Source organism: Pantherophis guttatus, chromosome 4 (genome assembly GCF_059756535.1).
Source record: "Pantherophis guttatus breed Tessera chromosome 4, ASM5975653v1, whole genome shotgun sequence".
Taxonomy (NCBI): domain Eukaryota; kingdom Metazoa; phylum Chordata; class Lepidosauria; order Squamata; family Colubridae; genus Pantherophis; species Pantherophis guttatus.
Window position 1 is genome coordinate 45682681 of NC_142066.1, and position 132576 is coordinate 45815256.

Below are 132576 nucleotides of genomic sequence, written 5' to 3' on the forward strand. Positions count from 1 at the left end.
ATATATATATATATATATATATATATATAGGTTCGATTTATGTGCCACCCTTTTCTGTAGACTCAGGGTGGTTTACAATGCGTTAAGCAATAGTCTTCATACTTTTTGTATATACCTGCTTAGTAGGACTTTCGGCTCCCCCCCCCCAGCAGTGTTCTTTTTTATACAAAGTCAGCTTATTGCCCCCACAAACCAGATCCTCATTTTACCTACCTCAAAAGGATGGAAGGCTGAGTCAATCTTGAGTCTGGTGAGATTTGAACTTGCAGTAATTGCAGGCAGCTGGTGTTACTTAACAGCGCTTTTAGTCTGCTGTGCCACCAAGGCTCTGTGTGTGTGTGTGTGTGTGTGTGTGCGCGCATGTGTGTGTGTGTATTTCTCTTTAGCCAGGTTCTACCTACATAAACCAAGATATTATGCAGCCCTAGTTCAGTGAAATCACAATTCACTGAACTAGGGCTGCATAATATCTTGGTTTACATAGGTAGAACCTGGCTAAAGAGAAATACACATAAAACCTACAAAAAAGAAAGAAAAACAAATATATTTGTGTGTGTGTGTGTGTGTGTGTGTGTGTGTATTTTAATGAAGAACTCGGCAGTACTCAGAATGTTCTGCAACCCTTTGCACTTGTTTTGGTTGGAGCTCAAGATTTTGCCCCAGAAGAATCAAAAAACAAAACATCAGATGGAGAAGAAACAAATTCAGTATGGCTTTAACTTTCATAAACTTTATTTAAATTAAACGTATTGGTTGCAAGAAACAATCAACTCCTCTAGAAGAGAAGGTGTGAATGCTGATTGGCAATTTCTCAATTTAAGGCAAAACTATGTGGCGAGTAGTGAGTATACAGCTTGTATAACAGTGTAAGTGTGCTGTCCCTTCAAAATAACGCAACACACAGCCATTAATGTCTAAACTGCTGGCAACAAAAGAGAGTACATCCCTAAGTGATAATGTCCAAATAGGGCCCAAATAGCCGTTTCCCCCTCCCTGGTGTCATGTGACTCATTAGTGGTACAAGGTCTCAGGTGTGAAGGGGGAGCAGATGTGTTAAATTTGGTGTTATCGCTCTCACTCTCTCATACTGGTCACTGGAAGTTCAACATGGCACCTCATGGCAATGAACTAAGAATCTGAAAAAAATGAATTGTTGCTCTACATAAAGATGGCCTAGGCTATAAGAAGATTGCCAAGACCCTGAAACTGAGCTGCAGCGCAGTGGCCAAGACCATAGAACGCTTTAACAGGACTCAGAACAGGCTTTGCAATGATTGACCAAAGCTGAGTGCCCATGCTCAGCATCATATCCAGAGGTTGGCTTTGGGAAATAGACATGAGTGTTGTCAGTATTGCTGCAGAGGCAGCGCTCAGACCATACACCGCACACTGCATCAAATTGGTCTGCAGGGCTGTTGTCCCAGAAAGAAGCCTCTTCTAAAGGTGATGCACAAGAAAGCCCGTAAACAGTTTGCTTCAGACAAGCAGACTACGGACATGGATTTCTAGAACCATGTCCTGTGGTCCAATGAGATCAAGATAAACTTATTTGGTTCAGATGGTGTCAAGCATGTGTGGCAGCAATCAGATGAGAAATACAAAGACAAGTCTATCTTGCCTATACTCAAGCATAGTGGTGGGAATGTCATGGTTTGGGGCTGCATGAGTGCTGCCAGCACTGGGGAGCTACAGTTCATTGAGGGAACCATGAATGCCAACATGTACTGTGACATACTGAAGCAGAGCATGATCCCCTTCCTTTGGAGACTGGGACACAGGGCAGTATTCCAATATGATAATGACCTCAAACCAGGGGTGAAATTTGACTGGTTTGGACCAGTTTGGGCGAACCAGTAGCAGATATTTGGCCTGGGTCGCCGAACCGGTAGCAACCACTGGCTGGCCAGACCCCCAAACTGGTCGCCCAGTCACTGCTCACTTGACTTGCCCTCCTCAGTCTCTACTCTGCAGCTTGCCTGCCTGAAGTGCTATGCCCCAACTGAGCGGCTCTGATCTGCCTGCCAATTAAACCTGCGAGTTATGGCCAAGCTAGCTGCCCCTGCCTCCTCTTCCCAGCCTGCCTCCCCTACTTCATTCCCTGCGGTCCCAACATGCTTGCCTGTCTTCCATGTGGCCTTCCCAGTGTCCCCGTAGCCAGACTGCGAAGGCAGCCGAGCAGAAGGCCGCGTGGAAGGCAGGAAAGCATGTTGGGGCCACCTGGCCATGGGGAAGAGAGCTAACAGCCTACTCCCTTCCCCGCAGCCCTGCCATGCTTGCCTGACTTCCACGTGGCCTTCCCGGCAGTCCCCCACACCAGCTTGCCTTCTGAAGTTGTCATCCAGCCTAGCCCGGCCAGTGGATGGGCGGGCGGCCCTTGGTGGAGATGCAGCCACTGGGCTGGGGCTGAGGGGTGGTGGTGGTATTGCTCCGGGAGAGCGGTGTGCATGTGCAGCAGCCCCGGGATATCCGCCTGCCCTCCCAAAACACCACTGTAGCGCCGCCGTTCGCTTTCTTCTCCCATCACAAAACGAAAGCGAACGTCACCACCCCAGCAGTGCTTCAGGAGGGCAGATACACCGCATGTGCAGCATCAGGATATCCGCCTGCCCTCCCAGAGCACCGCCACGGCAGCGCCATTTTTTCTTCCTTCTCCTGCCATGAAACGAATGTGAACGGCACCACTGTGGCAGTGCTTTGGGAGGGCAGGAGCACTGCATGTACAGCACCGGGATATCTGCCTGCCCTCCCAAAGCACCGCCGCAGCGCCATTCACTTTCTTCCTTCGGCTGCGAAACGAAAGCAAACGGTGCCACCGTGGCAGTGGTTCGGGAGGGCAGGTGCACCACATGTGCAACACTGGGATATCCACTCGCCCTCCCGAAGCACCGCCACCACCAGTGGCCCTCTCAGCCCCAGAGCAGCGGTCCTTCTCCACCAAGGACTGGCCGTCGTCAGCCTTACCAATGCGCTGGCTCCGTTGGGTTGATGGGCATGCTGAGGATCTAGAAGGTAAGGCCAACGCTGACAGCGGGGGGTGGGGTGGAGGGAAACCCACTGCGCTCGGCTGAACCGCCTCGGGTGGACATGGCGAGGCTTGCTTGCCTTTTGGGTGAGAAGACGAAGGAAAGGGGAGAGAGAGACAAGAAAGAGAGAGAAGAGAGAAAGAAAGAAGGGAGAGAAAGAGAAAAGAGAGAGACAAGAAAAAGGAGAAAGAGGAAGAAAGGGAAAGAAAAAGAAAGAGGGAGAGGAAGAGAGAAAAGAAAGAAAAAGAAAAAAGAGGGAGAGAGAAAAGAGAGAGACAAGAAAGAGAAAGAAAGAAAAAGAGGAAGAAAGAGGAAGAGGAAGGCAGAGATAGTTCTTGACTTATGATCACAACTGAGCTCAAAATTTTGGTTGCTAAGCAAGAGTTTTGTTAAGTGAGTTTCACATTTTACTCAATCCATGACATCTCCTGGCTCGAACAGTAAGTGACGTGATGTCAAGTTGGCTACGCCCACCCGGTCACATGACAACCAAACCACGTCCACCAAGCCATGCCCACAGAACTGGTAGGGAAAATGTTTGGATTTCACCACTGCCTCAAACACACCTCCAAAACAACCACTGCTTTGCTAAAGAAGCTGAGAGTAAAGGTGATGGACTGGCCAAGCATGTCTCCAGACCTAAACCCTATTGAGCATTTGTGGGGCATCCTGAAATGGAAGGTGGAGATGTGTAGGTCTCCAACATCCACCAGCTCCATGATTATGGAGGAGTGGAAGAGGCAACCTGTGAAGTTCTGGTGAACTCTATGCCCAAGAGGGTTAAGGCAGTGCTGGAAAATAATGTTGGCCACACAAAATATTGACACTTTGGGCCCCATTTGGACCCAAAGTTATCACTTAGGGGTGTACTCATTTTTGTTGCCACCAGTTTAGACATTAATGGCTGTGTATTGCGTTATTTTGAGGGGACAGGACATTTACACTGTTATACAAGCTGTATACTCACTACTTTACATTGTAGCCAAGTGTCATTTCTTCAGTGTTGTCACATAAAAAGATATACTTAAATATTTACAAAATATGAAAGGGTGTACTTAGTTCTGTGATATACCGTATATAGACTCACTTTTATTTTGAGTTTTGTGGACTAAAACCCATTTTGTTAGATGACTGAAGGTTTCATAAATTGGCAGAACAGTAATCAATCAGGTAAAGAAAAATAGGATGAAAGTACAGTACATTATTTTAGTAGGAAGTATTTTATTTCTATTTTAATTTGAGCACAGTGGAAACTTGGAACCAACTTCCAGTGCAGATAGTGGGTCAATCATCAATAACTGAGTTTAAACAGACTTGGGATAAACACATGTCTATCATCTGACAAAAATTTAAAAAATAAAATTAAAACTATCAAAAGGGCAGACTCAATGAGCCATTGGGTCATTTTCTATCTTCAGTTTTCTGTTTCTCTATTTCATAAAGAATAAGAAACATAAAGAATAATGAATGTCAAAAACAAAAAAAACTTCAATTATATTTATTTAAAGTTGTTTATATCTCTAACAGCAGGCTTAAACTGAGAGAACAGCAGAGGCTTTTTACATGGCAAACAGAATCAGGAATGCCACCATCAAACAGAAGAGCCCCATGGCTTCCGAAAGGGCAAAACCTAGGATAGCATAAGAAAACAATTGCTGCTTGAGGGATGGGTTCCTGTAGGTAGAAACAAAAGAAAAGCCTGTGACATAAATTCCTATTGAATTCTACAGAATAAAATATTACATAATGTTTTCCAAACCATTATGGACACCGATAAGTGTTAAACAGTATAGATCATAGGTCTGTGATGATGAACCTATGGCACGCGTGCCACAGGTGGCACACGTAGCCAAATCGGTGGGCACACAAACTCAGCCCTGGCATGCATGCATGCGCTGGCCAGCTGATTTTCAGGCCTTCTGGTCCCACCGGAAGTAGGGAAACAGGTTGTTTCCTGCCTCCAGAGGGCCTCGGGGGGGGGGGGGCGTGATGGGAAAGGCCCGTTTTTCTCTCTCCCCAAGATCCACAGCCTTTCTAGGAGCTTGGGGAGGGCAAAAACGGCCTTCCCCACCCCCTCGGAGGCCCTCCAGAGGCTGGAAATAGCCCAGTTGCCAACTTCCAGTGGGACTGGAAGTCCCGTTTTTTTGCTCTCCCCAGCCTGGGGAAGGTGGGGAAGGTTTCCCTCCAGAGGCTGGAAACAGCCTGTTTGCCTATTTCCGGTGAGACCAAATGAGCCATTTCCGGCCTCCGGAGGGCCTCCGAGGGGGTGGGGAAGGCCATTTTTGCCCTCCCCAGGCTCCTAGAAAGGATCTGGAACCTGGGGAGAGAGAAAAACAGGCCTACCGGGCCATCACCTGCCAAGAGCTTGGAGAGGGAATCAGGAGGGTCATGCGCAGGGGCAGGGCGCATAGAATTATGGGTGTTGGCACACGTGTGCGCGACCCCCCATCCCTCCCGCTCCTGGCACGCGATGGCAAAAAGGTTAGCCATCACTGTCATAGGTACTTGACTATAATTTATTTAAAATCTTAGAAAAGTTTGCATAGTTCTGCTCCTATGTAAATAAAAGCTATATATATATCCATGGAAACTGCTTCTGTTTTGCCAGCAGTGGATGATATATTTTAGCTTTTCTTCTGGTGTCTTTGTCTCTAGAGTGAATGGAAGGAGAGATTCAGGATGAAGAAGGTGGAATTGTTTTTCTCAAAAGAAGGGTCATTTAAACCAAAAGAGCTGAATACAATCTCAGTATTCTCTTTAGTTTAAAACTCAATGAAAGATGTTCCTAAATGCAAAATGCTTTACAGGTAATCTTCAATTTATAACCATTCATTTAGTGCCTGGTCAAAATTACAATGGCACTGAAAAAAATGACTTATGACAATTTTTCACACAACCGTTGCAGCCTTTCTGTGGTCATGTGATCAAAATTTGGCCGCTTGGCAATTGGCATATATTTGTGAAGATTGCAGTGTCCTGTGGTCCTGTGATCACCTTTTGTGACCTTCTCACAAGCAAAGCCAATGGATAAGCTAGATCCACTTAACAACCTTGTTACTAACTTAACAACTTCACTGATTCACTTAACAACTGTGGCAAGAAAGGTCGTAAAAATGGGGTAAAATTAATTTAACAATCATTGCTTAGCAATGGAAAAGTCAATTTTGGTCTTAGGTCAAGTACTACCTGCATCAGTTTTCCAAAAAGACATGCTTTTTGATTCAAAGATGGAAAAAAATGACAATAGAACAGAAATATAATTGTTTTGTGAAAAAGGAGATAATGCCCCAGATGGTAAAAGCATGCATATAAGACAAGTATGCTTCGTATGCTTTGGAACTGTTTACAATTCTCTTAATCAATAGATACATCAGGGGTTCCCAAGCCCAGGCTGCAGCCCACTAGCGGGCCATGGACTATTTAGAACCAGGCCATGGGCTGGCATACATGCACATGCAGCTCGACACTTGCACAAGTCAAGGTGTGCGTGTATGTGTGCACACCACCCACCATTCGCGTGACCCCGTTCCCCTCAGCCAGACCACCCCCAGCCAGACCACCAAGCTACAAAGATTGGGGACTGCTGGGATACATTAGCTACATCTCTCCTGCAAGTTTATGGTTTGAGTCCAAGAAGTCTACTCTTCTGCAATGCCTTCCTTTAAGAATTAATGGAAGGTATACAAAAAGATATCACCACCATTATATCCCTATGAGTCAGGATAAATGGAATCCATTAAGCATGTCCTCTTTTATTCTCAACTTTACAGGGAACCTCTCACAGACCTAATTAATTCACTTCTGAATTTCAGGACTTACTACCGAATAGTATGCACAGTTCCTGCTATCCAACAGGTATCTTAACACAATACATAATTATGTGTGCTTATAAAATTTAACTTGGTTACTGACTTCAAAAAGATTGATTTGACATAAACAGTGGATTGGAATGATATCTGTATATCTCCTCAACAAGACATTTGATAACAAAATTCTATTTGGAATTCACTAGTCTCTTCCACAAAACTATCATCACATGCCTTAATCATTGCCATCCAGATGCACTCACTTCCATTATGATGAAGTGTTTTGAGAGATTGGTAAAGGACTATATGGTTTCATGCCTTCCCCCTACATTTGAACTCATTACAGTTTGCCTATTGGAAGAACCGCTCTATAGATGCTGCACTTTCCTATGTGTTTCATCTTAGCTTGGCACACCTGGAGGAGAATACTCATATGTGAATGCTGTTTATTGATTCTAGTTTGGCATTCAACACAATCATTCCTCAGCATTTGGTGAACCAACTGGGTATATTAGGTTTTAATACTGCTTTATGTAATTGGATACTGGATTTTCTTATTGATAGGCCCCCGTTTTTTCAAGTTGGAAGAAAAATCTCCAATTCCGTCTCCTTGAGTACAGGTTCCCCACAGGGCTGTGTCTTGAGTTGCTACTGTTCACCCTGATGACCCATGACTGCTGTGTCAAATCTGCTACAAATCATATTGTGAAGTATGTGGATGACATATCCGGAATGACAATGAAGATGCATATAGGGAAGAGGTGAAGGCTCTGGTGGACTGGTGTAATAAAAGTATTCTGATTCTAAATGTTAATAAAACAAAGGAGATCATCGTAGATTTTAGAAAGAGCTGGCATGGTCATACTCCACTCAGTATCAAGGATGCATCTGTAGAGGTGGTCAACAGGTTGTAAAAAAATGGCTCTGACGATCACAGCTGTGGCGCGCGATCATCAGAGCCTTTTTTTTTACCTTTTAAAAGCAGGAAGTAACAACACCCAGGTGGGTGGGTGGAGCCTTGCACCGCCATCGCTATCGATTCTCCGAACCACCTGCCACAATTGCGACCGGATCGCCTGATCTGGTCCGAACTGGGACTATTTCACCCCTGGTATCTGGGGGCAGATAACTAACAATCTGAACTGGTCTCTCCACACATCATCCTTAGTGAAGTGTGCAAACCAGTGTCTGCATTTTTTGCGTCAGATGAAGAGAGCACATCTTTCTCCTATCCTGGCCACTTTTTACAGAGGCACGATTGAGAGCGTTTTAACAAACTGCATCACTGTTTGGTTTGGTGGCTGCAGTGCCTCAGAGAGAAAGTCCATTCAGAGAGTGGTAAGGACAGCCGAGAAGATTATAGGAAGCTCACTTCCCATTATTCAGGATGCTGCTTTTAAGCGCTATGTGCTTAGAGGTCAAAGCATTGTTAGAGACCCCACACACCCATTTCACAGTCTGTTTCTGTTGCTCCCCTCTGGGAGGAGATTTTGAAGTATTTCTAGCAGGACTACCAGATTCTGTAACAGCTTTGTCCCCTATGACATCCGCCTTGTAAACTCACAAGATTCGTTTCTCTCACCATGTACATGTATACATCTGAACTAGACTGTTGTTTTTCTGTGTCATATAATATATGTGGGTATATGCATAATGTATGTATGTATTTATTTATTTATTTTGTCATGTTTATGTGGTTTATATTAGAGGTGAAGACCCTTTGAGAGCTGCATGCAATGAAATTTCATGTTAATGTATGCCAATTAGTGCACGTTCAAAGTGACAATAAAGTTATTCTAAGTCTATAGTCTTCCCTAACTAAAATTTCAGTTTTTCTCAACTATCAGCAAAATTTACTTCTTAGAATATTGATTTATTTGTGGATAAAGGTCATAAAATAGATTCTAACTACATCAAAATAGTTCTTGCATATTAGTTTACCTGGCATAACCAATGATTAAGCTGCCAAACACTGTTCCAATCCCAGCTCCTGAACCAGCTACTCCCACCGTAGCAGCACCAGCACCAATGAATTTAGCAGCTGTATCAATGTCACGGGAGGCAGAGCTGGTTTGGATTTCCCGATGAGCCAGCTGATGAGTGGAAAAGCCAAAAGGCTGTGAAATGAGCAAATAATTAGTACAGTTTGAGCCAAACATCTGAAAGTTCCATGGTTATCTTGCACAAAAATATGTAATTCAGCAGTTAGCTGGTACTGTATTAGGATATATCAAGGATGTGAGAGTAAAGAAACAACAGCTCAGTTAATATCTTGCCAAACATTTAGCCAAAAGTAGAAGAAATGTAATTTTCATGATAGTGTTGACCTCTAACTCCCATCAGCCCCAGCTAGTACAATTGATAGAGATAGAGACTGATATTCAACAGCATCTGGATGACTAAAGGCTTTTTGTAGTTTCTAAGTATTGAAGGTCCATAATAATAAAACATAGAAAGCCACATGGGAGTTTTTGTAGAACAAAAACAAAGGTTAGATTTCCTTGAGTCAAACTCCCTATAAGAAGTCTTAGAAAATCCAAACCTCATCTGTGCTTATTTAAAGATGACAGCTACCACTAAACTACAAATATGCAAATTCTGAAAACCTCAGTACTGGACAGATACACTTGAAATATTTGTCCGTATAAGAGATCCTAATTGTGTGATCTTTTATGATTAAGAGGAAACTCCAGAAAACAACTGAACAAGAATAATTGAAATATAGTCAGTTGGAATCAGGTAGCATTAACATTGAATAAATGAATAAATATTTATTTAAATGGTCCTTGGAAGTTGAAATTCATGAACCATCTAATTCAAAGTAATTTTTACACTGATGGTGAGAGGTGAAGAAACATCCGTTGGGAAGATGGCAATTAGACCAGGGGGGAAATAATAATATCAGGATGGACACTGCCTTCTTTCCCATGTTTGTGTTCACCTATGCATGTGGTTTGTTTGTTTATTACAAAATAATTATTTCTGGTATTATTTAAGTAATATTAAACATTCCTGATCATATGGAAAGAATAGTTTCCTATAGTGACATTGCCTCCCTTTTGGAAAGGCCAACACTGATATGCATAAGAGTATATAAAATTCTTCTAATGTTCCCAGTTTGTAAAATATTGTAACAGGAGGCCAATAATATCTTATAGATCCAAGGGTCAAATAGCCCATTTCTGTACTTTCAGAATATAATGTATAATAATAACTGTTTATACTTACCTGCACAGTTTGAGTCTCAGGCCTGCTCAATAAAGATAGGGAAGCTGGCCTAGTTAGAATTCGAGAACAGCAGCGGAGCTAGAGAGAAAAACATTTCAGTTTATATCCAACTACATACAAATCTATGCAGTAGCCTAAGCTAGCTATTCAAACCTAAATTAATCCAAATCTATTTAAAATTCCTTACATTTACACTGAAATTCTTTTACAGTGACCTTCAATATGTTCTCAAGCAAATATAAAAAAAGAATCTTTTTTATATTATTCAACACAAGTGATATTTATACAAATGGAGAGCACCAAATGGACAAATCAAGATAGACTTCATCTTATGCCAACCATGCTGGAAAGGTTTGGTTGCATTCTGTTAAGACACTTCCTGGTGCTAATTGTAGCTCAGATCGTCAGCTAATTAGTGGCTAAACTGAAGCTCAGAGTGAAAAAAGGTAGAAGAAATGTCATTTTCATGATAGTGTTGAACTAATTCATTCAAAAATTCAGTGTGAACAACATCTCGCCTATGTATGCCATAGAAGTTAAGAACAGATTTGAACCACTGAATCTAGAAAGATCCAAATGAACAGTTTGTGAGAGATCCAAGTAACATCATTGACATTGCTGGATTATATGTATCACGCCAAGTGGCTATCCGATACCACCAAAATAGCTGATCAGCAAAGAGCAGCTAGCCTAAACCAAAAGTAATAAGGGCAAAGTTAAAAAGCTGAATGCAATTTTCCAACATGAAGCCAAGAAAGACAAAAATAGGCAGTGAGAGAAGCAATGTCAACATCTGGAAGAAACTAGGTTTGCCATAGGGAAAAAGATGTGATCCAGCTTTTCAGCATGGCAAGGAACTATTAAAGACCACAATGGGAATGTACTAAGTGACTAGCAGAAGATCAAGAACAGATGGAAAGAATATACAGAATATAGCGGTTTGATTTACTATCAAGATGACAATGACAGCCCAATTAATAAAGAACCAAGCATCTTGAAAGTAATTATAGAATGGGTCATGGAGAAATTGCCAAACTGGAAAGCCCCAGGTATTGATGGAATACCTGCAGAATTACTAAGACCAGTGCCAGTTAACATCATCTCTGCCTTATGTGAAGAGATATGGATTACATGTAGGTGGCCTCAGGAAGCATGCAGCGTATGCGCTTCCGAATCAGTAAGGAAGGTAAGTAGACTTCATCCCTGCCTGTTTTCCCCAAAATAAGACATCCCCTGATAATAAGCCCAATCAGGCTTTTGAGTGCATGGCAATAAGGCCAAGCGCTTATTTCAGGGTTCAAAAAAATATAAGACAGGGTCTTATTTTCAGGGAAACACGGTAGGTATTTTTATGATACTAAAGCAGGGATGCACAATATATACTTTCAAATGATGCTAGACTATAACTGTACTATCTTTCACTATTAGGTGTACCAGTTATTGAAATTCAACAGATCAAGCAACACATTGTCCATTCCTATTTTAAATACAGAAATAAAACCAGGCTAGATATTTCTTTTAAAATATACAGGGATTCTATATTCAGTATTATTTTAAAAACATTTAATCATAAGACTTGCTCAAATTATTCAGACCATCATACACACAACTCCCTAAATACTACACTTAAGCAAAACAGGGGAGGCTGAATTAACTAAACATGTTTTCGGTCTGAGGTTTTTTCATGTTTTCAAACAAGATTAAATCAGCTCTTTTTAAAAAAAAAAATTGATTAGGTCGCTTTGATGAATTTTATATAAAGTATCTACTGTCAGACAGACATCAAAGTAACATATAGAGTTCAAAAATTTTGGCCTTTGGGCAAAGGGATACATTAAAATACTGAATGCTCATCAGTAGGATGATTTATAAGAAGGGTTAAGATTTAGTTATGAATATTATCTTCTTTTATTGTTTATATCTTTAGTTATATTCTTGTCTAAGACCATAATAAAGTACTTTTTAAATTGTGGGAAAATTGCAAATATTGTAAATATATAGTGTACAATTGAATTTGTACTTCAAAACATAAACATGCAGATTTTTTAATAGTCAGGACATTATATATTATGTTGCCAGACATGATTAATAGTCTATTGCCTTTTCCTCTTAGTCATATTATTACAAGGCTATCAAGCAAAGGCACTTTTTTCTTTCTATTGTAAATTCTTGGATAAATTAACAGTCATGGGAGATGTGGAAAATTGTCCATGTTGAAACAATCTGGCTCCAGAACAAATTGTTCTTTTCCTTGTATCTCTAATCTAAGAATTTCAGGGATAAGTTGTGCATTTGTGGAAATGCACTGTTCAAGAAGAGAAAGAAAATTGCAGTATTACAAATACAGGCTGCTTCCAAACTTGTCTGAAACCAGAAACCATTACTATGCTAACCACTTTGTAAATGCATAAACTATTCTTGAAACACACAATTGGCCTTTTTTGAAGGAAAACAGATTCCAGGGTAGAGAATTAACAGGATGGTCCAGAGATTGATTATTCCAAAAAGGTCCATTTTGCCCAAATGTATCTGTTACTAATAAATGACAGAGACCTTGTCTAGCAGATAAGCAAATAAAATGGAAGATGTTTTGTTTGCATTTTTTACTGAATTATTTGACCATTTTAATAAATTCTTCAGAAACTAATTTAACAAGAATCAGCAAATAATCTGCCAAAATTCATTGTGAGGCTTAGAAAAGTCACTTAGCTTTCCCTGTAAAATAGGAGTGTTAGTAATATAGATCAGCTGGATCAAATAATTTGAGAAAAATGAAGTTATTTATTACTTTTCCATTAAGTCAGGTATAAGGCAAACATTCCATACCAGAGCTGGTGAAGCCAGAAGAGTTACTGGAGTCTGCATTCTGATTGTCCTGAATGAAGGAAAAGAGCTACAATGAGGTACACATAGCTTTAAAAAAATAACTGAGTTAAAAAAGACACACACAAACACTTCCACCACTATATGGCAAAATATTGCCATTATAAGGAACATTTTTTTTTCTTTTATCTGTTGGCTTCCCATTACTAGTATATTTTTTAATGAAGTATAAATACAAAATTAAATGGTAGATTTAGCAACCACAATTGAGACTGGCAACTCAGTTCTTGAGCAAAGTGTTGCTAAATGAAATCATGGCTGTGCTTAATGATCATCCTTTGGCTTTCCTTTGTTTTACAAACCTTTAAGGATGACAAATGCAAGGTTTGGTTGTAAAATTACTTTATGTGAACAGTCACTAAATGCAGAGTATTAAATCTATCACTTAATAAGAATCCTATGGAGGGAGGGAGGGAGGGATGTGTTAGGTATTAATTCTGTTACACTGACTCATACTGACATAATTACCAAAAGATAATGGAAAAAAAAATCAGAAAAGTAGTAAGTTAATATGGCTATGATATTCAACAGAAAATTAGTTTTTCATTCTCTTTTTTACAGGCTATACATCTGTTAAGTAATATTGAAAAATATTAAACTGAGACAGAAAGAAAATGTGCATAGGAGATGAAACATATCAACTCCTTTAGTTACAAATGTGCAGCTACAGCTATCTCATACAAAATCTCTTTTCTCAGTGTTCCTGCTTCAAACAAGAGCTTTCTCACCAAACCTTTTCCAGATGCTAGAATATATCACTAACAGTATCCCAGTACTTTTTCTTTAACATACCCAACCTAGGTATGTAAAAAATTTAGAGGCACTATTCATTTCTCTTTTCCCATTTAAGCTCCAATTCTTTATCTGTTTTGCCAGTGTCTCAAAACGATACAGCACAACATAAACAGCTTTTGAGGATCAGAGTAGAGCCACCCATTCCTTTGTTCTCCCCAACATCAGTCAAATATATATTTATTCAGAAGCCAATTTCACCGTGTTCAATGGAGGTATGCCTTGTTGGCATCAGGATTACACCTTGAAACGACGGGTTGTAGTCTTAAACTCAATAATAATAATGTCGACAATCACAGGTTGGAAATTTGTTCAGAGAAGAGGCTGTGCAACTTCTAGAAGCCCTGAGATTTTATCTTGGTTAGTCAGAAATAAGAAGCTGTTGTGGGGAAAAAATTAAAATACCACCGGGGGGGGGGCTTCGTCCTATCTGACTTCCTCGTTGCATCTGCATACACCATTAATCATTCCTTTCTAGCGGTCTGTACCCTCAAGTAGCCCGGCTTCCTGCACAGCTCCCCACCTCCTTCAGGTGCAGCACCTACTGCTGCTTGCGCCGTCTCTCCGAAGCGCTACGCTGCTCACCTTCTAGACTAGAGCAAAGAAAGATTCCACCGAACCCTCAAAATCGCGGCTCTTCCAACCAGCGCAAACCAAGCCCCGCCCGCCCTCTCTCACCTTGCCAATGTATCACTGCGTCCTCCGCTTCTATTGGTTGACGCGACGTAAGAAACGCTATCCTGCCGCGGCCCAGGGGCTGACGGGATACAACTATCTTCACTAACTCGCGTTTTGGGCGGAGACCCCGCGCGCTCCTTTTTTTTTTTTTTTTTTTTCACTTCGCCCAGGGAGGATTGGGTAGTTCCAAAAGACTCCTTGTTCGCCCATTGGCTCAGCTCCCTTACGCTGTCGGAGATGGTTCATAAGATGATGCTAGCTAGAGGAAGGCAGAAGGGTCACGGGTTCTGGTTATTTCGTGATGTGGAACGTGGGGAGTCTTCTTGTGCAGGAAATGGACCAGCCACGTTTTGTAATGCATGGGAAATTCCGTATGCGAAATAGCATTCTGTGGCATTTTTGATGGCTGTGGCATTTTTGTTGCTGTCATAAATTTTGGTTTTCAACAAACATATTCCTAAGGATCTCTTGCCTTAGATTTGATTGGGATCAAATTGTATGTATACACATACAACGACAATAAACTTTATTTATTTATTTGCCTGCTGCTTTTCTATCAAGGGCCTGTCTTCCCTAATCTGGTACTTTGCAGATTCTTCCTATATGGGACCTCCATAGATTATAGTCTGCAAAATCTGGAGATCTGAGGGATAGTTGAATGTGAACAAGGGTTAGGATTTTTTAAAAACTGCGGATTTGTAACTTGCAGTTTTGTTTTTATCCCACTTTTTATCCAGCTCTATTCTGATTCATCCTGAATCAGAATCAGAATTCTGAATAAGAATTCATCCTGAATCAGAATAGAGCTGGAAGGGACCTTGGAGGTCTTCTAATCCAGCTCTCTGCTCAAGCAGGAGATCCTATACCATTTCATACAAGTGACTGTCCAGTCTCTTCTTTAAAACCTCCAGTGATGAAGCAACGACAACTTGTGAAGGCAAGCTGTTCCACTGTCCTCACTGTTAGGAATTTTCTTGTTAATTCCAGGTAGCTTTTCTCCTTCATTAGTTTCTATCCAGGGGTGAAATCCAGCAGATTCTGGAGAACCGGTAGCAGAAATTTTGAGCAGTTCAGAGAACCGACAAATACCACCTCTGGCTGGTCCCAGGGTTGGGTGGAAATGGATATTTTGCAGTATCCTTCCCCTGCCATGCCCACCAAGCCACACCATGCCCACCAAGCCACACCCACAGAACCGGTAGTAAAAAAATCGGATTTCACCACTGTTTCCATCCATTGTTTTTTGTCCTGGTTTTTGTGCTTTGGAAAGTAAATTGACCTCTTCCTCTTTGTGGCAGCCTCTCAAATACTGGAATACTGCTATCGTGTCCCCCCTAGTCCTTCTTTTCTCTAGACTAGCCAAACTCAAATCCTCCAACCGTTCTTCATATGCTTTAGTCTCCAGGCCTTTAACCAACTTAGTTGATCTTCTTCGCACTTTTTCCAAAGTCTCAACATCTTTTTTGTAATGTGACCAAAACTGGATGCAGTATTCCAGGCATGGCTTTACTAAGGCTTAATAAAACAGTACTAATATTTCACGTGATTTTGATTCTATGCCTCTGTTTATATAACCAAGGATTATATTAGCTTTTTTGGCTGCTGCTCCACACTGCTGATTCATGTTTAAGTGATCGTCCACTAGGACTCCAAGATTCCTCTTACAGTTTTGGAGCCATGTTTCGCCTAATCTGTATTTGTATCTTTGGTTTTTCCTGCCCAGGTGTAAAATCTTGCTTTTCTCCACATTAAATTTCATTTTATTGGATAGGGCCCATTGTTCAAGTCTATCAAGAATTTTTTGGATCTTGAGTTTGTCTTCTGGGGTGTTGGCTATTCCTGCCAGTTTAGTGTCATCTGCAAACTTGATGAGTTCTTCTGTTATCTACCATCTGGAACGAGCTCTCCCCGGAGATACGGAGAATTCCGGATCTACGCACCTTCCGCCGCGCTCTCAAGACCTTTTTATTTCACCAGGCTGGTCTGGCCTAACCTCTCCCATTCTCTTTTTAATGTAAATTTTAATGTAAATTTTTAATTTGTTCTTAACCTGGGGTTTTAAATTTGTCTTGGGCTAAATTGATTTAATTCGATTTTACTTCTTGTCTTAAATTTTTGTATTCTATGTGTTTTATCTTGTGCCTGTTCACCGCCCTGAGTCCTTCGGGAGTAGGGCGGTATATAAATCAAATAAAATGAAAAAAAAAATGAAATGAAATCTAAGTCATTTATGAAGATATTGAAGAGTACTGGTCCTAAGACAGAACTTTGTGGTACTCCTCTGTTTACTTCCCTCCGTGTGGATGTAGTACCATTAAGGACTACTTGCTGGGTATGGTTTGTCAGCCAGTTACAAATCCATCTGGTGGTGATGCAATCTATCCCACATTTTTCTAGCTTACCAAGAAGTAGGTTGTGACTTACTTTGTCAAATGCCTTGCTGAAATCTAAATATACTATGTCCACAGCATTTTGTTGATCTACTAATTTAGTCACTTAAAGAATGAAATAAGATTGGTTTTGGCATGTTCTGTTTTTAACAAACCCGTATTGGCTACTAGTTATAACTTGATTTGTTTCTAGATGTTCACATATCTATTTTTTTTCCCAGTATTATCCGGTATTGATGGTAGGCTGATCGGTCTGTAGCTTCCTGGGTCTGTTTTTTCTCTCCTTTTTTGAAGATGGGAACCACATCAGCTCTTTTTCAATCCTCTGGTAGTTCCCTAGTCCTCCAAGATTTTTTTAAAGATATGAGGCAATGGTTCTGAGATAACATCTGTTGGCTCTTTCAGAACTCTGGGATGTAATCCATCAAATCCCAGTGATTTATATTCATCATATTCATCAAGTAGTGATTTATATTCATCAAGTAGTGATGATCAGATAAGTGTTTTCTTACCATTTTCTTGCTTATTTTAATTTTTATTTCTGTTCTGTCTTTTACAGTTACAGTTTTTGGTAGGTTGGGCTATAGTTTCTTTTTGTATGAAGACTGATGCAAAGAATGAGTTAAGCAGCTCTACTTTCCCTCTGCTGCCTGTAACTTCCATGCTATCTTCTCTCTTTAATGGGAGGTTTAATGAGGAGAAATGAAGAGCATCCTACTTTGATTATTATTATTAGTTGGAACTTTAAAAAGTAGTGGATTCCTAAATGATTGCTTAGCTAAGGACAAATTCTATCTGTCCTCAAAGGTAAGTTGAACACTATAGCAAAGATGGGGAAACCATAGTCTGTTGCAATTTTCTATGGAATAAGAAATTCAGTATTCACAGGAGATGGCAGGATTTAAAAGTTTGACAAAATAATTGTGGACAATGTGTAAAATAGATTCGGTGGCAAGTTTTTAAAAATCCTGCTTTTCTATGAATTTTGCTCAGGGAAATTTCTTCTGCATATCAGACTGCATCAAAGTGAAATCCAGACTTTTCTCATTTTTTAATAAATCCTGTTCCTAGTTGTTTTTCCTCAGAATCCTTAATTATGAAATCATGAATTTTAATACTAGCCTGGATTAAATCCTGCCATCTGGGTTTTTTTTTTTTTTCTGTGTTCACAATGGCATTGTCATTTTTTTCTCCATCTCAAAGCTCAGGCAGCCTTAAAGTTATTTTTAGTTGATCCATTATTAAAGTACTGAAGCCAAAAGACAATTCCAAGATGAATAAAATACCAGACACTGTATTCAGATGACAGAGGTGGAGTCTAATAATCATTTTAGATTGGAATAAACATGTCCCTTCTCCTTAATAACCTGCAAATTAAGTCTGTGTGTGGGTCTATGAAGATCATTTGTTTATTAGCTAGAGTCTGCCCATTAAGTCAAACTCTCCCTCTTTGCCTAAGACTTCCTGCAGTCTGCAGATCGTCTGATTGGTGGGTTTTAGGAAGTGATGGGTATCAAAATAACTACATAGTTTTGCTGTATCACACTATCAGAGTCTGCCGATGAAGTGATCAATAGACTACAAGAAGTGTCAAGTTTGATATTCTTACCTAGCCGATTCCCATCCTGCTGATTAGTATACTTGGGGATTACCCAGTAAAGTAGGAGAGTTCAACTCTTTCAAGACTTCGATTCTTGTGAGCTTGCCTAATTGTTCTAATGCCATTAACTGATCATAATGGGATCAATACTAATCATCACTTCAGAAGAAAAATGTGCATTTATTTCGACAATACACTATGATCTGTCCAGCAATCTTTTTACATCAAGCTCAACTGTCAATTCACTCAAATACCACCAGGAGGAGATATTCTCCAGCCTTATATTTTGGAAACAGGTAAATCACTACTTGTAGATGAGATGCACCAAAGCATTCTTTTCTAAGGTTACTAAGATAGCAACTCAGTACGTGCAACTTGGATAGTATTCTTTGCAGACTTGTAATGACAAGACTGAGACCAGTTTTCACTTCTTTCTTGCTTTCTGTTTGGTTACCCTAATTCCCAGGGTAGAACTGAAATTTGCCTGTAGTAATGAAAGAAAATGTACATTAAAATATATGTGAGTTGCTTTAAGAAAAGCAGTTGAGCATTTTTTCCACAAGGAAAAAAAGTAAAGAAATAGTCTCTTTTATAATTTGTATTACAAATGAACTAGTGATTTGATAAGCTTCAGTTTGGGGGTTGATCTGAAAACACAAAAAATAAAGGATCTGCTAAAAGTGATCCTTGATCCTTCCTCGTCCTGAACCCCAACTGTTACTAACTCAGAAGATTATAGGCGTGTTGCATTTGCACACATCTGGAAAGAAGGTCGGTGAAGAATGCCAGAAAGAAAGCTTTTTTTATTGCATTACAGAACTACACCTCCCAGCATTCTTTGCAACGCTTTAGGTTGTAGCATCCCACAATGGGCGTGGGGGGTTTCGTTTTTCTTCAAAAACCGGCAGGCATCTCTTATTGAAGCTAGTTGCGTGCGTCTTTCGCTTAGAATTGTCTGCAGTTCTGGGAGATCTTCGCTTCTGCTAACCATCGGCAAAGAAGTGAGTGGAAAGTTAAGAAAAAGTTTGGTTCTGGCAACAAATTAACTATTTCGTTAGCAGGTACGGGGAAGAAAAGTGTTTTTAAAGGATGGGGTGAAAGTCCAGAAGGGATGTTATAAAAATTGTCACACTTTAGCTGTGTATTTTGCTTCTGTGGTTCGCTGCAATGTTGACTGTTGTGCGAAGACCGTTCACCTAGTTCTGTAAGGCTTAAATCCTCCAATTTGATGCCTTTCGGGTGGATCTTCAGGACATACATTTAGGGGATATTGTATATGTTTTTTCTGATTTCTACCGCAAATTATTATTAATTGGGAAATGTGATTCAATGATTACTGGGTCTCAGAAAGCAAAGGGCATTAGCTGTTACTTGCTGCTGTAATGTATAATGGTCAGGAATTCATCGGGGGAACAATGCATCAAAGCTCCCGTTCCGCTTTTGCTTTGATTTCTCCCCAGGAATTCTGCACACATGCAAGCACAATCCTTGAAGGCAGCTCCGAAAAATGAACTATATTTATTTGCAAAATTCAGATTGGCCATGGAGAAGATGTATGTTAGAAGTCTTGTAATGCATATTAGCATTGTGATACTTTTCCACTTGATTGTTTATAATTTTAACTAAGCTAGGTTTCCAATAAGAGTACCAAAGACTGAGAGGAACTTTGAGACAAAAGTTGTATAGCTTATACAAAGCATTAAACAAAGATTATATACAGCATTTGCTTTGCATATGTTAGAACTCTATTTCTTCTTCTGACTTTTCCAGGTAGGACTTGTTTCGATCAGTAGAAAACTACTACCTGTTGGGATAACAAGGTAGGTGAGTCTTAATTGTTTGACTATATAGAATATAGTATCCTTATAGGACTGGGGTTTGAATTAAAGAAAAGCAAAAATAAATCTATGCAATTATGAAACTTTATTCTGGATTTAGTAAGGTACTATAATTTAGTAAGGTTTCATAATTGCATAGATTTATTTTTGCTTCTCCTTAATCATGCCTAAGCATTAGAAAATGTTGTAGGAAGAATCTCAGATTGCATTTGGTGGCTTCTATTTTTGTAGGTCATTCGATTAATGTTATACCTTGCTCATTTTCTAACAAGTTCTTGCCAAATGGTTCAGAGTTTTCCTGCAATAATCCTGACAGCTGTGTAAGTCTAACTTTGTTCTGGTCAAATTTTCAGCTTCATCATGCGTGAACAGATCCTGAATCTGAGTGTCCTATTGTACATATTTGTGTATAATCACAGTTCCCAACTTTTTTTTGTCCTGGTCTTTATTCATAGCATCTGCTCAGGGAGAATTTGCTTTCCCAACACTCTTTCCCCATATTCAGAAAGAAATGCCATATTCTATATATACATATCAGACTATTGTGCTGTTTTATAGCCCAAGGGGAAAAAAAGAGCAGGGGTGAGAGTTATACAGTGAATAGAGTCCATAATATAGCAAATAAACTGGGTTTCCAGAGAGTTTAAGTTTTTTTAAATTTTTGTTTATTTGTATTTCCCATTTCTAAACTACCCATCTCCATCAAAGAGTCTTTTAAATAATTATGACTGTTTTAGAGGTTCTGCTGATGTGTACTACGTTTTGCCTTCTTAATTTGCCTATCTATAAATTTCTCATTTAAAAGTATATTCATTAGAATAAAACAACACTTCTATTTTGTATTTGTATTTATTTTAAACTTCTTTCTAATGTATCTTCTGTATCAGAACTCTAAAAAACTTGTTCCATTTCTGATCTAGTGTAATAAAAGAGAGGTCTGGTGCCCCTTGGGGTAGGTGCTGCAACAAAGAAGGCATGCCTCCTGGGTCCCACTAAATGACATTTTTTCAAGAAAGCAGTTGGAGCTTGGCCAGTGCAGAAAGTAAAGGTTATTTTGACACAAATGTACAAGTACTATTACCCAGCCATAAAGAGTTTCTGAGAAAACTCTCTCTCAAAAAAGAAATCCATGCTCAACCAAGTTTCAGTAATATATGCAAGGTTAACCTTTTCATTTACAATTAAATCACAAATGAGAGGAGCTTTATTACAGACTGGCTTATGTTAATCAATAATGCCCCAAAACTGGGACCACTGGGGCTCTGATCACTAGGCACTTTGGTTTTAAATGGTGGAATCACCTTTCCCATGAACAGTCTGCTTTTCATCTCCAATATATTATTTCTGCCCTTTCCTCTCTTCCCCTTTCCCATCCCTACACTATACAATGATTTGTAGTTTTAAGTGGTTAACATGCTAGATTAGAAGTGGGAGAACCTGAGTTTCATCCTGTCTTAAATCAGCTGGGTAACCATAAGCCTGTCATTCCCCTTCAGTCCTGAAATGACAATGAAAAATCACTACTGAAAATGCTTCCCAGAAAACTGCATGTAGTTTTCAGAGGAAAGGATAACTTTACTTAGACTATGAATTCAAGTCTGGCCTTAGTCATGAAAGCCAGCTGGGTGACTTTGGGCCAGTTACTTTTTCTCAGCTATTCTTGATGCACTTGATATAAATGTTAGTTGCTTTTTAAATTTATTATTATATTCAGCTTCTTGTAAATTTGAAAATTAAACCCATAAAAAACAAGGGTGGAAATAAAAAATTTAAAATGTTTATAGCTACAGCTGCTGCAAATCACATGCCACAGCATAGTTCATGCAGATGTAGCCCCTTGTGTGTAGATGCAGAAATTTATATTCCTTGAAATTAATATTGAATTTCCTTTGCATCCCTACTCAGGAACATCCAACTCAGTTTCTGCCTGTCATAGAACTGTTAAGACAATCCCAGGTTCAGAACGGTTTTTGGTGTTTGGTAAGCAGTACTTATTTGATGGTCTCTTTGATGGTTGGCTCTTATCTGGTTATTATTTTACTAAGCCCTAGCAGTATGGGGGCCACTTCAGCCTAGTGGTGGTATGACTGCCTGAAGAAGTCCAGCCAACATGGATTGAGTTCATAGAAGGTAGAGTTCATGCTGGTAAGATCCCTGCCCCACTTCCTAGGATTACACAAGGTCAAGAGAATCTGTAGTTACTTTGCAAGTCATTGCCCTGATATCTTTCTTGCTTCTGCCAACATGGAATGTAACTCAGCATGAATACAAGTGATCTTGGCTGAAAAATAGTTTGCAACCATATCTGAATAGCCTGAAAGAAGGTTGTTCTGCTCTCCTTTCTCAATAAGATATGGGCCCAAAGGCAGGGGTGAAATGCTACCGGTTTGGACTGAATCGCCCGATCCAGTAGCGATGACGGCAGGTGGTTCGGAGAACCAGTAGCAAAAATCGCTGCCCACCCCCCCATGCCCGGCTGAGCCGTGCAATCATCAGAGGCTTTTTTTTTTTACTTTTAAAATAATTTTTTCTTTGGCCCAAAAAATGCTTTTAAAAGTAAAAAAGAAAAAGCCTCTGATGATCGTGCGGCTTAGCTGGGATCATCAGAGCCTTTTAAAAGCATTTTTTATGCAACCTCTTCAGCCAAAGAGGTTGTAGAAAAAATGCTTTTAAAAGTTTTTTTTTTTAAAGTTGGCCACACCCACCCATTCACATTACCCCACCACCACTAAGCCATGCCCACAGAACCGATAGTAACAAATTTTATATTTCACCACTGCCCAAAGGCAAACATGTTTTGTGTTTAGTGTTAAAGATAGCATGATCATGCTTGAAGGACAGATAGTTCCTGTGCAAAGTTCTTATCATTAGTTTGGCTGTCATTCTGCAAAGGGAACTAGAAGGAGGGGAAGGGAGAAGGAGTTTGACACTGAAGTTGTGGGGGCGGGGGGAGAAGTAACTGCAAAACTGAGGTCAAGGGAAGCAGTAACAATGTCAATCAGATTTCTTCATTCACCCCATTAGAAGACTCATATAACTGACACTGACAATAACAGGCAACAATATCATTCATTGCATGTTATCTTCCCAGTTTAAAGCAGAAATACAAATGTATGATTAAACAATTTTTCAATACTAAACTGAAATGATATATTTTTCTTAATTCCTGATCTGTTTTCTGACACCTTTTTGAAAATCAGATATCCAGTAATGTTGCTTCCTGAATTCTTCACTTCCTGTTTTAAAAAACATGCAGTCAAAAATAAATGTGGAGCATAATGGGAAATCTCAAACTAAATCTCAAAATTGAGAAATTGTACAACGCAAAGCAGGCTTGCACTTCTCTTTAAAATGGAGTTACCTGAAAGATTCATAGAATAATTGTGTTTGAAGTGACCATGGAAGTTATCTAGTCCAATTCTGCACTTAGACCTGGATCCACTTCTCAAACTAAGCAACTTTAAGACAGGTAGACTTCAATTCCCAGAATTCCCCAGCTAGCAATGCATATTATCCATAATATAGCAAATCTATATGGTTGCTGTGAATGTGTGCAAATAATTGACTACAAGTATGGCATATGACTAATATCTTCATAACTGTTTTCACTTATATGGGTTATTGGACCACCCCAATGATGCCCTTGAAGTGATGTCCCGGTGCCTGGAGGCTGTACGGATCTGGATGGGGAGGAACAGACTCAGGCTCAACCCATCCAAGACCGAGTGGCTGTGGTTTCCGACATCCCGATATAGTCATTTGGTGCCATCACTGACTATTGGGGGCGAGTCATTGGCCCCCACAGAGAGGGCTCGCAACTTGGGAGTCCTCCTGGACTCACAGCTGTCTTTAGAAGAGCACTTGACGGCTGTGGCCGGGAGGGCGTTTTATCAGGTTCGCCTGATTCGCCAGTTGCGTCCCTTTCTGGATCGGGACTCGTTAAATACGGTCACTCATGCCCTTGTCACTTCCCGCCTGGACTACTGCAATGCTCTCTACATGGGGCTCCCCTTGAGGAGCACCCAGAGGCTCCAGCTGGTCCAGAATGCGGCCGCGCGGGTGGTTATGGGAGCGACGGGGCGCTCCCATGTGACCCCCCCTCCTGCGCGAGCTGCACTGGCTCCCGGTGGTCTTCCGGGTATGCTTCAAGGTTTTGGTTACCACCTTTAGAGCGCTCCATGGCTTAGGACCAGGGTATTTACGAGACCGCCTTCTGCCACCAGTAGCCTCTCACCGACCAGTATGCTCCCATAGAGAGGGGCTCCTCAGGGTGCCGTCGGCCAAACAATGTCGACTGGCAGCCCCCAGGGGGAGAGCCTTCTCTGTGGGGGCACCCGCCATCTGGAATGAGCTCCCCCCGGAGATACGGAGGATCCTGGACCTGCGCGCTTTTCGCCATGCCATCAAAACATTTCTTTTTCAGCAGGCTGGCCTGGCCTAACCTCTCTTTTAAACTTTTAAATTTTTAAAAAATTTTAAATTTTAAATTTGTCTTAAGAATTTGGGGTGTTTTAAATTTCGTTTTCCGGGCCAAATTATTTAATTGTATTTTAATGCTTTTTAACATTTGTATTATATGTATTTTATCTGGCTGTTCACCGCCCTGAGTCCTTCGGGAGTAGGGCAGTATACAAATTCAATTAATAATAATAATAATAATAATAATAATAATAATAATAATAATAATAATAATAATAATTTGTTTTCCAATTTTGTTATATTTAGTATAGGATCTCTAATTATTTTTGCTTATTCCTCATGTGAATAAATACCGCATAATTGTATTTCATAGTTGTTTTTTCACAGTTTACTACAGCTTCTGCTAATACATGTATTATATTCAGAGACCCAAAGCCAGAGTTTGAGAATTTGTTTTAATACCATGTTTTCCCAAAAAGAAGATCCTGTCTTATATTTTTTTGAACCCTGAAATAAGCACTTGGCCTTATTGCCATGTGCTCAAAAACCCAATTGGGGTTATTATCAAGGGATGTCTTATTTTGGGGAAAACAGGATATGTTGTCTGAACCAAACTTGAGTTTTAGTGACTGAAAAAAAACTTAAACAGGGGCTTTCTCAATAATAGCTCAATACTTTAACTACTACAAGCATCCCTTCCAGCCCAGCAACTCTGGAACAGATATTTGTAGAAGTTGTTTATAACAGAATTGCAACAATTAACTCCCCTCTGCAATATTGATACATCTTTTAATGAGTATTAAAAGCACAGGAGCCATGAGGAGCAGCAGGATCCCTAAGAGGATTGATATCAGTTATATTCCTTTCTTCATATTAATTATGGGATTCAGAGTCCACCTGATGTTGATGAATCAAACTATACTTCTCTGCATCCTTTACTGTTCATGCTCACTATGGCAGCTAAAAATTATGATTCAGCATCATCTGAAGGGCTATGTGTTTGGCTTCTAGTGTTATTTTCAAAATGTAATGTCTTCCTGATCATTATGTGGGGTTGTTAAGAGCTGCTCCATGGAGCTCTGTTTCCTTGGAATACCTTTTCCCTGCCTAGGGCCTTGCGGCTACATAGGCTATTTCAGTCATCTTCAACCCAAATTTTAGATGAAGAGAATTGTAGACCAATGCACATAGGAAGAGCCCTGGGTGTGGGAAAGCTACCTTATTTAGGTGAATAAGCTATGAAATGCTGAACTAAGGATTTGCCAAATGCTATAGGGCAGTGATGGCTAACCTTTTTGCTGTCACGTGCTAAAAGAAGGGGGAGCACGAGGAGGTCATGCGCGTGCGGGCCCACAACCCTAATTCAATGCTCCCTGCAACCCCTCCACGCTTGCGCGCACAAACCCCCTCCCCCCATGCTCCCTCCGTTTTTGGCACGCGGTGGCAAAAAGATTATCTGTGGGCCCAGTAGGCCCGTTTTTCACCCTCCCTGGGCTCCAGAGGCTTTCCTGGAGCATGGGGAGGGCAAAAATGGCCTCCCCCATCCCCCTAGAGGCCCTCTGGAGGCCAGAAATGGCCCGTTTCCCAACTTCCAGTGGGCCCAGAAGGCCCGAAAATCAGCTGGCCAGGCATGCATGAGCACTGGAGCTGAGCTAGGGCAATGCTCGCGTCACCACAGATATGGCTCCGTTCGCCATCATGGCTATCGGGCCAAAAGAGGTAGGCCTGTGTTTCCAGTCACTCAAAGGGCCCCAATGTCTGAGCAGAAAGCATACATAGCTTTAAAAAAATGTTGCTTGGAAGAAACTGCTGAGACCAAGAAACATTTTTTGGCCTATGCTTGATTTTAAGCCCCTTTGGCTTTAGTTTCATTTGCGGATCACATTACTGTTCTTGACAGCAACTGAGTCTTTAGATATAAATGACTCTTTCTCTTAAAGTAAAACACAAACTAGTTACCTAGCAGTGATGGAGAAAGAAAGAACATTTGAGAAAGGCATGTTGCTTATTATTTGCTAAAATTAGTAACAGCAACAATATTAAAATAAAATGGGCTTCCATTATCAAGGGCTGAATGTGTTGAGAGGAGGCAGATCATAAAGAAGTGCTGTTTCCCAATTCTTAGAGTGCCCTTCCCAAATGAATTGCTTCTATTGCCTGTTGAACAAGTCCAGCAAATCATCTTATCTGTCAGAAGGCAAACCACCACCACCCCCAGTTTATGAGTATTTGAGCTTCTCCTCCCCCCCTTCCTATCACCAGAGTCAGTCCCACCTATTATGGGAACTGAATGAAAAAACACAGTGCAATCCTGGATCAAGATCCAAATCCATGGAAACATGTCTTATATAAATTCTTATTTATTTTAATAAAAGGAATAATGAACAAGCAATGGAATACATAGGTAGTTAACTACTTTGATTTAACTCTTGCTTTGCTATTATTAACAATTACCAACATATCTTTTGAGGCTGTGTTGGAATTTCCTTATTTTTACCAAGTTCATTCTGAGCTGGGATGATTTAAAAAAAAGCAGACAGTTGTATGAAATTAAGTTAAGTCAAGAATAATGAAAGCAAGCTGTTTGGTGCGCAGTGGCAAGCATTCAGCCAGCCAGGTTATTGACATTACAGTTTGTCCCTTTATCAACCCCCTCTCCGGTCACCCAGTTCCCTCCTCAAATGATTCCATATCAAGGACTTTCTTATGTCTAACTTTCATGAAAGCACATTTATCTAATAAACTGTCCTTGGGGTGTCTACCTTATCTCACTTTCCTGGGCAAGCTGTCTCCAATGCCTCTGAGCAGTGAAGAGTAAGAAAATCAACAAATCTTAAAGCAAGATATGGTTTCTCAATCTAAGTAAAAGGGTAAATGCTCAAATAAAATGTTCTAATGCTATGTTCTATAAAATATTATAACAACTGTTTAAGAACTTATTCTCTTTGTAGGGCCACTTCTGTCCTTTTTTGCTAATGACTATTAGGTCTTTATTCCAAATTCCAGATACAAAAGAGAGAGGACTACTATAATTCAGAAACTTGAAATTGGTTGGGAACTTTTCTTCCTTTCCAGTTTGGCAACATACATTCCTCCAAACATGTTCCTTGTATATTTACCATATTTTAAATTTCTCCTATAAATAATATCAGTCAGCTACTTTCACTTGGGAAATTAGAATTTATTTCTGACACGCTTCATTTGAGTCCCAAAGGATTTCTTCACAATCACCTGTCCATAGTTTAATCAGTCACATCTTTTTCTAGCATCACTCAGCTGCTTCAGGGGTTTCCATCACAGCTGTACAAATCTTGAAATAGAGGTAGGCAATGCAGCTTCTGTTCCTGCAGTTTCCAAAGTTCTGTTCCCAGTTAAATCCAAACCATTGAAAGCCCTGTTTATAAATGCATTGTTGTATCACCTTATTGTGTCTCCCAAGACTCTATTGCTCGAGGACTTATATGAGTGTCTCTCTAGATAATTTTAAGGCATGTTTTTCCTCATCTTTCATAAAAATGTAAAAGCAATATGTACATAAATATGTCATCAACAATTGTGCAGCTTCCCATTTTTTTGTTTTATTTATTTATTTGTATACCATTTTTATTAGTTTTACAAATAATTCAGGGTGGCAAACGTATACCTTCCTCCTCCTATTTCCCCCATAGCAACAACCCTATGAGGTGTGTTGGGCTGAGAGGGAATGGCTGGCACAAAGTCACCCAGTTGGCCTTCATGGCTAAGGCGGAACTTGAACCCACAATCCCCCAGTATGATGTCTCTACACATCTATCAGCTTCCCTGTCTTTTAAAATTAAAAAAAGCGAATAGGAAGAAGACAGTATGCAGCAAAATTGTAGTATTATTTTATTAAGGAAATATCTGTAGGCTCCACAAAAGGCCAATGAGGCAATTGGAAAGCAGGGATTGGTAGGCATTTTTTATCTGTCAGTGGTCTTTCATGAGGACAACTGGAGGGGTTTATACATTTTATGGGTTCTCAAAATTCCAAAAGTGCCCCCAATCCGAAAGGTTTATCTACCACAACCAATGATTTAATGGCCAAAAGAGAATTAGAGACACTTTCCCTTAACACGGTTGCAATCCCAGCCTAAATATTTGTTGCATGAATGTAATAGAATTGGATAGGAAATTGTAGCTTTGATTAGCTGCTGGCTACCAAGATTCCTGTCCTTAAATCTCTTTCTCAGGCTATTTCGGGGGGAGAGGGGGGGAGGATACTGTCTTTATTCCCTAAATTCTTTTAAAATGATAAGGACATTTGCAAATCTTGTGTTGTTATGCTGCAAAGGTTTCCTGATTTGCCTGGATAGTGCTGTTTTGCACAACTCTGAAGGAAATGGGGAACTATTTGACAAGAGCATCTCTGCCTAAATCTTTTTTTTTGGGTGGGGGGGAAGAGTAGTTTGTGCATTTGGGAGTGGGAGAAGAGTAGTCCGTGAATCAAACAATGGTACATCATACGGTAAATGAGAAATTCTGTTCTTGCCTCCCTATTTTTCAGTGTTCTTTCCAAGGAAGCTATACTAATACCACTATTGTTTTTGTTTCAGTTGTTGGCCCAATCCAACACTGGGTTCAAGTTACCCAGCACTGTAGGCCAATGAATTCATGCAGAATAAGGTGTAATGCAAACTCTTTATTTCTGTTACAGAAGTAAAGGGATATGCTTGGGAGTTGGGACCCAAGTTCAAATCAAGCACACTTGTTGAAATTTAGCAAGCTCTTTTTATGCCATAAAAGATCACATGTACACAAAATCACACATTATGATGCACACACGTTTTGTTTAATCTACTAATGATAACCTTTCTTTTACCTCTGGACCTTTGCCGACACATTGATAAATGCCATGTTACTTTCCTGTGTTCCATTTACAGGCCCATTTGCAGAATTCCTTCACAAGGATACAAAGCCACATTTTGTCAGCTAGTTTACATGTGTGATTAACCTATGAAGTGTTCATTGTCATCCCCTCTAGCTCCGACTAGCATGTGCTAAAGAAGACATCAGTTAACTGCTAGTAACTATGTCTAGCAAAGGCACAGACAAATAAATAAAAATGGAGCAGCCAATTCATGATTTACAAAAGCTCCTGATGATCTGTTTGCAAACCAATAGGCCAAGTAATTCACAAGCCAATATGCCTGACTCTCATTATGCCAAGTGAAAACTAGGCATTCTTTCTAGCTTTGGTAGGCCTGACTTTAACCATTCTTTATTTTGGATTGCACAGCCCACTGCATTCACGTAGTTACATTTTTATTACTTTTGGTTTGTTTGGATTGCTTTCATCTTTGAGTTCACCCTGAAATCTATTGAAGTAGGTTATAACATTTTATTTATTTATTTATTTATTTATTTATTTATTTATTTATTTATTTATTTATTTATTTATTCAATTTATATACCGCCCTTCTCCTAGTGGACTCAGGGCGGTGCACAGCCAGAACTAAAATACATAACAATACAAAATTTAAAATTAATTAAAAGAATTATATACTTTGGCCCGAATTAAAACAATGCGAATTAAAACCCATTAACAGATTAAAACTAAACAATTAAAAACAATTAAAAACTATAAAAAAGGGGGCGGGGTTCACGCCAGCCCTGCTTGCTGGAAAAGAAGAGTTTTCAGGGCACGGCGAAAGACCCGGAGATCCGATATCCTTCTTATCTCCGGGGGCAAATCGTTCCAGAGGGCGGGAGCTGCCACAGAGAAGGCCCTCCCCCTGGGGGTCGCCAGCCAACATTGCCTGGCTGACGGCACCCTGAGGAGTCCCTCTCTGTGGGAGCGTACTGGTCGGTGGGAGGCTATCAGCGGCAGAAGGCGGTCCCGCAAATACCCAGGTCCTATGCCATGGAGCGCTTTAAAGGTGGTAACCAACACCTTGAAGCGCACCCGGAAGACCACTGGAAGCCAATGCAGCTCACGCAGGAGAGGTGTCACATGGGAGCGACCCCTCGCTCCCATAATCCCCCGCGCGGCCGCATTCTGCACCAGTTGGAGCCTCCGGGTATTCCTCAAGGGGAGCCCCATGTAGAGAGCATTGCAGTAGTCCAGGCGGGAAGTGACGAGTGCCTGAGTGACTGTGCGTAAGGAATCCCGATCCAGAAAGGGACGCAACTGGCGAATCAGGCGGACCTGATAAAAAGCCCCCCTGGCCACGGCCGTCATATGCTCTTCTAAAGACAGCCGTGCATCCAGGAGGATGCCCAAGTTGCGAGCCCTATCCGTGGGGGCCAATAACTCGCCCCCAATAGCCAGCGATGGCACCAGCTGGCTATATCGGGATGCCGGAAGCCACAGCCACTCGGTCTTGGAAGGGTTGAGTCAGAGCCTGTTACTCCCCATCCAGATCCACACGGCCTCCAAGCACTGGGACATCACTTCAAGGGCATCGTTGGGATGGCCTGGGGTGGAGATGTACAGCTGCGTATCATCAGCGTACTGATGGAACTCAACCCCAAAGCCACGGATGATCTCACCCAGCGGCTTCACATAAATGTTGAACAGAAGGGGCGAGAGGACCGACCCCTGAGGCACCCCACAAACAAGGCGCCTCGGAGTCGACCTCTGCCCCCCTGCCAACACCGACTGCGACCGGTCGGAGAGATAGGAGGAGAACCACCGCAAAAGAGTGCCCCCCACTCCCAACCCCTCCAACCGGCGCAGCAGGATACCATGGTCGATGGTATCAAAAGCCGCTGAGAGATCTAACAGGACCAGGACAGAGGAACAACCCCTATCCCGAGCCCTCCAGAGATCATCCACCAACGCGACCAATGCCGTTTCCGTGCTGTGCCCAGGCCTGAAGCCGGACTGGAGCGGATCCAGATAGACAGCTTCATCCAGGTACCCAGGAAGCTGTTGCGCCACCACACTCTCAACAACCTTCGCCAAGAAGGGAAGGTTGGAGACCGGACAATAGTTAGCCAAAACAGCTGGATCCAGAGCAGGCTTCTTGAGGAGGGGCCTCACCACCGCCTCTTTCAAGGCAGATGGCAAGACACCCTCGCTCAAGGAAGCGTTGATAATACCCTGGAGCCAGCCTCGCATAACCTCCCGGGAGGCCAGCACCAACCAGGAGGGACACGGGTCCAATAAACATGTGGTCGCGTTCAGCCACCCCAGTATCCTGTCCATGTCCTCGGGAGCAACAGGGTCGAACTCCTCCCAAATGGCAGTCTCAAGACCGACACATTTTAGATGTATAACTACTGCACTTTGAATGTGTCAGTATGCATTTGGAACCTTGTTCAGAATAGAATAGAATAGAATAGAATAGAATAGAATAGAATAGAATAGAATAGAATAGAATAGAATAGAATAGAATAGAATAGAATAGAATAGAAACCTTGAAGGTCTTCTAATCCAATCCCCTGCTCAAGCTGGGGACTCTAAACTATTTCAGACAAATGGCTGTTCAATCTCTTGTTAAAAACATCTAGTAATGCAAGTAATAATAGGTTGGCTTGCAACGTAATCTCCAGACAGCCTAGTTTGCAGAGAGTAGTGCTTGGGGGTAAACTGGACAATGCTTGTGTTTGTGACATATTGTTCAAAATGTGCTCAAACCCTTATTGTTACAGATATGGCACAGATGCACCAACAGGTATTTTATTTTTATTTTACTGAAAAAGTGATTCGTGAAAGTTTTAAAGTTTTAATCAATTCAAGCCATTATATGCATCAGAGATCAATATTTAGAGGCCCATCTAATATCTCCAAGAAAATTGCATCTTGGACCGTAAGGGGGGGAAATGATAAAAGAGCAAAAATATAATGAAAAAAAGTCTGCCAAACTAAGGAAGAGGAAACCTAGAAAACAGATCTGAATGAAGGTGGTCTGGTTTTGTGGAGTTGATAACTATATGCAAGAAAGTAAAAGTATACAATTTAATGAAAGGGCTAACAATATGACAAAGTAGGAATCACTGTTATCCATGTTACTGTTGGTGAAAATCAACTGAATTATAAATTGATTAGAGATACATTTCAGATTTAAATAAAATAGTAATAAAAAAAACCAGAGATGAATTTTAGGCAAATGAAATAATTTCCTATTTATTTTCATTTCCTATTAATTTAGGTGGGTTTTGCATTTGATTGTGTAAACTTATAAAGAAAGTTTTAGTTTTTTTTCTTAAAAATAACATTTTTAAATGGTAGATTTATGACTTTTATACTTTTCCTAAAGAAGAGGGGCTAATTTCTCTAATCACATTCTTTAAGGGCTACAAGGTGAAGAGTTGGCATTATAGAATTTTTTAGTTTTCTTTTTCATCATTGTTATTTACTTTTATGATATCCTAATTATTTGCAAGTAAGACCATAGTGAGTCCTATCACATATGCTGGAGATAAGGAAAGCAGGAAAAGACATCTCCCCAAAAGATAGTTGAAGGCTGCACTAATTACTAGTCAGCTACATAAAGACAGGAAAGTGGGTAGGGGAGTATAAACAGAGTGTTTCTGGGAAAGGAGGTTTGAGAAATTCAATGTTTTCACTTTATGGTTATAAAATGTATGTTGCAGTGCCAAACACTAAATAGGTGTACTTGTTCCATTCAGCCATGTTTTCTTCCCTGATAATATTTTGTGTGATAAGCAGTACAGAATTACTACATCTATCCCTTGCCACTCGTTGTGCTGGACAGGGCTGTTGGGATTTGATCCAAAACACTGGAGGCATTCAATTTTATTTCATTACTCCCCCTTGTGTTTCCCATTCCAACCTCAGAGAACTCATTCTGTATCTGTTGACAATCTGTATTTCTGAGAATTGCTGTTATTTCTCTCTTGTCCATTTGGCTGGCATCTGTTGCGAAGTCTCCAGCCAGGCAGGGCAGAAGAACCAGTTGGGGAATTAGCCTTGAACAATTGCCCAGTTGCAAGAGCTCCAGGACTGGCATCCTATGGAACTTTATCTGTTTTCAAGGGAAAAGCAAGGAGCCTGGGGATGTTGATCTACTGTTTGGGTTTGACCATATCATTCTGATTGCAGAAGGAGTATTGTTTTTAAAAATGAGTTTGCTGTTAGTTTTGGAACAATGGGGGCATAGTTTACTGGGCTGTTCTCCTATGCAAGTTTATTTTATTTTAGTATGTCCTGTGAATCAAATCTGCTGCCTCCACTTTGATGTTGCCCTTAACACTGCTCCCTAATAGAAGTTGCTACCACCCTATCATATTTACATAGGAAAGTCATTTACGTGCCCATTATCCTGAGATAATTTTGATGGCCAGAAAACTTGGGAGCCCATTTTAGGTAACGCCACTAATTTCTTAACACTTTAAAATGTTAGTAAAAACATCGTTACATGGACAGCACAGGTTGCTAAATCTTTAAAGTTTGGATTCATCTTAATATGGAATATAGTGTCTTGATCTTTTGAATAATAATTGCCCATAATAGAAATTTAAGAAGTTCAAATAATCCAAGAAAGAGTTGTACAACTTCACATCATGAGGTCAAGATTAATGAGAACATTTTAATCATCTTGCCCCCCTTCCCCCTCCCCCCCCTTTCTCTCTCTTTCTATATTTGGCTCTTTTCTTTACAGGACTTCAGTATGGAGGATATATTTCATGCACATAAAAATTTGGAGGAACCACCTACTTCTGCTATCATGTTAGAAAGCTGCCATTTCTCTCAGGTCATCTTTGCAAACATAAAGAAATTCTATGTTCCTGGAACAGATGTAACTTGCTATTATAACATTTCCCAGTACTTCATACCTAGCAAGAAGGATTGGGTGGGCATATTTAAAGTAAGTTTGATTTGCAAAAATCATTGATATTTGAATTGTAAAACACAGCAATTGGAACTGATGTAGGATAGTTGATCTCTTTTGATAAAGACATCAGGAGAAAAGAAGTCAGGTTTTTAAGAAAATTGAGATTTGGTAGTTTTTAGGCTTATCTGAGATCCATATCTTGAGGTCAAGAAGAAATAATACAGGAAGGAAGCTATTTTTTCCATTCAACTTTCAGTTTTTGTTAATAAATTATATGTCTTTTTAGCATGTAAGCAGTGCTTGTGCCATTTTCAGCTGTTTATTCTGCCAATTGGTACCAAGCCAACATTTATCTCTTATGGTTCTTCCCCCAAAACTCAGTTGAGTTTTACTTTTCCTTGAATATTACTTTCCCCAAAATTGCGAATGGGTACTATTAATAAACCACTTTGAGAGAGAATTCCTAAAGTAATCCAGAGTTCAAAACAAGAAAGTTCTCTGAAGTCCTTCATGGAAAATGGTATTTCAGCAGAACGATAGGTTATGCCACCACAGGTTCCTTGAAATGCAGATTAAACATTTTGCCAAGTCAAGTGTTTCCCAGTTTTGTTCCAAAGAGATGGACAAGATGTGTTAGGACTAAGTTCGCTCTCTGAAAGCCTTACAATTTTCCTGTCTGTCTTCAAAACTCTTGGGACTTGATTCTAGACCTTTTACTCGTGTAGGTAATGCCTTCCTATTCATTATAATTTGAAAGATGAAGGCTTTCCCTCACCTTCTTTCCTTGGTTGAGGCAAACCAACAGGGCCAACATGGATAATTACTCCTTCCTTCTTCCAACATAAATTTCACATAAGATTGCTCTGTCTGAATACAGTCTATGATCTTTTCACTCAATAGCTATTTATTTGATGGCGTTAAGAGGATGCAAAACAAATACACCACAGCATCTCTAAAACATTTGAACAGTCTTCATCTTGACATCTTGAAGATGTGCTTGGATTGCAGTTTCCCAGATCCATAGTTAATATAGACTTTAGCAGTTCCAGCATGTATGGAAGAACCCAGTCGGAGCAGGAATCAGAAGCCTTCACATGTGTTTTGTTGTTGCCTTACAGGTGGGATGGAAGACAACTCGTGAATACTACACATTCATGTGGGCTCCTGAGTTCAGTGATTCTGAGAACAGCTATGCTGAACAACAGCAAGTGCTTTTTAAAGGTCAGTGATGAGAAGAGAATTGATGGTGCATTTTTGCAACAGGAAACCTGCTACAGCTGTGATGGCGAATCAATGGCACGCAGAGCCCTCTCTGAGGGCACACAAGCCGTCGTCCCAGTTTAGCTCTGCTGCGCATGCATGCATCCCGCCAGCCAGCTGGTTTTCGGATCTCTGCTGCGCATGCATGGGGGGCAGGCAGCATACAGGAGACATGCGTGCATGCACTGGGCACACATGGGGTGGTCGTATGCATATGTGGGGTGGTTGCATGTGCCTGCAGAGGGTCGCAGGCATATGCATGGGGTGCACACACGTATTGCATTATGGGTGTGCGTGCGTGCACACACGCACATGCACACTTTGGGCACTCAGTGCTGAAAAGGTTAGCCATCACTGTGATACAGTAATCATCATACTGTTATCTGCTGAAAACCAACCTTGCATATAGTGCCACTGTGGCATCCAAAATGGGTTGATTGAAATCTAGGATTTATTCACTAACAATCCCTTAAAAAGAACCTGTGAAACCAATTACTGGGTTTATTAATTTTATGAATTGTTTTTATTATCTGGCCAGAGTGAGAGTTAGTTGCTGATAGTATTGCTAAATCATCCTCCAAATCCTATAAGTGTCTGTCATCTTTCCCTTCTTCCTTAGGAGATAAAAAGTGTGATTTCGCACAGTGCTAATAGAATTACTTGGTATACACTGCTATATGGCTGGTACTTCTTGGCTTGGTAATTTTTACCACTGGAAACAAAAAAGAAAGCTGTTTGTTGAGAAGTGAGTGTAGTTCAGCAGTAAATTGTATCCTGGGAAATCTGGTGATATCATTTGTTCCCCACCTCAGTTATGACTATGGTGAGACATGAGCCTGAGATATGAGAGAGATGTTGATGTCAGAATAAAGAATATGAGACTGAAGTCATAAAAAAGGAAGAAAAGAAGGGTGGATGCACTAGGCTTAATTTTATTTTAAGTGCTTAGGCTTAATCTGGGTATGATTTCAAAATCCTTGTGCAAAAGACCCAGACAGATATCTACCTAGAACTGTCAGCTTTGCTACTGAGGGGAAGAGAGAAATTTTAAAAGCTGTCAGCCTTCCTTCTGTTTGGCATCCAGCAGATTATCTCTGAAAGGTAAACTATAACTAAGTGTTAGATAGCTAACTTTTGTATTTCTTCTGAGTGATTGAGACTCTAAACATGGAATGTGGCTTTTTGTTCTTTCAGCCTACTATCTGCCAAAGGATGATGAGTATTATCAGTTTTGCTATGTTGATCAAGATGGGCAAATCCATGGGGCCAGTATCCCCTTTCAATTCCGTACTGAGCCTAAGGATGACATGCTGGTAGTTACTAAAGAGGTTAGTTCCCTTTCTTAAGTCCTAAACTGAATAAAGGCTTGTGCAGAATGGGTTAGGATGTTATGGTCTTCAAAATGTGTGGCTCTAAGCATAAAACAGTATTTTGGAAGTGTTTCATTGGGAATTGAAACATTCTCAATCCATTTTAAATAGTTTCACAGTAGAAACAGTTGTTTCAAGCCTTAAGGGAGGCATTTCAAAGCCAAAGCAAGTTGATAACATTTGCATTCTTATAATGGTTTGCCTAAGATACGGTAATCTGCACCATCAAATGAATGCCTTTTTGACTTTATTCTATGTTTTTTAATATAACACCCTTTTGGGAAAAAGAAAATCCTTCCCAATCTGGTTTCCATTATAGCAATTTTTTAAAAAATAGATTCCATACAATAGGAATGGGTAGCTGATTAATTGGAGTATAGTGGTCTGCATGTACCCATATTTACACATATTTTGACAGAGAAAGGTTCTTCTTCCACCTTATCTATAGACTAATCAGCTTGAGTAGCAAAGAACTGGTAGACTCCTTTTGTCTCTCAGTGCTACTGAAATTCAAATATTGCTATTAAACCATCAAGCACTCACATAGAAATATCCAACAGAGAAAAAATATTTTTTAAAAATAATCAAAATTAACACTAAATATTTATAGCAATTTGATGAAATAATTGTAGGGACAGAATTGAACAGAATGTATATTGATGTACAGCGAATTCTCATACCTTTATCAGGGCACAACATGCTGACATGGGAAGTGAGAAAAGGGTTAGTCCATATTATCTCCATGTCATCTTTGGTTAAACTTTTGCTAGTACCGTGTTTCCCTGAAAATAAAACCCTATCTTATATTTTTTTGAACCCTGAAATAAGCGCTTGGCCTTATTGCAATGCGCTCAAAAGCCTGATTGGGCTTATTATAAGGGGATGTCTTATTTTGGGGAAAACAGGGTATGTATTTCCATGTAATCTTTATTTAGACATCGGGAAAGTTTTTTGAACACTCATTAATGTATACATTTTTTAAAAATATTCCCTTAATCCATTTCTAAGACCAAAGATGGAAAAGCAGTATTTAAAATGAGTAAAATGAATCATCAGCATCTTTTATTATCACAACAGTAGGAGTTCAGATACTGATGGAATATTTTTAACAGTTTTTTTTAAATCTTACCTTTTTCAGAAAAATCTTGTATTACCAGATTGATCTCAGTAGAGGCTACTTATTATAGAGAATGGACACAAAAAGAGACTTTGCTGAGATGTCTTAGCAGTTTCCACTGTTTGTTATATATTGGGTGACTTACCTTAAATTAAGTGGTCCACCCCATTCATAAAACTAAATTCTATTGAACTATTCTATCTAAAAAATGTCTGTGTCCCAGTAATTCAAACAGCTAGTGCTTCATCTGTGACAGATGATAAAATATGCAAATAATGCTTACTAAAATAGTGTAGCATAGGCAAGCATGGTGGCTAACTAAAGTTTCATTTCAAAAAATGAATCCAAGGTGGTTTGACCAAACTAGAGAGATCAAAAACATCCTTAATGCACTGTTTCTGCTGATGCAATTAGCACTGCATGTAACCAAAGACTTAATAAACTCAGAACTCATTACCAACAATATATAATAAACATGTAGATCAAAAGAGCTATTTGCATTCCAAAGGATCTAGCACACCTCTCCAGAACATATTAATACCATGCAATTTGATTTTGGTTTGCAGGGGGAAGTGGAGAAAATACAGCAGCAAAATGAAACATTGCTTCAAGAAAACCAGAACCTGAAGAAGAACCTAGCAAGTCTCCAGGAGCAGAATGTGCATTTACAAGACGAACTTGTGGCAGCTAAGGTAGGAACCATCTCCAAAACATAGCAAAGCACAACAACAGCAAAAAAGAAAACTGAATACACTTAACTAGTGTTTTCTTCCTAGAATGATGTAGAGTTTACAGTCTCCACAGAAATTGCCTTAGAGCAGTGATGGCTAACCTTTTTGCCATCGTGTGCCAAAAGGGGGAGTGCGGGGAGGGTCATATGTGTGTGTGCCCACACCCTTAATTCTATGTCCCCCCATGCATATGCGCATGACCCCCCCAAACTCCCCCCACTTTTGGCACCCAATGGCACTGTGGGCCTAGTACGCCCATTTTTCACTCTCCCAGGCTCCAGAGCCTTTCTAGGAGCCTGGGGAGGGTGAAAACGGTCTTCCCCACATCCCCAGAGGCCCTCCAGAGGCCGGAAAAAGCATGTTTCCTGACTTCCAGTGGACCCAGAAGGCCCAAAAATCAGCTGTCTGGAGCTGAGCTTGCGTGCCCACCAATATGGTTCTGTGTGCCACCTGTGGCACGCGTGCCATAGGTTCGCCATCACAGCCTTAGAGGAAGGTAGGAATAGCTATGTGCTATTCAAAATGCTAGTTTTAGTGAACTATAGTACTAAGAAAACATTCTACCCGGATTGGGGAGAATGAGGAAGGACCACTGTCAGTTACTATAGACAATGTGTATTGATATAATATCCAGGTTATTAAAAAAGGAAGCATGTAACACTACACAGTTCCTTTAAAAATGCCAGTCTAAAAAGTAGGAAGGTAGGACAAATTATGCACAGGTTAGAAAAAGTTGATTGAATCCTAGTTGCTAAGGTTATATTGATGGGAAGGAGGTTTTGTATGTTCAAACAAAAATAAAATAAACAAAATAAAGGAGTTTCATAACAGGATATTTTGATGGCTGCTTCAGAATTGTCTGAATTTAGAACTAGGTTTTCTTAGAATTAGCTGTAATAATGGAAGCTATTGAAAAACAGTAAAACAAAATTATCCAAAAACAAAGGGAAAAGGGAATCCTCTGATATTCAATGTAGAATGGCTAATAGATTGGCTCAAAGTAAAATAGGGTGACAAGGTTAAAACATAACTATATGTTAAACAAGTAAAACAGAAATGTCAATTACTCTTTTCTTATCTGTGACATTATAATAAATGGAAATCTTGATGATTTTGTTTTTCTGCTCTACAACTTCAGGCTCTTCAAGATAAAGTGAACACTTTAGAGGACAAATGTGAGAAACTTGAATCCCAAAACAAAGATCTGGAAAAGGAGAAGTGTGCCATAAAGGAAGACCTGATGCAGTAAGTATTTATTTTCCCTCCTAGAGATAGCTGGTTCAATCACAACACTTAAGTAAACCTTTAGTGATTGAAACCTAGGAAAGCCTTGGATTCATGAAATCCCTGTTTTCTTTTCAATGCAGCTATAAAAAAGATATTCGGAATTCCTTGGTTCTGTTTTTATTGTTTTATTATTTTATTCTATTATGCATGCAAACAAATACTAGGCCATATTTTTATGAAGCTGGGTTTTTTTTTAAAGTAGATATAGTTTAGCTATAAGAATAATAGCACTGATAATATCTATATTGTGGTTAAAAATGTTCTCTGGGTTACAGTGGAATTAGTAATTATATGCATATAATTATGCATATTACACTATAATTTTGAAATGTCTAAACCCAAGTTTTCGCACCCCCTGGAACATCATCTCGCATCCCCAGGGGGTGTGAGCACCCCTGATTGGGAACCCCTGCTCTAAGGGAGTAAAAAGACATTCTAGCTTGGAATCGGTTCAGGGGAGGAAACATCTAAGGTTAAATCTATAGGGAAGGCAGATGGTCTGGTGAGTTGTTTGTAATATGCGTGATCAGCACTAAAGTATCAACTTGGGCCTATTCATGGAATGGTTCTGGTTACTTCCGCCTGACATTAATCTTGCCAGACTCTGCGCTTCTGGGAAGGAGAATACAACGGATATGGCAGCAGAATCGCAGGCAGCTGCTATGTCTTCACAAGAGATGGTGAACATCTTACTCCTACATCAACAGGAAGTGGAAGCAGAAATGAAGAAGTTACAAGCAACGATATTGAAGTTGGTCCAGCCATCGGTGGCCGCACTAGCTCTGGTAGAGCAACCAGTCTCCTCTCATAGTGGTTTGCCAGAGAAGTTTGGAGGAGAAGCAAACAAAATGAAAAACTTCATTGGTCAATGTGAATTGTTTATGGGAGCCCGAGCTGCAGAATTTCCAACAGATCATGCAAAAGTATCTTTTATATTGAGTTTGTTAAAGGAATCCGCAGCCAAGTGGGCACAACCAATCATAGAAGGCAACGACCCGATAATGGACAACTATCAAAACTTCATGGAGAAATTCAGAGCATATTTTGGGAATCTGATCCAAGCAGTCTCAGCCAGTCAGAAGATTCAGCAGCTTAAGCAGGGCAACAGAAGAGTGCAGTTGTACATTGCTGATTTTAAATCATTGGCAGCAGATGCTGGCTGGAATGAGTCAGCTTTGATTGACCAGTTCAAGCATGGTTTGCACGCTGATATTCAGACTGAGCTGGTGAGGCAAGGAGTTCCACAGGATCTAGAGGAGTTATTCCAAACTTGCTTGCTCATAGACGCCCATTTGCAAGAATTGAAATGGAAACTGGAGAAATCATGCAGGCCTAAGGTTAGATCAAATTTTGTGAGGCCTCCTCCCTTTGAGCCTGCCTCAACCAAACCAGAGGTGGGAGAGCTGGTGCAGTTTGGAATAGGCAGAAGAATGGCAGTTGCTAAGGAAAGGCAAAGACGACGGGATTCAGCAGCTTGCTTTTACTGTGGCAAATCAGGGCATATCATCAGAACTTGCCCAGCCAATAGGCCATGGAATGAGAGCAGGATGACTGATCAGGGTGCAGAAGAGCCTCATTCCTCTCATCAGTCACCAATTTAAGGAAACAACAATGTCCCCTCTCTCAAGAGCTCGCAGAGGGGACCATTCATCTTGTAAAGAGAGCTCAAGTAGTATAGTACTATAGCTCATAGTATACTCTTAATTGTTTTTGTCAGATTATCTTTTGACTCTGGGCATGAGGAAAAGCAAGAAGCCTTGCATGATTCTGGGGACACCACGAATTTCATAGACTTACAATCAATAGAAGAATTACATATACCTACAGTAGACCTGCCTGCTCCTATGAAGATAGATATGATAACAGGCAGCCTTTAAGAGTGGGTCCCATCATGCAATCTACAGTACCATTGTTGTTAACAATTGGAGAACATACCAAGCACCGATCATCTTAGGGACACCATGGCTAAAGCTACATAACCCAACAGTAGATGGAGAGAGGAGGGCACCATCATTTCCTTCTCCAGCCTGGAAGCTCAATCTGCAGTTTTCCACAGGCCTGCTGGCTGAGCCAGAGGGGCTAAAGTAGCCAGCCATGTATGCCACCTTTGCAGACAGTTGGGAGGAAGATGAGGCTTCAACCCCCACCCCCACCTCCGCCTAGGGATTACGACTGTAATGTTGATTTGAAACCTGGAGTTTAAATTCCAGAGATAATATCCAATATTAATGAAAGAACTTTTAAACATGCATTTGTATTCAAATTTTAGAGGGTCTTTAGAGAAAAGACCTTCTAAATCACTATCTTCAGTACCTACTTTTTTTGTTCCAAAGAAGCAAGAGGCAGGTATTCCGAACTTGAAGGGAGACATTCCAATGCTCACAGTCCACTATTACAAGGATCTCAACAAGGTTATAATAAGGGATCGTTTCCTGCTATCAGATTTGATGGGCAGATTACAGAGAGCTCCCATATTTATCAAGCACTTGGGATCTTCAGAATGTGTATAATCTTGTTATAATCAAAGAATGTTATTTGACAGTCTTTGATACCAAGTTATGGAAAGTTTCAATATAGGTAGTCCTCGATTTACAACCATTCATTTAGTGACTGTTCAAAGTTACAACAGGACTAAAAAAAGTGACATAACTGTTTTTCACATTTATAATCACTACAGCATGATCAAAATTCAGTCGCTTGGCAACTGGCATGTATTGATGACAGTTGCACTGTATTGTGGTCGCGTGACATTTTTACATGTGGTAAAATGTGGTCATTTTTAACTTTCTCAGCTGGTTTCTCACAAGCAGAATCAGTGTGGGAAGGCAGGTTCACTTAATGACCAGATGATTTACATTACAATGCAGAGATTTGCTTAATCACTGTGGCAAAAAAGGTCAAAAAATGGGGCAAAGTTTAACAACTGCCTTGCTTGTCAACTGAAATTTGGAGCTTAATTGGGGTTATAATTCGAGGATTACCCACGTACAGTTTATACTTTTTGGATTGGCTAGTTGTATTCTCTAGATTCATGAAGCAATGTTTCCCTGGATATGACAAATTTGCGATAATTTATTTGGATGACATCTTTATTGTCTCTGAGAATGCAGAGGCTCCTGTGCAGCATGTTAGGGAGATGTTGTGAAAGCTACAGGAAAATAAGCTGCTTGTGAAGCTTTAGAAATGCACCTTTGCCCTCCACCGATTGGACTGCTTAGGCTACAGGATTTCAACCAATGGTCTGCAGATTTACTAAGGTACAGGCTGTGCTATATTTGTTGCCTAACGCTCCTATTTCATAAGCCAAGTATCTTCAACTGCAATAAGCACCAACCCTGTGAGGATTTTACAGTCTTGCAACTTTAGTTGGCACCAGCAAGTACTAGGAAAGGATTTGGGGGCAGCATAACAGGTTCAGGATTTGTTTACCAGAATCAAGACATAGCACCAACAAGACGCACACATTCGGGCCTGGATGGACGACTTCTAGGGGACTCGTCAAAGGACATTATTTGTTTTCGGTCAAAGATGGAAAATCTGCAGCATAAAGACAGATCTTCAGGCCTGTACCTTTAAGTATTGCAACTTTCAAATGGTACTGAGATGGCTGGACACTGGAGAGTCTTCAAGACACTGCACAGAACATTAAGAGACTTTGGTGGCCTAGGATGACGCCAAACATTAAAGACTATGATAAGCGTGCCAAAGAGACAGGCCCTAAAAACACTCACACATACCAGCCTTGGCATACAGTATCATATGACTTTATAACAGATTTTCTAAAGTCTGTGGATATATAACCAATGCAGGTTATATATCCATATTGGTGGTGGTGGATCTTTTCACTAACAACCAGATGTTGCAATAGTATTTGATGTGTTATTGTACCTACAGCCAACACAATTGTCCATCATTTAATCCATTAGCCAAGTTTGTATATAATAATTCTATCCATGCATCAATTTGCAATGATCCAATTCCAGGCCTTATGGGAAATACGGGTTTTATCTGCAATCTCATATTAGGGTTGCATTCCTGGGGCCTGGATTTTCCAGAGGAGCAATGCACTGCTCAGGCACTGTTGAAAGAGCAGCTAGACTAATCCAAACTATCTTACAAGAGGTCCTTAGACACATACAACAACAACAACATAAAAGTAATTGCAGAGGGGAGAAGTGTGTAGCTTCCTACTACATTTGTAACTTATACCAGACCCTCAAAAAAGCTACATGCAAAATTTGAGGGCCCTTTTAAGGTCCTATGATAGGTCAGCGTATGGACCTTTGTTTGCAATTGCCACCATCTAACAAGGTGCACCTATTTTCATTCTTCGTTGATGTTGAAGGAGGCACTTTGCAGTCATTGGCAGCCTCTACATACCAACTCTATCCATGAACATTGAAGGCCAAGGGAATTCGAAGTGAGGGAAGTATTGGACTTGTTAAGTGTTTGATTCACTAGAAGGGCTACCCAGAAGCAGATTACTTGTGAGAAAATGCAAGGTACATGGATGCTCCAGAATTAATAAAAGTTTCACAAGTGCTTTCCAAGCACACCAAGATCTTCCATGCTCCCCAGTACCAGCTTCAGCCTTGAGCCTGAGGAGAACCAGTGAGTGAAGGAGTTAACTATTTAAGGGTTCCATTTATGGAGAGGCAGGAGACTGATAGTGGTTCAGTCTTCAACTTTGAATCTTCATTTTCTAAGGGAAGGAGGGGTGGGAGGACCCTTCTAATACTTTAGATGTTTTGCAGGGGGAACCACCCGATGGGAAGGATTCCTAGGACTTGGAGGAGGACAGCTCTTCTTACATATTATGTCATTGCTATCCCCATTGTCCAGTTCCCATCATGCAAAGAAAAGGGGGGTGGGTTGTTTAGAGAGGAGTGCATGATGTGGTAGAATCACCAGATGAAGGAAACAGGCCCCCTCTAGGGGAGTAAAAGAACATTCTAGCTTGGAATCAATTCGAGGGAGGAAAGCCTGAGTAAACTCTTAGGACTATATCTGCCATTTCCCAAGAGAAGGCAGACAGTCTGACAAGATTCTTGTAATGTGGGTGATCGGGGGTAAAGTATCTACCTGGGCCTATTCATGAAATGTTTCTGGTTACGTGTATCTGACAGGTTTCACCTTAAGCAATAAATACTGCATTTGCATGCTATAGAGATTACAGTATAATTTTTATCCTCTGAATTATCCAGAGAACTATTCTTGGTAGAATATAAATGCAATAAAGAAGTAATAATAATCTCTAATGTCTGTTTCCAAACAGGATCAAAGAAGAGAAAGAATCTGTATTATCTGAGAAAGAACAGATGGAAAACCTACTGAAAACCACTTTGCATCAAAAAGAAGAATTTCAAGTGAGTTAGCAGCTCTGGGGTCTTTCTTAAGGGTTTAAAAGAATTGTTCCTGACCACATCCTCTCCAGGTATGTCAGCCAATTTACCAGCAGTGCAGATTCTGCAGGTTCTTACAGTCTCAACACATGCAAAGGATATCATATTAGACAAGGTTCAATCTTGGAGGAAGCTTTTCAAATCCCAATTTTAGAGAATCAGAAACAACATTTGTGCTTGAATGGATAGGACCAAATATATCCAATTGCTTCACATTCCTTCCTTGTAAAGGAAGCATCTACCAAAATGAATTCTGATACATATTTTCATCCTTATCTAAATTTAGGAACAACTTCTTTCAATAGATACTCCCTATTTATATTTACACTGCAGTGTAAATCAGTGGTGAAATCCAGCAGGTTTTCTGGAGAACTGGTAGCAGAAATTTTGAGCAGTTTGAAGAACCGATAGTGGAAATTTTGAGTAGTTCGGAGAACTGGCAAGTTCCATCTCTGGCTGGCCCCAGAGTGGCGATTTTGTAGTATCCTTCCCCTGCCACGGCCACCAAGCCACGGCCACCAAGCCATGCCATGCCCACAGAACCGGTAGTAAAAAAAATTGGATTTCACCACTGATCTATATGCTTAACATTTAACATCATAGAATTAAAAACCTTATCTGAGTTGTTCCATAAACAGATAGTCCTCGAGTTATGACTATTGATACAGTGACCATTCAAAGTTATGACTGCCTGAAATTAAAGGACTTATGACTCAAATTTATGGCCATTGCACTACCCCTACATGAACAAAATTCCTGACTCTCTGGCCATTCTTACTGTGAATTGCAACCATCCAGGTTTTTCTCCGCAGGTAAACAGTATGGTTAGCTCAGAGTCATCTGGGATTGTTCCTAGTTGCTCCCATTCTTATCTAGGGAGCAACTGACTTCAAAGAGCTGGCTTTAGCAACAAAATCAGCCATTCATCAACTGGAAAAAAAACTCCCAACTGCTCAGAACACCATTTTCAGAGGATAGAGAATAGAGGATTTCTAAATAATATGTACATACAGAAGATTTTTGTTTATTTTCTAGTCACCTCAGCTATTGAAAAAAACTCAATCATTTATTGAGTTCTTTCAATAGCTCATTGAGTTCATTAATCAAAACATCTGCCAAAATGGTTAAGGTTTTTTAGCTTCCATATTTGTCAGGAATTATATAATTTCATAATTATAAAATTTGGAAATTTTACAGAACTGTCCTAAAACTAACTTTGAGTCTGATTGCCTAATAGTTCCTTTTCTTGATCTGCATTTGGGACTTGATACACATCTCTCCTCTTTGTTAGTTACAAGTGCACATGCAACAGAAGGAGATGGACAACCTGCAGGATTGCATTAAAGATAAAGTAATGGACCTGGAAGAATTGAAGGGAGAGAATTATCAATTAAATGCTGCCTTGTTTAGACAGGTAATTTTCCTACGTTTTTTCTCTTCTTGATATATAGCTTTGAAACCTTAAATAACTTTAAATTTGTATTCTTCACTAGAAAAAGCATAGTTTATTAATCTAATGAAGCAGCCCCTCCATAGGGATCCTATATCCAGATAATCTAGCTGCTGCAGATTGATGCATGCTTTCCCAACTCTGAAAAACTTTATTATCCCTTTTTCATGGGAAACTGCAACTTCACTGTAGTTTATCACACCACCTCTCCCTTCATAGAAAAAGCCAATCACAGAGAGAAATTTCCTTGGAAGGCATGTAAGAATGAAAACAACTCTTTGCTGCTAAATCCCTTCTCTGTCACCGTGACCCTTTCCCAGCATTTTTCTGTCATTGTAGACTTCAGGCACCACTGTCTGATAATAAGCAGCCAGAAGGTGTTTTGTCTACAAGGGACTCAGAGTCACCACACAATAATCATTTTCTGAAGCGCACAGTACGACAGCAATGGCCTTCCATAAACTAACCTTGCAGATTTCCGTGATTAACTATGATTATGAAGTGAGAGATGGTTGTGATAGACAATGCTGACGCACTTGCTGCTTGAGGGAGGAACGGAGGCATTGGCAAGGGTGAAGGCTCACAGTTCTACCATAAGGATTTTTCTATTGAGCCAAGAGTGGGAGGAAGAGTTAGCAAGCAAACCCTTTCTGCTAAGAGTAAACAAGTATAAAAAGGAAGAAAGAGAAAGAGGGAGGGAGGGAGGGAGAGAGAGAGAGAGAGAGAGAGAGAGAGAACGAAAGAAAGAAAGAAAGAAAGAAAGAAAGAAAGAAAGAAAGAAAGAAAGAGAAAAAAAGGATTTGTTTGCTTAACAATAAGAAAAATATAAGCAGGACATGAACAATGGGAAGAATGTCTTAGGTTATATCATCCTAGGTGATTTCCAGTTAGTCCTCATTCAGCATCTGTGAACATTTTAATTTGAGGCTCCCAATCTGTTCATTATCATTGTTTTCCTTCAGTGCCTAATCAAGGAGAAAAAATGGGAATGCACTAAGACAGATGCTTTGAGCTACATTTGGAAGATAAGCCACATGTTCTGACTCTCTCTGTATATGCTGTCCTTTTATTCTTTCTCTTCTCCCCATTAAAACCTTTAATTAACTTCTTGCTCCAGTTTTGGGCAAAAATATCCCTCCATAGCCATGCCATTCTGTTATTTGCCCTATGCTGAAGCTTGTCCTAAACACTATGTGGTCCATTTCTCTTGAATCAGTTTTTTAAAAAATCTATCCATCCACCTACCTACTTGTCCTTTTATAAAGTTCTTTTTTCTCTCATAACTAAGTGCCTGTTCACTTATTTTATAAATCTTATTATTACAGAATTTTGATGCATATTTTAAATTGGGCCAGTTCTAATGTCTCCCTGTTTCCCAATTCACCCATTTTATTTGTGCCTAAAACAACAAAATCACCTATCAGTGCTTTAGAATTATATAGAGATTTGATTAGGCACTCAGTGTGAATGCTATCATCTTTCTGGAAGTGCTGGATTGTCTAGTAACTAGAGATGGAGCATGCCTAATTTAAATTCCCAGTCCTGAGACTTAGTAGAAGATCTTGCACTCCCTGTTGTCTTTCAGTCTAATCTTACATTACTCCACAGGGCTGCTCTAAGAATTAAATGGATCTTAACCCTGAGTTTGACCGGTAGTGGAAGAAGTATGAAATAAGGATTGGGGGAGGGGGGGGAATGGAAACATGTTTACCATTTGCCTTTGGCTTCTAATTTTTTTAAGCTTTTTTTCTTTTCTCAGAAAATGTTGAACAACCTTCAGGAAGAACAAACACTTGCACTTCAAATCCTGAAGAAGCAAAAAGATGACCTCGAGCAAGAAAATCAGGTGCAAACTTTGTCATGTGGGGAGTGATGAGAGTTGCTACTGTTGGATTATTGTGCAGAAGGCAGTATTGTACAATTAGGGACAGACAGAAGTTGCTTGGGGTAGTTTTTTGTAATCTCCTTGTGGCTGGGAATTCTGGAATTTTTAATTCCAAAACATTTCAAAGACAGATTGGATAAACCACTACTTTTGCTTGCCTCAACGGGGAAGAGCCCCTGACTTTTCCCATGAGAGGAGTATTTGAGGAAGATATTATTAATTATGAATGTGGTTGCCCATGAAAGAAAGTTTGTAAATAACTGCAATATTTCAAAACCAGGAAACTTACAACCTAAAAGAGTGTGGATTAATCATCCAATTTTCTAAAAAATATAGTTAATAGTTAACTCATATCCATTGTAATTCCAGAAAACACAATAATAATTCACAGAGTTTCCCTGCCATCATTTTAATATTCCTCTCTGCCAGTCAACATCAGATGACAACACAATTGGTAGCCAGGTCTCTACTCAGTGCCTTCACTTGTAGTGTGAAGCTTCCCAGCAACCTGCACTTCTTAGCTATGGCCTATTCCAAACCCAGAGTTTGAAGCATGTTTTTCACTTGGCATCAGACTTGCCATTGAAAGCTTGCCTTTGCATAAATGTCTTGCTCTCTCACTCTCTTGCTCTCTCTCTCTCTCACTTTCTTTTAGGAAAAATTATTTTGTTGTTCTCTGGCCTTGGAAAAAAAAAAGAACATTCCCCCCCCAAAAAAAATCTGCTTTGGCTTTTGCATGAAAGCTTTATATTCTGAATTGCCATTAAACACTATTTTCTCATAGATTGATACAGAATTTCCAACATTGAGGACTTCAGTGCCACCCAGCTTTTATTCCCCAATCCCTCTTGAATTGCTGGCAACCCAGGGAACTTTATGAGCCAATCTGTACTGTACAGAAGACATGGTCAAAAAAAATAATACACCATGCCCTTGAGCTAACACAGATCATGGACCTGTGAAAAAACCTCAGGATGATTGAATGGTGTCATCAATCAAAGGATGTGGCATACCTCCTTCCAGATTATTTTCCAATCATCTGCCAATCAAAGGATGTGGGGTACCTCCTTCCAGGTTATTTTCTAGGAAGATAATAAAATCCTCCCATAGCAAGGAAGATATGTGACATCCCCACTATACAAAGGGAAATAAAATCAGTTCCTAATATCTATATACATTTTCAATATATGTTGTGTCTATTTGTCTGATGATTTGAAACAAAACTAAATAGTCCTTATGACCAGGAAAGTTCCTTTACTGTACAGTGCACTGTATTCTACAGTGTTGTGTGTAAAGTGTAAAAAGTGAAATAATGGTGTTTAGCATTTTTGTAGGCAGATACTTTACTCATTAGTTAGAATTATGGTTTGCATGTTGCTTCAGTGGCAAGTGCATACTAAATTTTACCTGTAGACAAAACTCTAGGAGTAGGACAACGATGCTATAGGATGGAAGAGACAAGAGAAAGTAATGTGAGTTTTGATAGCAGGAGGTGGGATAAGCAAAAGTTTCAAGTATGAAGAAGAGCCTGCTTACAAGTTCTACAGTATTGCAAAGGGTGGCATCCAATTTTGCTCAGGTTTCAAATCACTACTGAACAAAAATAAACTTTTCCAGTTCCCTAGAAATCAACCAGCTGAACGAAGTCAGAAAAATCTACAGCTGCTTCTGAACTGTTGGAAACCTTTGTGTGGATGTTCCCACTGTGAACTTTGTTATGGGACTGGTGAGAAACCAACTTCCATGTGCAAGCAGGGAATTTTGCTCCTGTATTTCAGATGCAAACAACTGTTTCTGGGCCCAATAATCTATATATCATAAGTTCCAAAGTTACTGGTTTTGCATCTTAGCTTTTTTTTTTTTTTTTACAGAAATTATGGCAAGAAAATGAGCTGTTGAGGGCACGCCTCCCTGCAATACGCAGTTCATCTGCTGGACTCCTATCCCGGTCACCACCTAACTCTGAGCTTTTGTTTGGAAATTCATATTCTGGTGAGTGCCCTTCAACATCCAGTTGGGAGGTTCAATCTAGCAGCAAAAGTATGCTAATTGAAAACTCAATTAGCTGTCCTGTTTAAAAACACGTAATTGCTCAGGTGGTCCTCAACTTATGACCGTAATGGAGCCTGCTCATTATTAACATAAGTCATGATGATCATAAAGTTGGTCATCAGGTGACTGAACCAATTTTATGTCCCTTTTTTGTAGCAGTTGTTAAGTGAATCCATGGTTCACTATGGGATGCTTTTGCCAAAAATCAGAAGCAAACAATGGGTTTTGGCAAAAACTTCGTAAATTGTGGGCACTTGACCATAAGTGGATTTACAGCCATTTACAGCAAATGGCTGTAAATCCAAGCCATAGCCAAGCACCCAAAATGTGGTCACAAGACTGTAAGCAAGGGCAGTCACTGAAATTTTGAAACCAGGTTATAACTACCTTTTTCCGGGGGTGGGGTGTCCGTGCTAATTTTGAACAGTCACTAAGCATTGGTAGATTCTGAGTTGTACATCCAAATAAAATGGAATAGATTATTATTGGCAGATCTTACAAAAGTACAGACTTCATGATTGATTCCTGACATCACTGTTCTCTACCATCACACAGTATTTTGAAGTTTCACTGATGCTATACATTAACATTAATTAACATTACCTCATGTAAATTAATGTCAAAGTGTTTTATTTTTCTCACTATGGTTTGTCTTACAGCACCACCAGAAATGGACCTGGTGAGTTCTCACTTTTAATGTTTTTATTATTGAGCACAATGCAAAAAAACCTGAAACCACACAGTAAAGACAGTGCCACAGTGAAAAGAAGTCAGAGAAAATAGCAAAAGGATATGTGATTGAAGCCGCAATTGTTGGCTATAGTCATTGTCTTTAATAGTCCTTTGGTGCTTTAAACCAGCCTTGTTTAGAATTGAAGGAAAGGCAGATTAGTGCTGTGAGTTCTTAGTCACTTAACATTTTGCTCTTGTTGTTTTGAGGTATCCATCTCTTTTTTCTTTGCTAGCTACCATCACTTGCCAGAATACCACAGAACAAAGCTTTTCTATTCCCATAACAGAAATTTACTGTATATCATGCAGTTGCAAAGCAATTTGGAAAAAAAAACCATTTCCATTGTCTTCTTTCAGGTCTCTCTGAAAAAGTGTCCCATATGCCAGGAAGTCTTCCCTAATAACATTGAACAACAACAATATTCGGATCATGTGCAAAATCACATTCTCGACTGTCCATATTGCAATAAAACCTTTGACAGCTCTGACAAGCAAGTGTATGATGACCATGTCTTTTGCCATCACTTAGAGGAGGCTTAAACCTGCTTGCATCATCTAAGATATTACACTAATGCCTTTTTTCCTTTCCTTTTCTCTCCTTTGTGTGATCTGGCAGGGATAGATACTTAATATGCTAAAATTGACAAAGCAGGTTGAAGTCTGTTGTTGAGCCTGAGGTACTGATTACTTTAAGTTTCTTGTGATACATGTGTTAAATTAAATAATACATTATGCTTTTGCTTTGGAAGCAGAATTTCCCATATTTAAATCTTATATTTAAAAATAAGAATGCTTTCCCCCCCCCACCCTAAATCTTCCATGAATAATGGATCATGTTCATAATAAGTAGAGATTTCTAGCTCTGCTAGGAAGAATATCTCTAGCACATGGGCTCCAGTATGAGTCTGAAAGTTTGAAAGACAAAACCTCTGGTGCCTCTGTACGACCCAGATTGGATCCTACAACATTATCCTGGGACACGTATATTCACCTTCATTCGTGATTTCTAGTTCTGCCTATAGTAAAGAATAAAATTTGCACTTTTGCTTGCGTTGCTTCTGTTTTATGCCTGTTTAGGCAAAGCAACAATTATTCTTCCCAGTTTAAAAAAATGTTCCATGTCTGGGGTCAGGGAGCTCACTATCAATCAGAAAAATTTCTGAAGACTGAACCCAATTTTTTTTAATGTTATTGAGATTGATAAAGGCACTGACAAGTTTTTACCAGTCTTGTCATTGTATAAAAAGAATTAAACAAAAAGGCCCTTTCTTAATAAAACAAAATAGTAATACTTTTTAGGGCTTTAGAGTCAGTTTATTGAATCCTTCAGATTGAACTGCAGTATCATACCTGAAGCATTAAGGAGTTGCAACTATCTTATAACCAGAATCTCTTTATGATAATGGAGAAATGTGCTGCTTTGTTGAATTTTCTCTCTCTCTATGACTACATTGTCAAAAGGCCACACTTATTATATAATTAAGAATACTGTATTAGAATAGAATACATGCATGGAATTCTTTTTCTTGAGAAATCACAATATTATTTTTTAGTTTGACTATGCACTTTCTACTTTTTAAGACTGAATGTTGTAATAGAAAAAAGCTGCTTACATACAAAATATTTTAGTAGCACTTTCTCTTTTAAGTTATATTGCTGCTTTTTTAAAAAATTGGGGAAATGTTTTCCAATGCCGAAAACTTAAAATTTAGATCACTCTGCTAAACACCTTACTCTCACAGTGCTATCTAATATCTATGTATATTAACCTATGTAGCATGGCTGTAGTATTATTATCCTTATTATTTTCTTTATTCCCTCTTTTATTTGCATTATTATGATTATGATTATTTTGCTTTGCATATATACTGAGTGCTTCTGTACCGGAGACAAATTCCTTGTTTGTCTAATCACATTTGACCAAATAAAGCAATCGGTTTAATTCAATTTAGATAATTAAATAAGTGTTTGATTATCTTTTTCAAGTACTTATTGATTACTTATTGAAAATATATCAAATTCTTTTCAGAATGGAGATACACGCCTATGTGTATCCAGTGAATCGTATATAGTGAATTCTAAATATCTACCCTCTACTAGTAAAGTTACTTTTTGGTTCTAAACTGAGACCATTTTACTACTTAATATGTTAACTCAGATAATTAAGCATACCAGAAAAAAACAGGATTAGGGTAGTTTCCAGAAAATGCTCTGTTTGCACTCAGGAATCAATTAAAGATCCTGTCTTATCAGTTGCAAAAGTAGTTTCTTCCTTTATATTTTCTGTTTGTACTATGTGCCATCTGTTTCTTTTGATGAAGTTCTGTAGCTTCCTTGCAAGTTTACTTTGGCTCTCTTCACACTTGGCTGCTTTTACCAAAATAAAGTTATTATCTGGATACTCTCTAATTGTTGGTCTTCCTTGGTGAGATTTCTACTGTAGGAGCTGTACAAAGATTGTAACAGATGTGCTGTATGAAGATGCCTTACGGCATTTTGCTGCCTGAAGTAATGCCCAAGATTTTATTTCCCTAGTTTCATATAGAGAAGCTGAATGGATTTGCAGTAGAATTTTTCCTCATGCACAGATATAAAGTGGTTTACACAAATGAAATGGCAGTAGACCAATTCCTGACATATCCAGTTCTGTATTTTTAGCAATAGCTACTGCTTAGTTCCAGCGCCTGTCTAATGTTAGAGCCAATACTGCAACATCTTGTTAGAAAATCACACATCACACACACCCCCAATCAGCTGTGACAGAATTGGAAAAGGTCTGATTTATTTATCCTCACATCACATTTGGGCAATTTCCAATCTACAATAATATGAAATTTGGGAATATACATAATTAGTTTATTGGGAAACACCAAATATAAACAGTTTCTTCCCCCAAAAAAGCAGATCCTGCTATCATTATGCAACTAGTTGAATCACTAATCCTAAACTCTGACTGGGGGAGTCCTCAAGAGTTATTGCAAGGAGTCTACAATATTTATCAAACATGGAGAATAAAATAAGCCACAGATGCTTTACTGTCTGAGTTGAAGTAGAGGGAAGAAGATAAATACTAAACTGTTTTAGGAGGTAGATTCGCAGCTGATTAAGGCCAGTTCCCTTCTTCCTGCTGGTTAAGAGTAATTTTTCCAGCCTAATTGCAATCCTGAACTGCCCATGGTTTTGGGGTTTTTTTGTCCTATTACTAACAACACAACTATCACCATTGCTCTCTTATGTTCCCTTGTTCTGCATTCCCTGCCCCAAGAGCTTCTGTTACTCCACCAAGGTTCTCATGCACCCCATCTGTCACAATCCCCTGTTCAGTTTTCTTCTTCCATAAGTAAGACACTCCGCCCACCTTACCCCTTAGGTCCTGTGGACATGCGCGCCATCGCCAGCTGCTCTACTGGTTTCCAGTGTGCACATGTGCACTGGCCAGCTGGTCTTCATGCGTACCAGAGCACCGGAAATCCAAAGACCAGCATGCATTTCCAGCACTCTGGGATGCACAAAGACCAGGTGGCCGACACTCACATGCGCGTCAGCCAGCTGATCTTTGGGTTTATGACGCTCACGCATATGCAAATTCCAATTTGGGCACTCGGTGCCAAAAAGGTTCACCTTCACTGCCTTAGGTTATACCACTGGCTTCCTTTTAAGTCTCATCTGAGCACCAACCTCACCAATATGCACCTCCCACCCAAAATTATTAACTTTTGTATAATGAGGAAACTTCCATTGCCTGTGCAATGACTGTGCTTTAATTATGTTTAGTAAAAAATAAATTGAATTCAAATTGATTAAAATTAAAACTGAATTAGGTTTTTATTATTGTTTTATTTTACTCAACAGATACTGAAAGTCCTGCTAGTGTCATATGGGATTCCACAAAAGTTTAAACATTAAAAAGGGTTCTTTGTGCAATTTGGGGGACCAGTGAGCTAGAATGTGGAGTTGAAGAAGTAATTAAAATTATAAAAAAATTAAAATTATATTGAATTTTCTTGTCCCTATCTAGCCACAGAAAATGGTGGTGAAGGTGTTGGACTAGAAACAGACACCAAGTTCTGGTCCACCCTTCACAACAGGTGCTCTCTGGTGGTCTGAGATTCTCAGTCTAATTTTCTTTAGGGATTTTCTGGAGAAAAATTGGAGAAGGAGCACTACATATGTCACTTTGAACTCCTGAATGAAAGGTGGATATAAATCCAAAATGCGTTTCTTTGATACAAAAATGCATTTTACCATGTTTCTATAGTCAAGGTGATAAAGCACAAGTTGTGATCTTCCAAATTTACTGAACTACATCCAGGATACCTGAAGTTGTGCTGCCTGCTGTACTGGCAAATGTCCTTTAAAATATATGGAGAGCTACCCAATGAGCTATCCCATCATTGAACGCATGCAGCTTGCTAAGCCATCATTTGCCAATCCCTGCAGTAACTCAAAGTTAATCAGTTATAGATACCCAAAGGCACCATATCATGCATAATATTGCCATAGGATCTCTATGCTCTTCCCATGATTTAAAATACAGCTTTAAAAATGCAGGAAAACTCACAAATTGTCAAATTTTGCACTAAAAAGGTAAAGGTTCCCTCACACATATGTGCTAGTCGGTCCTGACTCTAGGGGGCGGTGCTCATCTCCATTTCAAAGCTGAAGGGCCAGCGCTGTCTGAAGACATCTCCGTGGTCATGTGACCAGTATGACTAAATGTCAAAGATGCACAGAACGTTGTTACCTTCCCACCAAAGTGGTCACTATTTTTCTACTTGCATTTTTTACGTGCTTTCGAACTGCTAGATTGGCAGAAGATGGGACAAGTAACGGGAGCTCACTCCATTACGCAGCACTAGGGGTTTGAACCACTGAACTGTCAACCTTTCGATTGATAAGCTCAGCATCTTAGCCACTGGGCCACCATGCCCCTAATTTTGCATTATACACACACATATCCCATCTTTGTTACTTTATTAATATCTCAAGGTGGTTTACCTACATAAATCATATCTCTCCTCTTATTTTCCCCCTAACAACAATCCTGCGAGGTAGATTGGGCTAAGAGAGAATGACTGGCCCAAAGTTACACAGATGGCTTTCATGTCTAAGGCAGGGCTAGAACTCACAAGTCTCCTGGTTTCTAGGCCAGCATCTTCACCACTACAACAAACTGATGTTTATATACTGTACTTATTCCCACCTGAAACCTCAAAAGTATAAAATAATATTTATCATTTTATATTTTGAGATTGCTGAGATATGGGATAATTTGAAAATGATTTATTACTTTTATAATCTACCCGCACCCAAAAATCACATAGTACCAGAAGCTGTGGATCTTAACATACCAGGAGACCGAATGATACTACTCTGCAGGGTTGTCATATACCATTCTCCCTACCAAAAAGAATACAGGTAGTTCTCGAGTTACAACTGTAATGGTCATAAGTCAAGAGGACATTAAGTGAATCACATTAAGTAAATAAGCCCTCATCCCTGCTCCCCCCAAATATGTCTTTAAGAGGTACCTCAGGAATGGGGAAAACCAGGGGAGCCTAGTGCAAGGAACAAGACCACCTGCTTCTGGCCACCCAAGTCCTCTCCCCACCCACTGAAATATCCCATGCTCCACTTTTCACACTTTGGGGTCCCCACAGCTGCTTGGGTCTTCTCCGCATCAACCCGTCACTGATTGCACTTATCTTTCGAAGATCTCCTGAGCTCAAGATGTCGGAATAGGAAAGGAGAATAGGTTGGACATTCCTGCATTCACGCCAGTGATGAAATGCTACTGGTTCGCACCGATTCAGGCGAACCAGTAGTGATAAAAACTACCAGTTCAGGCGAACCGGTAGTAAAAAAAAGCTACAGGTTCCTCTGAATCGGTATTTCCGATGATCAGCTGTACTGCATGATTGAAAATTGCTAGAAAGCAGGAAATCCTGCTTTCTAGTGAATCACTATCACGCGGCACAGCTGATCCCTCCCTCACTGTTCTACTTATCTTCCCAAGCCTCCTTTTGGTTTGCACTGTGCATGTGCACACAGCGCACGTTTGGCATACAGCACGCATGTGCGTGCGCGGCCAGCGAACCGGTGACAAATCGGTTCAGATTTCACCACTGATTCCTGCCCCTCTGCTCTTTGCAAAAACAGTTTTGCAAAGAGGAGAGGGGCCTGCAGGAATGTGAGATTTATCGTTGGCTGAATGCTTTTGCAAAGAGGAGAGAAACCTATAGGAAGGAGAAGTTTGCAGCTGGCTGCATGCCTTCCTTCTCCCACTATTAATTCATAGTGTCTGTGCCATTACCTGATTTTTATAACAGATAGATAACAATGATGGGTTGTATCCAGAGTTGGGTTCTACTTACCTTTACTACTGGTTTGCAGCGGGGCCACTCGCGCACGCTCGCTTTGCTCCCACACACGCTCTTCTGTGCAAGAGCAGAACTGTTTTGATGACATCGGGGTTGGTGGGCAGAGCCTCCTGCCAGTTTTGCTACCGGTTCTATAGAACAGGTGCGAACCAGGGGCAACCCACCACGTATCCTTGTCCATTGGCAGAGTAACTTCCAAAGGTTAGAAACTCAGAAAACACTTTAAATAAAATCTAATTTAGAAATATTTAATACCTCCAGTTGATGCTTCCATTTAATAAACTGGCATTTAATTATAGTTATACATAACAATGGGGTTTTGAATTATTTTAATGAGGCAACAATTATGTTTAACTATGGAACAGGTTGTTTTAAGATACTCTTTTTTTCAAAGGGAATGGCTGAGTTCACACCACATCTTTAATTTGGTTAATTTGCCAAAACCATAATAATGTAGTGAATGTACATTATGAACCATAATGTAATGTAGTGAATTGTAAACTAATTAAATAGTCCGGGTTCACACAATATACTAAATCACACTAACTAGCCAAGAAGTATGCTAAGTGTGTGCGCAAATTTAAACAGTATATGTAGCAGTCACTACAAGCAGCGTACGTTCAATAAAACAAAACAGAAATAACTTTTTGTTCTAAGCCTGCAGAAATGAAACTTTTTCGCCCCCTTCTGGATGTCAGTTATGTAAAGCAAGAAAAATGCACAACCATGAAGAAGTTCTGTTGATCTGCTATGCCAAAAATCATTGTATATTCTTGGGATAACTTTATTTGCTGATATAAGCCAACATCCTGGAATTATTAAATAAAAAGTGGTGGCTCAAAAATGAACAGTTACCATCTTTCTCTTTCATGGATCTTTCAGTTAAAAGTCTGAAAATGAACAGCTGCCATCCTTGTCTTTTATGGATCTTTAAGCTAAAAGCCCAAAGAATCAATCTGATCTGTTTGATGGCAATATGTTAAGTAAACATGAAATTTGATCTGGGGAAAAGGGTTGGCTTAGGGAACTAACTAAATTGATCATTGTTATCTTTGGTATGTAGAAGAAGGCAAGCAGAAGATTAGTTATAAAAGAAATTACATTTCAGCTCATCTTGTCTCGTGGGAGCTACAGTATTCTATAAAAATGTTTGCCTATTTTGGCAGGACCAGTGAACCTACATTCCCAAATGCAAGTACTCTTTCAAAAATGGTACGTTACTTGCTCATACTGAACTCAAACAAATTCATTCAAGCTCTATTGAACTTATAAAATTTTGCATATTAATTTAAAAAGCTTAGTTAATAGTTGACATTAAAGACTCACAATCTCTATCTATGCTTCAAACAAATGAGGAAATTGTATAGGTTTTACTAGAGAGATGAATGATGAAACATGCATCATGGTCCCCTTAAACACTTTTGTTAAATGTCAGGATGTTTGCATCAAACCACAATGCATGGCTATCATCATTTTGAGACAATCCAACTAACTGCAGTTCCCTATAATATAAATAATTTAGCATCTCTGTAAACTGCAAAAACTTGATCCGGTCACTGTTCTATGATGGTGTTACCAATCACACTTACCTGCCTACTTGCATTTGCCTTACCTTTTCAGGCTTACTTTGGAACTTTAGAGCCATATGTCCAGGCAAACAATCAACAAATGTAAATTCTCTCCATCACTTGATACAGGAATGCATCCCAGGTGCCTCTCAACAAGAAAGATAGTGCTTCCCCCAATTCCATATACAGAAGAAATTCATCAGACATAAATCCAGCTGTTTTAATAATACCTAGCAACTTCCTACACATCTAGATTTCTTTCTGATGCTCTGTGACTTTTAGAACTGGAGTAGTATGGACTACAATGAAAGTATTAAAAAGTAACTAACTTTATAATGATCACTAATGCCTTGCACCAGAAAGATGTGTGAAAGATCAGGTCTACAGGAAGGTTCAATTAAACTAAGTTAATCATAGCTAGGCAGAATTTTCTAACTAACCTGATAGAGCCGATGATTAAAGGGGGTTATACTAATTTTGCTAGAGCCTATCTAGAATTCTAGGCTAATCCCTCTTTTAACTTTGCTTCCAGGTTCTGCAACTTCTCTTACTATTTCAACCTTCTGGTGCTTTCTTTTAACACTATTGTTTTGAGGAAGAGGAATGAAGGCATTGAACTTCAATTTAAGAACAGGTTGAAAAAGGTATGCAACTTAGCAAAAGGTTATATAAAGTCAGCAAGGCTTCTAAACTGAAATAGGTCTGTTATAGCCAGTGTTCATCAGCCAGCATCAGTCTTTTTAATATATATTGTTTATTAGGGCTACACACACTTCAAAAATATTTAAGGGAAAGCCTTTGGACCTTGCACAAATGCAGAACCTCATTCCTAATTAACTTTTCAGGTTTCCATATGGTCTTGAAAAAAATGCTGATCCTTTAAGGAACCCATGAGATAAAGCTAATGCAATTCTTAAAGTAATGATACTTTTAGGCTCACATAGAACCCTAAAAGGGGTGTGTGTGTGCTTTAAAGAATAAAGCTAAAAGATTTATGAACTTTTATCAGGGAAACGATAACCCTCTCCCCTTCAAAATAACCAGCATCTTCCATAAACACATGAACTAAGAGCAGTAAAATGCTTAAGACCAAAGGAACATAAAATGAGTGGCAAGTTTCCCCGCCCCCAAGACAAAGTTTAGTGCTGTGCTTGGAATATTTCAGTATTTAAGAAAAGTGGAGAATAAATGGTACATTTTACCCAATCATCAAAGAAGAAATACCAGTTTTAACATGCAATCTATTTATTGTTACATAAATTTTTATATGGTATGAAGCAAGGCATCAACATTCTTAATACAACTAGAATTATCTCAACACAGCAGAAGAATTAACACGTTAGTGATTCAGAATAAGCTTGTTCTCTTTTAAAAATCTCCAATGTTGATACTAAAGTCTCAATTATTCAAGTCTTGGAATTGTCAACTTGGTTCAGTATGAGGATGAAGATGGCAAACTGCATTTTTTAAAAGTCCAATTGGTATTTAGTCCAACAGAGTACTCTGTATTCGAAGAGCAGTCTCAATGTTCAAGAATGTTTTTTCATACGGTCCATGAAAAGAATCAGGAGTAAATGGGATTCAAGAGGTTTTTTTCAAGTCTCTGCTGCACATAGAAAGAAGTTGAGAAAGCCTTGTGTTCTTCATATGTTGAACTCAGAAGGACCTCTTAGTTTTGCGATATGCCTTGACCATCTCAGATAGTTTTTCCATAGCTTCAGGGATCCCCACACCACTTACAGCAGAGCAACCCTGAATACGCCATTTGCGTCCAGATATTTTCCTCACTCCCATCCTTTCTGCAACTTCCATGGAAGGTCGTGCTTCAGGCAAATCTTGTTTGTTGGCTAGCAGCATCAAAGGCACCCCTCGCAAATCATCAGCCTCCAGTAATGACTCCAACTCCATCCTGGCTTCTTCAAAACGATAATAGTCCATACTGTCCACCATGAAAATCAGCCCATCTGTATTAGTATGGTAGTGCTTCCATAGAGCCCGGATGCGCTCTTGTCCACCAACATCCCACATGGTGAAAGTCACATTGCTGAAAGACTGAACCGTCTCCACATTAAAACCCACAGTGGGGATGGTGAAAGTTTCTTCATTCAGCTTCAGCCTGTAGAGAAGAGTTGTTTTTCCGGCAGCATCCAAGCCCAGGAGGAGAATACGAGCCTCCACTCCATAGAAAGAATCGAAAATTCGGCTGAGTAAAAGCCCCATGGCTAGTTTAAGCATAAGCAAGGTATGAAACAGAGGGGAAATGTTTGCAATCTTATATCCAGCCAGCCTTTATTTCATTGGCTGCACGCTAGGGGGAGTGGTGTATTACAGTATTATTACAATACTATCTTGTTGGCAATTGACATGCTGGAAGTTTTGAAGAGTACCTATTTGACACAACTGTTGGTAGTTAAAGCCTAGCCATGTTATAATGATGTTATGAATTGCTGCTTAGACTTTATTAATAAAACTGCTTCATTGTTATTATTAACACATATTCAGGAAATACTTAGGCAATTTGATACTTTTCATAACTTTACATTAGAGTATATGTACCCATATGTACAGAGAGATTTTATGGTATATTATTGTTATCTGAAGGGTGGGAGTTCCATTTGGTGAGGTTTCTTTTTCTTCCTAAAGATTTTTATACTCTTGCAAACTTAGTTCTCTAAAGATCAGTATCATAGTTATCTACTGCATGTAAATGAGCCAATTTTGGTTAAATAAGGAAAAGCATTAGGATACAATATCTGATTGTATCTAATACAGATACAGAAATGATATAGAAATGTAGATTTATAATAAATTTGAATTGTGCTATATCTTAAATTATGGGTTGTATTAATAGTAAAATATTCCTATTTAGAATTAATCTGAATTTCAATGAGATTTACTTCCAAGTAAGTTTATAAAGTAAAATCTTTTTTAAAACTATTTTTTAAAAAACTACTATAGATATTTTTAAAATATTGGACACTGCCTGCTTCATTTTGAAAAGTAAGACTTTTTAAAAATACATAGAATTATCTGTGAAGTTGATTCAATAATGCATTACAATTTGATTTAAGTATTAGTGTCCAGCTTTAATTTTTTTAAACAAATGGCAAAATAAGCAGAGAACAAGTGAAACCGGCAACATTTATTCAAGGCATTTAAACCACAATGCTGATTCTTGACATCTCCCAATCGTGTGTGTTTTTTAGAAATAATTGATCTGATGTTAAGAACTATTTGATTGCTCATTTTTCATGCATAATAAGAGTATTTAGCATTCCTGCTATGTGTATCATGGACAATTGAGAGAAAAGAAAAATATTACTGAGCACCTCCTAGCTAGCCCATAAAGGGTTTTTAAAAACCAGCATTTGGTTTGTTAGACTAACTATCGAAGAATCATGAGACCATGATAGCTCCTATAAAATTACTATAGACCAATCTAGGCAACAGCAGATCATAATTAATTCTTGTCCCCGAGGAGGGAGGAAGGTTGGTAAGTTACAAATATTCAAATTTGCCAGTTCTCTGGTAGCCATGATTTGTTACATTTCCAACTGTGATTAGTTAAAGGGAAAGGAGAAAGCAACTGCTCGTCACCGGGAGGATGGGTAAGGAGAAAACACGTGAGAACATTCGTTTGGAACCACAAGTACGCACGTTCAGAATTGGAATCGGGCGTTTGAATCATTAGGGGAACGATGGGAAAGAGAAAAACGAGAAATAGAATGCGCGCGCAGCCGCCGCGTTTGCTCTCGGGATTTGTATTCCCGGCAGCTGTTCGAATCTTCTCCATGACAACCATCTCTGCTCCAGCCTTTCTCTCCACGTCCACATTTCCTCTTTGATGTCACCTAATTAAAACAAAGAAAGAAAGGCATCCCGGGATTTAATTTGGACCAATGAGAAAGCGGGATGTTTTGTTCCTTTCCAATGAATTTAAGCAGAAGGAGTTTTTCAGGTCTCGGATTCAGTTAATCTTCCGATTGACTTGCAGCAGGCGACAAGTAATACATTCGATTGCTTACGGCTGGGATCGGTACAAATTGGGCTGAGAATGCGGGAAAGGTGAAAGAGGGATGCATAGAAAAAGGGTGATACAAAAGTGGGGCTAGAGGCCACGCCCCTTTAAAGAGCCAGACCCTTTGCATTCCGTCCGCCCCCAAAACCCACCGAGCTTTTGGCGTCTTTTAATTGGCGGGAGGGCGTGCAGTTATGGATGTTGGCTGCTTTGTTTGCTCTCACAGACCCTGGCTTAGGTTGCAATGAATATCAGATGTGCATTCACGAAATGCTAAATAAGAAATCCGTAGTATGCATACCTACTCGGCAGTGAGTTCATTTGTTTCTCACGCTCTCCAAACAGTAGTAAACGTTCCCCCCATTTGGCTCGGATAACACAAATGCTCACTCTTTTCAGACAATGCGATTTTTGGCTAAACTGGCTGGAAGTAATGAAAAATGGGGTCTCTCCCATCCCAGAGTGCAGAGGAATAGAGGCAATGCAGGTCTAAGCTTTCTCCCCATTTTCTCCTCTATTTCCACTCTCTGCAATCCCGAAAGCAAAGGATTCTGCAATGTTATTACTTACTGCCTACCAAGAAAGTTTGGTCTTTGCTTATATTTATTTGGCAAACAAGGCACATTCCCTTCATACCGTTTTCTACATACAGCAAATAATGCCACCTTTTCTGTCCCCATTTCACATATTTTCTTTTTACTTGGGATGAAATTGTATTCTTTCCAAACAGTCTCTTCAGCAGGCTCACACTGAGTTGTAACTTTGCAAAACACATTTTAGTTTAACCTACACAGAGACTCCTCACATGGTTGGTTTATGATTTGAGACATTATGCAAATTCTAGGAATTAGATTAATTCAATGAGTCATATTTCAGTTACTCAAAGCTTATTGTGTAAACACTGCTCTTCAAAGCTCTTTAGCGACCTGGATTAAATCTCCCCTTATATTATTTATTCTGTTCATATTACCAACTCATGTTCATTCTTTTTTCCAAAGATAGTTTCATAACCTTTTAAAATATTCTTTTCCTAAATAATAAAATTTCCTAAATCTATTCACATTCAGCATCAATTTTCTTAAACTCAGTTAATTACAGTGACTCTTCCTTTTTTTTGAAAAGCAGGACATAAGAAAAACTCATTAGCCACAGAAAAAAAGAGGTGGCTGATGTGATTACTGCTTTATCCCGAAGGAGCATTATTACTATTGTTGCTGTCATGAAATCATTTATTTAATTGTACGGGTAACTATAGTTAACTATATTTTAAATAATTACTTTTAAGTTCTGTGAATGTATGGGGAAATCTATAAATGTAAAGTAGCTGGGGAAACCATTCTAGGTTTTGGGGTTTTTTTTGGCAATTGCACATGGATGATACCTCATGAAAGGGTTTTTTTTTTTTTTTTAATTTGATTTATATGCCACCTTTCTCCGGAGACTCAGGGCAGCTTACAATGCGTTAAGCAATAACCTTCATACTTTTGTATATTTATACAAAGTCAGCTTATTACCCCCACAAACTGGGTCCTCATTTTACCTATCTTAGAAAGGATGGAAGGCTGAGTCAACCTTGAGCCTGGTGAAATTCGAACTTACAGTAATTGCAGACAGCTGGTGTTAATCACAATGCTTTTAGTCTGATGAGCCATCAGGCCCTTTTATTAAACCCTTTTATTATTTCCCAAATCATTTTTTTTCATTAAACTAGTGAAATTAAATATTAGATTTTGTACACTAAGTATACTTCACTTTAAAACTTGTGCATGAACAACTGGCTTATTTTGTTAAAGGAATAAAATGTATTTATTATGTATTTACTAGGCTCATATACTATTTGTTGTCCAGCCGCATGCGTTTCTGAGTAATTATATTTAAAAATATTACATTAAAAATCAACATAATACAAACACACACATACACAAACATAGAGATACACACATACACATATCACTCAAACACATACAGTATACATACAGTATACAACATACATACATACATACCCAGAACATCAGCTACATTGTACAGATATCCAAATGTTCAAGGAAACAAAGGACTTTTGGAACACCTAAAAAAATAGGGAGGGCCGTTCAAATTTCTTAGAGAATGTTGTTATACAGAAGAGGGCAGGAAACTGTTGATGACATTCTGTTATGGAATGTGCACCTGCAGCTGCAGAGGGGGAAGACTGGTGTTAGGCCCAAGCCCAGAGACTAGACGGTGAGATCTAACTGAGTCCAGTACTTCATTTGCTTTCACCTAGTAGAATCTTGCCCAACTTTCTAAGCTATCAGATATTTCCTGAGAGATTCTAGGGCAGGGGTCAGCAACCTGCGGCTCTGGAGCCACATGCAGCTCTTTGGGCCCTCTGCTGTGGCTCCCTGTCAGGTGATCCCACCACTGGCTGTCCCCGCCCCTTGCCCTCCCCTCCCAGTCACTCCACGCCTGACCTGAGAAGGTAAAGGCGATGGTGGGGGATGGAGAAGCGGCCAGGGCAGAGACAGAGAGATTTAGAGAGAGGGGGACAGAGAGAGGGAGGGAGGGGAGAGGGAGAGATGTTAAAAGGATTTTATGCTTCCCGGTGTTTTTTAACAACTGGTTCTCCGCCCTAATGACCTGCTGGGTCGGGGTGGCTAGGGGGTCATGTGACTGGTGGAAGTGAGTGACATTGAGTTGGCCACGCCCACCCAGATTTTGTGGCTCCCAGTGTTTTTTTTTTCTGTGGGAAATGGGTCTACATGGCTCTTTGAGTAATTAATGTTGCAGACCCCTGTTTTAGGGTGTGGTTACACTGAACCATTTCCCTTTTCCCCCATCCAGCTCCGGATAGCAGTCTTTTTCTGGGAAAGCTCTGAAGGGACCAAATCCTCCCCCTCTCTTGATGCAGGTGCACATTTGATCACACATTCTGAGAAAAGAGATACCAAAAGAATCTATACTAGCAGATCTAATGGTGACAATGGCTGCAAACAGGGCAAGCAATACTAGGCGAGTCACATTTCCTCTATCCTGATCTTGTTAGAAGTCATCCACAAATAAAATTTAACTGGCATTAGACCAGGTAGTCCATCTATGGTAGGGCTCTCTAACAAATCCCACAGCCTTCTCAAAAGTCTAAATTTGTCTTGTAGATGAGAGCTTCTTATATGCGTCCCATCTTACTTGAGCTCTGCTAGTGAAACTTTCAATGTGCCATGTTATGCCTTTAATGCGCCAATGTAAACTTGGTTACAGCAATTATCCAAAATTATTTTTATTTGCTGGTGTGTAATCAGCTAAATGGAAACTACTAGGAAATGGCACAATATATGAGAGAAAAATGAACAGTTTAATAATCCAAAATCCCATTGTGCTTTTTTGCTGTTGCCATATATATGTGAAAATGAGAACCAAAATCACTCTTTTTCAAAAGAAAATTCGTTGAATGCCATATTTTGAGTTATATTGTTTTGAGTTGTATTGTATTAATGAATGTTGAATGTGTAGAATTTTTTCATTGTTATCTTAACTGTTTCATGCATTTATTTTTATAATATAGCAGCATTTGTAGAAATCCCACTACAGAAAATGATGAATACACCTAATTTTTAAATTAAAAACATATTTCTACTAAAGAATAATATACTTTGAGAGTCACGGTTTAAAAAATCTCTCTACAGTTTTATCATTTGCAATTGTGTACATATACATAGAAAGACATGCTCAGACAACTGTGAATGAAACAAACAAACCATTCCCTAGTGACGGAAGGACTGATTCATTGCCATAACAGACCACTCCGAAGTAACTTCTGACTTATTCAAGACTCTGCTGTGATTATAATCTACAGTTAAACACATCAAGTATTTTAAGTATAGTTTGCCATCTTATCAGATTGCACTGCACTGCACTGCACTGCACTGCACTGCACTGTGTTTGATTTTTATTTTGCTTAGAGACATCAAGATGACAAGCGCAACTTACTCCTTCCATTATGAACAGATCTGGGAAGAGTCTAAAAATCATTCTAAGGATTGGAGCCAGAGAATCAGGTTAGTTTTAAATATACTAAAGAAAGCCCCAGAACTAAATAAAATGTATTTTTTCTCTTTTTAAAAATAAATAGAATTATACATTCTTAGGTGTTAAAAATGTTAAGCTTTTGGAAATCCAAATTAATGTACCACTTCAGTTATTCTTTAACAATATACTTACTATATGCAATAAGATATACATGCAGACATACATACATTTTATGGTGATATAGTACGTACATATATTTATTATGTTTATTTTTCTCTGGGTTTTTTCCAGCAATTTTATTATTCAAATATTTATTTGAAAGTTAGTGTTAACTAACTTGCATCCTATTTTTTTTTTATTCAGAAGGGTCTAACTTTATGTAGCATGACATAATATATTTGATTGGCTTTAATAGATGTTAACCCCTTCGTGGGGTTAACGATTTCATATAAAGAAGAAATCATATAAAGATTTCTTGTATCGTAACTTTCCCTTGAACTCTGCATACTTACTTACAGCCTGAGCCTTTTAGATTCTAGTTTCAAATAATGTTCTCTTATTCTGCTTATCAGCAGTGAGATGGTATTCAATAAAAAAGGATGTTCTTTTGGGGTATAGCATTGTATTCTAAAATTTAAAGGGATGTGGTGGATCAGTGGCTAAGATGTTGAGCTTGTCGATTGAAAGGTCGGCAGTTCAGCGGTTCGAATCCCTAGTGCCGCATAACGGGGTGAGCTCTTGTTACTTGTCCCAGCTTCTGCCAACCTAGCAGTTCGAAAGCACATAAAAAATGTAAGTAGAAAAAATAGGGACCATCTTTGGTGGGAAGGTAACAACGTTCCATGTGGCTTTGGTGTTTAGTCATGCCGGCCACATGACCACGGAGACATCTTTGGACAGCGCTGGCTCTTCGGCTTGGAAACGGACATGAGCACCGCCCCCTAGAGTTGGGAACGATTAGCACATATGTGCGAGGGGAACCTTTACCTTAAGCTGCAAAAGAAGCTGTATTGAAATAGATGCTTAAAACTTGGATGTACACAATGGGTTAAATTCATTATAAACAGAGGTTAATTAATAAAGCGATTGAAAATCAAAAAGTTTTTTCATTTAGCAAAGGTGGCAGCCCTTCTAACAAAAATATACTTGGAGAAATTGATCCAATTAATAACTGTAGCAAAGAGGGAGTGCAGGTTATTTCCTTTTCTAAGTTATTTAGTAAATAAATGCTCAGACTCACAAATTGGTGTATATTAATATTCACAAATGATAGATGAAATTTGCTTTCTTTTTCTGATAGAATGAGGATAGCAGATGAGAGACAAAAATATATATTTCACAAAGAGAGACAAGAGTTTGAAGAGTTGGGTGAGAAGCATGTGTCTGAACTTGACTTCTTTCCAGGTGGACTGGAAATGGAGGAAAGTATACTGGATGCCACTGACCAGGAAACGGTGATGTGTGAAGAGAACAGCAAAAATGATTCGTGTTCCAATGCTATTGTCAAGAAAAAAAGGAAGAAAAAGAGGTTAGAAATAACCACTGAAAGCTTAACGAGTCTGGTTTTATTTACTAAAAGGGGATAAAAATAGTGAATAAGCATTGAGAAAGAAAATTGTTGAACTAAATTTATTTATTTATTTATTTATTTATTTATTTATTTATTATATTTCTATACCGCCTTTCTCCCGTAGGACTCAAGGCGGTGTACAGTCAAGAAAAATATAGATACACAAACATCATAAAATTGCTAATTAAAATTATTATTATAACATAGTTTGGCCCAATTAAATAGAACCTAAAATTAGATAACATTTTAAAAACATTCACATGTTCATATGTTTAGCCCCGCCTGTTGGAACATCAGGGTTTTGAGGGCACGGCAGAAAGCACGGAGATCAGGGATGTTGCGTATCTCAGGGGGCAGTTCATTCCAAAGGGTTGGAGCCCTCACAGAGGAGGCCGTCCCCCTGGGAGTCGCCAGACGGCATAATTTGACTGACGGTACCCTGAGTAGTCCCTCCCTGTGAGAACGAACTGGTCGGTGGGAGGCTATTGGTGGCAAAAGACGGTCTCGTAGGTATCCAGGTCGTAAGCTATGGAGCGCTTTAAAGGTGAAATAATTTATATTTTACTCTGAAGGTGGGCGGTTACTAAATTTTATATATAAATAAATAATTTCTAACTTTCCTTTCACACTCCAATGTTCTCAGTGTTTCCAAATGACATATATCTCATTAAATCCTAAATCCCCCCCCCCCGCTTTCATTTTTACTCTAAAATAAAAAGGATGAAAGATAGCTGCTTGGTCACACACTAACAATGTGTGGCCTGTTTGATTTTGGCTTAGCATAACCAATTCTCCTTCATTGAACAAACTTCCGTTGAACATGCATGACTGATACAGGGGTGAAATGCTCCTGGTTCGGACCGGATCACCGGATCCAGTAGCGATGGCGGTGGGTGGTTCGGAGAACCGGTAGCAGAAATCCCTGCCACCCTCCATGCCCAGCTGAGCCGCGCGATCATCAGAGGCTTTTTTTTTCTCTTTTAAAAGCATTTTTTCTACAAATACTTTTAAAAGTAAAAAAAAAAGCCTCTGGAAAAAAAAACAGCCTCGGCCGAAGAGGTTGTAGAAAAAAATGCTTTTAAAAGGCTCTGACGATCCCAGCTGAGTTGCCTGATCGTCAGAGGCTTTTTTTTTCTTTTAAAAGCAAAAAAAAAAAATGCTTTTTTAAAAAAACAAAAGCTTCTGACGATCAGGCAACTCAGCTGGGATTGTCAGGGCCTTTTAAAAGCATTTTTTTTACAACCTCTTCAGCTGAAGAGGTTGTAGAAAAAATGCTTTTAAAAGTTTTTTTTTAAAAAAGTTGGCCACACCCACCCAGTCACATTACCCCACCACCACCACCACCACGAAGCCATGGCCACAGAACCGGTAATAACAACTTTTACATTTCACTACTGGACTGATACCATGTGTGAATTGAGTCACTAAGTTTACAGGACTTCCCTCTGAGATTCTTGGCAATTGAATTTAAGAATTTAATCTAAGTAAGATTCAGACAAACACCTTCTGCTAGGTTACAAGCAGAATATGAATACTACAGCCTTCTCCTGTCACTTTGTTCTAGCACCTTCTTTTGATTCTTGAGCCTTCCATATAGCATAATAACAATTTAGCTTTTTTCATCATTTTAAAAAATATAAAACAAATACAGGCTATTCTGTATGTAAAACAGCATTTCTGTTCTGCCAGGGATTGACAGTTGACAATCCTGCTGCATACCTTTACAGGCCAAGCAAGTTTTTAGGTCTCTCTCTCTGTCCAATGAAGCATGCTATTTGTAGTCTGATCCCTCATTTAAAGGTATGAGACTCTGACATTCATTTTTCCTCTTGCTGATTCACAAGCACACATATTTAAAAGTAAAACACTATACAGTAGATGATAAGGGAACCAAGTGATGCTCTACTTGTGTAAGAATGCAGAATCATGGGACAAAAGACAATCTTTTTTTAAGAGCAAGATCAATGTTCTCAGTCTTGAAAACGTTTAATTAATTACTTTGGTTTTAAACATCCTGAAGATGCTACACTTACTAAAATATCAGATTTGTGAGGCCTTTCCTGGACTACCATACAACATAAAGCGAAGATAAAATCTGTATATTTGCATAAAGCATGGCAAGATCCATATCCAAATGCTGATTTAGTGTTTGGTTTGATTTGTGTTGGTTAGAATGGAATTTTGGTTATTTTTTCCAAATTCTATTATGATGTATTTTGATTCAGGTTTAAATGATACATTCCTGCTAAAGAATCAGAACAAATTCCGATTACGGTTCATTGTAAATCTTACATCTCCCTGTTGATTCCCTCTTACAAATATTTTACCTCATCTTTATATTTCTGAGTATAGGCTTGGGAAGGTATATTAGCCCTCTTTTAAGTACAATTTTAAAAAGCTTAATGATTCATACATTAGGTGATAATTAAACATTTGGTAATTATTTTGTTAAGGTTGCATTATAAGCTGAAATCCAGTCCTTCTGGAAATCCTTAACCAAAGTGTGATTTCACTGAGCTTAGTTTTCTTAGTTCACTTAGTTTTCTACAATAGTACTTGATCCCAGTGTCTATGGAGACTCTCAGTCATCCAGGTCCATTCCTTACCATTCAGTCAGAACTGAAGAAGCTTCTTGGATGAGAAGCAAAATGTTTTCAAGGAAAAAAACAAGAAAGTCCAGGTGCCTTTTGAAAAGCAACTTTGGGACTGGAGTTGCAGGATCCAGAAGGTTCTTAAATATTTTGCAGTAAGTTGTGCATTGGTTTTGCTTGTCTGCCTCTGTCTTTTTTCTTCTTTTTATCTTTTCCAGATGACCAGTGATAAATCTGACCAACTGTAAATATGAGAGTGGTAAGTATAATCTATAATTATGAGGCTGAATATATTTCTCAGTTGGTTCAGTGAGAAAAAAGCCCACAATTTTGATTAGAAAGCACTTCCAAATTAATGAAATTTTTAGCTTTTTTCAAGCTTTTGTTTGAAAAAGTAAAAAAGATATTTACACTTAACAACTGAAAGTATTGTTTGGAATCTAACATTCATCTTCAGTATTCACACATTCACCTCATTTTTTTCTTTCTTATAATTCCTAATTTTACATATTTTCTAAAGCTGTCTCATATTGTCTAATGTAAGACTAGCAATTTAAAGATAAGTGTGTAAAGGAAGTCTAACAAGCTCACCAACTGGAGTTTGGCACAAATTTATGTTAAACCAACAATAATCTGGTATATTTTTCCTTGAAATTAAAATACATAGTTTAGCTATTGTAATTAAATTATGATGTACCCTCTGAATGGAACTTGTTCTTTCATTTCTTCTCCCTAATATTTCTATATGAAACTGATGTGATTCTGTCTCTCTTCCTATCACACAGTACGTCGGGCTGCCAAAATGTGTGGGCTTCGGGAAGCAACCGAGATGGATGACTGGACCTTGTATTGGACAGATTATTCTGTGTCTCTGGATCGGGTAATGGAGATGAAAAGTTATCAGGTATTTACTAATACCCTGAGATGGAGGTAAAGAATCTATGTTTTTATTTGTGAAAAAAGATGTCAAGGTTTGGGTTGTACTGAGTATTTACCTTTGATCCCATTTTTAGAAAATAAATCATTTCCCTGGAATGACAGAAATCTGTAGGAAGGACCTTCTAGCCAGGAATATGAGCAGAATGTTAAAGCTTTACCCCAAGGAATTTAACTTCTTTCCCAAGACTTGGTGTCTTCCTGCTGAGTGAGTCTTTATAAAACTCATCTCCTATTTTTTTTTCTTATTTAGTTTCTCTTTTTCATTATAAAAGTTTAGAAGATGAACATGGGCAGATAAATTTGGCCTAAATAGTTTTATAAAAAAAGTATAGAAGTCTCTCTTAAAATTCAAACCACTCTACTAGGGGCCCTAATTATTACTGAAAATTCTGTCTCTCCTCTCCCCATGGGTCTGACTTTGAAAAGCAGCCTTCCCAACTGAATATTATCCCATACTGGATTTCAGTTCCCATAATTTCCTATCAAGATGTCTAAAGTTTTAGGCTAGCAGTTTGGAGCGTTCTTGGGCTACTGTATATGTTTTAAACAGCATGTTTTTCTTTTTCTTTTCATTGGTCTCAGCTATGGTGAATTGCAGGCCTTTGGGAGATCAAAAAAACATAAAACCTACATCTGTAAACCAGACTCTGGTTGTCAAGGCAAAGGCATTTACATCACAAAAACTGTAAAAGATATCAAACCTGGGGAGGATATGATCTGCCAGCTCTATATCTCAAAGGTGATTTTCTTGTATTGAAACAAGCTCCCTGTATTGCTGTGAGTCTTTCTAGCCATTTTAACTAAAACTGGCAGATATTCAAAAGCAGTCTATTACTGAAAAATAAAATCAGTGTGTCAAAAACCATTGATGATCAGTAAATCTTTTCCGTAAGAGAGAATTACATGGATTAAAGTGTGAGAGCTCCTAAAGGAGCATCTTGAAATGAGAAGAGTTGTTTGTGGGAAAGCATCCAGAAATCATGGGAAGGTGGGTGAAGAGGTAGGGAAACTTACTGGGATTAGAGACACAAGAATGAAAATAGCTAAAGTGAACCAGTTGGGCAACAGATTGAGAGACGTAGAATCCTGGAAAAAGTCAGCCATGACATTGATTACAAAGTTCCAATCTAAATTAACTGGCAGATCATTGAAATATTCTGCATTACAAAGTAAATTTAGAGTTTGTTAGAAAATTGATTTTAGATTGAATTCATAATCAAGTATAACTACCACAGTAGTAGATTACGAACTAGAATAACCATGGCTGAATTTGTATTATTTGATATTTTTGGTGCAAGTCAGTCATGGTTGGAATATGCTTATTTGGAATTGGTTGGAATTTTCCTGTTGCTTCCCACAACTTTGATCACAGAATGAAGAAAAAGCAGGAGAAACTTCACTGTAATTGACACCTAACCAGGGATGAAATGCTCCTGGTTCAGACCAGATCACCTGATCTGGTAGCGATGGAGGCGGGTGGTTTGGAGAACCGGTAGCAAAAATCCCTGCCCGCCCCCCATGCCCAGCTGAGCCGCACAATCATCAGAGGCTTTTAAAAGTAAAAAAGCCGAAAAATGCTTTTAAAAGTTTTTTAAAAAGCCTCTGATGATCGCGCAGCTCAGCTGGGATCGTCAAAGGCTTTTAAAAAAAGAAAAAGCCTCTGCCGATCAGGCAACTCAGCTGGGATCGTCAGAGCCTTTTGAAAGCATTTTTTTACAACCTCTTCGCCGAAGAGGTTGTAGAAAAAATGGTTTTAAAAATAAAAAAAAAAATATTGGCCACGCCCACCCAGTCACATCACACACACACACACACACCACCAAGCCATGCCCACAGAACCGATAGTAACAAATTTTAGATTTCACCACTGCACCTAACCCTCATGAGCTGCCTGGTTCTTTGACCTGTCAGGGTGATAGCACTTTGTTACTCTGGTGGCCCTTGGAACCTGAGGAAGTTTTATGAAGTAAAGGCAGAATGGGGTAAGGAATTGTTGGGGATGATTTGAGCACAGTATAGACTGTGGTATGGCAATGAATATTTGATCTGGAGGAGTGTATACTTGGAGAGGTCATAAAGGTGCAATTCAAATATCTGTTGCTGTTACCCATAGGGCAGATTTTAATTTAATGGTCTTCAGATACAGAAGATGGATTTTAAGGAAACAGTACTGTAAGAAATTTCATTCTAACAAAGGCAGATCAACCATGGCAACTTCACTGGAGCAAGGGTGGATAACTTTCTGTTTTAACTGAATGTTAAAACAATCTCTGGGGCATCTAATTGTCAATTGAAATAAGTGGGTGGAACCCAAGCTAACAATAGCTGAAGACTCATTTCTGTTTCTAACATGCTATTTTTTTCTATCTGATGCCATTTCCTTTTTCTCCAAGGCAATTGGCTATTGGGAAAGATATTATATGATATTAGAAGAAAAATCTTGCAAATGTTTCTGAAATTAATGGCTACATGTAATATTATAACTGTGGATCATCCTCCTAACTCAGAAGAATGTAGGGCCACTCTTCCTCAAGTTCTTAAAAAACTGGTTTAGATAGCCCTCTGTTGGGTATGCAGTTAAAGCTGATTGTGTATGGCAAGAGATTTGACTAGATGACTTTATAAGGCCTATCTGGATCTATGAATCAATAATAGCCCTCCCCAATTTATTTTGCTATACCTGTAGAAAAAATTTAAAAGAGCTTTAACCATTATCAACAGATGGAGATTTTATAGTTTAGGAACTCATTGAGAATGGCCTTACATTGACTTTTTGAGTACATACTTATATGAGTCCCATTACATGAATGAGATTGAGTACTATATATTCTTAGTAATTTCAAACATTAAAGAGCTTTTTGGCCTCCATTTATCAAAAACTACAGTGGGGCAAAAAAGTATTTAGTCAGCCACCAATTGTGCAAGTTCTCCCACTTAAAAAGATGAGAGAGGCCTATAATTGTCATCATAGGTAGACCTCAACTATGAGAGACAAAATGAGAAAACAAATCCAGACAATCACATTGTCTGATTTGGAAAGAATTTATTTGCAAATTATGATGGAAAATAAGTATTTGGTCAATATCAAAAGTTCATCTCAATACTTTGTTATATATCCTTTGTTGGCAATGACAGAGGTCAAATGTTTTCTGTAAGTCTTCACAAGGTTGGCACACACTGTTGCTGGTATGTTGGCCCATTCCTCCATGCAGGTCTCCTCTAGAGCAGTGATGTTTTGGAGCTGTCGCTGGGCAACACAGACTTTCAACTCCCTCCAAAGGTTTTCTATGGGGTTGAGATCTGGAGACTGGCTATGCCACTCCAGGACCTTGAAATGCTTTTTACGAAGCCACTCCTTTGTTGTCCGGGCGGTGTGTTTGGGATCATTGTCATGCTGAAAGACCCAGCCACGTTTCATCTTCAATGCCCTTGCTGATGGAAGGAGGTTTGCACTCAAAATCTCACGATATATGGCCCCATTCATTCTTTCCTGTACACGGATTGGTCATCCTGGTCCCTTAGCAGAGAAACAGCCCCAAAGCATGATGTTGCTATCCCCATGCTTCACAGTAGGTATGGTGTTCTTTGGATGCAACTCAGCATTCTCTCTCCTCCAAACACGACGAGTTGTGTTTCTACCAAACAGTTCTACTTTGGTTTCATCTGACCATATGACATTCTCCCAATCCTCTTCTAGATCATCCAAATGCTCTCTAGCAAACTTCAGATGGGCCCGGACATGTACTGGATTAAGCAGGGGGACACGTCTGGCACTGCAGGATCCGAGTCCCTAGTGGCGTAGTGTGTTACTGATGGTAGCCTTTGTTACGTTGGTCCCAGCTCTCTGCAGGTCATTCACTAGGTCCCCCCGTGTGGTTCTGGGACTTTTGCTCACCGTTCTTGTGATCATTTTGACCCCACAGGGTGAGATCTTGCATGGAGCCCCAGATCGAGGGAGATTATCAGTGGTCTTGTATGTCTTCCATTTTCTAATTATTGCTCCCACAGTTGATTTCTTCACACCAAGCTGCTTGCCTATTGCAGATTCAGTCTTCCCAGCCTGGTACAGGTCTACAATTTTGTTTCTGGTGTCCTTCGACAGCTCTTTGGTCTTCACCATAGTGGAGTTTAGAGTGTGACTGTTTGAGGTTGTGGACAGGTGCCTTTTATACTGATAACAAGTTCAAACAGGTGCCATTAATACAGGTAATGAGTGGAGGACAGAGGAGCCTCTTAAAGAAGAAGTTACAGGTCTGTGAGAGCCAGTAATCTTGCTTGTTTGTAGGAGACCAAATACTTATTTTCCATCATAATTTGCAAATAAATTCTTTCCAAATCAGACAATGTGATTGTCTGGATTTGTTTTCTCTTTTTGTCTCTCATAGTTGAGGTCGACCTATGATGACAATTACAGGCCTCTCTCATCTTTTTAAGTGGGAGAACTTGCACAATTGGTGGCTGACTAAATACTTTTTTGCCCCACTGTATGTCTGAATTGATTTTTATTAGACTATAAGCAGTTAGCAAAAACTCAGAAATATGTATATTGCCCAGTGTATGATTTTTCTAGATGAAACTCTATTTGTAGATATTTAATTGAAAACTAATTTTCTTTTTTCAAGCCATTTATTATTGATGGTTTCAAATTTGATCTTCGGATTTATGTGTTGGTGACATCATGTGATCCACTACGAGTATTTGTTTATGAGGAGGGACTTGCACGTTTTGCAACATCTACGTATTCAGACCCATCACAAAGTAATTTGGTGAGTCAAAAGGCTGAATTCTGTTGACATAAGTAGTCATACTAAAACATCAGTGGATTTCAATTTGAGCCCATCACTTTTTTGGGAGGGATGTCTCAATATTTCACCAAAATTAATATTTAAATGTCACTAGAACAGAAGAACCTTTACTACTGAATTATACTGATATATTTCTCACACTGGTGGATTGACAAGTGTTGGCAATGGTCTCCTTAAATATGACTGAGATATTCCTCTAATTTCAGTGAAGATTAAATCTGCTGATTTCACGCACAAAAACACATTGCAAACTATCATTTTTTCCCCATACTACTATGTAAAGGAGTATCCAAACATGGAAGTGTCACCTTTTGTTAAATTGTCAGGTGCAATGGGATCATTGAAACTGCCCCTTTCATATGTGTGCAGTACATGTGATGCAGGTTAAAAAGGGACAGGGCCTGTGCCTACCATTTTGTATGCTATTGCTTTGCAAAGGCTTCTGATTCTGTTGTCCTCCATGTGTCCTCACCTTCCCCACCTGGAATAGCAAGCGCTTGCTTTATTGTCCAGTGGAGATGCATTGAAAACGTCTACTACCTGGTGGTTCCCTCCAAACTTGCTTTTACCTGGAAATATTTCTTTTCATGGTCAAGATGATTATGATTATGTTAATTAGCCAACATTTAAGAGCACAGCAAAGCTGCCCTTCAAAACAGCAAACAAACAATGGGAAAATTACTGTCAAGCTGTCTTATGAGGACAGGGGAAGCCATAGGAGCCAACAAAAGGAACAAGTTATAAATTCCCATTGATGGGGAGTGCATTGTTGTTGTCTTTCTTTTCAACAGCAACTGAATAGCTAGAAGTCTGCAAAGTCATGGTCACATGCCATGGTGGTGCCAGTACTGAATTAGCACACCCATTGTGTACGTAAAGGCCTATAATTTACTTTACATTTTCTGCTTCTGAGCCTAGATAACTATCTCTGCTTCAGAATTGATTTTTGTAAAAGACAAATACTTGGCAGATTCAATTTGGAAAAGAGAAGCAATGCAAGGGAGAAAGCACTTAACCCTTTTTTGTCTGTACTTCTCCACTTCAAATCACTGCCTCCAAACACTTTTAACCCTGCAAGGGTACAAATGTTGTTTTTTTAATAGATGTTTTTATGAGATACAGACTAACATCCCATAACCAAGGTAAGGCTGCAGAATGTATAAATCAGATGTTCCTGTACTATATCTCCCAAAGTCCTTTATTATTGGCCAGGTTGCTGAAAGCTGTGATTCACCATTTTTTGGAGAATCATGCAGAATGAATAAAGTATTTTATCTTTCTTTATTCATTTTAGTGCAGACCATGGAATAGTCATCAGCCTTTAAACCAGTATATTTTTCTTTAATATATATTTCTTATTTGTTTTATATGTGATCTTAGTTTCTCACAAAAGTGCTTAGGTAGATATGGGTTCCTTTCAGATCTATAGTTATACAAATCTCATGTTGCTTTCTTAAATAATTTATTTTTATCAAGGAATTTAGAACACAAAAGTTTCATCTTACTGCCTCATGCTACAAAATTTTTTAAAAATAATTTTTATGTTATTGAAATTCCATTATCAAATAAATTATTGCTCATCTGAAAGGAGATGTAAAGGCCAGACAGTTTAAGCTTCCCACAAAATACGGGTGTTTCACACACCATTCTCTGCCTCTCCAATCCTGAGACTAGAACATAAGTGGGATTAAAATCTCCCTAGTCTAATAACCTGCTTGTTGTTTAATTATTTACAGGACAATGTCTGCATGCACCTGACTAATTATTCAATTAACAAGCACAGCGCTAATTTTGTACGAGATGAAGATTCTGGTAGTAAGAGGTACAGAATGTTTTCCAACATAATCCTAGCTGGGGGATGCTGGAGGCTTACTTTCATGAATCTTTACAGCCATTTCAGACTTGTTTAAGAAACAATTCTCCAAATTCAGCTGGCACATGGCTCATTCTCTGTCATTAGGTGATGTAAATCATTTAAAAAGCTCAGATGAGAAACAGCGGGAGTCTGGAGGAGGCGAGAGGAGCATAGATTTATCCCCCCTAAAGGAAGCACAAATGAATTTATTGAAATGGAACTGCTGGGTTGTTGTCTCTTGTTTTATTATTTTTTCCTTTAAATCTTATACAGAATGGTCAGTTTGATCTCATTACTGCCACCTCCTATTTTTCTCTCTCCTCTATCTAGGTCACTACCAGAGTTCTTGGACTTTCAGTTGATCGCTTGCAACGTTTTAATTTGCTGTCTCCTATTTTTCTGCAGTGTTCTACCCACTGCGGCAAAAACTTGGCTTCCTTTGCATAGTTTTCCATAGCATCCTCATGATTTTCCAGTAAATGGGTCAAGTATGAGCAGTGCAGTGCTTGCTTCTGCAGTGCAGTGCTGCTGTCCAAAACCAGAATCTGCAGTGTGCCAGATCAATAAACAAGGAAGAACAGATATTCCGGTACCTCTAATGCCAAGATATTCAAGAAGTAATTTGATTCTCACTCAAATTTATAATCAGGCCAGAAAGTAGAAGGAAGATCCTGATTTAGGAAAAAGGGAATGTTAACAGTGAAGTATAAAAGTTTTTAGATCAGAGATATGCAATGTATTTTTAAAGCAATGCCTATTGGATTAGCCTTCATCATGCAATAATGGAGCAGCATATTAGTGGATCAACTATGCTGGATATAGTAAGAAAATATTTCCTGCAATTGTACAAATTGTGAAAGAGAGTAACTGTATGATCCTAGAATTCACTATATTGTTCTACATTTCAAAAGAACTGACATCAATAAGCTAAGGGAAAATTAGGAAGAATTCCATGGATAAAAATCCTAAAAGGAAAATCAGGAAGCTTGAGAAAGGCCAAAACAATAATATTAAACAAATTAAAATGAGAAATGAGACCACTATGATTATGTGAAAAACTTTTTAATAAACTAAGGAAAAAAGGACACATTTCTAATATCAAATATCAAAAGCAAAATATTAGAAATCAGCACAAATCTGTAAGAATGGAATGAGGAAGGTCAAAATTCAGAATGAGCTGAGATCTTCAGTGAATGCCAAAAATAACAACAACAGTGTTATTTGGGTATATGAAGAATAAAAAAAAAGTCCAAGAAATGGCCCCAGTTGTTGGAGCAGGTCACAAAATGGGGACAAAAGCAGGGGTAAAATCTAAAATTTGTTACTACCAGTTCTGTGGGTGTGGCTTGGTGGGGTGGGCGTGGCCAATTTTTTTTTTTTTTACTTTTAAAAGCATTTTTTCTACAACCTCTTTGGCTGAAGAGGTTGCAGAAAAAAATGCTTTTAGAAGCCTCTGACGATCAGGCAACTCAGCTGGGATCGCCAGAGGCTTTTAAAGGCAACCTCTTCGGCTGAAGAGGTTGTAGAAAAAATGCTTTTAAAAGTAAAAAAATGTCTCTGATGATCGCGTGGCTCAGCTGGGCATGGGGGGTGACTGCAGGGATTTTTGCTACTGGTTCTCCGAACCACCTGCCGCCATCGCTACCAGATCAGTTGATCCGGTCCGACCGGGAGCATTTCACCCCTGGACAAGAGGAACTATTAATTGTTATTCTGCATCTGTCTTTTCACAAAACAAAGAAGCCATATCTCAAAAGTGGCAGAAGAGAAATGTAGGCAATGATAAGAAAACACCTAGTTTATTTGATCAATTCAGGTTGCAGGATCAGATGGATTACATCCCAATATACTAAGGAAATTGATAGATGGGAATTAATAGATTATAATATTTTTAATAATAGTTTATTAAAATTAACTGCAATAGTAAAAGATAATACAAACTAAAAAGAAAAATAGAGAAAATAAAAGATGCAAGGAAGTTAGAAAAAGAGGAAAAAAGAAAGAAAAAAAAACAAACAACTTTGTACCTTTATTGTATATAACCAGTTTCATTATCTTTTAATTAACAGATATAAAACTCTTCATCCCATAGCTCAATTATTAACTATAGACAAGTCCAATAAGCAACATCTTTTGCAATCTAGGTAACAGCAAAAGTCCAAACAGAACCCTAAAATAAGAATATTAGACTCACCATAGCATATTTCAGCTCTTAACTGTAAGCAAGTTCAATATACAATGTCTTACCAGTCCAAACAAATTCTTGTTCATATTGTTTTCCAAAACAGTCATTTCAGATATTTTTTTTGTTCCATATCCTTTTCTGTAACAGCTTTTTCTGGGAACAGACTGTTCATAAGAACACAGCTGACATTATTGATTTAAGATGACAATGCCATTCCTCAAAAATATCTCTGAACATCATTATAAATCACTTATCTTAATATGTCTCTAATATCAAAACAGTCTTTGTTTTCCATGAAAATGCATTTATCCTTTAAGATTAATTTCAAAATCTTAATATTCCAAATAAAATATTCCAACATTTTCTGAGCCCTTTAATCCATTTAAAGTTTTCTGTAACCAATACCTTTCTTTATTTTGAATTCTTAAGCTTATAGAAGTACGATTTCATTTTCTTATATTAAGAATTGAAGGCATTGTTTCCAGTTTTGTCATTTTAAAGTTCTTTCAAAGTTCTTTAAAACAGTTAATAGATAATTTCCAAAAGTGATTAGCAAAGGAAGTATGACTTGAGTGTTCTTCATGAGCAATCATATGGAACTCAGTGTGGACAATTTGACATCCTCTCTCCAGAGAGGATCTAAGGAACAAATCAGCTTTCTTAGCAAACAGTTGTTGACTCTGCTTTTTGCAAAGCCATCTTCGATCTCCCATTTCTTCCCCAGACGACTGACTCACTATAATCTTTTAGAATTCTTGGAGCCTAGGGGAAGTGCCATAAGGTAAAGAAGAACTATTGTCGCTCCAATATGTTTTTAAAAGGGGGGGGGGAATGGACCCAGGTAACGGACCAATCAGCTTGACATCAATACCTAGAAAAATCATAGAAAAGATAACCAAGCAGTGGGTTTGCAAGTACTTAGGAAAGAAAAAGGTGATTACTGGAAGCCAATATGGGTTTATTATAAAATAGGTTGTGCCAGACAATCTTATTGCTTTTTGCAAAGAGATTAGACTATTGTGGGAATCCTCTAGATGAAGGATGAAGAATGCTCTGGATGAAAATACCAAGGCTTCAGAATGGCATCTGATAAATTGGATCTAGCCTCCTTCTTGATTTATTATTTATTTATTTGTGTCAGAAGCATCATTTTAAGGTTTTATGCATAGGTATAAATTCAAACATAAAAATATTATTTAAAACGTATAAAACCCTAGTTTGGTATTTTTGCCCAGAAGCATGCAACATTGATTGCATTCTGTTGCATGGTCATAACGTCCTCAGGAGTACATTGGGCTGTGCGCAGAGGGGAAGTTTACGTGTGTGTGATACTGTAGGTCTCTGTATTCACAGTGGGCAAAAGCCACGAAGTGTACATGTAAAAATCTATTTAGCAGTTCCCAAACTTGCTAATTTGAAAGATGATAACATCTTCTAATACTGTCACATCATCCTATCACAGAGGAAAGGATCTGGATTTATTATCTGTAGTACTTGAGAGTTGGGCAAGAATTAATGGGTAGAAACTATATCAAGAAGTTCAAACTCAAAGACAACTTTCCAAAGAGATTACAAGAGTTATTAAACAATAGAGCAGACTGCCTCATAGAGAAATTGCATTGCTAGAAATTTTCAAAACAAAGATTTTACAGGTACTGTACTTGTATGAGATGGTTTAAGGATTCCTGCCCTGAGTAGGGGATTGGATTAGAAGACCTCCAAGGCCTCTTCTGATTCTATGATTCTATGCTGTATCTCATTCATCTAGTTGGTAATTTCAGCTGTGGGATTGTTTTATATACCAGACTAGTCCTGAAGTTACACGTTGCTCTGAGGTAATGGATTCAGCCAATTGTGGATTATTCAGAAATCCATGAATAACACAATATGTGAATCAAGTAATTTCTAAGTGTTAATTTATATTAGTTATTATAAGAGCTATGCTATATTGCTTATTATTCTAGTCTAGATTCATGTATTTGAAATAAAAAGGTTTGCATAGCACTAAGAAGATAGATTTAATTTGAGACTAATTAAAAAGTGGAAGAGAAGAGTGAATTGCACAAATATATTGTCTTATGTTCTTATTCCATCCCCTTACAGGAAGCTGTCTACCTTTAATAAGTACATGGAGCAAAATGGTTATGATACAAGGCAAATATGGAAGGATATTGAAGATGTTGTTATTAAAACATTGATTTCAGCTCATGCTGTCCTCAAGCATAATTACCTTACTTGCTTTCCCAACCACACCATGTGGAGTGCTTGTTTTGAGATCCTGGGATTTGATATTTTGCTGGATCGAAAACTCAAACCATGGTTGCTTGAGGTATGTACCTTCTTTTGAAATAAATAGATCTCCCTGCTTCCACAGAAAACTTTTAGACGATTGCCTTTCTTATTCATGGAATTTTAAAAAATATTTGCAACTCACTATTTTCCCAGCCACTTCTGCTTAATATTTCTTATTGTGAACTCTGCTGTATTTTCTAATTTGTAGCTCCAAGAATTATCCACTGGAAGGATTCTTGGATTCAGAATGTCTACTCCTCTTTCTCTCATTTAGAGTTAAGACAACTTCTACTCTCCCATGTTTTTCTCAAGCTCTACTCTAAATTCTTCCTTTTCTACCTCTGCTTCAACAATGGGTGCCTTGTGGCAATACTTCAAATCACATAGATTACCAGCAGAGGGCATTAGACAATTGAGAATGTTGCTTTAAAATTAAACAACAATCTTGTGTTTGGGAATTACTTGGGAAGACTCAATCGATTGTACAAAAAAAAAATCTGCTAGAAGACTTAGAGCAATAATTTATCTAGCTAACTATCTTTTCCTCCCTCCTCATAGTATAACCGGTCACATTCTATGCCAGGCTTGAGGATGATAGTTAATAATTATTTTTAATGCTCTATACCTGATAATTTCGGAAGAAAATTATTGCTTAAAATACAAGTTATCCTCTTGGTTGTTTGGATCTATCTAAAAGTCCAGCAGTGGGATTTTCTGAGACTGTGAAACTTTGTGCACTGAAATATTTCTCTTTAGTTTGAACCTATTGCTTATCAATTTCAGTAATGTAATACATATTTCTTGTGCTTTATATATTTAGTTTGCTGACCTTTCACAGTACAAATTAGTATGATATCAGTATTAGAAAGAAATAAAGGCAAGAAAATAATACTATCTATTACACATGCAAATTTATATAATTGTATTGTTAATATTTATGGTAAATAACACTGTGCCACGACTGAGATCAATACCAAACGTTTTATATCATGAATTCACATGTAAATTACTATTATCTAATAGCCTTTCCAAACATATAAATATTTTATATAGGTTCTGCTTCCAGGTTTTTATATTAAAATTGTATTATCCTATACCATTGTAAAAAATTAATTATAAAAAGGATCTACTGGTTCATGAAAGTCCCAGCAAAGGCTGTTACTTTTCCAGTTCAAAATTCTCCAGTGTTGGCTTAATTTTCCTCATAATGAGCAAGGGCCACAGAGAAAGATCCTACAACTCTCCTTAACACAGAGGCAGATGTGCATGTAATAAGTAAAGTCAACACTTAGGGAAAATATTTATTAATATTTGAATCTGTGTATGCCCAGAAATGCAATCTGATTATTATAGATGATAATTGCAAACACTTGGAAGGTATCACAACCCAGTTGCTGTCATAAACACTAGAAGCTTTTCTTTCTCTTCTGTCCTCCCCAAAACACTTGCTTTTTTTAATTGCAAAACTGCAGCAGCTACAAATACATTCAATTTCTGTGGTGGTAGGTGAATCATTCTCCAAGCTTCAGTACGGATTCATGGCTGGATAAAGAAGTAAAAGACCAACTGTTATATGACACTCTGGTATTGATCAACCTAGGAGTATGTGATAAGCGCAAAATCTTGGAAGTAGAGAAACGGCGAGGAAAAGAAAGGCTTCTCAAGCAATGTCGTAATCGTGAAGCCAGGTGTGAAATTTTTAATCCATTTTCTGGGATGGCAATGTGGCAATGAGCATTTATGATCCACTTGCAAAGCACCTCTAAATAGCATAAATTTCCATCACTCTGGCTTTCAGAACTTGAAATTTCTGTATTTACATGCAGTTTTCAATTTAATTAGTAGCCCTGTCAAACAGATACTATATATGTTTTAAAATAAAAAATAAAATAAAATTCCGTTGTGTATACGGTATATAGTCTGATCAGCATGAATTAGCAAGATGATTGCTGTAGCATCAGATAAGATGGAAGGGAATTTAAAGTAAGTTATTTTAATTTGTTTAAAGGATAAATATAAGAAGAAATTTATTCATGTATGTTTTGTGGAGTGTATGTTGGTCACACCCTTAACAGGACAGCCAGGCCATAATTGTTGCTGTGCTTCAATTTTAGATGAGGTTATAAAATGTACAGGATTAAAAATAAATTACACATTGCAACTGAAAACATTAGTAATTAAAATTCAAGCAAAATTCTACTGCATTGGAATATGAATAGGTAGGCAGAAATGAATCCTTTATTTAGCCATTCAGACATACTGTAAAATTGTACAAACATTGCCCTTTTTTGTGCCTATCTTTCTTTCTTTCTTTCTTTCTTTTTTTGGAATTTAAGGGACTTTTGCATTACCCATAAAAGTAGAAGTGCAGCCTCTATAGCTGCAGCTTCAGCCTTTGATTTCCTGGAAAACATCCCACCTAACTGAGCTTTTAATGTGGCAGAAGAACATGATTAAGTATACGGAAAATAATTATGTTAATTGTACTGAATCAAATTAAAATTAAATTGTATTTACTGTTGTTCTGGCCTCACCTTTCTCTAGGCATGCTTCCCCTTAGTTCGCTACTCTGTGCTCAGGTGCACCTGAAAAGTGGAATGTTCCACCTTATACATAACAGTGGAGCAAAACAGGAGGAAACTCACTATTTCTCTAAACTTTGCAGAATTCTGCAGGGTTCAAAGTACCCCAAAACTAGGTTCTATAGAACTGTGCATACTGGAACTCCTTTTATTTATATATTATTTTAATATATGAAAAAAGAAAGAAAAAGAGAAGACAGAGAGAAAAAGAAAAAAACAGAAAACAAGCAGATAAAAAAGGACAGAAAAAAATATACATATATGAAATCATTCAATGTAATTTTTAAATACATAATTCAAGCTTGATCAAACAAAATGATATTAGTTTTTTCATTATAACAATAAAGAGGCAGTTCATAAAGAACAAGGGGATATTGGTAGTCCAGATTTTAGCATTGAAAATAATAACTTTTGAAAAGTAATATTTTTTGCTACCTTTGTGCCACAATTCTTCATGTAATCATAATTACAACTTTTTGGACCTAATTCTGAAATGTATTTACCCAGTTATACTTTTGATTATCACAATAATAAATGAGCAAAGTTTCAGATAATTTTTAAATAAAGCAGTAGTAGTGTATCAAGCTTTTATCATAATGGAAAGTGATCCTTGCTCATTTTATACTTCAAAAAAATAATAGACATGTTTATATGTTTAAAAGTTCTAAGTCATTCAGTAAATGTAAAAAAAGTTTTTATTGAATTAACCTTATTTTAAGATTTTAATGAATATATTTACTATACTTTAGTATTTTGGCTATTGATTTCTTAATATGGGATATTTAGTTCTTTGTTTCAAAGCCCTTAGAGGTAGTAATATTCACCTTAATAACGCTCCTTAATTATTTAAACTATACTCTCAAAACCATCCAAAGCACATTCCCAAATTATTATCAAATTTGGAATTTAAAAAATTGTTGTGATGATATATTTCAGATGCTATCAGTGCATCTGGGCCAAATTATATTAGTAAACATTTTAACAGAAATTGACTTGCAGGTAAATGTTTACTGATAAAGCTAAAAAATCTAAGAAATTACACAACCACCCCCATTATATGACCGCCATAATTCCAATAAAGAAAATTTAGGCAGTTTCCTTTCCATTAATTCTTAATACCTAATTTCTTATCAATCATGTATATTAAAAAAAATTGCACAATCAAATATACATTTACAATCATATTTTTAGCAGTGTGATAAACTTATATATTTATCTGGAATGCACATAAAATATATTTGAGTCCTGTTGGGGCTTCTGTTTTACTAAAAAAGAAAAGATACAAAATGTTATCTTTTTTAAAAGGTCTCCTTTAAGCTTAAAAAAAAAAACGGAAATAGTTGTGTAAATTTCTGCCACAGACCCGGCAGCATTTATTTTTCCTTTCATCCATGCTACTTTCGGTGTCTTGTGAAGGAACTTGTTAAGTTATGCCTTTCCTGGCCTTGTTTTCCCCTGGAAGGGAAAAGGTAGAGAGGGTGAGGCTAACTATCCACCTCTGCGACCAAGAAATTTCTGTCTAATAAGCAAAAGCAAAAAGATCAGAAGATATTTTGCATATTTACATGCTTAAAAGCTAAGTTAAAAATTTTTAGTCCAGCATGCATGGAGCTAACTGAATATGACTTGGACAGCAGAAAATTGAGATGGAAAAAACTCCCACTCTGAAGTTTTAACAGGTTTTTTTTTGGGGTGGTTTTGTCAGAGCCGAGGAATTTAAGAACTGCCAGGCTGTGTGGCTTCAGCAAGCAGAGGTCTATGAAGAAAACAACACAGGAGGTTATCGCCGAATATATCCTGATTCTGATTCTATCAAATATGATAAGTTTTTCCAACAGAATAGTTCACTTTTCCAGGAAACAGCAGCTTCCAGAGCTCGTGAAGAGTATGCAAGGTAAGAAAGAGCATTTGTTTTTTATGTAGTTTTATTAAAAATTACAACTAAAAAGTAGAAACTAATGCAAACGTAAAAAAGAATAAAAACAGAAAGTTCAGAAAAGAAAAAAATAGGACAAAAATTTGAAATAAAAAGAAAAATAAGAATATTGTAAAGAAAATATATAATGAAATTACTTCCTCCTTCATCACAACAAACATGAACAATTTAATAACTTAGCACTTTCTCTTAAAATACAACAAATGATTCTTCCGGTACCCCATCTCTTATCTATAAACTAACTTTAAAAACCTTGTTGTTGAATTCTGATCCTCAAAACTCTGTTAAGTATTACCAGAGATAACAACATGCCTATTTTAACTTTGATCATATAAATCAACTTTATGTTCTTTCCTTTTATGTTGAATAATCTTGATCTTTAGTCCATTCAAATAACGACTTTGAGTTTGATTTGTTTTCATTTTTTCTTTCTTTTTCCTTCTAATAAAATTCTTCAAATTTTAACAAGTCTTATTTGTAAATTCAATATAGGAAAGTATCCAAACCATTGTTTTGGTTTGTATTTTGTATATTTTTTATAGTGTTTAGCCAGTTTCATTTGAATGCTCAATCTCATGTTTTTCCATATCATTTTTGTAGCCTGTCATTTTTAATTAAAAAAAATCATTTTAATTTTAATTTTTAAACCTAGTTTAGGTCAGTCTCAGTCTTGTCTGATAAAACCTGTCCTTTTTTCATAACATCTTAAATACACTGTTTGTGAAGAGGCAGACACCCTTAAAATTAAACTCTGGATCCATTGTTCATGAATAGCCCTTAATATTCCATTGTTAAAATATCTTGTTCCATTCTGTATTAAAATTTAAAATGATTAAAATTTAAGTATTCTTCTGCTGTAATTTTAGTATTTAGTTCCTTCTGATTCCCTCTAGTAGCCAATTTCAAAGTCCCATTCTGTCAAGGTTTTTTTTTAAAGACAATTCAAAACAAAAACATTTTCTCACAAGAAGGATTATTATAGTTAATTCCACAATTAATTTCAAATCCATCTGGACCCTTAGTTTGTATCCAATACAGCTTGTGGGAATACAGCTTGTTTGCAACTTTCCAAAATTGAAAGTTCCAGTCACCTTTCCCTATTTATTCTTAAAACAGAAAAAAGGTGTAAGTCCTTAAACTTGTATTTAAACTCCTTTTGCTAAGGATTAAAAGAAATATTCCTAGTGCTTGGTATAAAATATATCGATCTGAAGGTTCCTAATAGCTGAAAAGCAGTTAACAAATAATTTCCAAAATTGTTAGAATTGTTGATTAGAAAAGGAAGTACGCAAACCCAATGCCTTTTTGAAGGTGCCAACTGCAGCTTTAAAAAGATATCTATTCTTTCATCTCCCAGAGCTCTAAACCCACCAGAAACCTCTATCTTGCTCTCTCCTTGTAAGGAGCAGCTATCCTCTCCTTATCCATAAAGGGCTGGACCATTCTGCACCTCTTCATTCTACTGAAGGGCATCAACTTTGCAATTTCTTCCCCGGAAGTCAAGAAAGAGGATTACTTGATCTATTGTGTTTTAAATAAAATTACAGGGACTAATTTTTAACATTAAAATGTTACTAAATTTAATTCTTCATTTTGTGTTTTAACAATGCTAAGTAAACTGGCAAGACTGTAGAAGGTATCAGCAAGTATGTATGAGAGAGAAAGACAACAAGGGTTTTCCCCCGTTCTTTAAATAAATGATTTTTTAGATGTCTTGCGAGATCAGAATGCTGAAATTTACTTTGTAACAAAATGTTATTTATTTTTTAAAATTCTGTCCTATCTTCCTAATGCCAAGCAAGGAAATTCATGGCAATTTAAAGCCAAAAATAAATGGAAATCAGTAAAAGGAAAAAGGGAACTAGGCAGAAAAAGAAATCAAATTAAAGCTGGCAAGTACAGCAGATAATTTATTAAAATAGTGTCTGCACTGTTTTTGCAATGTGTATTTCTAAACAGAAAAAACTTAACCAAACAGCAGAAAAGTATGGAAGTCAATTTGGTGCTGTGAGGCAGGGATTATCATAGATTAGGACCAGCTCTCAAGAAGGTTCATATTGTTTAAACAATATCTTTGTTTGCTTCCATGAGTCACCATTTTCCACAAGCTTGGATACCAATTGGCTTCCAGGTACAGTTGAAGCTGCTGGTTCTGGGGCGAGATTATTTGAAAGATCATCTGTCACCAGTGGTTTCTTTCCCCATGCAATAAGATACGAGTTCTATTAGTTAAACAATATCATCTTGTGGGACCGTAGAAGCACACTTTCAGAGCCTGCCCTCTGAAACAACATTCCCCAAGAGATACACACAACTCCCATTTTATACACTTTTCATACGTCTTTGAAAATGTGGTTTGTCTCCCAGGCCTTGGATTAGGTTGTTTGTTAAGGCTCTGGTAGATTGGGAATTTAAAAAAAAAAATATAACGTGGGTTTTTGTATAGGTGCAGATGTTTTTCTTTGAAATTGTTTTTCTTTTAACCATGTAAGCTGCCCTGAATCATTCAAGAGTCAGCCTACTAAATCTACATAAAGAAATAAAACACTTCACTTGTATCAGATACACAGAATATTGTTCTGAAAAAATATTTACACCTATATCTGCAATTATTTTGAGCGGGAGAAGAAGAAAAGAAGAATGGGAAATATTTGCAAGAAACCAAATTGATAGTATTCATTTATCAAGTAGGCTTGACAGACTTTTGCATTAAGTAGCTGGTCTCTGTTTAATCTGCAAGAAATTTGAAATTTGAAAATCTTCTAATGAATAATAAGTTGAGTAACTGCTGAATTCAGAGACAGCAGGAAACATTTTCGGCTTTAGCACAAATCAACTTCCAGAATACAGTCTAATCCTCAAACTCCACATTTCCAGCTCCTTCCCCATTCTCCACCACCAGGTCCCTTTCATGGAAATTTCTGCAAAATTTGTTCCTGAAAAAAAATTGTAACAGCCTTTGTATAATTGTATTAACCCATTCTTTTTTTTTTATTATTGAAAAAGTTTTCAAATACAAATTCCCCCCCCCTTTTTTTTCCCTCTCCCTCCCCCTCCCTAACCCCCCCTCCCCACCCATCCCCCCTGTGACTTCTTCATAACAAAAAAAAAAACCTAGTTCATAACAGCTTACTTACTCCCTCCTCTAGATATTTATTTTATTTTATTTTATTTTATATTGGATTTCTATACCGCCCTTCTCCCTGAGGACTCAGGGCGGTGTACAGCCAGATTAAAAAACATGCAGAACAAATATTAAAAACAATTAAAAGATATATAAATTTGGCCCAATTAAAACTCATTTGCCAATTAAAAACGTTTAAAACATTTAAAAACAGTTAAAAATTTCATCTTAAGCCAGCCCGGCTTGTTTAAATAAATGGGTTTTAAGGGCGCGACGGAAGGCATTGACCTTTACTTACTAAAAATATTATTAATATTATAATTATAACATCCCCCTTTATCCATACATTTCAGAAAAGAGAAAAGAAAGGAAAAAAAAAAAGACATTATACTATGACATTATAGAATAACTTCTCCACTTTAAAACTATACGATAAGTCCTACTTTAACATTTAATCTTCTATATATATTACTATAACATTTCAAAGCGGCCTTCCCCATAAAATCTAGTTTAACATTTATTCCACTCTATCCATTTCCTCCACTCCCCTAAATATATCACTTAAAAATCCCTTTTCTTAGACTAATCAATCTACTAACTAGCTTATTCACCCACTATCATGCAAAATTACCATACACAACATTTCTTAATATCTTTGATTCACTGCCCACACTACTTAAAAATATATGTCTATATTTTCCATTATATCTAAATAAAAAAAAAGAAAAGACAATGACTTTAAATTTATAATCCATATAGTATCTTCTTTGAGGTCTTTCCACTGGATTGGTACCAACATCCATAATCGGGTAACATAGCTTGCTGGTGCAACAGTTTATTCAGGATCTTCAATCATATCTGCCCCCATCAGTAGTAAATATCTTCTTATATGTATAAAAGTAAAAACAACCACCCGAGTGACATTATAATTATATTCCATATAGTAATAATTGTGGGTTTCATCAGGATTATTGATTCCCATCATCGTAGTGGGTAACAACCCGATCTTCTGCATGCCCCAGCATAATTCTCTTGCCTTGTGATTCAAGATAATATAATATGTTTATCAACACAAAAAGAAATTCCAAAATGGATAATTCAAATCCGTCAGTTTAAGGCTCGTTTCACGTCCCCAGATTACGGCCATGCAGAGATCTGCCACAATCCTCAGGATGATATTAACCAATACGTCGCCTCTTGTGTGTTTACACATAATCATTCATATTTTAAAGTCACTGGCTTCACTGTTGCCTGATTTAGAAATTTCTATTTTTATGCCACCTATTTCTTTTTTTCTTTTCTTTTTGTGGGTTTGGTTTCCATCCTGGTTTCCTTTTTACAAATTGTGTATCATCTGGTCAGTTTTTATTCTGCTTTGTAGATTGGTCTTGTTGGTTTTGCTTTTGTATCTCATGTTTCTTTTTTATCCCTTGTATATCCCCTAATTGGTTTCCATGCTTATCCTTGCCTTGATAAGTCATCACATTAAGGTTAGATGCCACTTCTCTCAAATTTGTAGATAGTCCAGCTGGGGTATCCAATAAATCCAAAGGCAATTCATCTGGTACAATCTCTGTAATTCGATATTTTACCTTTATTTCCGGCTCCTTCTGCTTATCCTGTATTATATCTGAAGATGTTAAGTTCATTTTCAACCTATTTTGATAAAATTCTTCCGCTCTTTCAACAGTATTTAGCTGATATCTTTCTCCTTGGTATCTAAATATAATACCAACTGGGGCGTCCCACCTGAATGGGATATTTCTCTTTTTTAACTCATTCACCAGAAAACCAAATTTCTTCCTTTCCATCAATATCTTAGGTGGGAGTTCCTTGTAAATCCAAATCTTTCTTCCATACAATTGCAAATTAGAATTGAAGGAATTTTGCACGATATTATTCCTAATTTCCTTATCTGTAAAATAAATCACCACATCTCTAGGCAATTGCCTTTGCTTGGCAATCCAGGAGTTAATTCGATAAACTCTGTCAATCCTACAAAACACTTCGTCAGGTTGAACCTTTAGAATCCCAGCTAGAAATTCAGAAGATATTTTCCTTAAATCATCTCTATTATTTTCCTGCAAACCTCTTAATCTTATCGCATATTCTGTGAAATTATATTGTACCATTAAAATCTCTTTTTCAATCTTCTGTTGCAGATTTTCTGCATTACCATACTTTTGATCAGCATCCATTTTAGGTTTTTCTTCTAAGCTATTATCCTGAGTGTTTGTCAGATCATTTTCAATTTTTTGAATTCTATTGTCCAATTTATCTTGAATTTCTTCCATTTTAGACTCTAGTACATTAGTATTTGTGTCCAACTGTATCATAAATTCTGTAAAGCCATTAGCCACTTTTGAGAATTTTTTGTCCAAAGAATCAAACTTGGATTTCACCAATTCTTTAATTTCCTGCTTAAATTTTTCAAGTTGCTGATTCACAATCTCCTCCCTTCTTTCAATCTCCTCTATAAAAAATTCTATTATATTAAAATCAGGTTTCTGAGACTGAAGAATTAAGACTTGTTCCTTTAAGTTATTGGTGGGGGAATCCCCCCCCTTCTTGTTTATCTGACTTTATGAGTCTCAGTGCCATGTTTCCGCCCAGGCAGGCTTTGTTAAAAAAAAAGCAAGAAAGAAAAAAAAAGGACTTCTTTCCAATCAACAACAATATCAAGTCTCCAAGGGAAGAAAAAGAGAAAAAGACACAGGAGCGAAGTTTTGTCTACAAATGTAGCCAGTGGTATTTATTCCGCTACATTGTGGTAATAGAAAACGGAAGGACTTTCCCTTTCAGCCTCTCCTCCAGCCGACGCCATTTTAAAAGGCTTTTTTTCCTCTTTCTTTTCCTCCTCTCTCTTAAGTAATTTTTTAAAAAATTCAGTAAAATACTTGCTATTCAGTATTACAGGTCCAGCTCACATTTTCTTTGAGTAGTCTGTTAAATTTGCAGGCTTGCTTTTGACGCCTGGCTCTGCATCAGCAGAGGTCTCCCAAAGCCCGGAGCAGCGGCTGGGGATACGGGGCATCTCATCCGCTCCGTCCCAAAAGTAAAGGAAAAACTTTTGGGACTCCGCAGAGAGTTCTACCCACCCCTGCCGGCTCTATCTCTGTTTCCTCATGGAAACGGAGTTTTTTCGAGCCGCCATTCCGTTGTGAAGGCGGCTCTGACAGGCGATGGAAGCTGACGATCCCAAAGGAACGTCTGGCAGCGACAAACAGCAAACCGGAAGTGTATTAACCCATTCTTGAGAATAGGAGCTGACCATCTCCCCTGTCTCTCCAGGGATGCCCATTGAGCAGTTGACAGTAATGAATTGAAAAAAAGGAAAAGGACATTTTTAACTATATAATCATATTTGCTTATTTTGTGTACTAGACTAGGATGAAATTTATGTACAAAGTCAACAGACATATAATGATATGTATCATCTAAATCAGGGGTCACCAACCTTTTGGACCTCAGGAACCACTAAATTAATAATTTTAAATCCTGTGGACCACTAATATGAATTCAGTGCACCACTCGCTGAAGCACCTGGACTCCCTGTGACGGGATGGGGGCCTTCAGGCACTTAGTTTGGCAGCCTGTTTCTGCAACCTTAAACACTCAAAGAGCCATTTGGACCTGTTTCCCACAGAAAACAAAACACCGGGATCTCTCACCTCTTTCTCCCCTCCCCCTTTGTCTGTCTGTCTGTCTCTCTCATCTTTCTTTCTTTCTCTCTTTTTCTTTCCTGTCTGTCTGTCTGTCTGTCTGTCTGTCTGTCTGTCTCTCTCTTTCCCCTCTCTTTGTCTGTCTGCATCTCTCTCTCCCCCCTCTCTGTTTGTCTGTCTCCCTCATCTCTCTTTCTCTTTCTCTCTCTCTCATCTCTCTCTCCCTCTGTCTGTCTCATCTCTCCCCCCTCTCTGTGTGTCTCTGTCTCATTTTTCTTTCTCTCTCTCTCTCTCTCTCTCTCATCTCTTTCTCTCTCCCACCCTCTCTCTGTCTGTGTCTCTCATATATATATATATATCAATCATATATATATCATATATATATATATATATATATATATATATATATATATATATATATATATATGTCTTTGGTTATTCGGGTCTTCTCCCACGTAAAATTGGAAGTGTCTTGGCGACGTTTCGACGAAGTCTCATTCGTCATCTTCAGGCTGGTGTTCTCGGCTTCGTGCTTCCAGGAGCACGAAGCCGAGAACACCAGCCTGAAGATGACGAATGAGACTTCGTCAAAACGTCGCCAAGACACTTCCAATTTTACGTGGGAGAAGACCCGGACACTCACTCAACCCAGATGCAGCCGAGATTTCCAGCCCCACCATAAACTGCCTGGCCAGTCCCATATTCCAGAGCTCTAGTCACAGGACTGGCCATTGGTCATTCCAGAGCAGCTCAGGTGTGCTGTGGACCACCAAAATTTTGTCACAGACCACCACTGGTTGGTGACCTCTGATCTAAATCATATTTTACTTTATTATTATTATTGATATTGAGAGGATGCAATGGCTCAACGGTTAAAGATACTGAGCTTGTCAGCTGGAAACATGGCAGTCCGCGTTCAAGACCCAAGTGTTGCCTTATGAGCTCCTATTCTTCCTCCAGCTCCTTCCAATCAAGCAATTCGAAAGCATGCAAGTGCAGGTAGATAAATTGGTACCACTTTGGTGGGAAGGTAACAGCATTCCATTTAGCAAAGCATATACTCATGCTGGCCACATGACCACAGCATTGTCTTCAGACAGCATTGGCTCCCACTGATTCTGTTTCAGTTGCCTTCCAGTTTTATCTTTGTGTCTTTCAGACCAAGGCATATAGTACTGCTCTGCAAATGTTTTCTCTTGGTGCATAAAGGACAGCATATTCTACATATACTTTATTCAATATATCTTGACATGTTAAAAATCTGACTAAATGAGGCTGAGAGCTGCTTCAAGCTACAGTCACAGATCCATTTGCCTTCTTGCCCATCATTCTAATTGCTGGAATTTCTAACTTTGCCTGCTTATTTTACAATGAAACCATTTATAGTATTCTGACATTACCTGATTTCTTGCAAAGTATTTGCAAATATTTACCCAACATTGCATTAATAAAGGAAATCTGCTGATCTCTGATAATAGGCTTATCCTGGTTCTGAACACCGTGGCCTATTTTGGATGTTTGAAAAGCCACCAGTAGACAGATTAATTATCATAAATGGACAGTCAACAGTGTTTGGTATTGCGCTTTCCTAGTGTAATTCTGGCCTGGGCACAGCACGGAAACGGCATTGGTCACGTTGGTGGATGATCTCTGGAGGGCTCGGGATAGGGGTTGTTCCTCTATCCTGGTCCTGTTAGATCTCTCAGCGGCTTTTGATACCATCGACCATGGTATCATGTTGCACCGGTTGAAGGGGCTGGGGGTGGGGGGGCACCATTCTGCGGTGGTTCTCCTCCTACCTCTCTGACCGGTCGCAATCTGTGTTGACAGGGGGGCAGCGGTCAACCCCGAGGTGCCTTGCTTGTGGGGTGCCACAAGGGTCGGTCCTCTCGCCCCTTCTGTTCAAAATTTATGTAAAGCCGCTGGGTGAGATCATCTGTGGCTTTGGGGTGGAGTTCCATCAGTACGCTGACGGCACTCAGCTGTACATCTCCACCCCAGGCCACCCCAACGATGCCCTTGAAGTGATGTCCCAGTGCCTGGAGGCCATGCGGGCCTGGATGGGGAGAAACAGGCTCCGACTCAACCCTTCCAAGACCAAGTGGCTGTGGCTTCCGGCATCCCGATATAGCCAGCTGGTGCCATCGCTGGCTATTGGGGGCAAATCACTGGCCCCCATGGAGAGGGCTCACAACTTAGGCGTCCTCCTGGGTGCACGGCTGTCTTTAGAAGAGCACATGATGGCCATCGCCAGGGGGGCTTTTTATCAGGTTCGCCTGATACGCCAGTTGCACCCCTTTCTGGATCGGGACTCCCTACGCACAGTCACTCAAGCACTCGTCACTTCCTGCCTGGACTACTGCAATGCTTTCTACATGGGGCTCTCCTTGGGGTGCATCCGGAGGCTGCAGTTAGTCCAGAACGCGGCCACATGGGGGATTATGGGAGCGACGGGGCGCTCACATATGACACCTCTCCTGCGCGAGCTGCACTGGTTTCCTGTGGTCTTCCGGGTGCGCTTCAAGGTGTTGGTGACCACATTTAAAGCGCTCCATGACTTAGGGCCGGGGTATCTGCGAGACCGCCTTCTGCTGCCAATAGCCTCCCACCGACGGGTTCGCTCACACAGAGAGGGCCTACTCAGGGTGCCGTTGGCCAGACAGTGCCGGCTGGCGACCCCCAGGGGGAGAGCCTTCTCTGTGACAGCACCTGCCTTCTGGAATGACCTACCCCCTTACATACACACGATATCAGACCGCCGGACTTTTCGTCGGGTCCTGAAAACACACTTATTCCATCTAGCCGGGCTGGCTTGATCCCATCCTCTCAGTTTTAATTGAATTTGGTTTTAATTGGGTTGTTTTAAATTTTGGGCTGAAATTATTTAATTGTTTTTTAAACTCTTTTTACATTTTATATGCTATGTTTTATCTCGGCTCTACACCGGCCTGAGTCCCGCAGAAAAAGGGCGGTATAAAAATAAAATAAATAAAAATAAAAAATAAATAATTGTTATATAACATTTTGGTGAATTGATATAAATAGGCATCAGCTGCAGGAACTGCGTCTCAAGCAAGAACAAAAACTTACATTGAAAGAAAAGAAGACTGAATTCCCAGGAGAGTCCAGTGGAGAAAAAACAAAGATTCCTAGGCCAAAGACAGTAAATAGATCAACTATACTGCCAGCCTCGGTCCAGGTATGAATAATAGAGAAACATTTAGCTGACTTTTTTTTTTTGCACCGGAACCTCTGGTAAATAAGAGAGCAAAAAGGTTTTAATTCTGTGATTTAATTTTTAATAAACCAATTTTGTTCTTCGATGGTCAAGCCAACATTTATGAAGGCAGCTGTGGTAATGGCAGCAGTGGCATGTAGATCAACACTATATCTTATGCTCTGCATAGTGACATTTGCTATTTCCAATCAATAGTATTCTGCCTTTTCTTTTGAAGGAGAGGGCATGTGTGTTTGGTGTAAGAAGCCTCTTCATAACTTCCATTACATTCCTCTTCATCTTCACCATCAATCATCTGTCCTTCATTTTCATCATAAGATATAATTACTTCAATAGTCAGTATTGAAATGTCTGGAATACTTCTCTGCTTATATTTAGCAAGCCTTTGTCGCTCATCATCTTGCCGCTTTTTCCTTTTGACTAGTCATTTCTGCTCAGGCACATCTGGCAAACCAATCTGGTGTGATCCAAAAGAACCAGTCTTATCTCTTTTAATAAAAGCAAGTTCCTTCAATAATATCTTCATTTCCTTAGGACAGGTACAGCTAGCATGAGCTTCTTTTTTGCAGTCAGCAGGACAGCCAAATTCAGCACACAGAAGAATTTGACACTTGCAATTGAGGGTGTCAAACAGTTTGTCAAGTTTCACATTTAAAGTCTCTTCGTTATCTAGCTTTCTTCTACCAAGAGATATGTTTTGGCTTGATCCTAGCTCTCTTGGATCTAGTTCAAGATTGTCATTTGTAAATTTATAACAGGGTTGACAAAAGAACTGTTTGCTCATTCCCATTATTCAAGCACTTTTGGATATATGTCTCTTGCAAGATTGTCTGCTGGGTAATTTCTAGCATCATCACTATTTTGTTTTCTTAATAGTAGGCCATATCTGACCTGCAATGTTTTGCAGTGTTGGGAGTTCAGATGGCAATAAGTTTCTGCCAGCCCCAATTAGGTTGTTCATATGAGTGAATGTTTTTTTAGAAGCCATTACAGATCAGTTATTACACTCACAAGAAACGAGGCCAGCAGTATTAACATTCTCAGACAAAATAACGTTTAATGAAAAGAGAAAGACAGCTGAACCTATGAAATGAAACAAAACGTTAAAAAGTTATGATATTTGTGTAGTTATTTATCAAGCACATCTAAATTATATTAAAGCAACCAAAATATCTTGACAATCACCAAGGCATGTCACAACTTTTCAGCACCCCTAATGTTTGGAAATTGAAAGTTGAAAAATTTGACACCCCCCAATTTTTATGCTTCATCAAATTTTGTAAAATGACCTTTAGTTAGAAACATATTTTTCATACTTACATATCCATCACATTACTTAATTTCAGGGTAAGCAGTATTATACAAAGTGCAGAAAAGAGGTAGGAAACAGTAATTAAAAGAAATGGAGATAAGAGGAAGTAAATCTAGTTTATACATTACCATTCATTATATTTCTCCATAATTTTCTATGATTGAAGCAGTCTTTGCTGTATATACTATTTTATATACTGATTTATATACCACCCTCTAAAACATTTCACCTCTATTTTTCAGGATTTTATCAGCTCCAGCGAATTACAGTTTTTGTGGTATTCCCCTTTCTCTTGACCCATTCACTTTTCCTTCCTATATTTGTTTTGTGACTTATTTATCTTGTCTATTTAGTCAAACTCAGTGTTATTCCTTTCATTCTGGTCATTAATTTTTTTTATTCAGTCCACATGCATTCATAATCTAATCATTATATAAATTATTTCTGCCTGTTTTATCACACAGAGTACTTCATTGTAATTACATTTTATACCGTACACAGATATTTTTGTCTGTTTCAGCATTCATTTTTGCAACAAACCATAAGGATTTCTACATCTTAAAAATTCTCCATCTATTTGCCGGTCTTTCCCAAACATTCTATCAAAATATACAACTCTACTTGCTCTAATTTTTCTGCATTTGTTTATTATTTGAAATTTCACTTTTCTCTGTGAAACATAACTATCTTGATGTTTGATAACAGTAATTTTCAAATTCATGCTTGTCATGTTGGTTCTCAATCCACAATTGTAGATCTAAGATTTAAAATAGTTTTTTCTCTCTATAAACATTGTAAAATGTATTTTCTCATCTTCCTTTTTTTTGCAGCAATCTTTTTTACATTATCTTTTTTCCTCTCATCCAAGATCTCTTTCAGTTGATAGTTATACCATCTGTTTATTCCCCTCCTTCCAATTAGCATTTCTCCACACAGCTTTTGTCGTACTCCATAAAATAATTGTTAAGGTAAATACTTATTTTTAAACTATGTACTGTATTTGAAGTATAGCAGATACTTGTAAAACATCTCTATTTTCCTTCATTCTGGAGTCCCTGAATGGCCCAGTCACATTTTGTACACATTATAGAAATCATATTTAAGCTCCACCAATTTCAGCTGAAGACAAGCATAACGTCGGGGGTTTTGCTAGGATCATTTTTCTTCTTCTTTACTTCCTCTTTTACCACTTTGGATGTTGAGGGTGATACAAAGTTCTGATTCTTGCTCTTCTATGGCCTCAACTATTGTAATTTGAGGCTATTATAACGTCTTTGATGTTGTCTCTCTATATTTTTCTGAGTCTGCCTTGTGTTCTTTGACCTCCTCTTTTTGTATATGCCTGGGTATAGTATGGAATCCGAGGACATCCACTCCATGTAAACAAACCACTTTACTTGCTGTTTTTGTTGTAGTTTACGATTGGTTCTATGCCAATTCTTTCTCTTACGGTCTCATTTCTGATTTTATCTCTTCTGGTCGCTTTAGCAGCTTTCCTCCAACAGCTCATTTCCGTGATGACTGACATTCATTTTTGTTTTATTTTAAGTGCTCATATTTGGCACTGATTAACATAGGAGCTGAATATGTTTGTATGAGATGCTTCTTTGTACTGATCGGTATTGCCTTAGGTTGTAGGATTGGAGCTAGCTGTCCCAATACCTGGTTTGCCTTACTGCATTGTATGTTAATCTTACAATGGTCTGTTTTAGATGTTGTTCCTAGATATTTGAACTTTGATACCTGTTTTATGTTTATCCCCTCTATTACTTTGTTTAAGGTATGCTTACATGGCACAGAACCAGATTATTTGAGGGACTACGTCTTTTCAGTCCTATCTATCCATCCCATTGGATCTGGTAGGAGGGTCATGCTCCAGATCCCATCACACAGAGCTGTTGGTTGGTGGTAACAAGGAAGAGACTTTTTCTGCTTTGGCATCCACTGTCAGGTCCCTTTTGGAACGCTGCCATTCTGAAGGCAGGGGGAGGAGGCTGGGTGGAGGAATGTTTTGCATGCTTTCGCTTTTTACTTACTTGAGAAGGTAGCTGAAGCAGGTTCTTACATTAGGCATAATCTACAAACTGGTCAACCCGGAGAGGCGCCTGCCCTACCGTGGGGACCACGCAAACAATGTCGGCATAAGGCAGCGATCAAGAAGAAACTGAATGCTGGGGTGAAGCTACAGTCAAACCTCAGCCAGGTGTGAACTCCACTGGATAGGCGGAGGAAGCTGCTAGCCTAGGAGACTCCGCCTAATGTAAGGACCTGCTGTCATGGTTCCAAGTAATAGACCCATAGAAAGCAGAATTCCAAGGCAGGCAGATTCCTCAAAGAACAGTTTTATTGGAGATATCATATTGACATAAACTGTGAAAACCGACTCTGAAAGTTCCTGTGGTTTTCACCTGATTAAAAAGTGAAAGTTCCTCCTTCCCCCAAACAGTCCAATCAAGGTGCTGGCTGGTTATTTCACCCCTCCTTTCTCCAGCCACCTGTTAGAATGCCCTTGGTTCCCACAGGAAACTATTTTGTTTTGGCTACAAACCCCCCATCTAACAATGTCCTACAAGCCTGAAGCCTCCAAAATGGCCCAAGCCAGGTTCGCTTCAGAGTTGACACCTGCCTTCTCAAGAAAGTAAAACTCTTGAAGCAGTTTGCTTTTCAAAAGGAACTTTTACTGAGAGGTAATGATTGCAGAGAAGTCAGGTGGACTCTGAATTCATGTGCGAAGCAGTAGGCTAACTATCCCCTTCAACCCCCACCCCACCCCAGTATCCTATGTCCATCCAAAGCCAATGAAATGCTGTTTTGAAAAACTCCAAGACATGATGGTGAAAAGGGGTTGTCTTCGGGATGCTGCAACCTTGAATACCAGGCTGGAATCAGCTGAGAAAGTGCAGATGGGTGGATGTTCCTCCCCCAAAAACTCCCAAGCAGTTACAGCAAAAGTGAAAGCTGAGGCAGGTCCTTACATCCACCCTGTGAAACATCATCTCCCCAAGGATCAGATTGGCCCTGACCTTGTTAGCCTTGCAAAAGATCCTGAAAACATGATTTAACCAATAGGTGTGAGTACTCAGGAATGTGGTAGAGCCCTGCACAGTGGTTTTATTGAATATTATTGGTAGATTTGATTACTTCAGCTGTGAACTATATGCATTTTATTGTTTTTGTATAATTTTATATTTTTTAAACTGTTACATTGTCTCGTTGTTTTACCCTGTCTTAATTATTTGTAAGCCATCCAAATTCATATACACGAGATGTGCATCTACATAAACTAGAACAGTAAATAAATATATAAATCATATTTATGAGAGGTTTTCAAAGCCCTTTCATCTAATTCCCATTCATCCAATTATATCATATAACAGAATAACTTTTCCCATATATTGCATTTATTCAGAGTATTGCATAGCTCAAAACTCATGCTTTCATTAGGAACATTCACTGGAATAGCAAGCAATTCTCAGTATATGAATTCCTATTCTCATATGCACCCACAGGAATCTAAATGACATTAGCTAATACCTACTGACATATATTTTATCCTTTTCATTGATGATTAACCTTTTGTTTTCTTATGTATGTATGCATTAATTTCACTCCAAAATATCAGACCTAATTCATTCTCATTTTTAATGCATCTTTTCCCTTTCTTTTAAGTTTGCAAAATGTATTGTATTTGTTTCATATTTCATTTCTGTTCTTTACATTTACTTCTCCAAAATTACAATTAGCCATGCATTCTGACTACCACCAGTATTGTCTAGAAATATTAACCTCTGACATCAGTCATAACTTTGGTCTGTTATGGTTTTTATCTGGCACTGTGTATTTTGGCAAGATGGAGAAAAAGTCATAGTAATCAACATATAGCGTCTCTATATGTAAGGACGTTTAACAGAAATTATTTTGAACATTTTGCCATTTGGCTTATATGCTACTTTGTGGAAGCTAGAATTTTCAAATTAAAGACTACTTTGTAAACGTGTTGCCCCATCACACCAGCTAGGAGTTGTATGTGGTTCACTGATAAATCATCAAGATACAACATAACTTTTTTAGATTTTTAAAATAAATGATGAAGTTTAGCATCAAAAGGATACAATACAAATGCACACATCAAAGCTCAACAAAGCAGTCAAATCAATTTTTGCGTGTGTACTTTTTCAGTTATATCTGCAACAGATGTAAAATACAATATTGCATTTAAATACATATACTGTACTTTATTTTATTGCTTTCCTACCTGCCTGCAAAATAAAACAAAGCAAAAATACATGCAATTTTTCCGTATAAACTCTTCCTTCCTGTAGCAGTATTTACCAGGTAGACAGACATGTTATAATCATGAGCTACAGAGTGGTTCAGCAGCAATTGTTGGGACGCAAATCATCATCGTTTTATATTTTATTTATTTCAAGTTTGGAATGCTCAAAATAGTTGTTTCATGATATAATATCAATGTATATGATTAGTGGTATCAGCCTTTATTCCACTTAGGAGATAAACCAATCTCACAGGAGATAAACAAAATAAACAGATTTGATGATTAAGAACTCAATTGGGAAATCAGAGCAAAGCATCTTTTAAATTTACCCATTAAAATGCAAGTAATCAGCACTGGAAAATGTGGATTACTGATTTATTGTATTTTTTTATCTTTCTACTCCAAAAAAACAGCTGGGTATGAGAACCTTAATTTCTTTGTCATATATTAATGCTAGGGGAATGATGCCAGGTGAGATATCACTTAGAAGATAAGTGGTATCAGTAAGAATACTAAACTATTTTCTAGGGGCAAGAGGTGAGGCCACAGTATGAGGATCCAAAAGATCACCCAATGGGCTTGCAGAAGAGTTTCATGAGAACATAGATTTTGAGGAAGACTCTTGGCCTTGAACATAAATGATACAATCTGCAATTAAAAAATTATATGATCTCCATAGCTTCCACACCTTTTTGCACTTTTGTATTAGTGCCTTCTAGACATAAAATAAATAATAAATTATAATAGCATTAATAAAATTAATAAAATAATAGCATTAAAATTAGATGTGGTAAATGTTCTATCTGCGGCATATGTATTAGGGTTTAGGGTATGCTTATTCTATTTTAACCTGTTCTCTACTTGACCTCTTTTCTTTGAATGCAATCTAGCCAATTCATAATGGGGATGAAGTTCATTATATGATTAAAAGGTTAAGATAATCAGAGAAACAATGTGATTCTCTGACATATTTTAACAAGAAGGGAAAGCTGTGCGTAGGAAAGCTGCTTGGGAAGGAGATTGAGATATTGGAAAGGAGATTGAGAGCAAGAGAGAGAAAAACAGATTGTAGTAGAAGGCTACGTGTGTAAAGCTTTCCCTTCACAGTCAGTTAAATCTCCTGAAGAGCTGTTGTTTTTTTCCCCTGCAAGAATGAGCAAAAGTGGCCCTCCGGATGTCCCTGAATTTGTACTATTGTTTCATGTCCATCAATCTGTTCCATTGATTAGCTAGAGTGAAGCTTCAACAAATAAAATTAGGGTTTTCACTACTTTTGATTCTTATACTGACCTGGTGAGTGTACCTTCCTTGAACTTGGAATTCAAGATAGATTTTTTTTTAAGCAATGAAGAAATTTCTTAAATTTATGTGACAAACTTCTAAAAAAAGATTTTTCAGCCTCCAAATCTAATTAAAGTTAAATACCAAGCTTTTTTTTTTTACAGTAATGAGAACAGAGTGTAAGCAAACAATTGCATCTTTGCAATTTACTCAGCACTTAAGTCATAATATTTTTGAAGTCATAATTTTATGAGTTTTTGATGTTTTAATGTATACATTGTGCATATTGTTGAAGTCAATGAAATTCAACCTAACCCAAACAGGCTTGATCTCATATACATATATTGCTCTGAATTTACTGACCATCGTTATCAAACTTAATATTGTTTGGGGCTGCTTTTTCCTTTTTTACACAGACTCAGATTTGTTCAGAATCAGGACCTGGGACTGTTGTCCTGCTTGAACATTTTTCGGATGAACAAGAGCCCAAGAAAGAAGTGATCTGTGAATTTTCAAGTATTTCCCCACATAAGAGCCCTGAAACTGATAACCCAGAGTATTCTGCAAAGCATCCAGTGAGGCCTTACAGCTCTGTGCCTAATTTGACGTGTCAGAATTCATCCAGCACTCCAGATCAATCTAATTCCAGGCCAGAACTGCGGAATACTACTAATATTCACCATTCTGCAACTAATACGAACATTAGAACAAAAGTAAGTAACAAAGCCACAGGCTTTGCAGCATTATTGCAGCACTGTTTCTGAGATCACAACACCACACCAGGCAACAAACACAGAGCAAGCTTTTAAACCAAAAATTGTTCAGGATATTTTTCTTGTCTTGGCTTCATATTGTGAAAGCAATAAAGGTTGGAAATCAAATATAAGGGGGCTGTACAAATTTCACTTTGATTCTAGGCTGTCTGTTTTTTGTTAATTCTACCTACTGGAATGAATGAATATTAATATTTAGTAGAATTGTAAGGTTACCTTGATTTAATTACTGAGATAAAAGCTTAGTCTAGTCACATATCTTTAAGATAAACACAGGCAATTTATGGACCACATACAACTTTCAAGAAAGGATGGCATGCTGTTGTTTTGCATCTCTCCATCCATGATTGTACCATCAAGATTGATTGCCCCAAGGTTAGATTTAAATAATAATAATAAAATAATGTACCAAGGCTTCATTCCATTTGACATACTTATTTTATTTAAATCCAACATCCATCCCAAGGGATGGGGGAAGTGCCAAAAATTTGGGGCTGATTCTGTGATGATGAGTTTTTGCTTTACTGTGATGTTATGTCCAAATATATTGGGAGTATCAACCTCCCAAAAAGTGTGCTCCCCCTATCTGAAAAGAAGTTGCCTATACTTATTTAGCACAATCTCTGGATCTCTTAACAACTGGGTTATCAATGAGGTTGTAGAATAGAATAGAATAGAATAGAATAGAATAGAATAGAATAGAATAGAATAGAATAGAATAGAATAGAATAGAATAGAATAGAATAGAATAGAATTCTTTATTGGCCAAGTGTGATTGGACACACAAGGAATTTGTCTTTTGTGTATATGTTCTCAGTGTACATAAGGAGAATAAAATACATTCATCGAGAAGAAAAAGATACAATACTTAGTGATAGTCAAGGTTAATAATAAGTTATCAAGTCATACTAGGAAACAAATAAAAACAATATAAATGAAAGATACAAGCAATACATGGTTATAGTAATAAGTGGGAAGTCATAGACACTGGTAAGGAAGAGAAGAATAATAGTAATACAGTCTTAGTAAATAATTTGAGAGTGTGGTGGGAATTAGTTGTTTAGCAGAGTGATGGCCTTCCCTCTGCCATCACTCTGCACTCTGCCACTCTGGGAAAAAAACTCTTCTTGTTTCTAGTTGTTCTGGTGTGCAGTGCTCTATAGTGTCATTTTGAGGGTAGAAGTTGAAACAATTTATGTCCAGGATGTGAGGGGTCTGTAGATATTTTCACAGTCCTCTTTTTGACTCGTGCAGTATACATATCCACAATGGAGGGCAGGTTGGTGAAGCAAATGTATCCCTGAGCATCCTTCTCTTTCTTACCAGCATCAATCTCCAAATGAATTTACAAAAGCATGCAGTAAACAAAACTCGTATCATCCTGACAAACATTTTCCAGCAATGAACAAACATCATGTGAGGAGCAAAACTGCAAAAGACAAGGCTGTCTGTGAAACGCCAGCTGTTAAAAATTTCCACCCATTTGGTGAATTGACTTTCCAGTATGTTGGAGAAAAAGCAGTTTCATCACACTCAGCAGTCAAGGCAATGAGAAAGAACTTTTCTGAGAATGGCAAGGGGAAAGCATCTTTCTTTATTTCAGAATTTTTCAGCAAAAATTTTACAACATCTGAGAAGCAATTAAAACATCTCTGTCAACTCCAGTCTCAACACCCCACCAATCGAGCAAGTGAGAGCCATTTTCTTGGCTATTATAGTAATCAACTTTGGGTCTATAAAAAAAGAGAGGGGAGGGGTCTTGGGCTTTGAAAATAATACTTCTGGTTAAATTATAACTATCACTGTTATCAAGATATGTTAAGTTCTTCAACGGTATTACCTCTTCTAGTCCACAAGAAGAGATATGGCATAAGACAAATTCATACTGTGGGGTTTTTTCGGTTGCAGAAGTCTTCCAAGAGAACAAACTTTACTTTCCCTGGTTTCAAGGCCCCTAGAAATAGTTATCACTTGAGCAGTTGAGTTTTGGCCTCTTATTATCGCCATCAATTAATTCCTTATTAGGGATTGCTCAGATAAAATATAAAGCATATTGAGGCTTAGATTTGTAGGTTTCCTGTCCTTTGTCAGAAAAATAAATGTTACATTATTTAAAAAAGCCAAGTAGTTTTTCCATTGCTTGCATACTATTTAGTGAATTGCCTGAATAAGCTAAAATCAAAAGACAATTAAGATTTTTAAGATGCATTCGATTTCTGAAAGTCTAATATAGAGTATTTACAGGAGGAGGAGATTTCCTGAGATTTGGGGATGAGAAACCTGAAATTATGCAAATTCTGACAATGTATTGAGATTCAGCCATTTGTAATTTATTTTATTGTTGGTGGTATCATCATCATCATCATCATACAAAATCTCAAGATGATACCTGCGCTATCTGAAAAGATTGTTGATAGCTGCTTTTAAAACATGATTCCAAAATTGGGCAATTCAGATGTTCTTGAATGGATAACAGCTTCCATCATTTTTCATGGCTCGGATGGATGGATGAATGGAAGGATGGATGGATGGATGGTGGACGGACAAGACAGACTCACTCACTCACTCACTCACTGACAGGCAGCATATAAATTTAATAAATAAAGATGATAAAAGCCATAGCATGACATTTGGTAGCAGGTTTCGTAAAGTTGCTCCAAATCTTCCTTATCATTTCATTTCATTTCATTTCATTAGATTTATATACCACCCTACTCTTGAAGGACTCAGGGCGGTGAACAGCCAAAGAGATAAAACATACAGACTACAAAATTTAAAAGACAATATAAAACCCAATTAAATAGTTTGGCCCGGAACAGATTAAAATACCCCTAAAATTTTAAAACAGATTTAAAATTTACAATTAAAAAGGAAAGTTAGGCGAGGCCAGCCTGTTGAAATAAAAAGGTCTTACGGACACGGCGGAAGGTGTGTAAATCCAGGATCCTCCGTATCTCCGGGGGGAGCTCATTCTATAAAGCAGGTGCCCCCACAGAGAAGCCTCTCCCCCTGGGGGCCGCCAGTCGATACTGTTTGGCCGACGGCACCCTGAGGAGCTCCTCTCTATGAGAGCGTACTGGCCGGTGAGAGGCAACTGGTGGCAGCAGGCGGTCCCGTAAGTACCACAGTGTCACAGTGATATTTGCAGGGAGAAGGAGGAGCTTGGCTCATAGGCTTGTGATTTTTTTTTATTTATTGTTTGCAGTGATATATATTCTCTTTTTCTTTGAAACAGTGCTGAGATTGAGGAGGCAAATCCAGTGCCAATCTTGCAGCTGATGGGAGGAAATGGATGGAGATAGATTAGTAATAATAATGCTATATGATGTATTGATTCTTTTCCCTAGCAGATGAATGATGAAGCATGCAGAACAGAGAGCTGACATGCTTTTACAGTCCTTGCAATAACAACCCCACTTACCTCTTTCCCAGTACATTCTTCTTGATACTTGCTTGAATCCAAGAAAAGTGGGGTTGGCATCCTGCTGGAGATGATCTATCACAACATATGCTTTTTTTCCCTTTTTCATAATGTTACACAGAAAGTGCTTCCCTCCCCAGAGAAATCGTAGGGTCCAGAAGTGCTTCTGGCAGGAAGCCAGCAAAATACTATAATATTCACTTCAGCCTGCAGAAGCCAACAATTCAGCAACACAGCTTGCAAGATTTGCTGGTGATCTCACAGATGAACAGCCAGACCACGAGACCTAATGACCCGAGAGTGAGAAGTAGTCCTTATTCTTAAGGTAAAGGAAGAGCGGGTAACAAGGATGGCTGCCTGGGAATCTGTGATGGAAATTTAAGATTTTACATATTGGGAGCGCCTGGAGGTTTAAGAAAAGAGGACCTCACTACATCAATTTTTAGGCTCTGTCCCTGTTGTATTAATTTTAATGTGCACTAGAGCAAGAAGATTGGAATTAACATACATTCACCTACTTAGCAATGTTTATTTGTTTCTTCTATCCCCCCATGGGGAAGAGGAAAGGCCCTTCCAGGGGTTATTAAACTACATCTTCCAGCATTTAATTATCAAGGCAGCAGTAAATTCTAGTCCAGAAGCATCTGGAGGGTCAGAGATCCCTGTCCTAGACAAACATTTTGTTCAGCTCTGACATCATTGTCACTAATTTCAATAACCTTATACCATATATTTTAACATTTTCAGGTACTAAAGAACTGAAGCTTGTGATTTTTTGAATACAGATAATCCTTGTCTCCATTTTACAATCATTACGACTTATGACCATAATGATTAGGTTCTAGTACTGTCTGTATTAAATTGAGATCATTAGGATGATGAGGTATCTATGCCCTGGAAGAATTCTTTTATAATGCTAGAATTGAAACCATTCTCAGGTTTTAACCAGGGGTGAAATGCTACCGGTTCGGCCCAGTTCGGTTGAACCGGTAGAGATGGCAGCAGGTGGTTTGGAGAACCGGTAGCGACAATAGCATGAGGCTCTGCCCACCCACCCAGTCGTTGTTACTTCCTGGTTTTAACCAGAAGTAACCTGTTTTTTATTCTCTGCGCATGCGCGTGCACTTCCGAACAGGTAGGGAAGGTAAGTAGATTTCACCCCTGCTTTTAACAATTAGGGCAAGTAGACCTGAAATCAGATTAGATCTACATAATCAAATCCAAACAGCCACTGCATATTCAGAAACTTTCCCAAGAGTACCAGTGCAAATAACCATAGTTATCAGAAAGGTTAAGCTTAATTTTGTGAGTTTGTCAAACTTCAGGATGATGATGTTATCCATTCAGTCATGTCCAGCTCTCCACATCTTCCTTCTTGGACTATTTCTTTGAGTTTTTCTATGCTCTGGCTGATGTCAACTTTGATGGTGCAAATTTCAAAACAGAGTATACAGTAAATTTAGTAAATAAATATAATATTTTAAAAATTAATTATATAATTTCTTTTTCTTTCAGGGTCTAAATTAATTCTTTGCAAGCACTGGATAGCGTTGGAGCCCAGAAGAATCAGCTTTCTATCAAATAGAACCCAGAACTATTTGAACTATTCAACTATACATTTTCCAAGCATAATCCTATTGAAAGAAGCTCACAGGCAGCTAACGAAGTTTGAGCTATGAACTGATAGGGTTTTTTTTTTTTTAGACTAAGTGGATCTTGAGATAGCAGAATGTCCTGATTTTTCTGTTTCTTGAAGAAATATGTAGCTATCTATAATTTTCTAAATGAGAAAGTCCTCTTCTGTACATTTTTAAGAAAATGAATGCTGCACTGAGTTTCAAATATAGAGATGTGATCTTTTGTACTATTCCCAGTCATGTATTTCTGTACCTCTGCCTTGCTATGCGTACTGCAGACTGACTCCTAAGGACTGAACTTGATCCAACATATAGTGGGGGTTTTCCCTGATTTTATTTTTAAATAAAAAATAAGCCTTGGAGGTTTCAGTAGAAAACTGAAGTGCTATTTAACTATTCCCCTCCAGTTATCTACTCATTCAAACATTTCCCCATTCTATTATTTTACCTATTGTGGAAACATACAGGACTCAACAGTATCTCCTATTCTGCCTTCTGGTTTCTATTGCAGCTCCCAAAGTTGCTTTTCATTTAAAAAAAAATCAGGGGAAAGAACTATGTGATAATTCATAGATCTAAATAGAGTTTTTAAAATGGCAAAGATTCTTATGCAAAGGGATTTTGTGTTTCTCAGTGAAATAAACCTTGAATCTGTATGATTTTGCATATGGTCCTTGTGCTTTTTCTTTTTCCAAATAAATTTATTTACTTTTAAAACAATTTTATTAAATATTACAAATAAAAGGAATAAAAACTACTGAAAATACAAAATATAAGAAAATACAAAAAAATAAGAATTAGAAAAGGAAAAAAAATAGTGTGAAAAAGAAAACAAAAAAGTACCGTACCCTTTTAACTCAAGTACAAATTAAACAGTGTAATTTATTGCTATCTTTTAAATTACACCAAATACTCTGTTCACCCCAAATCTTATCTTTTAACTAAAAACAAAATCTAAAATCCTCATCATTTATTTCTTATCAGCAAAAATCCAATAAAGGATATCAGATATGATTAATTATCTATCTTAACCTTGATCAAATAAGCCAGCCCTATATTCCTGCTCCATACTTTTAACTATCTTAATTCTTAATCTCTTCAAATAGAAGCTCAGAGCTAGTTTTCTTGTCATCTTTCTTGTCCTTTCTTTAAAAAAATCTTCTAAAACTTTAATCAGCATCCAACTACCCATCATTTCTAAAAGTTTCAAAGACCCTTTTTCATAAATTTCCCGCAGAGAACTCACTGTTACAATATTTTATTTCATTTATTTAATTATACTTCTTGTTATCCTCTAGCTTCCTCTAGTGTTCAACTTTCAAAATCCCGTTTTCTTATTTTGATTGAAGAAAATCCAAACAATGATAATTTCCCATCCAAGTCCATCTAAATCCTTAATCCATTGTTAACTTTCCAAAATCAGTATTCCAAGCACGCTTTAGCTGTTTAATTGAAAAAGTAATATTTTTCAAAAACTTTAAAATCAAGTTTCTTTTTTTTTATTATTGTATTAATTTTATAAACATACACACAGAAAAAGACAAAATACAAATAAAACAATACACAACATATATAACATTTAAACGTAATGACTTATTTCTTAAGATCGTACATCGGTATATTACGTTCCTCAATATCTATATCCACATTTCACCTTATATAACAATATTTTTTAAAGTTCTGTTTTAACTCTAATATGTCTCATTTGGTACGCAAATTGGTTCTAATCTTTTAGGATAATCTTTTATTTGGTTTTCCTTTTCTCCAGACATTGATATCACTTATGCCAAACCAGGTAGTATTCAGATTCTTCCTTTGAATTTCTTTAGTGAGTTTGTCCATCTCGGCACGTTCCATTACTTTCGATATTATTTTATCTTGAGTTGGGATTTCTTCTGATTTCCAGTTTTGTGCAAAAATGATTCTCGCTGCGGTCAAAATATGTGTAATTAAATATATTGTTTCTTTTTCATAGTTGTTTGTGAATATACCTAATAAATATGTTTCCGGTCTTAATGGTATTTTTTGTGCTGTTATTTCTTCCAATTGGGTTTTGATTTTATTCCAAAATTGTTTTGCTTTTGGGCATAACCACCACATGTGGTAGTATGTCCCTTTTTGATTTTTACATTTCCAGCAGAGTGGAGAAGTGTTGGGAAACATTTTTGAAATCTGGGCATGGGGAAGATGCCATCTATGAAACATCTTGTAGGCATTTTCTTTATATGATACTGATCTGTCAATTTACTGTTGACTTTCCATAGTTTTTCCCATTTGGTTAATTCAATACTGTACCCAAAGTTCTTCACCCAAGTAATCATATTCTCTTTTACTATTTCTTCCTCTAATTTGTATGCAAGTAAAAAATTGTAAATTTTGGTTATTAATTTCTCTTTGGGCCCAATAGTATTTTATCCAATTGATTTGATTCTTTTTGAATCCCATACTTCTCCATGTCCATTTTGTATCTGGATTTTAATTGTAGGTATGGCCACCAGTCAATTTCCACACCCTGTTCTTTTAATTCTTCTCTGGTTTTTAATTTCCCTTCATCGTTTAAGAGTTCTTGATACGTTTTCATTTTATTTTTGTCCATTGTGTTTGGATATATTTGTGCTTCCAGTGTTGAAATCCACCGTGGGATTCTATCATAATGATTTTTCCTAATTCCAGTCCAAATCTTTAGTAATGTGTCTCTTACAATATGCCTTCGGAATTGTTCATGTTTTTTAGGTTTCTCTTCCCATAGATATGCGTGCCATCCTTTTGTCATATCAAAGCCTTCTAATGTTAATAAGCGTTTGTTTTTTAGTTCAATCCACTCTTTGATCCATGTTAATGATGGTGCTTTGTGGTAGGTTTGCCAATCCGGGAGTCCCATTCCTCCTCTTTCTCGTTTGTCCTGTAGTTTAACTCGTGCGTTCTTCCCCTGCCAAATATACTTTGATATCATCTTATCCAAATCTTTGAAGTAGGATTTTCCTGGGTTTACTGGTATCACCTGAAATAGATACAGCATCCTTGGGAGGATATTCATTTTGATGGAGTAACTTTACCTAGGAATGATAGCTGTAATTTACTCCAAAATTCTAAGTCTTTTTCTATTTATTTGGCCAATTTATTGTAATTATCTTCCTTGAGAGTTGATATTCTATTAGTGAGCAAGATCCCTAGATATTTCACTTTCTTTGCTACTTGTATTCCTAGTATATTTTCCAATTCTTCCTCTTGGTTTGTGGTAAGGTTCTTAGTTAACATTTTCGTTTTTTGTTTGTTGATTTTCAGGCCTGCTACTTCCCCATATTGTTCTATTTTTGTCAGTAATTTAGGTCCTGATTGCAGTGGTTTTCTAGGATGAGTACTATGTCATCCGCAAATGCTTGCAGTTTGTATTCCTGGTTCATTATCTTTAATCCCGTTATTTCTTTATCTTCCCTAATTTCTTTCAATAGTATTTCCAGTGTTAGTATAAACAATATGGGGGATAGGGGGCATCCTTGCCTCACTCCTTTCTTTATATCAAATTGTTCTGTTGTCTCTCCATTAATCAATATTTTAGCTGTTTCGGTATTGTATATCCTTTTAATCATGTTTAGAAATCTTTCTCCGAATTTCATCATTTCCAATTGTGTTATTAAGAATGTCCAATTAAGATTATCGAATGCTTTTTGTGTGTCCAGGAAAATTAATGTTAATTGCTTATCTGGTCGTTGTTCATAATATTCAAGAGTGTCGATAATTGTCCTTGTATTATTTTTAATTTGTCGTCTGGGGATGAAGCCATTTTGGTCTGGATGTATATAATGATTGATGAAATTTTTCAGTCTCTGTGTTATAATAGATGTAAATAATTTGTAGTCCACATTAAGAAGAGATATTGGTCTATAATTCTTAATTTCAACCGGGTCTGAATCCTGTTTTGGTATTAATGTAATTATTGTTTCACTCCAAGATTGTTGTGTTTGAGCTTCCAGTAATGCATCATTAAATACCTGTATTAGAATATCATCTAGTGATTGCTGGAATGTTTTATAAAATTCGGATGGTATGCCATCTGGTCCAGGTGTTTTGTTGTTTTTTTGTTTCTTCCTTGCTTCTACTAATTCTGACATGGAAAACGGTCTGTTCAATGATTCGGGATGGTTTTCTTTTAATTCCTGAATATTTATTTTATTTAAATATTGCCTGATGTCTTCCTCTCGAATTTCTTCTTTTGCATATAGGTTTTGGAAGAAGTCCTTTACAATTCGTTTTTTGTCTTGATTATTATGGTATATTTGTCCATCTTCGTTCTTTAATTGCTGTATCATTTTCTTCTCTTTTTCTTTTCTCAGTTTGTAGGCCAGCCACCGACCAGTTTTATTTGCATGCTCGAAATGGTTTTGTTTGGCCATTTTAATTTTCCTTGCTATCTTCGTTGTTCTCATTAAGTTTATTTTGTGTCTTGTAAGATTAATTTTTTCTTTAATTTCTTTATTGTGTGGCTCTTCCCATAATTCTGATTCGTACTGTTGGAGTTGGGTCAATAGGTGGTCTTTTGTTTGTTGTTTGTCTTTATTTTTTTTGGCTATGTAAGCGATTGTTAAGCCTCTTATATAAGCTTTGGTTGCGTCCCATAAATTTTGCAGACTGGTATGTTCTTTTACATTAATTTGGAAAAATATTTTCAATTCTCTTTGGATCATTTCCACGTATTGTTTGTCTTTTATGATATCTTTATCCATCATCCATCTTCTCTGTGTTCGATGACCTTTCCAAGTAATTACAATCAGACTATGATCTGCCCATGTATTTGTTGCAATTTCTATTTGTTTGATATCTAATTTGAGCTCTGGTGTCATCCAGGCCATTTCGATTCTAGACAATGATTGATGCGGATTTGAATAAAAGGTAAATTGTTTTTTATTTTGATTAATTTCCCTCCAAGCGTCTTGTGGTTGGAATTCTTGTACCATATCGTGAAATGTATCCGGTAGTGTTTTTTTCCTGGATTTATTTTTTTTTCATAGTCTTTGCATTGTAATCTCCAATGAGACATATATTTTCCTAGTCCAATTCTTTGACTTTATTATGTATTTTTTTGAAATAATCAGTTTGGCTTCCATTCGGCCTATAGAGTGACACTAATAGTATGGTTTTTGTTTCTGTTTTGATCTCAATCATCAGGGTGCTGCCGTCCTCATCTGCAAATATTTGTTTTGTTTGTATGTGGTTTTTAATATACATACATATATGTGTGTGTGTGTGTGTGTGTGTGTGTGTGTTTGTGTTTTTATATATATATAATTAAATTTGTATACCGCCCTTCTCCTCCTGGACTCAGGGCGGTGCACAGCCAAAAATAAAAAACATTCCAATACAAAATTTAAAATCAGTTAAAAGAATTATACAACTTTGGCCCAAAATTTAAAACATCCCAACTAAAACCCATAGACAATTAAAAATCTAACATCTCAAAGGGTGGGTGGGGGGGTTACACCAGCCCTGTCTGATGGAAAAGAAAAGTTTTTAGGGCACGGCGAAAAGCCCGGAGATCTGGTATCATGCGTATCTCCGGGGGCAAATCGTTCCAGAGGGCAGGTGCTGCCACAGGAAGGCCCTCCCCCTGGGGGTCGCCAGCCGACACTGCCTGGCTGACGGCACCCTGAGGAGTCCCTCTCTGTGGGAGCATACTGGCCGGTGGGAGGCTATTGGCGGCAGAAGGCGGTCCCGCAAATACCCAGGTCCTATGCCATGGAGCGCTTTAAAGGTGGTAACCAACACCTTGAAGCGCATCCAGAAGACCACCGGAAGCCAATGCAGCTCGTGCAGGAGAGGCATCACATGGGAGCCCCCCCTCGCTCCCATAATCCCCCCCACGGCCGCATTCTGCACCAGTTGGAGCCTCTGGCTGCTCCTCAAGGGGAGCCCCATGTAGAGAGCATTGCAGTAGTCCAGGCGGGAAGTGATGAGTGCCTGAGTGACTGTGTGTAAGGAGTCCTGATCCAGAAAGGGACGCAACTGGCAAATCAGGCGAACCTGATGAAAAGCCCCCCTGGCCACGGCTGTCATATGCTCTTCTAAAGACAGCCGTGCATCCAGCAGGACGTCCAAGTTGCGAGCCCTCTCCATGGGGGCCAATAACTCGCCCCCAATAGCCAGCGATGGCACCAGCTGGCTATATAGGGACACCGGAAGCCACAGCCACTCGGTCTTGGAAGGGTTGAGTCAAAGTCTGTTACTCCCCATCCAGATCCGCACGGCCTCCAGGCACCGAGATATTACTTCAAGGGCATTGTTGGTATGGCCTGGGATGGAGATGTATAGCTGAGTATCGTCAGCGTACTGATGGAACTCCACACCAAAGTCATGGATGATTTCACCCAGCGGCTTCACATAAATGTTGAACAGAAGGGGCGAGAGGACTGACCCCTGCGGCACCCTACAAACAAGGTGCCTCGGGGTCGACCTCTGCCCCCCTGCCAACACCAACTGCGTCCAGTCGGAAAGATAGGAGGAGAGCCACCGCAGAACGGTGCCCCCCACTCCCAACCCCTCCAACTGGTGCAGCATGATACCATGGTCGATGGTATCAAAAGCCACTGAGAGATCTAACAGGACCAGGGTAGAGGAACAACCCCTATCCCGAGCCCTCCAGAGATCATCCACCAATGCGACCAATGCCGTTTCCGTGCTGTGCCCAGGCCTGAAGCTGGACTGGAGCGGATCCAGATAGACAGCTTCATCCAGGTACCCAGGAAGCTGTCGCGCCACCACACTCTTAACAACTTTCACCACGAAGGGAAGGTTGGAGACCGGACGGTAGTTAGCCAAAACAGCCGGATCCAGAGCAGGCTTCTTGAGGAAGGGCCTCACCACCGCCTCTTTCAAGGCAGATGGCAAGACACCCTTACTCAAGGAAGCGTTGATAATCCCCTGGAGCCAGCCTCGCGTAACCTCCCGGGAGGCCAGCACCAACCAGGAGGGACAGGGGTCCAATAAACATGTCGCGTTCAGCCGCCCCAGTATCCTGTCCATGTCCTTGGGAACAACAGGGTCGAACTCCTCCCAAATGACATTCTCAAGACCAGCCTCCATCATCCCGTCTGTATCTACCCAGTCAGAAACCAAGCCTATATATATGTTGCAATGCCTTTCTTTTTTTGTTCTGTTAATGCAGTGTAAAGTGTTCCCAGTCGTTTATTTTCTAGTAGTTTTTGGTGTTGTTTTTTGATGTGGACTTCTTGTAATGTTATAATATCTGTCTTCAATTTCAGTAAGTTTTTAAATATCCAAGTTCTTTTAGATGGGATGTTTAAGTCACTTACATTAATTGATATTAATTTTAGTTCCTTTTCCATTCCAAGTTTCTATTTCTTTGCTGTCCTGAGTTTTCTTGTGTTTTTTGCGATGATTTGTGTTTTTCCCCTTGCTCCCTCTCTTTCCATCCTCTCTTTCTCCATTCTTGTTCTTCCTTCCCGTTCACTCTGTCCTTCATCTGCTGGGCCCTCCTTGTTGGTAAAGTCTTTTTGAACTTTGGTTTCTTGTTCCTCTTCTGATACAAAATGCCTGTTGAAAAATTGTTGTGCCTTTTCTAAGGTGTCGATTGTATGTTTTTTATCTTGCCATGAAACAAGGATTCCCTCGGGTGTCAACCACCGGAACATTATTCTATGTTTATTCAATAATGATGTTAGAAAGTTATACTTTCTCCTTGTTTCTCTTATTCTTCTTGGTATTTATTTTAATGTTATTATTTCTTTATCTTTGTAAGTAATTACTTCCTCTCTCATTATTTTATATATTTCTTCTTTCACCGATTTCCTTGCAAATCTAATATGAATCTCTTTAGGTAGTTTATTTCTCCGGGCGTAATTTGTATATACTCTATAGGCTTCGTCTATTTCTTTGTTAATTTCCTCTTTATCTTTTTGGGCCGCCTCTACTAGAATCCCCACCATCAAGTCTCTCAGATTCTCTTCTCTATTCTCAGCAATATTCTGAAATCTTAGATAGAAGGATGCCTTTTCCAATTCTAAATACGAAATTGAGTCTTCCAATTCTTTGTTCAATGCAATTTGATCACTTTCCATATTCAATTTTTTTTCTGCTTGATCCATTTTTGTTTCAATATTTTGGATCCATTGTTCATTTTTTGCAATGTTTTGTTGGATTTTTTCCATTTTATCGTCCATTTTTTAAAAATTGTCCTTTATCTCTCCTACATTCGACTTCAGTTCCTCGTGGTTCTTCCTGTTTTCCTCATGATTATTGACTATTGATTCTTGTGTTTTGTTCATCTCCTCTTGTATCATTGCCAAGACCAAATGTATATTTTGAATATTAAATATTGGTGGAGTTTTCTCTTTTTCTATAGTTAACATTGTATCTATCGTTTTCTGTTGTATTGGTGATGCAGTGGACGATATCTGATTGGGGATTGTCCTTTTAGTTGTTTTGGTTATCGCAGATGGGCCTGTGGATGTCATCTTGATTTTCTGTTTTAGTGCTTCCCAAATTTTCATACACGGTCCACGTTAAGGAATCAATTTGTGGGGGTTTCTTATTGATAAATTATTTGTAAGGTTTGTGTTGATTGTAGGAACAGAATGTAGTTATTTAACTTACAAATCAATTATTTCGGAATTCACTTTCAATATCATTATATAAGGATCTGAGAATCTTTAATGAGGGGCAAGGGAAAAATCAAATATTTCAGCAAATCATGTATCTATTCTATCCTAAGTACTCTATCAAATTTTAGCTTATTTATTTACACCTACCAACATTAAATATCAATTCTTATCTTAACCAATAGTATATATATGATTATTACAAATTATATATATGATAAACACAGTTTATGTATTTTGGTAATTTACTCTATTTACTCTATTTCAATTTATCAATATAATAGAATATCAATTACTCAAGTTTATAATAATTTATATCAGAAGGAAAGAGAAAATAAGAAAATAAGATATTTGTTTTAATACTATTATCTATTCAATTCCTAAAATATTATCAATCTATTACTACATTCAAATACTATTCTATCTTTCTTCCTTGTATATCTATAAATAAATATGTACTTATTTTATTATTCAATTCAATTTGCTTATACTATAGATTTAGGCTTGTAAATTGTAATACAATATAATATAAGTATAGAAAATTAGAAGTTAGAAAAGGTTTGACTAATTAAATTGGTTAGTTAAATTATATCACTAAATCAACTTTAGTTGTATTTCATATACAGATCTTAGTGGTTTAATTCAGCTTCCAAAATCGTGGTCATTGTAATCTCAGCTAGACTTGCATCATTCAAAGTTGTCTCCCATAAGAATTGTTACAAGTATCCTTTGATTTAATTCCCAGTGGTCTTTTTTTTTTTATTAAAAAGTTTTACAGAGAAAATTTTCCCCCACCCATATTCCCCCCACCCTTTTCCCTCCCCACCACCCTCACACCCCTTCCCCCCTTCCCATCCCACCCTCCCCCCCAGACTTCCCAGAGCAAAATACAGGGTATTTCAATTAACAATCATAAGCTAAATTAACCTAACTATTCTTAAACTATCAAATCCCCCCCTGAAACCTTAACTCCACTATAGATAACATAATACTTCTAAAGTTTAACATTCATTCATAAGCTATGTGATATTTTCTTGTCTGATACTTATTTTGAATATAATCAATCCATCTTCTCCATTCCGATATATATCTTTCTTGTGTGTAATCCTTCAAATACGCTGAAATTTTCACAATTTCTGCTAAATTCGCTACTTTCAATGTTCATTCTTCAATAGTAGGCAAAGAGTCCTTCATCCAGTATTGCACTACCAACAGCCTAGCTGCTGATATTAAGTTTAAAATCAGTTTAGTCTCTAATGCTGTACAATCCGTAGTTATACCCAATAAAAACAATTGAGGAGTGAATTTCAACCTTTTTTTCAGAATGTTCTGCATCACCCACCAAATTTTTATCCAAAATGCCTTGATTTTCTTACAAGTCCACCATATATGATAATAAGTTGCATCATCACATTCACATCAGTGGTTGTTCTCTTGGTTCCTCTGTCTTCTTGGGTGGTTCCAAAGTTGGGGGTGGGCCTCCAAATTGCTCTAAATCTTCTTCCGTAATAATTCCTCCAGCTGCAGCTTCAGCATAAGTTTGTATCTGCTTTCCATCTTTCTCTTTTTGTAACATCTCCATTTTCTTTCTGCCCGCCCCCAGTGAAGGTGGGTGTCCAGCCTTTAAAACATTAACATAGAAATCTTTTGCCTTCCAAACTGCGTTTAAACAGTATCTTTCTCCACCATAATTCACTATTACACCAGTTGGAATATCCCATCTGTACTGCACTTGTTGGTTTCTCAGTTCATTTACCAGGAAGCCAAAGTCCTTTCTGCTTCTTAACATTTTGGGGGGAATCTCTTTCAAAACCACCACTTCTTGTCCAGCCACTTGAACCTTATTCTTGTAGGAAGCTTGTAAGATGTCATTTCTAATCCTCCTGGTTGTAAAGTAGATCACCACATCTCTTGGTAACTGCCTTTGTTTTGCCACCCAAGAGTTAACCCTGTAAATTTTATCAATTCGGATTGCCACATCTTCTGGATTTTCTTTGATTAGCCCTGCCATAGCTTCTGCACAAATATCCTTTAAGTTTTCCCAGCTGTTTTCTTTCAGGCCTCTCAATCTCAAGGCAAATTCCATAGGTCTATATTGTAACATAACCACTTCATCATCCACCTTCTCTGTTTTAGTCATAATGTCTCCTACTTTATTTTCCAAATTCAGATTGGCTTCATTAATTTCTTCTACTCTCTCATCCAGCTGAACAAGGAGTTTTGCCAATCCTGAGACTGCTAGAACAATGTCATCTCTTATTTCATCATGCTTTTCTTCAACAACATCTTTAATTGACTTTATATCCTCTTCAAAAATTTTTAATTTCCCTTCCATAATTATTGTTTGGTTATTCATAGCTGCAGCTTGATTATTCATGGCTTCTTTTATAAATTCTTTAAATTCATTAAAAGAAGCCTCCTGGCTCTGTGAATCAGCCGGAAGTTGTGCTTTCTGTGTCACTACTGACACTACTGGACAACCTCCTCCACTTTTAAAAACTCCTGGCTTAACTTGTTTAGAAGCCGTTCCCAGTGGTCTTAATATCGCAGTATCACAATATCAAAACCCCAGCGTCGTTTATTTGTTTCAGGGTAAATACCCTAGTGTAATTATTTAAGTTCACAGTTCATTCATTAATTCCAAGTGCAAAAATTAGATAAATCCTCCTCCATTGCCTCCGCTCCGTTTCTGTTCGTAATGAGTTCTATGTTTCCCTTTTCTAGTCTATGTTGAGTCGATAAACCCAAAGTTTAGTTCAATGATCAGTTATCTTATCTTAATTGCTGTTCTTATAGTCTCTTGTAGTCTCTTGTTCCAGTCACTTTATAATATTCTTTAGTATTCCCATTTTTCTTTTCGCAGTCCCAAAAAAATCAATCCAATCAAACAGTCCCAATCAAGCCAAATTCAATATATTTTATAATCCACGACTCTCCAGTGTATATTCTTTAAATCCACGTTGGATCCGTCGCCTGTCAGTTCCGCTTAGTTACCCTCTGGTTGGTTTCTCTGCTCTGCTCCATTTACTTTCACTTCGCCACTTCCTTTCTGACTCCTTTTCGTCAATTAGTTTGGAGGTGCTCTCATTTATATTCTTTTTTCCTCTGTTCTATAATTGTACCTTTCAAAGTTTTGCTTTCTTCTTGTTTTTTGCCGATGTCTTCTTTGTTCGATCTTCGCTTCCTTCTTATACAACTGTCAACGCTCAGGCCAGCCACGGATGGCTGGGTTTTTTTCCGATTGGAATTAAGAGGTTTTCCCTGAACTTTCGGGGCAATTGCTGTCGCCTCCAAGGTCCTCAGGACTTCCCCTTTAATCTATTGACCTGACTTCTTTTCTTTTTTTTTTAATTTTAAAACAAAACTTTATTCATTCTTAAAAAACATTTAAAACATACAAGTTTCTCTTAATCAAAAACAAATTTACATATACAGTACACAACGTCTATTGACTAATTTCTATTATTATATATACATACACACAGTGACTTATTTCCTTTTCTATCCATCTGACAGTGCTGTTTTTAATTGTATTGATTTCTTCTGAATTTCATCTTTATCCATTCCCCCTCCTCTGGTTTATCCACTGTTACCATCTATTCCATATTGTAAAATATTTTGAGTCTTCCTTGTCCTGTAACTCTAAAGTTAATTTGTCCATTTCTTTTTTTTATTCAAAGTTCTTGTTTTTTGCCGATGTCTTCTTTGTTCGATCTTCGCTTCCTTCTTATACAGCTGTCAACGCTCAGGCCAGCCATGGATGGCTGGGTTTTTTCTGATCGGAATTAAGGGGTTTTCCCTGAACTTTCGGGGCGATTGCTGTCGCCTCCGAGGTCCTCAGGACTTCCCCTTTAATCTATTGACCTGACTTCTATTGAAGTTTCATTTTTTTTCTCTTAAGGCAATTCACATGAAGAATGCATTATAACTTGCCTTTCTGAAGGATCCTAATTCTTCAAAGCAACAATAACATGATTGAAAAAAATGAGAATCTCCTTAAGCGTCCTTAAAAAACGCTGGTTTCATGACAGTGAGCAAAGATGGTTCCTCCAAAAACTTGCAACTGCTTGACTCATAAGCTGACCACGAAAATTTTGATTCTGTGGTCCACTCATAAGGAGCAGATATAAAGAGTTCACATGGCAATCTCAAAGATCTCTCTTAATTCGAAGATAATTTTAGCAGGCTGGATTCTGCATCCAGTTGCCAACTCCACTATAATGCTGTCCCACTGCCAGGAGAGATGTTTAGTTCACCATAGCTCTCAACCAGAAATCTGATCCTTTTGCTTTTTGCACTGAGAGATCTTGGAGTTCTCATGGACAATCACTTAAATATGAGTCATATGGCAGCAGCCATAACAGCCAATGGAATCCTAGACTGCATTAACAGAGGAATAGAATCTAGATCATCTGAAGAGATGATTACAGGGCTGAAGAATGGTTGCAGGAATTGTGAATGTTTGGCCTCATGAAAAGAAGGACTAGGGGTGATATGAGAGCAGTATTCCAATATGTGAGAGACTGCCAGAAAGAAAAGGACATCAACCTATTTTCCAAAGCAGTAGAAAGCAAGACAAGAAACAATTGATGGAAATTAATCAAGGAGAGAAGCAACATAGAATTAATTTCCCCAACAGTGAGAACAATTGACCAGTGGAACGGCTTGCCTTCCAAAGTTGTGGGTGCTCCATCACTGGAAGCTTTTTTAAAAAGACTGGACAGCCATTTGTCTGGAATGGTATAAGGCAGTGATGGCTAACCTTTTTGGCACTGAGTGCCTTCCCTGGAGCCTCCACCTGCATGCCATCTCTGGCCTCAAGCAACGTCCTCCCCCCGGGCTAAAGCACTTTATCCAGCCTGAGGCCTGCCGCAGGGGGGGAGGGGGGCAGTGCAGGTGCAGAGGGGCCGAAGCAGTTTGGGACACTTACCTGTAAGTCCCATGTGGAAAGCGCTGCAGTGGAGAGAAGCAGCCGGGTTCAATCTCCAGTGGCGTCAAGTTTCAGCCGCTTCTTCTGGCCCTTGGTGTTGGGCGAGCCTCGGTCACTCACAGAGCCATTCCATGTGCTCTCCAGGTCAGCTGCTGCTTCTCTCCGCTGCTGCTCTTGCTGGAAGAGCGCGCAGCACAGTGAAATGTAGCAGCCATGAGCCACCGCTTTACTTGAAGTCCCATCAACGGAAAGTGCTGTGGCAGAGAGAAACATTCTTCTTGCCACTGCAGTGCTCCGCGAGCGACCAAGGCTTGCCCAACACCAAGGGCCGGAAGAAGTGGCTGAAACTCGACACCATAGATTGAACCCAGCTGATTTTCTCCGCTGCAACGCTTCCTTCATGGCCACAGAGAAGTGTCTGTTTGGGGGGCCCTATGCCTCCTTGCGCCCACGCTTGCCCCCCTGACCCTTTGGTTATGCATGGCAGCAGGCCGGATAAGTTGCTTTGGCCCGAGGGGCTGTAGCTTGAGGCCAGACACAGCATGCGGGTGAAGGCCCCAGGGAAGGCCAGAGCCAGGGATTGATGCATCCCCAGCCAAGCCCTGACCTAAGGCGAAAGATGAGTGGGCGGGAAGGATGACAAGAGTCAAGCTCAAAATGTGGTTTATCTTTGCAGGCAGCCACGGTGAGCAGAGCGGGTGAGACATGGAGATTTGTTGGGCCGCATGGCCAGCGTGGTAGGCTGAAGTGAAGGCAGGCAAGCAGGCAAGGCACAGATATCAGCATAGTCTGGGCCGCATGGTCTGGGCGAGCGAGCCAGAGAGTAGATGGGTAGGGTCGCAGACGTGACTAGCCACCGGCCAAGGTGGGTGTAAGGTGATATAGAACAGGGCGGAGCATGGGGTGAAGCATGGGGTGGAGTAGGGCAGAACGTAGTGGGATGGGCGGGGCCAGCCAGTGGTGGGATTTGCCGGTTCGCCGAACTGTACAGAATCATAACAACCAGTTTGCCCCGAACCAGTCCAAACCAGTAGCAGCCCACCACTGCTACAAACTCTCACATCCTGGAAATAAACCGTTTCAAATTTTTTCCTCAAGATGATGCTACAGGGCATTGCATACCAAAACAATTAGACACAAGAACAGTTTTTCCTCCTATGCCAGGGGTGTTAAACTTAAGGCCCACAGGGCGAATCTGGCCTATGGGGTGCTTAGATCTGCCCACGGGGCCATCCTGGAAACAGCGAAGGACTGGCCCATGGTGCCTCTGCTGGCAGAGGGTTGTAGGAGGCTGTTGCAGCTGAAAATTTATTTATTTATTTTATTTATTTAATAAAATTTATATGCCGCCCTATCTCCGAGGGCTCAGGGCGGCTCACAGCAATAAAACAATCAGTTAAAAATATAAAATACATAATATATAATTTATATTAAACCCCCCCAAATCTAAAAACCCTCTCAGTCCAGGCTGGGCGATGTAAACAACCATGTTTTTAATTCGCGGTGGAAGGTGCGAAGGTCAGGAGCCAAACGGAGCCCCAGGGGAAGTTGATTCCAAAGGGTGGGCGCACCCACAGAGAAGGCTCTACCCCTGGGGGTCGCCAGCCGACACTGTCTAGCTGACAGCACCGGAGCAGGCCCTCCCTGTGAGAACACACTGGGCGATGGGCAGCTGTTGCTGGCAGCAGATGGTCTGCCAAATATCCTGGGCCTAAGCCATGTAGGCTTTATAGGTGATCACCACCATCTTGAATCTCACCCAGAGGGCAACCGGCAACAATGCAAGTTGCGCAGGAGGGGTGTAACATGAGAATATCGGGACCCTCCCATTACAACCCGCGCGGCTGCATTCTGTACCAGTTGAAGCCTCCGAGTGGTCCTCAAGGGCAGCCCCATGTAGAGAGCATTACAGTTGTCAACCCGTGAGGTAACTAGCACATGAGTAACTGTGCGTAGGGCATCTCAAATAGGGGTGCAACTGGTGGACCAGATGAATCTGGGCATATGCCCCCCTGGTCATGGTTGTTATATGATCTTCTAAGCTCAAGAATCCAGGAGGACACCCAAGTTGCGCGCCCTGTCTACAGGGGGCAAAATTTCATCCCCTATAGCCAGCGATGGAATCTCTCCTTCGAACCAAGATGCCGGTATCCACAGCCACTCAGTCTTGGCAGGGTTGAGCCGAAGCCTGTTCCTCCCCATCCAGATCCGTACCACTTCCAGGCACCGGGACATCATGTCAAGGGCATCACTGGGCTGGTTAGGGGTGGATATAAAAAGCTGGGTATCATCAGCGTACTGATGACACTCCACCCTGAAACCACGGATGATCTCCCCCAGCGGTTTCATATAAATGTTGAATAGAAGGGGTGAGAGAACCAACCCCTGAGGCACCCCACAGTTGAGAGGCCTCATGGTCGATCTCTGCCCTCCTGCCAACACAGCTTGTGTCCGACCCGAGAGATAAGAGGAGAACCACCGTAAAACGGTGCCTCCCACTCCCAACCCCTCGAGGCGCCGCAGCAGGATACCATGGTCGATGGTATCGAAAGCCGCTGAAAGATCTAATAGGACCAGAACAGAGGAATGACCTCTGTCCCAAGCCCTCCAGAGATCATCCACCAACCAATGCCGTCTCCGTGCTGTATCCGGGCCTGAAACCCGATTGGTACGAATCAAGGTACTCCGCTTCATCCAGGGCCACCGGGAGCTGACGTGCCACCACAGTCTCAACAACCTTCGCAAGGAAGCGAAGGTTGGAGACCGGACGAAAGTTGCTCAAAACAGCTGGATCCAGGGCAGGCTTCTTGAGGAGGGGCCTCAGCACCACCTCCTTCAAGGCGGCAGGAAAGCTACCCTCCTATAAAGAAGCAGCTATCACCGCCTGGATCCAGCCACGAGTCACCTCCCGAACTGAATAAACCAGCCAGGATGGGCACGGGTCCAGTACACATGTGGCCACACTCAACTTCCCCATGATCCTGTCCACTTCGTCTGGGGTAACAGGATCGAACTCTTCTCAAAGCACAAGACCCGCCGCTTCCTCACCGTCTGAGGAAGAGCCTGTTTTCTCTGACAGTGCTCAGGCCACAACAGGGACCCCCTACAGGAATGACCTTGAGCTGCCCATGCTCACCCTGGCCATGTCCATCCCAGCCCCCCGAGGTCAAACACAACCCTGATGCGGCCTTCAAAGAAATCGAGTTTGACATCCTGCCCTATGCCATCACTCCACTAAACAACTCATTCCCACAACACTGTCAAACTACCTAATAGGGCTGTATTACTATTATCCTTTTCATCTTTCCTATTACCTATTTCCTTATCTTCTTATGACTATAATTTTATTGCTTGTATCTTATGATTTATTGATTGTTTTTATTTAGTATTCTAGTATGATTTATGTTGATTGCTTATTTAGTATCCTGTGATTATCATTGAGGATTGTATCTTATGATTTATGATGATTGTATTTTATTATTATGATCATGATTCCTCACTTGTTGCTTATATGTACACTGAGAGCTTATGCAACAGAGACAAATTCCTTGTGTGTCCAATCACACTTGGCCGATAAAGAATTCTATTCTATTCTAAAATAATTGACCCTCTTTCCTAATGCTTAACATTGAATAATGAAGCAAAATATCAAGTGGGGCTTCCTATCTAAATAAGTTTCATCAACTCTTAAATCAATACAGTTGGGGATGTGTGTTGGAAATACACCAAGGAAGAAATTAAGAAATGAAATATTCAAGAAATGAAGGCTGCTGTTTCATTTTTAGGGGATAGAAAATTTCTATCTTCCCCTGGCGCCACATTGCCACAAAATGGAGGAACCATCAAATACTAAAGTTGTTCCATTTTCAATGTTTTTAAGTACCCCAAAAATCTGACATTACTGTCTTGGATCTTTTCTAAGACTTCATGCTGTGATAAACAAAACGACTGTCATCTATTTGTCTTTGATCTGTGAATTTTAAAAGTTTTCTGGCCTAAAGGCTTTCAACGTTTACTTTTATATGTCCAATGGCTCTGCTTGCTTGTCAACCAGCCTTTATTCCTATTATGTAGTTGTTTCTAATAACTCCTATTGGATTGTTCTGAACTAAAGGAGGAAATGGAGTGTATCTGTGATGTTTATGTTCTCCAAGAATAGTCTGTCTTATGAGGCAGGTAGGGACAAGCTTGGAACAAACATGTTCTCACAAAATGGTTTGCAAGGATGGATGTAAGTGCATATTTACAGAAAGCAAACGGGTAAGGTTGTTCCCCAGCTTTCCCTCCCTACTTATGTCTGGTACTTTTGAGCGTATCTATTTTTAAATGAAATGTTGCAGTTATGAATCTTTTCTTTTCTAAAAATGCAATTCCATTTTTGCAAACAGGATATCTGAAGAACTGGTACTTTACAGCTTTACAGCTACACATACCCAGACGCACACACAGATACACACAAGGACAAATTCACTCAAAGAAAAAACTACCGGTAGTTGAAGCAATGCAGGAGTGAGTTAACAAGCAGTTTAAAACCGCCTTCATAGCAATGTCTTTGGCGCTGTTTCTATAATATAAATGGTGTTTGAATTATAACTATATTCCAATAAAATTTTGGACAACAGTTTTACTTGGAAACATCTTTGAACTTGGATTCAGAAATAGACATTGAGACTTTGGAAGGCAATATGGAAACTCTTCTTTGGCATTGAATGCAGAAGTTCTGAAACTGTTTTTTGCTGACTAGTGGTATTCTGTAAGCATCAGAGGTTCATAAACTGTAGAAATCCAAAAAAATTCCATGGAGTTCATGCTCTGAAGTATAAGCCTAAATCCATAAAATCTATTTTATATTTATTATTTAAACCTTATTTGTGGTGCAATTTTGATTGTATTTTAAGACATACAATACTGTATAATAGTTCATGATTTAATTTAGCTCACTTTCTGCTAATAGTATATTAAGAATTTGGAATAGGAAAGCACACTATTGATATAACATCACACTATTGTATAACATCACTGTCTTATAAATTGTGGTCTATGTTTGAGCATAACTGCTTAGTCCAATCTATCTAAGTAAAATCTAAGGTTTTTTAAATTTGTTTCTAGTTACAATTTCCTTAACCATCAGGATGCATATCTACTGATTTCCATTTAAATAAGAACTGATAAACAGGCTAATGTCCAAATAAATGGGATTTCAACTTTGCATACATTAATACAGTACTTTCATTTTCTTATGATATTGGCGGATCTACTTATTCTGCCTGCCCTATGAATATATTTTGTCTTTAGTTGATATATGGCCCAGAAAAGAAACTAGTAATTGTGCTAACCATGGAAAGAAAAATATAATCTATAAATTGCAATAAGTAAATATCTTTATCATGCCTATACAACATTTATAAAATAGTAAGCAAATTTTGAGTGCAACTGACCAAGATTGTTTGATCAAGTGCAGTGACCATAATGTAAGTGTTTAATCAAATAAACGTGGGTGGTGTTCAAATTATATCAACATTAGAGCCAAATTTCCTTCTGTATTTAGCTGTGGTATCTTCATTCTTTGATAACAGACATTTCTGTCTTTGATTTCACAACATTACCTTTGACCCCCAGCCCCATGGATCAGGCAGGTTTATGTTGTTCATAACTTTAGGATTAACGTTCTAATTTTCCTCTTATTTCTACATCAACTACTGGCAGTATTGAGGTAAGTTAAGATTTGTTATGCCTTTTTACCTCCATATTGGGGGAATAAACTCAGGTATTTATTGGTTGGGAAATATCAGAAAGATATAGATTGGTATTTCACACGCCCCTTTTGGTTCTCCAGTCTGCCCCAAGCAAAAGACAAAAAAATTAACCAAAAACATGAGGCAAAGTGACAAATTGGAATCGATGAATAAAAGAGGCTTTGAAAAGACTCCGCCCTGAGTCTTCGGAGAGGGGCGGCATATAAATTGAATTAATTAAATTAATTTAATTTAAAAAGGTAAAATATTTAGGGGTTACCCTGACAAATATGAATTGTATGTTGTACCAAAATAATTATGTCAAAACATCAATGATTTTTTTAAAAAAATCAAGATTGGATCATCTACAACTGTCTTTGATGGGGAGAATAGCTGTAATAAAAATGAAGATATTACCAAGAATGTTATTTCTATTTCAAACAATATTAGTTTTGACCGTTGATGTACCCTGCATATGGACATATCCAAATTTATCTGAAAGGGAAAAATCCAAGAGTTAAACATAAGATCTTGTTTGATACTAAAGAGAGGGGAGATCTGAAATTATATTTTGCAGATTCTTGCCTTATTTGGTTTAAAGAATGGATAATTTTAAGGGACACAAGATTATTCGGTCTAGATCATGACTTGAGATTTGGATGGTATGCATAAAGTGCAATAAAGTTAACGTTAATATTGATATTAATGATCATTTTATCAGATGAGCCATTTTAAAAATTTGGGATAAATACAAAATGAGATTATGCCCATAAATACCATTATGGTTTTCCATCCATGAAACACATTATAGAAAGAAGATGAAGGTAGGACAAAAATGCTTAAAGCATGCAGATTTGTTAGAATACTTCATAGGTGATATTATATTAAAATCCAGAGAAAACCTGGCATTAGAAGGTTTCCATTGTCAATAATTTTCATATCTGCAACTCACAGAAAGATTTAAAGCTGATAAAAAAAACTGCATGGTTCTGAACATAATAAAACTATATTTGAAACAAAACCATGTACAACTGATGAACACATTGTTAAAATGTATAAATGTGTTAAAATTGGAAATAGAAGAGAAGCTAGTTCAAAATTATATAATGGCCTAGGCAAAAAAAAAAATCAATATAAAATACTAGTTGATCAAAGGGAAAATAAGTGGATACAGGGACTAAAATTTATTTATATTTTAATCTCAAAAATAATTTCTGTAAAATGATGTGCAGATGGTATTTATCCCCAGACAAATTGACTAAAGGTATAAAGTATCCCAAAATAGTTGATGGAAATTTAAGATTGAAATAGGTACCTTTTATCAGTTTTGGCAGACTTGCAAGAGAGTTAAACAATACTGAATCTAAATTATAATGTAATTCAAAACATTTTGAAAATTAATGTTCAATTTAGACCAGAAACTTTTGCGTTAGGGTTTATAGATAAATCAGAGGAAAAATCATATGTTGTTTTATTATTATATATGATAACAGCAGCACGACCTCTATATGCTCAGCATTGGAAAGACCCTACGATGTCCACAAAAGAAAGATGGTTAATAAAGATGGTAAAACTGGCAACAATGGCCAAGGTTCCCAGTCCTCATGAGAGAAAAATAACTGAAGAAATTCATCTACAATTGGAAGCCCTTTGTGGGCTTTTTGCAGGAGATAGAGAAAAATCAAATTTTGACATATGGATTTGACGATTTTAAAATTTAAAAAGTGGGAAGGATTTTTTTTATTTCCCTTTTTCTTTTTAGGATAAAATGGACATTTTATATAGACTTAAACTAAGAGTCGAAACTAAGCATTCTTTATATCCTTGTAACAAAGTCTAAAATTGTTTTTAGTATATATTTGTATTTTCCTTTCTTTTTCTATATACTTTTTCACACTTCTATTCCTACTTTCTTTTTTACTCTCTATCATTGGTCTTGTTTGTTTATATATATTTTTATGTATATGCTTTATAAAATGTAATAAAATTATTTGAAACAGTCTGCCCTTCTACTTCTGTTTGATATTTACTCTCTAAGGAGCTGCATGCAAGAGCCAACAAATTGTAGAACAGCAAAAAAAAAAACCAAAAAAAAAAAAAACCACCTACTTGGCACATAGTGGTAGCAGGTCCTGAAACAGATAAATA

At 38.4% G+C, this 132576-nt stretch overlaps 4 protein-coding genes across 16 annotated transcripts; 2 read left to right on the top strand and 2 right to left on the bottom strand.

Annotated features, from left to right (window-relative positions):
• Positions 1-4224: 4224 nt before the first annotated feature.
• Positions 4225-14509, bottom strand: ATP5MC1 (ATP synthase membrane subunit c locus 1). 4 transcript variants are annotated; one of them, XM_034415510.3, is made up of 5 exons: positions 14411-14509; positions 12884-12932; positions 10058-10135; positions 8771-8946; positions 4225-4697 (listed from the first exon to the last, which is right to left on the bottom strand). In XM_034415510.3, the coding sequence occupies exons 2-5, from the start codon at positions 12920-12922 to the stop codon at positions 4583-4585; spliced, it is 408 nt and encodes a 135-aa protein (XP_034271401.2). In that variant the 5' UTR covers positions 12923-12932; positions 14411-14509; the 3' UTR covers positions 4225-4582. The 4 variants fall into 4 exon arrangements, with proteins under 4 accessions (XP_034271401.2, XP_034271402.1, XP_034271403.1 ...); XM_034415511.3 differs by having other exon boundaries at positions 14318-14424; XM_034415512.3 differs by lacking the exon at positions 14411-14509 and adding an exon at positions 14256-14398.
• A 4741-nt stretch (positions 14510-19250) lies between these two features.
• Positions 19251-54112, top strand: CALCOCO2 (calcium binding and coiled-coil domain 2). 5 transcript variants are annotated; one of them, XM_034415515.2, is made up of 14 exons: positions 19251-19401; positions 20171-20220; positions 22144-22218; positions 34245-34451; positions 35537-35639; positions 36873-37006; positions 38732-38857; positions 40035-40141; positions 45459-45549; positions 46877-46999; positions 48795-48881; positions 50792-50912; positions 51632-51651; positions 52062-54112. In XM_034415515.2, the coding sequence occupies exons 4-14, from the start codon at positions 34254-34256 to the stop codon at positions 52242-52244; spliced, it is 1293 nt and encodes a 430-aa protein (XP_034271406.2). In that variant the 5' UTR covers positions 19251-19401; positions 20171-20220; positions 22144-22218; positions 34245-34253; the 3' UTR covers positions 52245-54112. The 5 variants fall into 5 exon arrangements, with proteins under 5 accessions (XP_034271406.2, XP_034271407.2, XP_034271408.2 ...); XM_034415516.3 differs by having other exon boundaries at positions 19270-19461; XM_034415517.2 differs by having other exon boundaries at positions 19270-19401; positions 20171-20224.
• Positions 54113-60879: 6767 nt separating this feature from the next.
• On the bottom strand, positions 60880-63444 carry LOC117665011 (uncharacterized). The gene has a single exon (XM_060691831.2). The coding sequence runs from the start codon at positions 61885-61887 to the stop codon at positions 61309-61311; it is 579 nt and encodes a 192-aa protein (XP_060547814.2). The 5' UTR covers positions 61888-63444; the 3' UTR covers positions 60880-61308.
• TTLL6 (tubulin tyrosine ligase like 6) lies at positions 63425-111810 on the top strand. 6 transcript variants are annotated; one of them, XM_060691584.2, is made up of 18 exons: positions 63425-63656; positions 64796-64909; positions 67606-67701; positions 69077-69200; positions 72052-72092; positions 72619-72737; positions 72847-72977; positions 73355-73511; positions 77395-77538; positions 79314-79399; positions 83721-83946; positions 85416-85597; positions 88197-88385; positions 98259-98412; positions 105737-106033; positions 107420-107783; positions 109636-109839; positions 111030-111810. In XM_060691584.2, exons 6-17 carry the CDS (start codon positions 72636-72638, stop codon positions 109836-109838), a joined length of 2235 nt encoding a protein of 744 aa, XP_060547567.1. In that variant the 5' UTR covers positions 63425-63656; positions 64796-64909; positions 67606-67701; positions 69077-69200; positions 72052-72092; positions 72619-72635; the 3' UTR covers position 109839; positions 111030-111810. The 6 variants fall into 6 exon arrangements, with proteins under 6 accessions (XP_060547567.1, XP_087748180.1, XP_087748183.1 ...); XM_087892054.1 differs by having other exon boundaries at positions 63429-63656; positions 68973-69200; XM_087892058.1 differs by having other exon boundaries at positions 63439-63610; positions 68973-69200.
• Positions 111811-132576: the final 20766 nt, after the last annotated feature.

What these genes read in the sequence shown, in the direction of transcription:
- LOC117665011 (XM_060691831.2), bottom strand. Translation starts at nt 61,887, where the DNA reads ATGCTTAAACTAGCCATGGGGCTTTTACTCAGCCGAATTTTCGATTCT.
- TTLL6 (XM_060691584.2), top strand. Translation starts at nt 72,636, where the DNA reads ATGTGTGGGCTTCGGGAAGCAACCGAGATGGATGACTGGACCTTGTAT. An exon ending in TGTCGTAATCGTGAAGCCAG is followed by an intron (nt 85,598 to 88,196) that starts GTGTGAAATTTT and finishes TGGTTTTGTCAG; the next exon opens with AGCCGAGGAATTTAAGAACT. An exon ending in ACACCCCACCAATCGAGCAA is followed by an intron (nt 107,784 to 109,635) that starts GTGAGAGCCATT and finishes AATGTTACACAG; the next exon opens with AAAGTGCTTCCCTCCCCAGA.
- CALCOCO2 (XM_034415515.2), top strand. Translation starts at nt 34,254, where the DNA reads ATGGAGGATATATTTCATGCACATAAAAATTTGGAGGAACCACCTACT. An exon ending in TGCTGGTAGTTACTAAAGAG is followed by an intron (nt 37,007 to 38,731) that starts GTTAGTTCCCTT and finishes TTTGGTTTGCAG; the next exon opens with GGGGAAGTGGAGAAAATACA. An exon ending in ACGAACTTGTGGCAGCTAAG is followed by an intron (nt 38,858 to 40,034) that starts GTAGGAACCATC and finishes CTACAACTTCAG; the next exon opens with GCTCTTCAAGATAAAGTGAA.
- ATP5MC1 (XM_034415510.3), bottom strand. Translation starts at nt 12,922, where the DNA reads ATGCAGACTCCAGTAACTCTTCTGGCTTCACCAGCTCTG. An exon ending in TTCTGGCTTCACCAGCTCTG is followed by an intron (nt 10,136 to 12,883) that starts GTATGGAATGTT and finishes TTTTCTCTCTAG; the next exon opens with CTCCGCTGCTGTTCTCGAAT. An exon ending in TTAATCATTGGTTATGCCAG is followed by an intron (nt 4,698 to 8,770) that starts GTAAACTAATAT and finishes TTCTACCTACAG; the next exon opens with GAACCCATCCCTCAAGCAGC.